The sequence below is a fragment of the Mauremys reevesii genome, linkage group 13 (genome assembly GCF_016161935.1).
Source record: "Mauremys reevesii isolate NIE-2019 linkage group 13, ASM1616193v1, whole genome shotgun sequence".
NCBI classification, from domain to species: domain Eukaryota; kingdom Metazoa; phylum Chordata; order Testudines; family Geoemydidae; genus Mauremys; species Mauremys reevesii.
The window spans coordinates 29,324,702-29,440,702 of record NC_052635.1 but is presented as its reverse complement, the minus strand read 5'-3'; the positions used below and the strand labels follow the sequence as shown (position 1 = coordinate 29,440,702).

Genomic DNA, 116,001 nt, shown 5'->3' with positions numbered 1-116,001 from the left:
AACCTAAACCAGAGCTACTCAGTCACATGAGTTTCAGCAGCCTGGAGTGTTCCTTTAGAGGCAGCACTGCCAGAAACCACCAGGCTGGTGGCTGCACGCCAAGTAGGAAGAAACTTCTGTGGAGCTGCACCTGCTGCCAGCAGGGCTGAATTTGGCTCAGTATCTCGTGTCGCTTCTCTGGTGAGCCTCAGCTTTCTGCACTCCATTTTCTTGCTACACCGTCAGTTGGGAGTGCTCCTGCAGGCCTCCGCGGCACTCGTTCCCTACCTGATGTGCAGTTTGGGAGACAGAGAGCGACAACCCACAGTCCTTCAGACCCGCTGCCTGAACTGTTCACAAGGCAACATGAAGGCAGGGAGAGCGAGCGAGCTCCAGGTCCGCCTGAAGGTGTAAAAGAGGCTGCACGCAAAAACCACAGCTAGCTGCTGGCTTGAAAGGCACTGAAGAGTGGCCACTAGCCCACAAGGTGCTCTTCTGCAGTGGAGCATGAACTCGGCAGCTAGGGCAAACCTCGAGAAAGCGGAGACGTTACACACTTAACACTGACTTTTTTTTTATTGTAACTTAAAGCTAGAGGGGCCTTGTAAACTTTGAGTTTCACTACTGGGCCCAGAGGCAGAGGCTATACAGGTACTTTGATACAACAACAATAGGGCTGAGGTGCGTCCTGCCTGGTTCTTAGGAAAGCACCTCCCTATGGGGGCATGTAAAAGGAGGGAGAAGAGGCAGGTCACTCAAGGGAGTGGGAAACATTTACATCGAGTTAATGCTGTAAAAAGCTTCCCTACCAGCTTCTGAGCAGGGCCGGGATCTAGATTTCTCAGGATATAGGCTCAAAGGGAGTTTGTTTGATTATAGACACAGTTTTGTCTCCAGCTTTAATAGCTGACAGGCTATGCACATTAATACACTTCATTATGGGCTTGGTAGTAGAAGGTGGTTGGGTGGTGAGTTTTTTTTAATTTCTCCACTCACACACCAGCAGAGAAACTGGAAAAGCTGCCTGAAAGTAGGCCAAAGCAGTGACGTTTCCATAGAAACCAGTTCACAGCGTTCCGTGATAATCACAAGCACTAGAGGTGCTTTTCAGCAGGCGAAGGTGGGCTAGACCCGGTTGTCCCCGTTCACCCTGGTCCTTCGCAGTACCCTGCAGGGGAAGAGAGGAAAGGGGAGGGGCTTGAGATGAATTCTGCTGCAGAGACCTTAACAAGCAATTGTGCACTACTTATAATCCCAGTCATTGCAAGGTCCCCCGGCTCCAGCGCTGGGCCGCTAAGCCCTATCCATGTCCGTCTCAGAACTGCTAGATAGCGCTGGCTGAAACTTGTGGTTTGGGGTTTGAGACACATTTCAGGTTTGAAATGTGGGCTGTGCGACTGAATGAAACCCATTCTGCTGATGTTTCTTAGCAAACAGAAAATGTTGTTTCGGAAACACCAAAACCTTCTGGTTCCCAAATGAAACATGAAACTGATGTTCTTGTCAGTTTCATGGCTGCTAGTCACTCAATGTCCCTTTCATGGAGCTGCTGCTGGGGCTGCCAGGGTCCGTTGCTCTGGTGCAGCCCCATAATGTGGACTGGCCAAGAACCTTGGCTTCCAAACTCCTGGCCCAGGAGGCTCCATGGGCTGTGTGACTCCTGAGCGGGGCAGGCCGAGCCAGGAGTCTGGAAGCTCTGATGTCCTCAGCCCCAGGGCAGTCTGCATGGCTGGGCTTCCCCAAACCCTGTATGTATGCCAGTCCCAGGAATTCCAGGCTCCCAGCTTTACGGAAAGGAGTCCTCAGAGACTCAGGTTAAGCCAGGGCTCTCAGAGCTTTCAGGTTCTCAGCTCCCAGTCAGGAGCCTGGCAGCTGGAGCATAGCCTGCCCTGAGAGCCCCAGTTCCTCCTCGCTTAGTGTTAAATAGGGTGAGGACTTCCTTCCTGCCCCACAGCGTGAATGGTAACCTGTGAGATACACACCTGTCTTGCAGGCCAGGACTCTGCAGATAAACCTCGCTCATCTGCCCTTCAATATGAAATACAGGCTCTTTGCAGGTACCTGACGCACCAGGAGAAGTTGCATTGCACACTGGGCAGGTGGGGAGTGTGCTGCAACAGCCCTGACACAGGGCCTACATTATGACAACATGTTCGAGTGCCTCTCCATGAATGGTAGGATGTCCCCTGCCTTAGCTCTGCCACTAAACCAAACCCCTCACTGCATCACACTGGACTCCTGGTAACTGTCTCCATGGTTTGTCGAGATCAGAGAGCTTACACTCAGACAGCATCACAGGGAGACGATAAGGAAAACTGATGACTAGGCAATAGAAGCTGCACTGATTAAAATCAAGGGTAGCTTGGATCCAAGGCCATGCTTGGTTTGCGTTATAGGAGCTCAAGGTAGAGAGAACAAGTCCCTTTCCAAAACTCCACCGCGTTACCTTCGCTCTCGGCTGTCAAAATGGTCTGCTAGCTGCTCCCGGAAATCCTCAAATGGCTGTTGGTAGCGGGCGTCAAAAGACCCTTCCCGGGCTCGGTTTGTCAGGAGCTGACTTGAAGGGTCTCCTGTCCGTTCTCGGAGGGCTGAGGCACCGAAGAGGCTAATTTCTCCATTTTCCTGCTTGAATCAGAAACAAGGGGAAGTGATTTTTAAAGCACTGCACTGGGACTGCATGCACATTCTCTACCAGGGTAACAGTGCTGCAAGGAACCAGAACTGTCTGTGTAGTTGTGCAAACACAAAGATGGTGTGAACAAGTCAGATGTCAATGAGCATGCAATTGTGTGCTGATGCTCTTTAGACATCTGCCCCAATTTTAACAGACAAACATTGGCTTTAGGGCAAGATTTTGTTTTTTAAAAGACCTTCTGCTAGAAAGGGAATTACCAACCCTTCAGGCAAAACTTGTTCATGACAGAACTACATGAACCAGCCCGACTGAGATCAGATATCAGCCTCTCTCCCTCTCCTCTCCCCCAGAGGGAGTAAGTTTAGAAACCAACATCTCCTGGGCCTGGAAGCTAGAACTATACCTGCTCAGACGGGAGGTTTAGAGTGAGGATCCAATGAAAACCAAGTGCAGCACAGGCAGGTGTGTTCGAGCTCAGGAGCGGTGCCAGAGTTTCTGGCGCCCTAGGCAGAATTCGGGGGTCGGCATTTTGTGCGCTCCCCACGGGAGCTTCCAGTTCCACTCCCATCGTGCCGCCAAAGGACGACCCTCTGCCGAAATGCCCCAGGCGACAGCGGCAGTCACTGAGCTGCTCAATTGCCTGCCGCTGTTTTCTGCGGCACGTTGGCAGAAGGTCCTTCTTCGGCGGCGTGACAGGAGCGGAACCGGAAGCTCCTGTGCGCCCCGTGGGGGAGCGCACAAAATGCCAGCCCCCAAATCCTGGAGCCCATGGTGACCGCCTAGGGTCGCCTAATGGAAGCGCCGGCCCTGTTCAAGCTTCATCCCCAGAGCTCTGCTCATCCCTGCCTCACCCCACTGGGATAAACCCAGCTCAGGCAATGCCCCAGAGGGGCCCACAATGTGCCATGCTTGTCTCCTGAGCAGGGGCTGCCAGTTATTCCCAGCTGTGTGGTGGGTTTCTCACAGGGACCAGCTTGGAAGAACCAAGCTGCTTTGTTGTGAGAGACTAGGGGGATGTTCTGGGCTAACGAATGACACCTCTGGAGTCTTTAGAATGGAGGAGGCCATTCAAAATCCCACTTGTGCCGCTGTGCAGCAGGCGTGGCAGAGAAAACAGTGGGCTCTTTAACAATCGCCAAGAGGTTGGGACCTCATCTTTAAGAGCCACCCAGGAGATAGCATCTCCAGCACGGAGGGCGGGTCAGTGCTGCCTCACAGCGGGCAGTGCCACCCCGCTTCCTGGAGTGCCAAGCTGTTCAACAGAGATCTCTCCTCCAAGCACAGACTAGACTTACCCTGGCTTAGATGGGCGATCTGATGAGATGGGAAGCTCAGGTTGTGAAGTAAAATTAGTAAGGTGGTGAGGAAACAATGAATTACAGTCTCACTTAGAGTGTGTGTACACTGCAGTCAGAGGTGTGAGTGCAGCATGGGCAGACAAACCTGCTGAGCTAGCTTTGATCTAGCTAGCCCAAGTGACAAGAGCAGTGACGAGGTGGCTAGCTGCTTGAGTACATAACAAGGGTGCAGGGTGGCCTTGTACATCTGTGCTGCTGCGGTTTTGCTGCTGCTATCGGAGCTAGCTAGATCAAAGCCAGCTCAGGTACATCTCCTCGTGCTGCAGTCACATCTCTCACTGCACTGCAGATTTACCCTTAGTCATCAGGGCAGCTCAAAGCCCTCTGGACCAGCCAGCCCTTGGTTTCTAAGCCCATCAGTGTATCTGCTCTCCTGTGTTGCAGAGAAGGACGACATTCAAGTGGACCAGCCTTACCTTGCCAGGGAAGATCTCTATTTTAACAAGCAGGGAGGCCAACTCCAGGTTCTCGCTGTAGTTGTTCTTCAACGGCACAGCTCTGTACCCTGATACAAAGAGAGCACAACCGTTACTGAGAGAAACCCGGGGGAGGGCTGGCTAGCGGGGGCCATGCACAGCACAAGCGGAGCTTCATGCACATGGCCACCCCCTACCGTGCGCACTCCTGCTTGCTCTAATCAGCACAAAGCAGATGGGGCATTTCTAATGCACCCCTGTGCAGAGGAGCCGGCCCTACGTCTGTGCCCACTTAATCCTTAGGTTGAGACTGTCAATGAAGCTTGAGTGGTGTAGAGGCTTCATGCTGGCCCCTCGGCATAGGAGGTGAAATTCATCAATTTTAGGGCCAGAAGGGACTGTCTGACCTTCTAGTGGGACCTGCACAGCACAGACCAGAGGCCCTCACCCACTATTTCCTGCATCAAGCCCATAATTGTTGTCTGAGTTACAGCATCCCTTGTAGAAAGGCACCCCCGTCTAGATTTAAAGATTGCAAGGGATGCAGAGTCTGCCGTGTCCCCAGTTACATGGTTCCAACGGGTAAATACCTCTGTTAAATGGCCACCTTATTTCTAGTCTGAACGTGCCTAACTTCAGCTTCCAGCCAGTGGATCTCATTAGGCATTTTCCTGCCGGATTAAAAAGCTGCCTACCACTCGAAAAGCTCTTCCCCATTTCAAGCCCTGTGAGCATGACCCAAGGCAATGATGGGTGCTTGTTGCACCCAGGCCACAGAAGTAAATTGAAGGGATGCAGGGCCTCACCCTTCCCCCAGTGCCCTCCTGAACCCAGAAACCAAATAACTGTTACATCCCTAAAGGGAGCAGGGCACCAGCAGAGCCCTCCACACAATATGCAGTTAGGAGGCTAGGAGAGCAAAGCTCCCTCTGTTGGTTGCATCCCACTTGCACAGAATCCTAGTGGTTTCCTATGTAGGAGGGTTTGGATGCAACCCAGGAAGCGGATGAGTTGATGGACCTGGAGCAAAGACTGCTGGCCTACGCCATCCCCAGATGGTGACTAGGGGACTTAGGGACAGAGGGGCAGATCAGACGGGATGTGAGCCCTGTGTTCTGCCATGCTGCCGACCCACCCCGAGACAGGTCCTCCCGCCACAAAGTCTGCGTGACAGCGGGAAGGACACACAAGCGCGTGCAGCTTTACCTGTCTTCAGCCCTTTCACTGGGAACGTGGCCTGCGCCAAGAAATTCTCATCACTGAACATGTCCTCCTCATATACCACGAAGCGCAGGAAGGCGAAGTCGGGGTTGCTGACCTGGAAATTGAAGGTCTTCTGGGACCAGAGGGGGTTCAGGCCATTGTCCGCTATTTAAAAGAACAATCAAACCATCAAACACCAGCCCCAACATTCCCTTTGCTGCAGTATGGAGCTTCCCCACAGCTTCTCCCCATTTGATTTCTCAGAAAAATTTACTTGAAGTCTGGCTCATTTAGTGTCTGGAGTGAACGCTGGAAACTGTTCCCTTCCAGAAATCTTGTTTCCTTTGGCACCTACAGATCTAACAACAATTGTCCAGGAGCTCTGGGCTTTGAGCTCTCTATTTGTACAGCACCTAGTGCAACAGAGTCCTTGCTCAGAACTGAGTCTTCTAGGTACCACGACAATACAGCTTTCCTTTCTAGCTGGCCTTGCAGTTAGCTCCTACCTGTATATTCAGGACATGAAATCAAAACATAAGAAATAACAACCAGAGTCACCTTTGCTTGTAGAGCAGCCTCAAAAGAAAGTAGCCAGCAGCAGAAGAGAGGTTCTCAAAGCTATTTATGAGTATTCATTAATCAATCTGCTCAGTCATGCAGCTCAGCGTTATAAACCTCAGAGAGGGAAACTGAGGCACAGACAGCTCAAGTGACTTGCCCCATTTCATGCCTCAAGTCCATGGCACAACAGGGAGTGAATCCAGGACAGTGGACACCCACTCCCCTGCCATAACGGTTAAACCAACATTCCTTCACACATCCTTCGATGGTATGGCAGGAAGTTCAAAACCCTGTCACTGTGCTTTGGAGTGAGACTGAGTCCAACAAACTTGCCATTCAACCCTCAGTTCTACATTAGCTACAAATGGCAAATCATTCAGAGTGTCTCCGAGCAGCCCAGCATGCTTTGAGGCGAGGAAGAATTCTCGTAACTCTTCCCTCAGGAGAACAAGCGCCTGCAATGTGGCATGGTTACACTCTTTGAAGGGACAATGTCAACTGGAATTCTTTAATGTTGGCCCCTTTAAAAAAAAAAAAATCTTCATTTTCTGACAGTGCCCTCCCCCCCCTTTAAATAGCAAGTACTAGAATTAAAAGATATCCCTTCAAAGGGAACACAGATAAGGATTTCTGCTCCTCTGATGGAGGTTTCTTCAGATCTTTTTAGCCAGAGGGGAAAGCGAGTAGCGGTGAATTTCACCCCAGCTGTCTATAGAGGGGAAAACCATGAAGATGACTGTCCCCGAGGTGCTGTCAAATACCCAGAGGAAACACACTGAAACAACAGAGAAATTGTGTGTGGGGGGGGGGGGGGGAGGGTGTTGCTAGCTTCTTTCATTTACAGTCTTGGTCTCTAGAGGAACTGTGGTGTCTGCAGGTGGAAATGTGCTTTTCACATTGACATGTCCCCCATTAGCACTGAGCTCACACCATGCAGTACCGGAACAAAGCCCCTGCTTGGCTCAGTGAAGCTTTGAGCTATTTGCAGGGTGTGCAGCGCTGCTCACCACATCAAACGGCGCCCACAGTACATTCAGGACTAATGTTTAGCATGAGCACGAGGCTTCCCAAGCCTCTCGCTGGCCCCATGCTTGCAGGCTCAAGGGTGAGAGCCGCAATAAAGTGCGTGTGGGCGGGGGGGAGGCAGAGGCAGCTAACATGAGACAAGATCCTGGTGAAGAGTGGCGGGTCTATGTACAGACTGTGGAGAAGCCTAGCCTAACTCCTGTTAAAACTACAAAGTGCTGGGTCTTCCTGAGGAATTTCCCCCATGTTCGCTAACACACTATTTTCCCCTAGTGAAGATGCATGGCCAAGTGTCAGATCACACACCAGGATCAATGGGAAGGGAAACCGTTTACAAACAGGGCAAAGCACATTCTACCAGGGGCTCCCTTTTCGCTGGCACAAACTGCACCCGAGATTTTTTTCGCCCATGGCTCCATTGGGAGAGCCAACCCCGGTACTCACCCACGATCTCCGTCTTCTGTTTGGCATTGTCGTACTCCGCTCCAGACACCTCGACCTCCACAAACGGGCAAACGATCCCCCTCCCGTTTTTGGGAAGATGTCGTGCCCCAAGGATCTAGAAAAAGGAAGAAAGCATTTGTGGTAATGATGAGAATGGAAAATTGCCTTCTGACCTGTGAATTTTCTAACACTCACCCTGTCTGACAATCTGTACTGCAGGGTGCTCCCCCTCCCACTGCAAGCTGGAAGCAGAACGAAGATTGACAGCCAGCCCAGAGGCAGGACCACCCTCTGCAGAACCCCAGAATGACAGCTTCCAAAGCTGAACATTATTAACTGCATATACCACTATGTCACCTACCATGGGAACCTGTAACAGAGCCCTAGGGAAGAGACCAATATTCCCTTATGCAAACACGCATGTTCCATGCTAATGTGGGAAAACAGAGAACAGAAGCATCAACTTGAATTCTCGAAGTGAATCCTTCTCCAGGTGGGCCAGATTGTCAAACAGGGAAGGTGTTAGAAGGAAAATTCACAAGTAAGAAGGAATGTTTCCTCTCTTCTCCCTCACCCCCCTGTTCAACACGCTGCATTGTGGGATGTGCTAAGTAGTTCTCAGCCCTAGGCTGGGAGGATTAAAACAATGTGCTGAGCCTGGATTACTACTGGGGATGCACATTCAGAAGTACCCTGCTCCCGAAGCCGCATCTGAAGAAGAAAGGACATCACCCTTGTAGCGTTTTGTGAACGCTGATGGCCATGTAGCTGCCTGCCAGATTTCTTTATGTGAAAAACCAGACCTTTCTGCCCAAGAGGTCGCTGAACCCCTCGGGGAGTGGACTCTAATGCTGTCTGGTGGACTCACTCCAGAGGCTCTATCAGCTTCGACAATATATGCCTTAATCCTTGTTTGTCGTGGAGGAGTTAGAGCCTCCTTCCCTTTGACAATGATACAAGATGAAAAGTGCGGTGGACCGCCGATATGGCTCCATGTGCTTGGAGAAGATTTTGAGTGCTCTCCTGACCTCCAATATAGGCCATTCAGTCTCCTAGGGATGCTTGGTATTGGGGCAGAAAGACAGCAATCTGCGGGACACTTGGGGGTTCTCCAGTGGAGCGGCCTTGGCTCCAGGCTGGCTGTCCAGTGCTGCCCTGCCTCCAACCCGCAGGGAGAGGGGCACAGTAGGACTGTCTGACGTGGAGGGGGTAGGAATAAATGGATTGACGTGGAGCGGGGCGAGAACAACTCTGTTCCCTTGCACATCTCGCTCAGGATCACAGCGAACTTTACTGAATACAACATCCCTGAACAGCAGGATCAGCCCTATTGCCAGTCCAGAAGACATATCCCCGTTACACACACTGGGGAGAATATGGCACATGGGCTAAAGTCACGCAGAGAGCCAAGGACACAACCCAAGTGTCCCGCCTCCCAGCCCCATTCACTGAACCCACACGTCCTTCCTTTTTCATTCGACTGCTTGGTTTTATCCCGTATTAGCCAATTCAGAACCACCAGCTTGGAGTGGATGACCAAGGCCCCCTTACTGGGGAGGCCATCCTGCCTTACCGGTACAGCAGATTGAAGGCAACCTTTCCCCAGTGCCCGTACAGCAGTAACTGTCCCCCCAGGAAGGGGAACTCCTTTTAGACCCCACATGGCATCAGGGAGTCTTTGCTAGGGAATGATGTAATATTATTATAGCTAAATCCTTAAGGACAAAGGACACGGTGTCAGATGCCTTCACCCTGTAATAGACCATCATCAGCTCAGGCAGCACGCAGGGAGGGATACCATCGTGGAAGCCATGCCTGAGGTGAGCCCACCTTCCCTGTGAATAGATCTCTCACTGGCTCTGAGGGACAGTAGACCTGGTAAACTCCTGTGGTCATCAAACCCTCCGGGACCCAGCTTCTCTTCAGCCCCAAGGGGAATCCTCTCACTACCATGAAACGCCTGAGAAAGTGGAATTGGTACCACCTCTTACCCTCAACATGTCTGATCCCTGCTGGGTCTCAGACTTGCCCCAGGGAGTAGCTGGGCCAGTGAGTTAACAGTCGCCGCTCTGTGCTTCAGTTTCCCCATCTACAATGAGGATAACGGTACCGATCTCCTTCATAAAATGCGTTGAGAGCTACAGAAGGATAGCACTACAGTATGTGGGAATGGGGGGTATTGCTGCAGACAGGTCACTGCACTTCCAGCAGGGCTGCCTATGCTAGTAAAATCCTGGCCCCAATGGAGTCAATAGCAAAATCTCACTGACTGATTTCAGTGGGGCTAGGATTACACCCCAGATGTTAAAACCACTAGGGCGTGTTACTGCAACACTTCGCTGGAAGGCAGCTGGGATTTAGCCCTAAATTCTTTGAGTCCCTGCTCTCTGAGAAGCTGCCTCTCCCACCCCGTGCAGTACCCTGGCAGTAGAGATCAGCTGAGCCCTGCGTGCCTCCCTTGATCTTTGTTAACCTTCAGGTCACACTGCGAAGCTAGTCTACTTCCCCAGGCTCCCGGGGGGCTTCAACTGAGGGGAAGGGAAAAGCTTGCTTCGGGTCTTTATATCAGGGGGAATCGGTTCATTTTCGCAGGCCTGGAGCAAGGGTTCATTGTGTGTTAAATCAACCTTAATGAACCACCTGAGAGAGCACCACTTTGGCTGCAAGTCGTGTGTGCGTGCATGCGTTTTCCCTCCCTCACATACACTTATAATTGAAGCCGGAATCACACTGGTGATTGGACAGCAGCTGTCCTAGGAGTATGTGGTCCTGCAGGGGCAGAGCACCACCTGCTGGTGGCAGAAGATGGTCATTGTTCTCCTCTCCTCCTCCCTGGCAGTTCCAGGGGGTGTTTCATCCTCTCCTATCTTATGCTTCCAAGCAGATTCCTGGCACTAGACTCAAGGCAGCATACCGCATCTGGGCTTGGTTCTGGCTCAAGAGTCGTTGCCCAAATGCGGGTATTAACGGGGCCAGGACAAAGCCTCCCCAATAAAGAGCACGTGATATTCTGAGTGAGAAGATGCCAGAGGGTGACAGGCCTAGGGGAGGAACATAATTCTCTACCAGTGTCCCCAGGTAGGATTAAAAGGGCTGATTCCACATGCCTCTCCCACACAGTTAGCCAGGCCCCTCACCTCCCAGCAAGGGCTCAGACAAACCAGGAACAGAGCTGTTGGCAGATGTCCTCTGCTCCCCCCACACAACAGGGGTGGGGCACTCAGGGGGATCGCAGCAGGGACAGCCATTCCCTTCGGAAGGGGAAAGGTAACCAGGTAATGGCAGGGCCGCAGGCCAGTACAAACCTCGATGGAGATCGAGAGCGGCTCCAGCCCGCGCACCGTGCTCTTGTCAAAGGGGTCGAAGAGGTCGTCCCGCATGTTGGCCGGCTGCAACACGTACCCACACTGGCCGCCGGACATGAACAGGGCCTGGTTCATCTGCATGGGCTTGTCTGAGAAAGACAGGCAGGGAGTGATCGCTTCAACACGGGCTGGCAGTCACGATCAGAGAAGTTACTGGAGTGCACAGTTCATTGTCCCGGCACCGGGACAGGCTCTGTCCCTACCGGGCAGTGGATGGCATGTCACCCAGCCTAGGGGCTCCTCCACCTCTTCCCTTCCCAGGCGTGGTACATCACACACAGTCTGCCCCGATGTCCAGTTTCCCCCGTTTAACTCCATCCCGTTCCTGCCGGGTATCCCCTCCTGTAGCACCCTAGCGCAGTGGTTCCTAACCTGGAGGCCGCAGACCCCTGGGGGTCCACAGATGATGTCTAAGGTTTCCAAAGGGCAGCACCTCCATTTGAAAATTTTTAGGGGCCTGCAAAATGAAAAAAGGTTGAGAACCACTGCCCTAGAGGATCCCCCGCCACCCCCTAAATACCTATAGGCTTCCACCTCCCATGCACCCATTGCGACGCAGGCCCTCGCTCATTCCATCTCTCCCCATCGGTCTGTCCTTGCAGCCCTCGGCATTTCTGTTGCTGTTCCCTATGCAGGGCGTCAATGTCCCCCCAGTAACGTGGGGCATGGGACCGAGGGCCAGGATCGCATGCTGTGCTAGAGAGGGAGGTTCTCTGCCCCCGGGAGGAATGAAGCCCCTCTGCCTGCAATGGAATGGGCCAGATGGGCTGCAAGCGGAGTCTCACCTACCCCACTCTTCTGCTCAGGCGTCAGCGATCGCAGGGGGTGTCGCGTGCTAGTGACGCTGTGTGTCCTGAAGCGCTTATGGGAGTGGCAAGTGGCTGGGTGGGACTGACCTTCGACACAGGGATCAGGCTGTGACTCCTCAGGGAGGGGGGTTTGGCAGGGCACCTTTAACTGGGAGCTCTGTGTGGCACCCAAGCTATGCCCCCCTCCCGGCAGGCAGCTCTCACCTGGGGTCTGGAAGTTGAGTGCCACGAGCTGGCTGCCACAGATCCACATGGGCAGGGGGTCGTAGTTGGAGGAGTCGAGGCGCTGGCCCTTGGGGTAGATGCGGGAGAGCTGCAGCCGGTTGTACTGCAGGAACTTCTTGCCTTTGATCTTGTTGACATACTTCTCCGCCTTGGTCTCGGGGAAGGACGACATGTCCCTGTAGCAGGCCCTTTCTGTGCCAATCTCTGCCAGGAGACACGGAGCAGTCATCCATCACGCAGGAGCTCCATCGCCCCTGGACAAGGCTGGGTGAGCTGCTCCCACCTCCAAGAGATCACCAGGGTTTGCATTCCCCTTTCCACCTGCAAGCTGACTCCCTGGCACAGGCCTCTTCAGCGTGTGACTAGCAAATACCCTGCAGTTGATTGGGGGCGGGGACTGTCCGAATCCAAGCCCGCCCCCTGCCTAAGCTGGACCACTGCCCCCTCCTCCAGCCCCTGCTCTAGACACTCTCCTGGCCCTCCCTTAGGCAATCTGTGGCCACAGAGCTCTTCCCTCCACTAACCCTGATCTAGATCTGAGATGCTTCTGGGCATCCTCCAGAGCCCTCCACCTGCTATCCCCCAGGGCAGGGGGTCTCAAACTGGGGGTCGGACCCCTCAGGGGGTCATGAGGTTATTACATGGAGGGTCGTGAGCTGTCAACCTCCACCCCAAACCCCGCTTGCCTCCAGCATTTATAATGGTGTTAGATATATTAAAAAGGGTGTTAATTTATTGGGGGGGGTCATACTCAGAGGCTTGCTATGTGAAAGAGGTCGTCAGTAAAAAAGTTTGAGACCCACTGCCCCAGGGCGTGTGGGCGCAGGGTGTGGGGGCAGACGGCTGAGATTGCCAGAGCCACCGTTAATTCTGAGGGGAGCTCTGTGTCCCAATATCCCCCGGGCGGCTTTGACAGCCTGGCGTGAATCCCCAGATCCGAACACACTGTTCTAGGCCAGATCCTGTTGGCCGGTGGCTGAAATCTCTCGAGAACGGCTGGCTGTGGGAGATTTCCACCACCTGGGGCTTGGAATCTTAGGAGCTTGACCTCAACTTATTTCCAATCTGGCCTTAAACCCCAAACCGCTGGTTAAATCGAATGGGGTCTGCACCCAGCATCTCAGCCCACCTCTGACAGACAGTCAGGCCAGGTTGTGCCGGGGGCATTTTGGGGGGTTATAATGCACCTGCAGCCTGTCTGCTGCGTACCGGCACCAGGGGACCTGCACTTACTCTCTTCATCGAAGGGGACGGGCCGGCAGTAGATGACAAGTTCTGATAGCTCCAGGGCGATCTTCTTCCTCCTCTCCATCATCTTCCCTTCGGAGAGCTGCCAGGAGGCAGACACAAGTCACCAAGGCTCCTACGCTAGCAGCAGCACTTGCCCAGCAGTGACCTTGGCTGCAGAGTGATCACTAGTCACTGTGACCGGAGGCTGCTGGGCTCTGCACTAGGAAACATCATGGTCCCTGAAAGACTTTGGGGGCAGAGGGGGACTTCAAAAGCCCCTGACGTGACTTAGGAGCACAAGTCCTAGTGACCTTCAGTGGGGTTTGTGTCCTTAAATCTATGAAAATTCATGACTACCAGCTGCCTCCATCCTACCTCCACCCCACACTGTAGGGCGCTCCCTGGCCTGCCTCCACCCACCAGAGAACTAGCCATCTACAGAGTGGAGGGGGAAGGTTACGGGTGCCCCTCCCCTCAAGCCCCTCTCTCTCCAAGTGAGGAGCGCTTTGGTTTATTCAGCTGCTTGTTCCAGCCTCTACCAGGGCCTGTCCCTCTTCCCAAGGGCTGGGAGCAGAACTCCCTTTACAAGGCTCGGTGGGGACAGGCGTCTGGGCTTGAGCAGCCAGCTCTGGGAGGGCCTGGCGTCCATCCCCAAGGATGCTAGGGGCCTGTAGGGCGAGCTGGCTAACCAGACTCACCCTGGCGTCGGCAGTCTGGGCTGCCTCCCGGATCTTCTTCACCCAGTCCAGCAGGTCCTCATGCGTGTCAGCCGCCACGTCCATGGATGGGCGCGACATGGAGGCCTTGCTGATGGAGAAGACGAAGGTGCGATTGTTCTTCCCCTCGGGGCGGATGGCTGTGACAGGAGAGGGAGGGAAGGGAAAGGTCACAACCGCTCATGCAGCCAAATCCTCCGTGCCCTGGACTGCCATTAGTGAGGGGAGGGGAAGGAACAGAACAAGTGCCGGGTGGATTTCCTACGGCCAGGCCCTGAGCTGCATCCAATTCGCTGGCCTCCAGGTTTATGATGACCAGAGACGAGGCAGGGTGGGAATGGAAATGGGCCAGTGATCTAGAGGCGGCTTGGGCTTGATTCCTGGCCTCACTGCCCAGAGCTGGGGGAGCAGGCTCATGGCGCCCCTGAGTCCATTGCTGAGCACTGTTCCTGGGCTCAAAGTGGGAGATTTCCCCAGCCCCCAGAGAAGCCGTGTACCCCAGATGCCCAGGGGATGCAGGACGGGAAAGGAGGGGAGGCATTGGGCTCCAGGCACTGAAGCTGCTGTGGGCGGAGAGGGAAACCAGGCCCCTTCGTGCCAGGGAGCTCCCTGCAAGACCTGCGCATGGGTGCGAATGAGAACCCCCACCCCAGTGCTTACCTATCTGGCAGGACGGCACATCCAGGGTGCCTCCAAGCAGGACTCCCAGGGGGCTGTTCTCGTCTAGCTGCTGCTGGGAACGGATCACAGGTCGGCATGTCAGAACTGACTCGTGCAGCGGCGAGCCCACCCTGCTCCCCAGAGCCACGCTAGCACCCCAACCCTGAGCATGGGGCACGTGTCCCAGCAGCTGGAGGAAGCATTCCCCCATGGCTCAGACACAGCCACTTTCTCGCAGGCACTCCCCCCACCCCACCCCCACATCCCTTCCCAGGCACTCGGAAACACGCTCACCTCCCTGTCAGGCTCCTGGCCACCGAGGCTGGCTAGTTCCTCCACGTAGTTGGAAGGAAACCACAGCTGTTTTTTGCCCCCATAATCTCCTCTCCACCTGGGAGAGACAAAGGTGCAGCCACTGTCAGAACAGTCCCCAGTGGCCCCAGGGAGCCGCCCCGGAGCTCCTGGGACCTCAGAAGGACACAACCCTAAGGAGGCTCCACATCGGGAAGGGCCCAGCTCCTGGAGCCACGGTGTGGCCACAGCAGAGTCGGCAGAACCTGTCCCCTCTCACACACTCCTGTGTGAACCCTGCTGGCATCAGGCATAGAGGGACGCCCCCGGCCCTCCAAAAGGGTCCCGGCCCCACCGGCTGCGTAACGGCTCCAGTGGACTGTATTTTGAATGGCTCGTTACAAGCTGACGGGCAGCGGTGGAGTTTACCCCACTGACAGGCGGCCATTTCACAGCGAGGCACTTGTCCAGGCTCATGGGTCCGTCCCTCCCAACCCCCTTCCACCACCACATTTATTGTGGCCCCGCAGCTCAATTTCACTCACTACTTCTCCAGCCCCACATGCCCCTCCAAAGTAGGGAGGGTTTGAGTGCTGGTGCCAGATGGACAGTCCTCAAGACCAGCATCCTTTGCTCATCTACAGAACAAGAACAGGGGGGCAGCAAGGCCCCCTCCTCCCCAATGGTCTCTGTGACGCTGGCAGACCCCTGGCTTCTCCTCTGGGGCTGCTGGCTTTTGGGACCCCCGTCTGCTAGGACGGGTCCAAGGTCACCAAGCTCATCCTCTGGCATCCAGAGGGCAGACACCGGAAATGGGCTGGGCGGGGGTCGCTCACCAGCCTCCTTCCTGCTTCTCCACGTTCTGGATGATGGCGTTCTTCATGAAGGTTAGCTCGTCTTCCCGCTGCGCCTTGTAATCGAACAGGGCCTTGACGGCACACTGCAAAAACAACAGAGGGCCGCCAGGCATGAGGCTGAGCAGCTGACACCTGGGCTAGCATGAGGCCTCCTTCCGTCAAGAGCTCCTCTTCCACTCGCCATGGCAGGTATGATCATAGGCTAACACAGAACCTATGCGCTCCACAGGCAGGGCTCGCTCGCCTAAGGACACCCCCTATTCGGGTTGTCCACCAAGAGCCAGGATCTAGCAACCATCGTAGGACAACGTGCAACCCACTGCTGAGTGTGTGTCACTGGTACCTAGCTGTGCCTGTCTATAGAGGCTACACATCTGTTAGGGAACCTGGGCTCCTTAGCTCAAGCTCTAGCAGCTTTTAGCTCTGGAGGACCCTGGTTCTACCCCTGGTGTGCTGGCCAAGATGGCAGCCATCACAAATGCAAGAGCCACTGATTTTCCCTAGCGTGTCTCTTCCTGGTTTGGTGTTGCATTTTGTTTCTCTCTCATCCCTGTGCCTGGCTGCTATAAAGATGAGTAAAGGAAATGTTGCTGTGCCGCCCAGCTTGATGGCGCTATTGGACCAAGCAATGACAGATATGGGTCACTGCCACCGTGGTTTTGTACATGGCTTGTGTGCAATTGGGCACCCAGTCTCCCTGCACAATCAGATCAGGAGACATCACGTCCAAATGGACCTTTACACGGTCAAACGGCCAGACAGGCCGTGGCCCACGACGTGCATAAAAATGCACGTCTGCACTCAGGCTTTGCAACTGTGCTTTGCAGACGAGACACAAATGATACAAACGCGCATGCAGATTTTAGGGAGGGGAAAAAACCAAAACAGGAACCCAAAGTGTGGTTTGTTTCCTTTATCTTACTGCTAGGAACCCCATGAAAAGAAATACAGGAGATTCCACTTACTAGCATCCCCCCTGGGTTTCCCGCAAAAGATTGCCATTATCCGGCAGTTGCTAATGAGCGGAAGGCAGGTGCATGAGGCAGCAGCCAGGGAAGGAAATGCTGGGAGGTGCCTTTCCTGGCTGCAGCCCTGCCTGCTGGCAGGACAGCAGCAGGAAGGGGGTTGGGAGGCACTGGGGGGTCGTTGGGCTGCACCGTACCTCTTCCTGAGCTCTCCAAAGGCTGGGGCTCTGCTAGTCCCAGCGTTTCCTTCCCTGTGTGCAGTCCCCTAGCAAGGTGCAGCCTGGAGAGCGCAGAGAGACCATACAGTCCCGGCTGCTGGGCTGCAGCCCCCTTCCAGCTACTGCCCTGCCCACAGCCCCTCACCTCCTGTGCAGTCCCTGTGTGCAGGCAGGTTTCAAGGGCTGCAGACAGGGAACGCGCATCCCAGCAATTCCGTCCCTGTCTGCAGCGGGGGCTTTTCTTAAAAACAAACAAACGAAGTTGCTAGTACGTGGCAGGCCTGTTGCCAATATTCAAACCCCATTAACAGTGAGGTTCCCAGAAAAATGTTGCCATTAACTGGAAGTTGCTAATATGAACATCCTGATTGTTATGAAGTGAAATCTACAGTACACAAAAACTCCAGAGGACTGCAAGTGGGAGATCACGCCCCTCCAGAAGCTGCCAGCAGGGGGAGTCAGAACTGATCATTTGAACCCAGGCACCCTGCTCTGATCACCAGGAGAAAAGCAGATTCTTCCTTCTGCTGGGAGCTCGACTGGTGGGGACTGAAGTGCCCTCATGGAGATCTCAGAGACAGCCCTCTGACACACAGGGGCTGCCAAAAGCACTGCAGTCCCTGGAGCCAGCACTGCCGCCGGGGGCTATTTGATCTCACTGCACTTTTGCATGAAGGCTGCAGAATAGATAAACAGAGCCCCGGGGACGCACGCTGAGGGAACCACGCTCAGGCGACTTTCTCGGCGATACAGTAACAGACCCGACCTTAGAACAGCATCAAACCCACGCACGCACACGCACTCTAGCGACGGGCTGGGACGAAGCCAGGAAACCCTCCCGCCATCCCTCTGAACTCTCTATGAGAGCAACAGAGGGGCCAGGAACCAGGCACAGCAGCATGGACTCCTGTCTAGGTAGCAGGCGTTTGGGGGGAGGCGGGGGGCAGTGGGACAGGTTCCTCCAAAGTGTCCTCACTCAGCCCAGCCCTCCAGCCACCAGAAACTCCTCTTTTCCCCTCAGCAAAGGTCCGGCCTGTGGCGGTGGAGACAGCTCCAAGGGCAAGCAGAATGGCAGTGGTGGGAGATGGGGGGCAGAACTGGGGGTGAGGGGGAGCCCAAGAGCAGAGCTGGATGCTGGGAGTAGCCCGAAAGCCCCAGGGGCAGAGCTGGGTGAGTGGGCCATTAAAATCGACCTGTAAAGACAAACAGCAGGAGAATACCTTGAAGGTTGGCATGGGATTGGCCTCCACGTAGAATCCCGGATGGCGTCCTTCATAAAGGGCTCCATAGTCTGGCTCCTACAAAACAGAAGCACGTATGCTGTCGCTTGGAACCGAGCATTTGCTGCAGGGAGAACTAGCCGCTTTTCTTGCTGCCACCGGGGGAAAGGGCCACATAAGCTACAGGTGCAGAAGGGCTCTGGCGCGTAGGAAACAGACCCTGTCTAAACTAGTGGGCTGGTCACCTCCACTGCTGGCCAGCGGGTCTGCGGTGCTGAGCACCTAGACACCTCGCTGAAGCCAACGAGAGCTCGGGCTGCACATCAGGCTGTGCATACCCAAGGTGTGTGTGTGAGGGAATCCCAGGTTCTCTTGCTAACTTGGCTGTGCAGGTACCACACACTCGCTCAACCTCTGAATGGCCGGGGCAAGCAAATGGCTTCAGACAAGGCCAGCAGAGCCGAGCCCTCGCTCCAGATGGGCTGACTCCCTTCCTCCCCCAACCCGTTAACAGGCCTGCCTCGCGCTCACCGCTGTGCCAATCTTCTCCAGCGTCTCCTCATTGATGGGGTACCTCAGCTTCATCTTGCGGTAGAGCGGGTGCTTCTCGTAGTAGCTGATCAGATCCACCAGGCTATCGAACTCGGAGTTGCCCAGGAGCACGGTCTGGCCCTCCTGCAGCACTCGGCAGTGCTTGATCTTCCCTTCCGCCCTGCCAGGCCGAGACGACCAGAAACGCTGCTTGGCAAACAGCCAGAGAAAGCCCCTCCCCAGGCAGCCACTTGGGAGAATGAGACCCCAGCCCTGACACCTTCCCTCCATGCCTGGGGCCACCCTGACTACCTAAGCAGCACTGCTGAGCAGAGAACACTAGCACCAGGCCATCAGTATTGAGGGAAGAGATGCCACCACCCCAGATCACACAGGAATCGCTGTGGAGCCAGATGCCCAACACCCTGAGCTAGGGGAGATCTGAGCGAAGCATTAGGATGGCGCATGCAGCACCAGCACAGGTCAGAAGAGGGCGACACACACTCAGGGATGTGTCTAAAGTTTGCAAGGAAGCCGAATCACAATACTTCTTTTAAAAAAAGATTAAATACTACTGCCTTTTAAAAGAAAACAAAAAAAAAAGCCCTCCTGTAGTTAAAGCACAATCCCACAGATCCTGAAGGCTGCACCCGTTAATGAGACAACACAGGGACAAGAGCTGGGGAACCCTCCCGAAGTGGCAGGCAACTGGGGTGAACACGCCAGAGCAGGGCAGCTTCGTGAGCCACCCGAGTCTAAACGCTGCGCCAGCAGGCATGCTCTAGGCCTCCCCTGCTTGGTGCTGCAGAATCCAGTGGCCCAACTGTCTGTCTGAACCAGCACAGCCATTAGGGACACAGGGGCCCCAACAGTCCTTGTCAAATACAGCGCTTCACCACAGCAATGCAGGGACACTCAGGTGCAGACCCTCAAAAGGCAGCTAGGCACCTGTCTCCCACTGAAATCAATGGGAAGTAGCCTTATTTCCAGTCTGAATTTGTCTAGCTTCAACTTCCAGATACTGGATTGTGTTAGACCTTCCTCTGCTAGACTGGAGAGCCCATCGGTAAATGCTTGCTCCCCAAGTAGGTACTTCAAGACTGTGATCAAGTCACCCCTTAACCTTCCTTGTTAAAATGAACAGATTTAGCTCCTGGAGTCGCTCACTATAAGGCATGACCGGACAAACTGCTCCCTTAATGCAAACTCGCTGGCAATTTAAAGGGGTTTATCGTGCGCTAAGCATGAGCAGGCAAGGATTTCCCCCACGCCCGGGTACACGCCGAGGGAAGGGCGCAAGGCAGGGGCTATGCAGAGGAACAGCAAAGGCACTTGAGAGCACAAATGGTGGAGATTCCCAAGCCATATTCAAAGCAACACAACCTCCTAGTCGCAGTATCAGTCCTGAGTGCTGAAGGCCAGGGCATAAACAAACCCTTCCCCATGAGACGGACGGACAGATGCATGAGCGCACAGATGCGCATGCATGCTTTCCAGCCCGGGAGCTTACCGGAACGAGATCGCATAGGAGTTGGGCTCGCTCCTCTTGCGCGCTAGGAAGGCTCCGTCCCGCGACACCCTCATCAGCATGTGCTCAGCCTGGGCCCGGGTGAGGTTGGCGTGGTACCACCTTTGGGTAAAGACACCATGACGTGAGCGAGTGCTCCTGTCCCAGACACATCCAGCCAAACCCCAGAACCAATCCAGGGCAAGGTCCCTCTCACGACGCAATGTAACCAAATCCACTGGTGGCGGTTTCTCTGCTCACGTGGGAGCACGTGACACGGAGAGGAGGCAGAGAAAGGGACAGTATCTGGAGTGATTAAGGGTCATCCCCTCAGCAGAGACAGACCGGGGATGAGAGGAGTGCAGATGTAGGTCAGATCGGGCCGGTAATCGTGGCAAGGGGGAGGCATCCTACAAAGCATTGTCCCTGCCCTCTCCTCCCAAATGCCACATGGCTCAGGGTCGGAAGGGCAGGACGGCAGGCTGCGGATACCACGCAGAGCATTGCCTCATGCTCCAGCACCGGGGGGGGGCACAGCAGGGCCAAAGTGAGGTGGAGAGGGGAGCGCGCTAGGGGATCACCGGGCAGCCACGTGGTTAGGAACTCCCTCCCCTCCCACCGCCCCGCCCACGCTTACTCTTTGCTCTCATGGGCGTTGGTCTGCGGCACAGGCTCAGTCAGCTTCATCTCAAACTCGTTGCACCTCAGAGGCACCTGCTGGTAATGGGTGATGAGGTCGTAGAGGCTGTCGAACACCAGGTTGTCGGTCAGGAAGAACTTGGGGCTGCCGGCGTCCTGCCGGGAATGGATGCGGCAATGCTGCACCTTCCCATTGCGCCTGGGTCAGAACAAGGAGAGAGAAAGACACTTGCCCTTGACTGCCTGCCCCAGGATCCAACCTGAGTGAGGACTCTGGGCAGGTGGGGAGAGAGCCATTCCCTAATGCAAATGGATTGGGCAAGATGCCATCATGTGACTGGCTCAAGCTAATCACTAGCTGGTCATTTCTGTAAGGCTATGGCCCAGCTAAACTGGACACCAGGAGTAAAGAAATCTAGGCTGCGTGGCCCCCGTCGGCCCAGGGATTACATTAAACAGGACAAAGGCGTAATCAATGTACACTCACACCAGAGAGGTCAGCAGCACATGGGAGAGGAAATCCAACATGCTTAAAGACATAAGCCAATGGCTAACTACCTGAGTTAGGAAGGATCATCTTCTGGGGCACGTTATTCATAATTGTAACTTATGTATCGCACAGGCCAGAGATCTGCCTCGCCATAATTCCCAGTGCAGATCTTTTAGAAAAACATCCAGTTTGATTTAAAAATTGACAGTGATGGAGAATCTACCACCACGCTTGGTAAATTGTTCAAGTGGTTAGTTACTCTCACTGTTAAAAACGTACGCCTTATTTCCAGTCTGAATTTGTCTTGCTTCAATTTCCAGATATTGGATCGTGTTAGACCTTCCTCTGCTAGACTGGAGAGCCCATTATTAAATGCTTGCTCCCCAAGTAGGAACTTCAAGACTGATCAAGTCACCCTCTTAACCTTCCTTGTTAAGCTAAACAGATTGAGCTCCTGGAGTCGCTCAGTATAAGGCATGTTTTCGAATCTCGGGGCTCTTCTCTGAACCCTCTCCAATTTATCAACATCCTTCTTGAATTGTGGACACCAGAATGGACACAGTATTCCAGAAGGAGTCGCACCAGTGCCAAAAACAGAGATAAAATAACCTCGAGTTCTACTCAGGATTCCCGTTTTTGTATCCAAGATAGAGAAACTGAGGCCCTGAAAAGTCAAGTAACTTGCTTCAGGTTACACTGCACATCAGTGGCAGAGGAGGAATTGAACCCAGGAATCTTGGCACAGAATTTAGAGGTCCTGATAAGGAGGAGTTCATGGATTAAGGCTACTTCAGAGCTCGTGAAAGGGGTTGCAAATCCTTACCAGAAAGAGAGGGTGTAGTCTCCTACGAAGGTTTCACTCTCTCGTACTAGGAAAGACCCGTCAGGGGCGCCCGTCTCTATGCAGTACTCCATCAGCAGCCTCTCTGCTATGTGGCGCCCATCACGCCCAGCCCCCAGCTTGCCATGAAACCACTTCTCGGTAGAATGAAGTTCAGTGCTGTTGCTCACCTGGCAGGGGGCAGAGATACATCTCCCACTTCACTGAGCACCAGCACTTCAGCTGAGCTCACTGTGGAAGGGGCCTGCTGTTCTCAGAGGCAGAGGGCCTCCAGCTATGGACTATGAGTGTTTGAATTCCCTTCCCCTTCCCACTAAAATAAAATCCCTTGGGACTCCAGTAATTTACCTCCATTACTGTTCAGCATAGAATGTTCCAGGGCCCAGACCATCCCCAGGGTAGTATAAATGTCATTAACCCCATTGTACAGATAGGGAAACTGAGGCACAGAGGTATAAAGTAATAGCCTGATTTTCAGAGGCGCTGAGCACCTGCAGCTCCTGCTGAAATCAACGCTCAGATCAGCTTCTCAGACAATCAGGCCACGTAGCATAGACCAAGTCCTGAGAAAAAAAATCAAGGACTTTTTTTTTTTTTTTTTTTAATTCATGGCAGCACCATGGGTAAAGTAGTCAATTTCACAGAACTTGCACAGCCCCTGAGTTGCCCCTGCACTGCTGAGATTTTTTAAACAGCGGGGAGGCGGAAGCAGGCATCTGCACACACCGATCTCTTGCTTGGTGCTGCTCACAGCACATGGCAGTGCCACGTCAGAGCAGCAGTTTCGGCGTGGGAGGGCTCCGTGGCTGGGTTTTAGCTGAGGCACAGTAGCCTGCACTGCTGCAGCGTGGAACACAGGCTACGAGCTGCACCAAGCAGGAGATCGGCATGTGTGGATGCCTGCCGAGGCCACGGCTGCTCGTGCACCAAGTGGCGATAGCACTGGCAACTGTGCCTCTCGTAAAACCAACCGCTGAGTCCTCCCTCGCACAGCTACTCTGACATGACGCTGCCATGTGCTACGAGCCGTGCCGAGCACGAGGCCGGTGTGTGTGGCTGCCCGCTTCCACTTCCCTGCGGTCAGAAAAGGCACGGTATTGGGCTAATTTCACGACTTCCGGGCAGTCCATGAAATGGAGGTTTTCAAGGGGCCCTGAGCATAGGCACCCCCTCTTTGAAAGCATCGCCCTCACCTCCTTTGGTTCCTCTTCATCCTCGTTTCCCTGGTGGCCGGTCGTCTCCTCAGAGTAATAGATCTTGCTGCTGGTCAGGACAAAGTAGTGCGGATTCCATTCCTGTAGGGAAAGACAGAAAGATCGGTACAGGGAATTCATCCAGCCGGCACCCAGCAGACCTTACCCACCTTTGGATGGATTTTCAGCCCTGTGATTGGTGGGGCTGGGGGGTAGCGAGGGAAGCTGATTGTCTTAAATGAGCCTTAAAATTCACCAATGATCAATGGCACTGATAAAAGGATAAAAGCCAGGCAAGTTTCCAAGACACCACCAACTCAACTACACCCTGCTAATTCAACTCAAGAGATACTCTTGAGCAGAGACTTTCAATAGCATCAAAGCGTGGGGTAGCCTGGTGATGCATACTGATGCTCATGCGGGATCAGACTGAGAACTCTCAGCACACTTTAACGGGATACTGTCAACTGGAAATCTAGTTAAAAAACAAAAGTTCAGAGTAGATTCAGGTTCCACACTAGACACGGAGTCACCCAGGCAATTTCAGTTGTTTCACCCTGGTACCTTCCTCCTTTTCAAAACATGCGTGAGAAAGATCCATGCAGAAAACAAGGGAAACTGACTGGAGAAAACACCGTCAAAAGCACACAGTAAACCTGAAACAACTGAAGTGCTCAGACCCATAAAAATTAGACTGTTTAGTCAGGTGCCTGAATATGGATTTAGATGCACCCAGGTCTGAAAACTCTGGACTTAATTTATAACTTACTGCAATAATGGAACCTGGTCTATTAAACAAGGCACATTCGGTGTCACATAATCAGAGGAGTGAGAAAACCCCTAAGTAATTTACACCATCCCCCTTCCCAGGCACGATGGCTCCCTACCATGCACATGCTAATGATTTCCCCAGCAGCATTATTGTTAGTTTACAAGATCAGATTGGCTTAATGATCCCTAGGGAATGATCTCTAGGTAACCTGAAGGAAGCGGATGAGGTGGCAGCCGCAGAAAGAAACATACGTGATTGATGGGATCTTCCAGGTAGAGGATCCCGTTCTTTATGGAGTTGCTGATATCATTCTCCGAATACATTACAGACGTCGGCAACTCTTCATAAGCACTTCCCTCCGCCAGCTTCTTGTGCTGCAGAATGAGACACTCGGATCAAATACCCTAAATATCCTAGATCATAATTATGGATAAAAGATCCCCCTCCACACTGCAGAGAAGGGTCAAGAAATTCAGTGATGCCAAAAACCCCACTGTGCACTTTGTACTGTGGTGGTACCTAGGAGGTTCAGTCATAGACCAGTACTCCATTGTGCTGGGGGCTCCACAAACAGATCGCAGAACCAGGTCTTGTCCCTAAGTACTTCTAATCTAAGTCCCTACCAGATGCACGGTGGCTCTGGGAAGAGTCCTTTAGAATTTATAATAGAGATTATGTGACAGTACCACCTTGGCCAACGTGCCAGGGATTGAACCAGGGACCCTCCAGACCTTAAAACATGAGCTGGCCACAGCTGGTTCTAAAGCTCCGTAGATTCCTCTGTGGCTTAGCGCTGCAGGAGATCCGTAACACACACTCTCCAGTGGGTTAGAATTAAACCAATGTGGTTCTAAAGAAATGACTCCAAAAAACTATTGAAGGAGATTCTGTCTGGGGGTTGCTTGAATTTCAGAGCACAGGATATTTAAAAACAACAGTCTCTATACATTCCCCAGGTGGCCTCCAGGGGGCAATAAGACAGAGGAGTTAGAGGCTCTCCCCAGTTCTGTTTAGTTTTCAGCTCCATGCCCCCTCCCCACCTTAGAGCATCCTGCATTTCCGGCAGAGTAGAAAGCTTTCTTTGCCAGTGCAAGGTGCCATGGTAACCAGATGGTGCTGGAGTAGATAGTGAAGCAGATCAAGGAGACCCACAGTACAAATACCAGATGATTGGCGACAAGGGGGGAAAAAAACTAAAGATGGATCCTGAATCCAAAGCACCTTGAACTTTGGGGAAATTAGTATCTGGATCCAGATCGGATCTTCTCTAGCGCCGCTAGGAAAAACCAACCTAATTCAACCATTTTGGGAAATGGGCCCAAATAAAAATCAACATACACTGTCCCTTTAAGGTTCAAATCACTGATGAGCCCTTCCAATGCCTAGGTGAGCATTCCATTGATCCCAGCTCCACTCCCTACTTTCCTTTGCATTAGAGACACCAGCCACAAGGGAAATTTTACCTTAATGAGAATCTTCTTCTTCAGCTGGTTCGGGGAGGGGAGCCCGTCAGCGGATATATCCACCGGCTTGGTCAAAAGCATGTCCCCAAAAACCTTCTTAAAATTCTGAGCCATGTTCCTCTGCTGGGCAATACTGCAATGATCTTCAATGGACAGGATGACAGGATAGCTGGTAGGTGAAGAAGCAGGAGGGAATAAAGGGGTTAAATAACAGAGTGGTGACTGGGGGAGGGTCAACATTTCTGTAACTGCTCGCATTAACTACTAGCACCAACTTGCAGGAATTTACCAGTTGCCGACTAGACAACTCTACCGTTACTTTCCACAGAGTCTGGTTTCAGCTTCCGTTGCATCCCCTGGACATTCTAGATTTCACTCTCATCCCCACCAAGATGAACACAAGTTTCTGCCCCAGGGCTCAGTAGAGTCCATCTGTACATTCCAATTCAGGACTGGGCTGAGAGGGGGAACAGAGACACCTATCAAAAAACTGCAGGGTGCTTCCCAGTTTAATTTAACCTAACAAAAATTTGCCTCCCTACCAACACAGAGAAGGACAATGACTTCCATGTAGGAACCAAACGGACTATGAATATGGCGTATGTATTTATAATACACAACACAAAACAGGCACTTTGGTGCCTCCTCCTGCTGATCAGAACCCTCTTGTGGAGAAACAATCCCATCTGTGCCATTGGCAGGACAGGAGCCCACTGTTGTCCCCTTGTTGCTGTACCAGTTTAGCAAGAAGAACTTCAGTATCTGATCATCGGTGTACCAGCCATGTGTGCATGAGGGTCACATAAAAACCATCATGGACCAAAGTTGTACATGAGTACGAAGAGGAAAATAAGCCCTTGGCTGCAATATCAAAGGACACTAACTGAGGCTATAAGCATCACTTGCCCTGGAAAATACCCAGGCTACCAGAGAAATTACATATAGTCCCGGCACAGTTAGACACATTCGCCAGCAGGGATCCTAGTTTTCAGTGATAAGAAAAAAAAAATCTCCAATAAAAAACCATAAAACCCTGCATTTTTCCACGATTAAAATATAACACTAAACTTTAGTTTCCTTAGCCACAATATACATAGGTATCAGTTGAACACAACATTTTATTGATATGTTTACAACTTTTAAGCAAGTCCAAAGCCTACCAGTGCCATCAATCATTATAATAAAATACAATTAATAGAATGATCCAGACACAGTGCATAGTTTCTTGACTGTTATCGGTGGCACTGCTCTTTCAGCATCTTGTTTTGGCTTCTTTTCATTCAGTTCAATCCTTGAGGGGGCGATTTGGGGATTGGTCCTGCTTTGAGCAGGGGGTTGGACTAGATGATCTCTTGAGGTCCCTTCCAACCCTAATAATCTATGATTCTATGTTTAGTGCTTTCCAGGTGTTCTACAACTGTCTGCCTTCTAATGTGATCGACAGCCTTGCTGCACACAGTGCAGACCAGCACATTACCATCAACAGGAAAGTTGTCCTTGCCAAACTCAGTGACATGGTCTTTAGGGGGAATTTTTAAAGTTTTCGGCTTCTTTTCTTAACTTTAGTTACTCATCTCTGGAGGCAAAGTGAAATTTGAGATGCATTAAAACACGAACCCTTATGCGCCATTGAGTAGCCTCTCTATGCCGGAAGCAGTTTATTGGAGTAGGTTTAGTTACGTAAATTTAAAGCACATTGAAAAATCAGCCACAACAGGGGAGGTCGTGCGCACTGAATAAGTGACACTGGTACTCTCAATAACATTTAGTGAATAGTTAATGTAGGTTTTTACTTTTTCATAAAATGTAAAAACTGAAGAGTCTCTGTAAAACCGCAATGTCTGTGCTTTTCCATGGCCAATGGATTTCTAGGAGCCCTGTTTATCAGCAAGGACACAGGTCAGATTTAGCAAGTAGAGTCACCAAGTTCAAACCTAGAGAGGAGTTCGGCCCTAGATTTTCAGAAGTGTTACTAATTGACACTCTCCAGCCCCTCCACCACCAGATTTGGAGTTTGCCAAGCACTTACAAATCCTCTGGACTTCAGCCAGAGCTGGGGGCTCACAGCTCCTCTGAGTATCTGGACCAAAAGTGTCTCCAGTTGGGCACCCAAAATTAACGGACATTTGGAAATTCAGGCATAAATACCATGCTCAGCATCACAAAGTGAGCCCATGGGAGAGCCAGGGATAGAACTCCCAAGACCTTGACCAAATGAGGACATTCTTTACTGGTGAAATCACGCCCATGCAGAGGGGGCAACAGTGCTTAATTCATGCCGTGGCTTGGCAGTTCGTAGCCCCGGCACCTTTGGGCCTGGCAGTTCATAGCCCCGGCACCTCTGGGCTTGGCACATCAGTTATGAAAATTTAAAAAATTGCTTGAGCCCCTGTACCTAACAAATTAACATGGGAGGGGGGGAGAGGGAAGGGAGAGAGAAAAGGCCTGCATGGGCCACTTCACGCCCACTTAAACCCTGCATGGAGGCTTCAGGTGTGTCCTTTGTACAAACATGAGTTTCACTCTAGCTGAATGAGAATCAGACCCATGAGGATTCTGCCTTTTGTACACCTGTTCTACTTACTCAGAGGTCATGAAGGCATGTTCCTTGATGGTCGTCAAGACGTCAGAGAATTTGATTTTGGTGGTTAAGGTGTGTCCATGGTAAATCACGGGCATCCCATCGGGGCCGTCCCAGCAATCCACTAAAACAGAACCCAGTGGGAAACTTAATCCAACCCAGTGATGCAAACAGGATGTCAGCGCAAAATGGGTCAAACCGAGCTAGCTCTGCAGGGGAATCCGTATCGGATGGGAAAAGGAGAGAGGTGAAAATCAAGGCTCTTTCTGAGAAAACAATGACTTTAACAAGTACAAGATGGTCCAACAAACAAAATCTCCTTAACCCTTTGAGTGCGAGGGCACATGCAACCATAGCATTATGCTGGGCATTGCAAGAGTGTCAAAATGCAGCATGACAGGACAATAACAGTGCTAACAGCACTTCAGTGGCACCTTCTATCTACTTCCATGGACTGAATCTCATAACAACCAAGAAAGTGAATCTCTTCATCTTACAGATGGGGAAACTGAGGCATGGAACCATGATGTGACTTTCCCCCGTTCACACAGCCAGTCAGTGTCAGAGGGAGATTAGACTTCAGGTCACCTGACAGAGCTGGTTGAAATTTTTCGACTGAAGATCTTTGAGTTAAAAAATGATTTGGTTGAAATCAAAATATATTCCAGAAAAACAGTGTAATTTTCACTAAATGTTCGATTTGCCACAAACAGGATCCTCACTGAAAACGGTTTCATTCAGAAAAAAAAATTCAATTAAAAAAAAAAATGCAGAATTTTCTGTGAAAAATTCCAAAAGAAACAGCTTCATTAACATTTGTTGTGGAAATACAATTGGATTTTTTAAAATGAACTCTGCCTCCAGGTTCCCACTCCCCTGCTCTAACCACTGCAGCAGGCTGCCTCCTGGAATGCAGCATAAGCCTGTGAAGAGAAGACAGGCCAGACTGGTAAAAGTAGGGAAGTGCCTAACTCCCACTGTTTGCCAAAGGGAGTTAGGAACCTATATGCCTTTAAAAATCTGCCCCAGAGTGCCAGGCTGTGGTGTTGTGGCATTAGGACGAGGTTCAGGTGGGTGGTAGCTCTATCCCCACTATTGCTATCTGGTCCCAGGAAAGAGGGGTGGGCTCTGACCCGCAGGCCAGGCAGGATGGAAAGATGGGGCCATGCCCGCCAAAAATGGCCCATGCGACAGCCCCCAGGGCGCACTCTTTCTAAAGGCGCTGGCTTGCTCACCGCACAGCAGACGCCACTCCACAAAAGGAACCAAGGGCCTCAGATGAGGGCAGCACAAAATTCACGGCCATTGCTGAAGAAAAAGGAGCCAGCCCCTGCTAGGTACTCACACTCAATGCAGCGGCACCCCATGCGCAGGCAACGCGCGTAGGCTTCCAAGGAGGACTCGCTGGAGAACTGATCCCCCGTCAGGTACCTTCCACGCAAAAGAAACACGCCATCAAAAAAAAGGTAATTCGCTACGGAAGGGAACACGGAGAGCTCTGCACGGGACATCACGGGAGCGAGGACTGGTGCAAGCCACAACCTTGCTTCGTGCTGCTAAAATATGACAGAGACACTGTCCTCTTCTACCCATCCTGTCTCTCGTACTACCCTCAGGAATGGTTCAGATCAACCCACCCTCAGCCCTGCTGGGTTGCAAACTCAGTCTGCAGAGCTGTGCCCTTTCCCTGTCTATTGTGAATAGACAGGGAAGCAAACCCAAGCTGCCATCCGCTCCGTGAGACGCACAAAGCGCCATCAGAATTTGCCAGCTGGAGGATGTTCCATTTCCATGGTTCTAAGAGGGTTTTCCACACAGCGGCAATTCAAGCAGTCGATCTCACCCTTCCAGGCTTTTTCTTATGACCCTCCGGAGAGGCGGGGGAGGTCGATAATGCTGATGGTAAATAAAGCAATAGGACGACAGCCCAGGCTCTCAGACTGCAGCCAGCACAGAGGTGCTCCTGACCATGCACAGAATGAAACACCGCCAGAAGCCAGCAGTGGTGAGGCCTGGAGTACTGGGGAGGTGTCTCTGATAAACAGGGCCGAAAACCTGGGGAAACCTGGACCTGGGGAATCATCGTGCCACGAGAGTTGGCACAAAAGGGAGAATTTCAGTACTGCATAATGGCGTGGGAGGCCGGTGAGGACGGACGCATGAAGGCTGGGGAGAGACACCTCTCCTCTGTCCTTACGTGTTATGCGAGGAGGAGATCCAGTAATGGGAGAGGGGATTGTTCATGTTCTCCGCGCACACCGCGTCCAGCTGCGTGTTCCAGATGCTGTTCTCTTTGGAGAAGAGGAAGGTGAATATCTGCCCAAGAAGAAATGAAAAGGCGACAAGGACAATAAGGGTTTTACTTCGTGGGTTGTAAACCAGATCATCCTCACTACACGCAGTCACAAGGGCTGGGATAGTTCCTAAGGCAGTGCAGGCTGTACCTGGCCCCAGTGAAGCCAATGGCAGTCTGACCAGTGACTCCAGTGACAGCAAACTGATAAAGGGCCTGCTCCAACCCCAGTGAAGTCAACGGGCAGACGGGGATGGGAGCTGGTTATTTCAGGGACATGAAACCTTATTTAATCTCTTTCAACTAATAGACTATATTACGTGGCATGATTATTATTAATAATCACCACATAATTCATTTAAACAAATAATTCTCTACCCCAAGGGGTCTTCCTAACTTTGCAGGATCAGCAGAACCAGACAGAGCCCCATGGAGCATTCTGGTGGGGAGCTCAAATGCCCAATGTTTGGTCCCAATCACAGGGAATTGGGACATTTAAATTCTCTCGTGCAACGTGGTGACAATCGAGTGCTAGCTATTCATCGGGATGATCACATGCAGCAATGCTATGCAGGAGAGACTTGGACCCTTCAAGCAGCATTACGCATGGCAGAGGTAAGGGCACACTCCCTATAAAGAACACTAGATCAACTGACTATTCTGAGTCCTCCCTCAACCCCATTTTTATACCAATAGCTTCCTCAGAGCCTCACCTCATCCAGAGAGAAATAAGGCTCTTCAATCTCTCTCAGTGGGTCTCTCAGAAAGTTAAACATGAACTCCTGAACCTGGAGGATGTCTGTAGCCCAGAGTTCCTGCAAACACAGGGAGGGGGAGGAAGAGTTTTGCTTTGTGTGAAATGAACATTTTCAGAAGCTTCCATTTAAAAACCACATTGAGTTCATTTAATTTGCTGATTTAAATTAAAAAAGGGTCTCAAGGGAAAAGGATCCCGGACTGGGAATTTAATTGTTAATACGAATCGAGTAAACTAATACACCTCTACCTCGATATAACGCTGTCCTCGGGAGCCGAAAAATCTTACCGCGTTATAGGTGAAACTGCGTTATAGCAAACTTGATTTCATCCGCGCCCCCCCACCCCCTTGGAGCGCTGCTTTACCGTGTTCTATCCGAATTCGTGTTATATCGGGTGGCATTGTAATGGGGTAGAGGTGTAGTAAACCAACAGTGAACTCAGCCAAAGAAACCCTCCCCATTGTTATTTAGATCTTATGATTTTTAGCATTTCAGATCTATTTCTCTCTGCTCATGCTGTCCTCTGCTACCGAAAAATGCTCCTCACCCAGATACACCTCCCTCCACAACCTGGGTCTAAGGCAACAGAAGCCAACCTGGCTCCTTTTTGTCAATTTCTCTCCTGGCACATCAGCATCTTTCATTAGGTCAGCCAGGGAGATCAGGGCTCTGCTGATTAGTTAACTGCTGGCTGCAGAGTGGCAGCCAGAGAGGCACACACGGGGTCGCTGCAAGGCAGGAGCTCCATGCTATGAAATATTAAGTATTCTCACTGTAGTTACAACCCGCATCAACCATGAGGGCACATGGTTACTGCAGTCAGCTAGGTTCTCCAGTGTGGGCTCTAACTGCCAGGGCCTCTGAGCATGAAGTTTAATTTGCACAATTGCATTAATGAGGGCAATAGTACAGTGGTGGGTGCCATTTATGAACCTAGATAGCGAGAGATTGCATAGTCTGCAAAATACACAGCATACATGTTAACTTACTGCTTTAGAAGATGCACTTTAAAAAGAAAAGTCAGCGATAAAATCAATCAATTGCCTGTCAGACTCTGCTGGCAGTCACAACCACTCTCCTGAGCAGACAGGCAGAGACAAGCAGTGCTTCTGCTACCTTAACCCTTCTGACTGATCTAACAGTCATGATCTAAGGGCCTAGACCAAACCCTCTTCTCCCCATCCCATCTCCTTCATGGAACCTCCATGCTCCCCAAGTATTTGACTAGGATCTCCCCACACTACTTTCCCCTGCTCCCAGACCAGGCTGGCCGGATGAGATGCCTTCTTAAGATGGTCAGTGCTCTTCCTTAACCAGCCCGCTGTTCCTGACAGGAAGTGTTGTGCTCCCAGGGCTGCCTCACGGGCAGAGCATGCCAAGCACTCAGCACTACCAGGCACCCTTTGGACACTGGCTCCCTACAGATGGCCCGTATCAGAGGATAGCGGAGTCCCCTTTCTCCACTCTCGCTTGCCCTTTGGGGAGCTCACCATCTGATACTCCAGTAAGAACTTCTGGAACTCCAGCAGGGACACCTTGGAGTGCTCAAGTCTCTCTGCACACCTGGGGGAAGGAGACACAGAGAATCCACAATCAGTGATCTCATCGCTTCGCTGAATGGTCTCTGGGATCCATCGGAGATGGGAAGCCATTACAGATCAGGATGGCACATGCAAGTAACACACAACATCCCTCAGAGAGCAACACAGCAACCCCCATCGCCACCCCAGCACCAAGAGAAGAGAGAGACACTTTTGGTGGTGCACACACAGAAGAATCATGTCAGGGAGCAAAGAGACAAGTGCTCCTCTCGCCAGCCTCAGCCACCTGTTCCCGGACACTGCATTTGCCTGGGGCACCATGTTACAAGCAATACAGCACCAAGAGAGAGGCAGGCCAGAGAAGAGCAGCAAAATTAATCAGGGAGCTAGCCGGCTTGACGTGTAAGAAAAGATTAAAAGAGCACAGCTAAGGGATAGCTAAGGACAAGGCGTGGTAACAGCCTACAAACAGGTGAAGGATATAAAGATCAAGGAGGGAGAGGAACTGTATGCGAGGCGGGGGGCAGAACGAGGGGTGATGTGATGAAGTCAAGAAAAAATGTTGGCTGACTATCAAGAACGTCCTCTGAGTGAAACATACTAGAGGCATCAGGACAGTGCGTAGGACTAGCAGAACTAGGCTAGACAAGACACTAGATAGAAATCCTGCATTGGCTTCTAGGGCAGTAACTAGCTGAGCTGGTGGGTTTTTCCATCTCCAGCTTCCACAATTGCATTGAACTTCTGGTTAGCCACAGCACAGATGCACACAGGCAAGTGAGGGCATGGTTTGCCAACGTACCTTGAGCACCATCTGGCTGGGATGACCTCTAGGAGTCAGAGGGGTGTTATTTACCAATGGCTAAGCCCCTTTGTTTTCAGTTTAAACCGATTTTTTCCAAAAAATTCCTGAGTTTTACAAAAAGTATTATTCATTTTTTTCTGATTTTCACCCTACTTTTGTATCATTCAAATATAAATAAAATAACATGTTTTCTGAGGAAAGTACAATACATCACATGAGCTCTTTGTATTACAATAATACATTAGTCTCTGTGTATATGCAAAGCTGCCTGTTGAAGTAAGGTTATGTATTAGTCTAGAAGATACATACAATAAACAAACAGGCAAGCACGCAAGTCTGAAGTGTGTGCACATCTGAACATAGTGCTGAATCTCATGCCCACCACATACACATTTCAAGCTGTTAGCAGATAACGGTTTAAGGATTTGACACACTAAAATGGGAAGAAAACAAAAATCTGTCTCAGACTACGTTTCAGAACACAAGGAAGTATTCAAGAGTTTAAAACAAAATAAAAACAAACAAAAAACACAGGAGAAAAGGATGAAGTTGAGTGTATGTGCTGCAAATGGTGTGGCCCAATTATTAAATGTAAATATTTATAGGCTAATAGTTCTAAGTCTACAACAGTAAACTGTTCAAAGGAAAAGTTTTATTTGGGGATTACAGATGTATTGTTTTCTTAGACTCCAAGGTGGCATTGTGTTTTGAGTTCTGTTTTAGTTCTGCAGCAAACCTCATTGAATTCCACTCATCAAAGCATTCAGCTACTAAGTACTTCCCCCCCTGTCCTTCCATCCACCAAAATAAACCCCAATATTTACCCCCAAAAAATAATCGTTTTTTGCACTGATTTTCACCTGTTTTTGTTGTTGTGGTTATAAACACTGACAAATTCCCGGAAAAAAATAAATAAAATAAAAACGGAAAACGAAGGGCCTTACCGATGGCCCTGTAGCGGGGTGGTTAGCCGCTCCTGCCCTTCGGGGCTTAAAGCAGCCCTGGAGAGGGCTGCAGCTCTAAAAGCTGGGCTGATTGGGGAAACAGCTGCAGCTGGGCCACGCCCAATCAGGCCACAGCTGACCTATATAAAAAGGCTGTGAGCCAGGCACCCAACCAGTCTCCCTCTGCCTGTAGAGGGAGAAGGGCCTGGCTGCAGGGAGCTAGACACAGGGTACCTGAGTGGAGCAGGGCTGGGGAAAGGCAGAGGAGCTGGGGAGCTCCAGCCTGGAAAGCCCCAGGCTGCGGCCTAGCACAAGGCCAACACGTACTGGGGGTTGCAGAGGGCAGCCCAGGGGTAGGCCAAGGCAGCAGGTCCAAACCGAACCTTGCCAGTGATGAGTAGGCTGATACTGCAGTCTGCCCCAGGGCGTGGGGCTAGACAATGACTGGCAGTAGCCATATACTGAGGCGAGGTGGGTGGGGGTTTCCCTGGGAAGGGGAGACCCTGAGAGAAAGGGGTTACTGCCAGGGGGCAGCACCCCAGGTAAAAGGGGCACCGGGTCCAGGGAGGGACATGGGGGGCCAACAGCAAGCGGTAAGGCAGATCACTGGCCTGCAGAGGACACTCCGGGCTGGAAATGGAGCTAATTCCCGGAAGTCACCAGCAGGAGGCACCGCAGGGGTGAGTCCGCACCCTTACAGGCCCACACAGCCCTTGGCTTCTCTGATGAGACTGTCAACATTGCAGGTGCGGTTAGCATCAACTGTGGGGACAGCTTTTGAGATGTGGGCAGTTGTCCCCTAGGAACTGGATCAAGACCAAAAACTTAGTTCACACAGACCAAACAAACAGCCATCAGATGGTGACAACTTCTGGTCGCTACTGAGCAGGGCTGGATTGTATCTGGTGAGCTCCAATACTAACCTCTTGAGCCCGGCGATTCTACAACAGCGATGCTGGTTTAGGACGTGCGTAAACACGAGCAGAATCTTCTCTGACGAGCAAGGTGCACACAGGACGGCTCATGCTCCCGCACAGCTACCAACACCCACGTGCACCGAAAGTGTAAGGAAATAGCCTTCCACCCCCCACACCCAAAGCGAGAGAGGCATTTACCTTTCCTGGAATGGGAGCTCGATCTGCAACAGAAGAAAAACACACGTCAGCCTTTCCATTTCCATGGACATAGCTTCTTTACAAGACTAGACCTCAAACGCAGCAGAGCTAATACTGTGGGTCCCGGCATGGCCCTGGAACCTGGGATCCTTTGCTGACCTTCTCCAGTTGAATTCGGGTGTACGGTGCTTCAGGCGAAAGCCTGTGCTAAGCAGAGCTACTCAAGGTGAAAAGGTCCTTCTCTCCTTCTGCACATACCAGCCCCCTCCAGTACTAGGCAGCACACTCCTGTCAATTAGGCAGACGTCCCAACTTTCCTGGGACAATCTCACCGTTAGCCCAAGAGGCACTGGCCCTGGTCACCGCTATCCTGCACCTTGTGCCATCATTTACACCAGTACAAAGTGAGTCAGTGGAGAATTTGGGTTTCGCAGCATTTTACATTCTCCTTGATCCAGGCCTGAAATACAAGGCAAGCCGGTGGGTAACCAGCCCCGCTGCATGTTGATGACTGGAGTAAGGGGCAGGGGCTCAGCCTGTCTCTGACAGGCTCCACAAGGGCAAGGAGGCCATTCAGGTTCACCTGGGACTAATTAACTCACTGCATAACTGGGAGGCCATTAATTAGGCAGGAAAGAACTTGGGCCTGATAGAAGGCAGCTTCTCCCAGTTTGTCAGGGTGAGCTAGAGACCAGGGACTCCTGGGCAGAGGAACAATTCTCCACAGCACAGAAGGAAAGCTCCCAAGGGGAGGAGGCTCACCAGGAAAGGGATCCTGATGCTAGGTGGGAGAGGCTCCAAAAGGGAAGTGCTACGAATGCTGCGTCTCGGCAGAACCTGGCCCCAGGGAAGCACTTCACCGTATGCAGCAGAAAGCCTAGATCTGAGGGATTACAGGCTGTTCCAAGGAAGGGTTGTCACAGTTTGATCTCTGTGGTGACCCCGACCCAAGAGGAGAAGCCCTTCCCCAGCTGATGACAAGAGGTCCTGGCTCCAGAAGAAGCTCCGAGACCAAGGGGACCTTGCTGGTAAGGGAGCTGGACATAAGTGGGGTTCATGGACCATGATTAACTCAGCCCCTCTCCCCTTTAGCTAGAAGTGCTGGGGCGGGGGCCTATTTGTATAACGTGCCACCTTCGAGTTAAATAAACTAGACCCCTGACGGGGCACTGTTCAACATACATGAGCCTCATTGGACTCATTGAAGCCCATTAGGGGAAACTGAGGCAGACACACAAATGCAATGCTGCACCAGGCCGCCAGGGACACTCCAGGAGTGAGGGTCCCCCATACACTGCCCCTCCATCTTAGATGTATGGCAGAACAATGGTCTTCCTTGCTCCATCCTACCTCTGGAACCAAGTGCAATGATTAAGTGCAGCCGCTGGACCTGGTCTCTCACCAGGATCTTCCCAGCTTTGTTAAACATCCTTCGGACACAGCTAAGGCCCACAGACTAGCCCACAATGCTCAGATCTCATCAGCGGGAGAGAGATCAGGAACCTATAAGCTAATCACACTAAAGTGATAAGTTATTAACCTCTAAGCTTTGGAAGGGCCAAGGATGTGTCTGATCATCCCATTCGTATTTGAATGGGAGTAAAAACATGGTTGGAGGAGGACAGAACCTCCAAAAAAGACAAAGGCCAGAGCTCTGGACACATCATTTCCGTTTCTGCCCCCCGCAGCCCCACTACAGAGAACTTGAGCCATCTCACCGTTTTCTGGTCGTCGTACATCAGGTTCCGGTAAATCTGGACGAACTGGCTATACGTTATATCCCCGTTCCTCTGCTCCACATCCTGCAGCCAAGAGGAGCAGAAATATGACAGCGGCTGTGATCACCCGAGACACCACACCGTTCATGGCATGGACAGCCCTCCTCCCACTGGGGCTTGCTGCAGAGGCACATGGTCCCTGCAGGGAGGGCAAAGCGAATGCTTCGCCCAACTGTGCCCACTGCCCTTTCGTTCATGCGCTGCAACCAGGAGGCCCACCACGGCACCACACAGGGTCTAGAAACATGTTTCAGAAACCGATCTCCCAGATCTGGGTTTCTGCCAGGAAGCATCACCAAGGCTGGGTCTCACCGATACGTCTGCCTGCAGAAGGCACAGGCTGTGAACTCTCTAATTGATGCAGAATACGCCTGCCGCTGTAGCAGCATGCCAGATGCTCTGCCTCCAAGCTCACACCCTCCCCCACAGCTTACAAGCTGGAGCAGGAGGAGACTCAGATATATTCTGCTCCCTGTGGGTGCCGGGAGATCTGCAAAGCAAAGAGTTCAGTGCAGTAAAAGCAACCTATTCCGCACTGCTGCTCCCAGCCAGGAGGCTACAGGGAAGGAAGCAGCAGTCTTCATAGGAAATTCAAACCCCGGCGAGTGAGAATCAAATGGAGTCTTCACACATCAGACATGCACTAAAGAGCAGGGTCATCTTGTGACTAGGGTAGGGGGCTGAGATCGCAGAACTCCTGGGTTCTATTCCCCATCTCCGCCACCGACTTCTTGCGGCTGCAGGTAAGTCACTTTCACCTCTCCATGCGCCAGCTCCTCTATCGACAAAATAGGGTTGATGCTGGCTTATTTCACAGTGGTCTTGTGAGATGTAACAATGTCATGTGTGCTTCGAGATCCTCAGGTGGCATCATTTAGAACTGCCTGCCAATCGCATGGGTGGCAGAGCCTGCAGGGGCTCAGTGGCCATGGGACAGGAGTGGATAAAGCTCCATCATCCCAGATGATCATTGACCTGCCCCCACTAATGCAGCATGTTTGCAAGGTGCCCACGACCCGGCCATCCCTGGTTCCACGGTGACCTGATGCAGCCAGCGGCCAGATCAGCTCAATGTTTGCACAAGGCTGCAGGGTCAGGCAGCAGCCTGCTGAGCTGAACTTCTCTTCTCGTGCAGCGCTCGGTTCAGCCAGGACAGGATGTGTGACAGGCGGCATGGGTATGTGCACCCCCACCTCTGAGCATGGGAGCATCTCGGGGAGCAGGGGACCACAAAAATGTGGGAAAGATCAGAGACCAATAAACACCAGCTGGTGAGGAGGGGCATAAAAAGGGTAGGTCAGAAAATCAAGCTGGCCACATAGGGGCCAGGGAGTGGCATGAACGGGGATTTGGCACCAATTCATTCACTGCAGGAGGGCTGGGAAGCCTGGCACTCAAACGTGCGTTATAGTCACAGGTGAGACTGGTTTAAAAATCAGACAAAAGGCTGCCGCGGGTCCAGAGATAGGTGCCTAGCAAGGCAAGAGACCCTTTATCGCTTTGCTACACACCAGTCTCTGAATCCTTGGGTTTAAAGTGGGGACGGGGAGAGGGATTGCGACCGGTCATGGTAAAGCCCGAGCACTCACCGTTAATTTCTCTCGCAGGAACCGCATGTTTGGGACTCGGTAGTTGACCTGGGACAGCATGTTTTTCAAATCCTTAGTTGAAATCCTAGCTCAACAGAGGAAGGAGGGAAACACACACAGTTAGAGACTCTGCTTTCATGGAATGAAGAGCCCAACCCCCAAACCTCAATGCTCTGCCCATAAAGCAGAACGTTTCCACAGGGGAGCAAGGAGAAGTAACCATCCAAAATACCCCAAGCTGGCACCAATCATCTAGCCCTGCCTGGCAGGAAGCCGGGGACGGTCCTCAGGGTAGGTTAAAGAGAAGATCCATAACCATATAAGCTTTCATGCCCACACAGTGCAGTGAGCCCCTAAAGCTGGAAACGGGATACAGAGTACTCAAGGGGCCATTGCAGGAGGCTGTATTGTTCCCTAGATTTGAATTACCTGGAGCTACTCTGAGAATTGAAGGCCAGAAGGGAGCATCACAATCATCTAGTCTGACCTCCTGCACATCGCAGGCCAGAGAACCTTGCCCACCCACTGCTGTAACAGACCCCTAACCTCTGGCTGAGTTACTGACGTCCTCACATCATGATTTAAAGACTTCAAGTTACAGAGAATCCATCATTTACTCAAATTCAAACCAGCAAGTGACTCTTGCCCCACACTGCAGAAGAAGGCAAATAACCCCCAGGTCTCTGTCAATCTGACCTGCAGGAAAATTCCTTCCCAACCCCAAATATGCCAGTTAATCTTAGAGCAGTGGGTGAGACCCACCAGCCAGATACCTGGTAAAGAATTCTCTATAGTAATTCAGAGCCCTCCTTGGATAGTGTCTCATGTCTGGACATTGGAGATATTTGCTAATAGCAATCAAGGATGGGCCATTCTAGACAACCTCATCATACCATCCCCTCCTAAAACTTATCAGTCTTGAAACAAGTTTACATAGAAAATGATGGGGTCTAAATTAGCTGTTACCACCCAAGAAAGAGATCTGGGAATCATTGTGGATAGTTCTCTGAAAACATCCAGTCAATGTGCAGCAGCAGTCAAAAAAGCGAACAGAATGTTGGGAATCATTAAGAAAGGGATAGATAATAAGACAGAAAATATCATATTGCCTCTATATAAATCCATGATACGCCCACATCTTGAATAATGCGTGCAGATGTGGTCGCCCCATCTCAAAAAAAGATACATTGGAATTGGAAAAGGTTCAGAAAAGGACAACAAAAATGATTATGGGTATGGAACGGCTTCAATATGAAGAGAGATTAATAAGACTTGGACTTTTCAGCTTGGAAAAGAGATGATTAAGGGGAGATAAGAGAGGTCTATAAAATCATGACTGGTGTGGCAAAAGTAAATAAGGAATAGTTATTTACTCCTTCTCATAACACAAGAACTAGGGGTCACCAAATGAAATTAATAGGTAGCAGGTTTAAAACAAACAAAAGGAAATATTTCTTCACGCAATGCACAATCAACCTGTGGAACTCCTTGGCAGAGTATGTTGTGAAGGCCAAGACTATAACAGGGTTCAAAAAAGAACTAGATAAGTTCATGGAGGATAGGTTCATCAATGGCTATTAGCCAAGATGTGCAGGGATGGTGTCCCTCGCCTCTATTTGCCAGAAGGTGGGAATGGGCGACAGAGGATGGATCACTTATAGAATCATAGAATATCAGCGTTGGAAGGGACCTCAGGAGGTCATCTAGTCCAACCCCCTGCTCAAAGCAGGACCACTCCCCAGACAAGTTCTTATTTCCATACCTAATTATATAATTTTTTTTCCCAGAGAGTAATTATACTAATATAAACAAGTTAGAGGTTGTAGTTATATATTTTAACTAACATGATAAATAAGTATCATCTGTACATGCAAGTTTATCAACCATCCCCATTTAAGTCTACATTTTGATTTTATAACTGGATAATTCATTTCCCTGTTCTTCCTATTAGGGAAAAATCATTTTACCATTGAGATTACTTTATTAGCCAAGAAATCCAACAACACAACATAATTATTCAATGCAGATTAATGGTACATTTCATGTTAGGAGCTGCTCCTTCCCTTTACATACACAATACTAAATGGTATGAGATTTATCTTTCCTGATGCTAACTTCTTTGTTCAGAAAAATCTGTATTCTATGCAATTTGAGAACACTAGATTTTTTGAATGAGCAACCACAGACTGTGAATGTATCACATACAAATGCCTTAGCACCCTGAATTGTATAGCGAAAACCAAAATTTATCAGTCGCTGCACATTAACTGCACGTTGAGGAAATAGTTCAAGAAACTCTCCTTATGAAAGCAGCACTAAAAGTGACTCATTGCCCTTTGAAGTCAGAGCCGATATGTTATAGTCGTCATTTTAAGACTACTGTATTTAAAGTCTTAAATGTGCAAGGTATTACATACAGTGTTCTTTAGGTCTTTATGAATGATCTACATACATTTTATTATATTAATAAATAGGATAAAATATTCAAATCACTTGATGATTACCTGTTCTGTTCATTCCCTCTGAAGCACCTGGCATTGGCCACTGTTGGAAGATATGATATTGGGATAGACGGACCTTTGGTCTGACCCAATATGGCTGTTCTTACATTAGGTTTTTTTGCCCCCACTGCTCCCCTTGGTAGGCTGTTCCAGAACGTCACTCCTCTGACGGTTAGAAACCTTCATCTAATTTCAAGCCTAAACTTATTGATGACCAATTTATACTCATTTGTTTTTGTGCCAACATTGGCCCTTATTTTAAACAACTCCTCTCCCTCCCTGGTGTTTATCTCTCTGATGTGTTTATAGAGAGCAATCATATCTTCCCCCAGCCTTCATTTTGTTAGGCTAAACAAGTCAAGCTATTTAAGTCTCCTCTCATAGGGTAGGTTCTCCAGATCATCCTAGTAGCCCTTCTCTGTACCTGTCCAGTATGAATTCATCTTTCTTAAACATGGGAGACCAGAACTGCACACAGCATTCCAAATGAGGTCGCACCAGTGCCTTGTACAATCGTATTAATGCTTCCCTGTCTCCAGTGGAATACCTCACCTGATGCACCCCAGGATTGCATTAGCCTTTTTCGCAAACCTGTCACACAGGTGGCTCACCGTCATCCTGTGATTGACCAACACACTCAGATCTTTCTCCTCCTCTGCCATTTCCAATTGATAAGTCCCAAGGTTATAGCAAAAATTCTTGTTGTTATCCCCTAAGTGCATGACTTTAGACCAGCATTTCCCAAACTGTGTTCTGCGGAACACTGGTGTTCTGCACGATGTGAATAGGTGTTCTGTGAAAGACTCTTGCACTTGATTTTTGTACTACTTTATACGTGCTTTCCAGTTAGAAATTGTTAGTTCAAGTTCTTTTAAATTTGTATTTTTGCTTTGTTTTAGAAAATAAAATATATTTGAGCATAAATAACGCAATTTTTTTACTTGAAAACCAAATGACTACAAAATATTACACGTGTTCCGTAATAGGCTAAAACGTGTTCCATGGCCAAAAAAGTTTGGGAAACGCTGCCTTAGACTATTAAATTTCATCCCATGGGGCTATCAGGGTAATAGTACTGATGGGCAGGTTATGGTGGCTTCAGTAGGTTTGGCTCACTGTGTCTTCCGATTCTGATGAGGCAGTGGCCTAGTGCCTAACAGAGACTAAGGACTAGACTGGCTGAGAGTTGGAGGAAATAGCCCAGTGAAATAAGTTGGAAAGCCTTGGGCCTACGAGCCAAGAGTATGTACCAACAGGCAGGCGTGGCATCAGCAAGCCAGCCGTGCACCATGCTCCCGCTTAGGTCAATGGAAGTCCCACACAAAGAAGGGCTTGGGGGTTGGGCCTACAACTCCCCATGCAGTTACTCCAGGAACAACCTACGTGCCTCTGCCAAAAAGAAAAAAACAAGCTGGCATTCAGTTCTTGTCCTTCAGGCAATGCAAAGTCACAGTGTGATGATTCAAACCGCCCACCGAAACCTGGGTGATCCCCAAGTGGGAAGAGACTAGACTGGGTGGCAAACCTAGAGAGAGACAGCACAAGTGGGCGTCGTGAACAGCACAACCGGGAACTGCCAGAACACAGTTTGGTATCGTTTTCCAGCTGAGTCTGATGACACTACTAGCAAGGAGACCCTGTTGGTCTGGGGGAGACTGGGCATGGACGCCCACAGAACAGTGATGTGCAGAGACATCTCATGTCTGACAGGAACCCAGAAGGGAAGGCCGTGTGTCTTGTTCGCAGGCGCCCTTCAGCACCAGCCCCGAAGTGATGCTAACCTGGGAGCCATCTACACAGCAGGGAGGACACGCTTCTGTTCACAGGACAGAGAGCGAGAGTCAGATCATTCTGCAGAAAAAGGCAGCAGGCCCAACACACAGCCCCAGCCCTCCCCACCCTCCCCCTTCGAGCAGCCAAATAAACTGCAGAGCCAGCGACGCGGAGTCACCCAGAAAGCTGGATCAATAACATCACCTCCCCTACCAGGAGGAGGTTTTAGTCCTAATGGCGAGTGCTTAATTTGTAATGAAAGAGGTGCCAGGGCTCAAGGAATTAGGTGCAGGGGCTTAAGCAATTTATTTACTTTCATAACTGATGTGGCAAGCCCAGAGGTGCCAGGCTATGAACTGCCAAGCCCAGAGGTGCCGGGCTATGAACTGCCAAGCCTAGAGGTGCCAGGGCTCAGCCCTGGCACAAATTAAGCACTGGTAATCACACAAACCCAGCTTCCTCTGGAAAGAGAGTGCGACAAAGATGGGGAACGAACATATTTAATGGAGCTCTGCAAGGTCTTGGGGAAGCCAGAGAGAAGGCCTGCATGCCCCGAACAGAGGGCCTCGGGAGGCCCGGGATTCAGCGTGCATCCGAGGTGGTAGCAAGGGGGTCAGACGAGGAAGGGATTCCAAGGGAGCGCAGTGCCAAATGCTGGAGGATGGATCACACACAGTGGCTGGATCAATGCCACCTGTGACTCCTATTTTGGGATCAGCCACAGGAAATGAATCACAATAGAGGAGCCACAGGATGGGGGAGGGTGGGGTGAGGCAAGGGAGATTGTTCCTGTGTCATCATCCCGCCATTTGTTCGTCAGCTGCTTTTACCTTCCCTGCCATCCCCAATTCGGGAAGCAGCGGGTCCTCTCAGTTCCCATCTGGGGATCCCATCGTGTTTCGCAGCTGTCCAGCTTTGAGGCTCTGCACTGTGACCAAGGTCTAGTCAGGATACCCTTTGGAGACTGTTGGTGCAGATCCTTAAAGTGGCCGTAGGGGTCACTGTTGAGCACGGCAAGGCGCTCATCCATCTCTTCCTTCTCTCCTGCCTGCCCTGTGCAGAGCAGGCCATGTAGGGTTGCCAACTTTGTACTCACACAAAACAAAACGCCCTTGCCGCACCCCTGCCCCTCCTCAGGGGCCCCGCCCCAACTCACTCCATCCCCCCTCCCTCTGTCGCTTGCTCTCCCCACTGTCACTCACTCGCTCATTTTCACCAGGCTGGATCAGGGGGTTGGAGTGCGAGAGGGGCTGAGGGCTCCGGGAGGAGGTGCGGGCTCTGGGGTGGGGCCAGAAAAGAGGAGTTCAGGGTGCAGGAGGGGGATCCAGGCCGAGGCAGTGAGTTAGGATGTGGGAGAGAGTGAAGGCTCTGGGGTGGAGCGGAGATGAGAGGCTTGGGGTGCATGAGGTGGCTCTGTGCTGGGGGGTGGAGCTGAGGGGTTCGGAGTATGGGAGGGGGCTCGGGGGACTGACGGGACCGATGGGTTCATAGAGCGGGATGGGGATCAGGACAGAGGGTGCAGGGCTCCGGGCGGCGCTTATCTGAGGCAGCTCCTGGAAGCAGCGGCATGTCCCCCGCTCCAGCTCCTAGGCAGAAGCGTGGCCAAGCAGCTCTGCACACTGCCCTGTCCGCAGGCGCTGCCCCCCACAGCTCCCATTGACTGTGGTTCCCAGCCAATGGGAGCTGTGGAGCTGGCACTAGGGACGGGGGCACTGCGCGGAGCCTCCTGGCTGCCCCTACACCTAGGAGCTGGGGGGGCGGGGACGGGACATGCCACTGCTTCCTGGAGCCGCAGGGAGCCTGCCTTAGCCCCACTGCACCACCAATTGGACTTTTAACAGCCTGGTCAGCGTTGCTGACTGGAGCCGCCAGGGTCCCTTTTCGAGAGGGCATTCCAGTCGAAAACCGGACACCTGGCAACCCTAAGGGCATGGCTTGTGCTAGGGGCGTCCTTGCCACCAGCTCAGCTACAGTGCTACAACCAGGGCGTGACTTTCCCTGTAGAGCTTTCTCCACAAGCATCACAACCCTCTCACCAGGACATCCCTGCCCACCCATCACATCACATGCTTGTTGCATCCTAGGTCCAAGAAACAGGGACAATCAACTGGCCTCACTCAGAACAGCAAAAGGAAGAGGAGAGGAAGGGGACCATCACCAACAGCCAGCAGAACACCTAAGGATGAAGGTCACAGGAAGCAGCTGTCACATGCTAGAGCCATGACCCGAAGCCATCAGATTCCAGGACAGATCACAAGGAAGGTGGGCCCCGACCTGTCGCTCCCCATTCACGATATGCACTTTGTGCATTCAATAGTGATCTCAGTCCTGCCAGAGGTGAGGCTTGGGGTTTACGAAGAGGTGTGTGCATGGGTTGGGGAGGGTGTAAGAGAAAACCTGTCCCTAGGTAGCAGTGGCATTAGCCTTCACCTCTAGGAACAAGAGTTCCAGCTCCCAAGGGGACATGAACCTGGTTCTCACTCACAGGGGGCATCCTGTCTCTATCTTCCAACAAGACACCAGTTAATTTCTAAAGCAAGGTGTAGGGCTGGAAGCGCCTGGGATTGAGTGGGTCAGGACTGAGGGGCAGATCTCGGTGTGTGGGGACCCAGGACTGGACCAGTAAGAGACACAGCAGTTGAGGATGAAGGGGCAGGGGCGGAGCCAGGAGATTAGGCATCCAGGACCGGAGCATGAAGAGGTGCTGTGGTCACAAGTGAGATGCATCAACGAAGCACTGTGGGGACAGGGACAGCAGGAGGTGTTACAGGACTGCAGGGTACATTGGCAGAGCTGTTCTGGGGAAGCTTTCAGAGCTCCAGCTCCTACCATGCGGGGCTCTAGCCAGGGCTCTTACACCCTCACTTTCATATACAATAAATACACCCACATGGGAAAGACTAAAGTTTATCCAATTACTGTACCACAGGCACTGAGCCAGGCAGCAATCTTATTTGGGAGAGAGATAAGATCTGAAACCCACCAGTCAGAGGCGGAGACAAGCTCTTCATATATCTTTAAATATTTGCTCTAACTGGCACAGTCTGTCTTTTTCCAGCCTCCCCACTCTTATTTTCCATGATGCATGCATGAGAAACAGATGATGTGTGTATGTGTTTGCTTTCCATTCCCTCCCCACTATATATATATATACATACATTTCACACCCACCCACCGCGCACCCTGCCAATGGAGAACTTAGCAGAAATTTCTCCCCACCGCGAGGGCCCTCTGCTTAGCCAGAGACTCCCGAAGAGCTCAGAGAGAGAGGACAAGAGACACAGCACACTCAGCATGGATCCCAGCCTGTTATAATCCATGGCAGCTGAGAGCCAGCCCACATGCCTATACAACAAACTCCAATTCTCTGAGCAGGCCATTCTGGGAGCCCAGGGAAGAACCCAGCTGTCTTGACCCACAGGAGAGGGATGATAAACAGGCACGTAAGGACTGTGTCACAAGATACTTATCAACCTCACTCCCCCGCCCCTGAGCACTAGTCATCAGTCACTAGATCACACTGGACTTGGTGCTACAGCACTGCCCACGCTCTCAGATCCTTGCGCAAGCCAGCCTGGGTGAGGTTCTTGGGAGCAACGGCAAACAGCTCTGGGAAACAAGCGAGAAGTCTGAGCCCACCTGCCGACAGCCAAACTGGCCCCTTTTAAAACTGGGGCTTGGAAGCCACGGCTGGCTCCTGCCCACCCACCTCCTGCAGCCACTGGGACTTGGAAGTGACCAGTTCAGTGAGACACACTCACAGCTCGAATTGTAGGCCCAGATTGCCCCTATGTTGGGAAAAGCCTGTGCGGGGGTAGGGAACTCCAAGAGGTTTCATTTGCAGTATTCCCCCAGTATGCAGAGAGGGCAGGAAAGCCAAATCTCCAAGCCAGCCTGCCTTGGGGATCAACAAGAGGTTGGTGCTATCCCTGTTTCCTCACTGGCTCCAGGGCTGCTTGCCCCCTCCCCCACAGCTCCATGCCAGGATGCAGTCCCAGCACCTGGCCCACCACTTTCCCTCGCTGGGGATAGGAGGGGGAAAAGCAGTAATAGGGAGGAGTTGATGTGCCTTGAAGTTCATCCTGACTAATGACCTTCTCACACCCCCCGCCTCACCGAAGGGCTTCAACAGGCCCCAAGGAAAGGGGGAAAGTGAGCCAGCACTCCCTGCTCCCCAGAGCTGGGGATCCATAGGGCCTTTGACCCCCCTTCTGCTCACAAAGGACCACACCGATTACAGCTGGAGAGGCCTAGCAGACCTTGGCACTGTTATTTGAGATACAGTAGGAGTCTACAGGCCTGCCCACCTAGCGTGCACAGTTCCTTCTGCAGACCTGCGGAGCGGCTGATGGATAGTCAAGGCAGCGAGAGGCAGAAAGAGTGTGGGATGGAGGCAGCGAAAGCGTGAGCATATGTATGGGCTCCAGAGATGGAAATGTGATACCCAGTCTGCCCTGCTCACTGCACAACAGCCACCCAGCTAATTAGCCAACGTGCCCACACAGTCTCCAGGTACAGCAACCAGTGCAGACTGACATTCAGAAGGGAACTCCCCCTCCCCCATCTAATAATTCTCTCAGATTTGTGATCAGCCAAATGCTGACTCACAAAGCCCAAGCAAGTCAGTTTCAGATGATGATTTGCTGGCAGAGAACCTGTCTGCTCCTGGCAACATGCTGGTGCTGATCTACTCCCCAGGGAGAGGGATGCAGAGAGTCCCTTGATAGTACAACAGGAAAGGATTGATTTAATCCAGTTAAACCCCTTTTCAGCTACACTCCAGAGATGCAGCTCACAGAGGACCAGTCTTAAGGGCCTGATGCTCAGGCTCCAGTGATTAGGTCAGGAAATGGAACCCAGAAATTATCTATTTATTATTTCCAGGCCTCACTGGGTGAGCCAAGAGCCCTATGTCTGCCAGGTTACTGCTTTCCAACGTGGGAGGGAAACCAGAAAAGGATGAACCTTACCCCCAGAAGAGGAAGGACATGACTGACGGAAGGGAAGGAAAGGGAAGCCTGCAAGGGTATCATCTTCACACCAAGAGAGGAGGTTTCCATGCAAGGTTTTTGTTTAGCTGGTTCACTGAAGCGTTCTGCTGCATCTTCAAGACTACTTGTTCCAATGGAACATTAGCAGGAGTGGAGGACGACAGAGGAGGGTGGGTTTGCAGCACAGACCCGGAGTGGGTGTTGGCAGCTTTGAAGCTGTCAGCCCAGCTGTTATGGTCTAAGAGGAAAAAAGGAACCCACCACACCACAATGAGACGTACCCAGTGTTCCCCTCACTGCTTGAGGCAGGAGGAACCAGCTTAGATATGGATTTTATGTACTGTGTTATTAATTATGTGAAGGTGCCTAGGGCCTTGGACGGATTTTTTTTATTTTAAATCTCAACACAGAGAAAATAAACTGGGTTTTAGGCTTTTTAAAAGGTATTTATACATAGGTGCAATCAGAGCAAAACTTGAAACACCAATCCCAAACTTCTCTGTAACCTGACACTGTCATTTCACCCCAAAGGGAGCAATTTTTCATAACCACAGGCAAAACGGTGTTTTCTAGATCATATTTAGGAAAAAAACTAACATCCTCCCCCCCTACCAAAAACAGTGACCAAATAACACCTGAACAGCCACTGTGTGTGTGTGTATATTTCTGGGATGCACACAAACACACCCCTCGGCCAGACTCGGGGGGTTTGTCCTACAGCACCTGCAACAGAGGGTTGGGGGGGAGGATTATTTACACACCATTGGTTTTAAAAGAGTTGGTATAAAACTAGGTCCTGCACGTGCAGTTGGTTACACACCTGCCTTAACGGTACACATGCAAGTAGTCCTGCTGAAGCCAACGTGTATGTGACTAAATGCATGCCTGCTCGAAGGACGAGGTCTCTAGTAAGTGGTGGTGATGGGGATGTTATTTTTCAGTTTCCAAGAACCTGCTACAATGGATGGTTGGTTTGTTGCTGATTTTTAAAGACCATTATTTAAAAAAAAAAAACAGCGCATTGCACCCTTTTTAAAAACCATTTTCAGGTTCAAAACCATGGATGAAATCCCAGCTCCATTGAAACGAATGTTACAACTCCCCACTGAGGCCAGGATTTCACCCCATACTTTTTAACTCCCCACAACCTCTGCAACTATTTTACCGACAGTACGTAAGATTGTTATAAAACAGAAGGAACTAAAACCTCATTTACTTTCACTCTTCATGCTCCTGGCTTAACATTTTGCACCTCTCACAACTTGGATAACAGAAGGAGACTAGTCACTTACGCATTTTGCTTTTAGTCAATTTCATTTGAAGGCTTCTAGTGACTTGCCTGATGCTACCACTGGCAAACACGGAAGGAGAAAGTTTCTTTTCTTCACTTCATTTCAAATGCCATGGAGAGATTATATATTTAAAGACTATGTCTTCTGGGTTTTAGATATGGAAAGAATTCATGTTCTGTTCGGGTGGCTTCTGGGTGGAGGGAGGGGTCAGGGTGTGCGTGTATGTATGCACAAGTAAGTACAGAAAATCTAAAATTTTATGCCACATTTTATCTGATGGTCTCTTTAAAGCAGCTGGGTGTGTGACTGGAGCCGTTGAACTAAGGGCCGTGTTTTCATCTCTCTTTAATCTAGCTTCCAAATCTGTACCTCTACTTCTGCACCTGTTTTGCATCTATCCACTGAACTGCTGAGCACCCAAACATCCAATTTTCACACACAGAGGCCAGCTAAACATGCAAAAGATATAGCTGGCATTTAGATTTGGAGGCCTGAGCCTGGTAATTTGGCTCTAACCCTCTCATACAAAGAGAAATCCCATTAGCCCTCACTTTAACAAGGACTCTGTTTAAATGAACTTATCAGTTGTATCTTTGCTCCCCTCAGCCCCCAAGAACACACAAGGAGCAGCGGAAACAGGAAAACAAGAGTTTTAAAATATTTAAAAAAACAAGTAACAATTACAGAGGTCCATTAAGTGCATTAGCGCTGCTGGAATATATTAAAAAGACAACACTTCCGTTCCTCTCTGCTGCACAAGCATTAATCACCTCTCCAGTCCTCTAAGTGGCACATTCAGAATGGACGAGGCAACACTCTCACTACGCCATGATATACGGACACAAGTCCATCCGGATCCAAGCAACATGAAGCACTCCCCTCCCTCTCTCATACATGCTCTGCCTTGTATTTTGGCCAGCTTTGATTACGCCCAGGCTGCTTGAGTTCATAGGCCTGTTTCTACCCAGAGCCAGCACTGGGTCAGAATGAGCTGCAGCTGAAAAACAGGTTCACAGACTGCAGAAGAGAGAGTGGGCAATCATGACAGAGGTGGCAGGCTCTCCCCTGGCAGGGCACAGATCAGCAGGAGATGTGAAATGTCAGAGGACGACGGATGCCCCCAAGGGATCTGTTCACACCACTGGTCTCCCACTAAATGCAGAGTTCTGGTATTCAAGGCCTTCCGTGAAAGTGCCCATGATACCCCACCATGATACAAACACATCTGTCACATCCCCAAGACAGCTACATGCCACGGAGCAAAAGCAAAGCTCACGAGCACGGGAGAGACGTCCCGGGCTGCTGCGCCATGAGCGTGGCAGTGGCTTCCTGCAGGGATTAGAGTAACAAGCCTCAGGGTGGAACGTGGAACTTGCTGGCCTTACCGCAATACAACACAATCAGCAGAACGGCAAAAGGACAAACAGGAGATCCTTTGGAATATTTAATCCCATCAGGTGCTCAGTCACCATGGCAATAAGCATGGCATTAATGTCTAGATAAATAAAGGGGGGCAGATATAACCCTTTGGCAGATGGAGTCCAGCAGGTTTCTTATTGTAATCTGAGGACACACACTGCTGCATGAGCAATGCCTCCACAGCCTTCCCCCGCACCCCCTTCTCTCACTGTTCAGCGGTAATGGACGAATGTTTCACATCTCAAGGGGAAAGGCACTTAAAAAAAAAAATCAATAGCGAAAGGTTAATGTGCTCTGTTAACATCACTAAGGAGAACCACGTCATGGAAAATGAAAGGAGGCAGGGAACAGTGCCCTAAGAGGAGAGGGCTGCTGACTCTGGTGCGGAGGGCAGACTGAACAAGAACACTGTACCCATTTAAATTCATGTCAGCAGTGGCAGAGTTCAGAGGGCAGAGCTCCTCTCACCAGGTGAAATTCACCTTTGTGCACAAATCTACACACCACTGAAATCCCAGCGGGGCTTACATGGTGCCCAGACCTCAGACCAGCCCTCCTCACGGTAGGGGAAAGGGAGTCCCACCAAGAAATGGGACCAGCACAAACACACTGTCAATGGCGCAGTCCAGGCCCCAAAGAGCTCACAGTCTAAAAGACAAGACAAGTGAGTGAGAAACAAGGGGGTATTGGGGGCTGAGGGGCGGGGAGAGTAACCCAAATAAAAGGTTTTAGCACCGATTGGGCTGTTGCTGCTGTACATTGCTTTGCACGGTGTGGTTCTCTGAGCAGAGACAATTGGGGCTCCATGGCTCAGTTTCCCTTGCTGGTTCCCAGGAGACCCCAATACCGTGGTGTTTTGTATTCCTAACTGCAGGGAATGGGTCATAAGAACATAAGAATGGCCCTAGTGGGTCACACCAAGGGATCATCTAGCCCAGTATCCTGTCTCCCGACAGTGGCCAGTGCCAGGTGCCCAGAGGGAATGAACAGAACAGATAATCATCAAGTGATTCATCCCCTGTCGCCCATTCCCAGCTTTTGGCAAACAGAGGCTAGGGACACCATCCCTGCCCATCCTGGCTAATAGCCATTGATGGACCTATCCTCCATGAATTTATCTAGTTCTTTTTTGAACCCTGCTATGGTCTTGGCCTTTACAACATCCTCTGGCAAAGAGTTCCACAGGATCAATAGAAAACAAAAAAACTCTTTACATGGAGTATTTCAAATAACCATGAAAAGATTTAGACTCCTCTTAGGGTATATAAAGCCTCTCAAAAAAAACAAAAACCACACAGCCCACGCTTTGGACTTCAGCTAAAACTGACAAAGCCCTTTAAAAGTCAGAGGGAAACACCAATACACTAAGCCCGTATGCTATCACTGTTACCAATTAGGAACCTGATTCTACAAGCCTAGCTCAGATGAGCAAGCTTCACTCAGATCAGCAAGCCCCATGAACTTCAACAGAATTGCTCACCAGAGTAAGAGTTGCATGACTGTGTCTTAAGGCTTGTCTACACCAACATTTTGTTCACAATGAACTTGGGTGTGAATCTACCCCACACTAGCCTGCCTTGAAATGAATGGCCCCTGTGGACCCTGCTGATGCATTCATAATTCCTTAGTGAGCCTTGAACTAGTCCCATGCCAAAGCCGGGTAGATCAAAGCTCACTAAGGAATCGTTAATGTGCTATCAGCAAGATCCACATGGACAGTTAATGCACCGGAGGCTAGTGCAAGGTAAATTTACACCCCAGCTTGACACCAACTAAATGTGTGTGTAGCCAAGCCCTCAGTTTTGATCTTTAGAAGGCGGGACAGCACCAGTAGGAGGTGCTCAAACACCCTTATTACACGTTTGGTTTCTAAATGCATTTCTCAGTTTATGCCCAGGGAGGAGCGCCTGAGACGTCTTCAATTCTGAGACTTTAGCACTGAGTAAAACAGGCCCAACTTTTCTAAATTCATAAATCTGCATAAACAAGAGCTCCTCTCTCTTTACCTGTCTTCTCGGTTGCGATCCAGCGAGTAGAACTGCTTCCGGAGCCACCTGAAAGGAAAAACACAAACACAAACACACACTCGTTTTACTACATAAATCTTGATTGCTCGGTATCAAACATTGTCTCCAGGCCTAATTCTGCCAGGTACTGAATTGTCCTCAACTCCCTTTGATGTCATCTCCCCGCTCCCATCAGAATGCCTGGCTGCTCCCCTGTGAAGCAGGTTAGTTTCTTACTGCAGACCTGTGTTCTGACATTTTTTATGCACCCAGAACCCCTACTGCATGCAGGATCAGGCTCATCCTGATCATGAGCAGGAGGATCACGTACCACAGCAGGTCAATGCAATGAAACCGTTTGCTTAGGGAGCTCTGGGCTCAAACCCTTTGTAGTTCGTAAGTGGAATGAGGTGGGCCTCTCTCAGTCCAAGCTCGAAGTGGCTCCATACTCAGATCCCAGAGGGTCCCACACAATTGGCAGGACTGCTGAGGTGACTCAGCACAAAAGCATGCCTGGAAGAGGCGATGCTGCTGGTGAGGATTCGGGCGCCTTGGCAGAGCAGGGTGGGGTTGCAGGGATGCTGCAGGACAGGACAGACAGCCGTCCTGGCGCAGACCATGGTGTCTGGAGCTGCAGAGAATGGGAGTAGGGCGAGGACTGAAGGGCATTGGCGGAGAAGAACTCTGAGGACAAACTGGACCAAAGCAAAGACGCTGCTGCCAAGTCAGGTGCTTGAGCAGAGCGGTGAGGGGGAAGCCAGCAGAGCGGCTGCCTGTCCTGTGCCCGCCATGGTGTCATTAGCTCCTCACCTCCCTGATGCTTGCCTTACCTTTCGATTTGCAGAGGGGTGGGGGCCCTGAGAGTATCCCCCACCAGCCAGTTTAACCCTTTGATCCACATGTTGACTTCATCCTCGGATGTGGCTGTGAAAATAAAGAACAGGGCTCATGAAGGAACGAGGCAGCCGCACTGACCCTGGCTTCCATGGAGGAAGCCCCGGCACAGCTGCAGCATGGCAGGAGGAAGTAGATCCAGCCAGGCCAGGGGCCTAAACATCACCATAAGGTGGATCTGTGTCAACCCCTCTTTATATCCATTGCCTAATATAAAAAAATACAGCACCCCTGTCTGTTCTCCCCTTCAGTACCCATCCCTTCCCTGCATTGTCAGTAACTCCCACCTTGCTGATCTCTGATCCTCTCCTGCTCCCCATAACGTCTGTCTGCCGGTCTCCAGCCATCAGCTCTCACTACTAAGCTCTCACCCACATCTCTCTCAATACACATGACTGGTCGGTTCCTATTCACCTCCATGCTCAGCATTCTAAGCCACCTCGCTGACAAGGCCCTGGGGTTTCTCGGTGCCCGTTTGTTTTCAAGGAGCAAATTTCAGCTGCTCTTGAGACACAAGCGACAGCTATTTTTAGAATGTGCGCGGATTTCTTTTTAACCTCCCCATTGTTTGCTGTATCCTCTTTGAAGCTAGAAAATAACATCTCTCTCCCTGTGCAATCGCCGTGTAGAAGACACAGTTGTCTTGCATATGCAGAAGCCAGCACGGCTGCCCACCAAGGCTTGTCTACAGGAGAAAGCTGCACCGATTTAACTTAAATTAGTTTGTAAACCGAAATAGGGAAATGGGTGCCGAAGGCTGTTTAGAGTGGCTTGTCTCAGTTTTAGCGTAAACCTGTTCCTAACTGACCCCCGCTAATCTGAAACAAGCCACCCTTAAACCGAAATGAGAACGGCTACACTGCCTTTGGCACTGATCTTAAGTTAAATGCCCCGAGGAGCATGCAATCGAAATGACCCTGCAAATGCAAAGCGAACACAGGGGACTGCCCACCTTGCAGGCTGAGAGTTTTCAGCCTGAACTCCATTCCATAGAGGACGACGAAGCAGTGAGACGGGTCTGACCGGAACGAGGGATCCTCCTGGTATCGGTCAAAATCTCGGGAATTATTTCCTGGACGAATCTCTTGGATTTCACGAATGTCGACTGGGGGGAAAGAGGAAGGAAAAGGAAATGAGAGGACTGAAAATGTAGCAGAACAGCCATGGGGTATCTGAGTTCTCAAACACACCAATGAAGGCGGGAACAGGGGAGAGGAGAGCATGGCCCAATGGTTAGGCATTAGCCTAGGACTGGAGAGGCTGAAGTTGAATTCTCTGCTCTGCCACAGATTCCTGCATGACCTCAGCCAAATCACTTCACTTCAGCTTTCCCTTCTGCAAAACTGGCTGTGATTTAGCCTAGCCAGTGTCTGGAGGATTCATTAGTAAATGGCCACTCAGTGTTTTGAAGCTGTAAAGTACTACAAATGCCCTACAGATACATGCGATCCCTAGGCTTGTGCAAGTAGGCTGCCCTCTCTAGTAACCTTGCGGCCTGCACTTTTCATTGGCACCACGGCTGTTGGAAAGGCCCCTGGATCCCTTAGTCACTAGAGAAGGCCCAGGGAAGGGCACCGATAACGTGACTGTCATTATCCAAGGGTCTGGCTACACAGGTGACATCAGCAGCCATTACACACTGTTGGTGCTAGACAAGGCCTAGGGGAGTTGGGCACCTAGCTCTTTGAAAATCCAGATGTAACAAATTGCATTTGCCAGGATAAGCTGAAGGGCCGAGATGGGGAGGCTGCTTTATAAAACCATTCAGCATTGCTTCACCTGCAATAAATCCCGCTCCATTCTGCGGAAGGACAAGGAGTCTGGGCAGGGATGGTGGTGTGGGGGCAATTTAATGACCCTCTGCAGCATAGGTGTCTGTGTTCCACATGCACTGGAATCCAGTTTTCTCTGACGTCTCCGCACAGTGACGTGGGGACTGGCGGATCCACCAGCATAGCTCCCTGCAGAGCCAGGGAGCAACAGCACCTGGGCCTAGCCCTGCTTCCGCACAGTCGGTAGCAGAATCGAAGCAATTCCACTGCTGCTCCACAGCCCGGAGAGGTGGCAAAGGAGGACTCCTCCCAACAACCCCGGCATTACCTCCTACGCCAAGCCTGGCACAGGGAGCATTTGGCCCCTAGTTTTTTTAACCCCTTTCCTTGTTCTTATCCTGACCTGCTTCTCTCCTCCTTAAGATGCTTGTGTTTATTGATGGGGATTACAGAGCCTTGCACAGCCAGCCCCAGTGCCTGAGTGCAAGCTTCCTCTCGCCTCAGCTGTGCACCTGAGCCCTGCTCTCAAAGGGGTTGAGCGGGCATTTCAATCTCCGGGACTTGTTCAGTCCTGGGTTTCTCAGCTAAGAGACTCTCAGCTAGGGTCAACTGTGGTGGTGGAAATTTCTGTGGTGGGATCCCTTTTTACTGGACTGAGATCCACCAGTTCTGTTCACACAGGGGCTACTTGAGGTTGCACTTTTTAATGTTTTCCAACTCTCTTTCCCCACAGCCCCCTCCTCACTCAGGTGATCCATCAAATATGGTTTGGCCTAGAATCTCTGAACTCAGCTTACTCCGCTGAAATCAACAAGGATGGTGCCTTTGGTGTGAAGTCAGGTGGGTTAGCTTTGGACATAGTCAGGACAACACTTTCTACACTTTGAGAATGCCACTGAGTTTATAAACCCTGGTTGCTCATACTCTGTTACAGCTCATCATGCAGCTGCGAACTTTAACAAGCCTGCATGTGAACCGACAGTATGGAAGAGGGTCAAAAAGATCTGAACTGGACATAGTTTAATACATCAGTCAAAATCCAGGCAGATCAAAAACACGTACACCACGGTGTCACTGATCATGTATTATACTTTTTGAGAGAGGAAAAGTCTCAGGAAACTCCCATACCACAACACTCTCCCACCCAGTTTAGTTAAGCTGCGGTTTTAAAGTTCAAATCTATAATTTGAGGGACAGGGAGCTTCTTAGACCTTTTTTTAAAAATGTGAAAGCAAAGCAAGGTTGAAGTTTACTTTTAAAGTTACGTTTGGCTGGAAACACAGGGGTAAATTACTGCAAATGGGCCTTCACACAGCTTCCAAATCCCTGCCAAAATGTCTGACACAGTCCACATTGGCACACTGTATATGCTCTGCCATGATGCTGAAAGCTGCACCCTTCTGCTACGCCATTTGATACTTGACATACCATCCTGTGCACCGATTGCCCACTATAGACAATTCCCACTGGACCAGTCTTCTTTTCTCCTCCAGTTCTCAGCCCCTTCCCAAGATTGCCATGCTGACATCTCAGCTCTTATCCTAGATACCAAAACCCTTCCAAATAGAGTCAAGACCTTATCAAGATTTTCTCTTACTAACACACACACACACACACACACACACAGTCTATATCCACCATTTCAACGGAAGTTGAAAAGCCACATCTATTGCCATCACCAGCACCTCTACAAGTATCACTATTCCACACATTGTAAGTGGTTCTCAACCCTTCTATGCAGTGATCTCGTGTAAAACAGAAAAGTGTTTTGGGACCTTCATCCTCAAGTCTGGCCACAAAAAAGGGGGGGTGATCATAATGTGATCCCCTCCCCAATTTGAGAATCCACGTGTTACATGAGGTGAAGGGTAATTAACATTGTAAGTCATACAGCCCAACCTCTATAGCCAACCACTTTGATCTCATCCACTCTAGCAACACTAACCACAAATCTAACTGTAAGTGTGTTACTCACCAAACTAAGTGAGACACATTAGCACCTTAGCTCTTCCAGACAGAAGTAGAATGTATGTTGCACACAATGAATAACACTTTCATTGGCAAAAGATACAGAACTATTTGTGTCCGTTACACAACCAATGCAAAGCCTTGTCCAATTGCCATACTCAATCATAAGCATTTCTTATCTGCCAGATATGGATAATATACAAGAGCAGTGGGACATGGGGGCAGAGTTAAGATTATTCTGAGTTCCTAAACATTTCATGCTCACATTTTCAAACAGTTCCCCTCACAAGTGTAACCGCCTCTTAGAATCATTTTACTATTTAAGGCTGTAGTTTTTTTCCCCCAAGAGAACAAAACAAATAAATAATAATAATAATAGTATAAATAAGGTTTTTCCTCCCTGAAATTATGGAAATGAACATACAACCTGCAGTTCAGTTTAATCAAATCCAGTTTAACAAAGTTCCATAGCCTTGGAGCCGCCATGTATTCAGAATCTGTTCCTCTCCTAATTACGAGCTGTTTTTAAAACCATCATATTCTTTGGTTTAAACTACTGACCAGTGTCCCTTTCACTCTTCCCTGCAACCATTCCCACTCAAAATAGATCACACAAGCCACTTCTGTCCACGCCTCCCTTGCATGGATTCCCCTAGCAAGTCTAGTGATGAATAGGAATCACACTGGCCTCTGCCTCCCTGAATGGTGCCAGGTGCCTCCGCGTTTGTATACATCTGCAGAGCTGCAAGCTCAGCTTGCCAGAGCCACTGTTCATTAATGCAACACCAGCACATTTCTCTGGCCTTCGCCCAGCCAGATATGGCTGAATACCAAACACATCTGGACGGCACTCAACCGGCCACAGGAAAAGCACAATGCAGGAACCAACAAAACAAAACCTTCCGTGTTCTAATTGTGGCTTATTCCCTACAGAACCAGAGTGAGGTTTCACTGAATCCAAGGTCTGTCCTGCTTCCAAAAAGGAACCATCCCCACAACCCAACAGGAAATCTCTCGTATTTTACTGCTCAGCAGCTACCAGAGAGCAAATATTTTAAAAAGGTATGAAAAGCAAAGTCAGCTACCAAAACCAAACCCTAACTGGAATCCTTGTCATGAAGCATTTCAAGAAACACAAGCCCCTGATTAGGATCGGGTGAGGAGGGAGGTGGAAGGAGGATACAGGGTGGCCACCTGTCCCAATTTAAAGGGTTTAACTTTCGCTTGCTACATGAATTCAACAGGCTTTGGATCTGGCTCACACAGAAAATCCCAACTTTGCTCCGGGGCAAACATAACCATATCATTATGGGACATGGAAATGACTGCACAACAGGACAAATCTAAGAAGGAAGCAACCCGAGATGAAGGCGGCAGTGACTGAAAATCATGGCCCTCTCACAGCCCGTTGACGAGGTAACAGATTCCCACATCACCAAAATCACCAGCATGACTGCCAACGGCTATTTCTGGTTCTGCCAGCTGGGGGCTCATCACTATAAGCCTTCGTTAATTTAGTGGAATCCCACTTGCTGGGGCTGGACCCGAGACGTGGGCGGACCTCAGATGCTACACAACAGTCAGGGCTAGCACCAAGAACCTCATGGTGCAGATCTTACATTTGTCATATATGATACATTCATCTCAGGTTATGAACAGCCGATACGTCAGTCTGTTTCCCCCAGGCGAAAGGTCCGGCGGAAAGGCAGCAGCGAAAGGGGGCAAGTTAAACTTCAGTTAGAACCTGAGTGCCCAAACCGTATCAGCGTGAAGACAGCAGGCAGCTATAATGAATGCCAACAGCCTGCAGGATCACACTGATTGGGGCACAAGAACAGGCTTACGGCTGTGGAAATCCTCCCCACCTCAGACTCGGCTGCCCCAGTGCCATGCTGCGGGGACACAGTGCAAGCTAGTAGGCACTCCCAACACGGAATGGAGCTCCAGAACATCCCAGCTACGGTCCTCTCAACACACCCAGCCAAGCGATCTCGCTTTAAGACAGCATCTAGAACAAGGAACGGGATGAAGAGGTTTCAAATTCGATGTGATCTATTTAAGTTGTGCCAAGATAGGACAGGGATGGGTTCACTGTAAATGGAGCTAGACTGGCTGGATCTGAATGCAGGAGGGCATGGGGACACCTCACTGTCTGCCTTCCCCAGAGCAGATTCTGGGAAAGGATTTTGATTACCCTCAAAAAACAAGAACCACTTGCTTCCTGGAAAAGTGTTTCTTTAATCCTCAGGGGAACCGAATAATGACATTTGTGAGTCACATTTTCTAGACACCCAATGTTTCCAAGCAATTCAGAATACAGCTTACTGCAAACGTAGGCTGTAATTCTACCCTGGTGTAGCTCCACTCACTGCACAGACAGGGGAGTAACATGGCCCTTCATTTTAGTGCAGTTTCTTTGGCTGGGTGGAAATCTGACACATCAGCCAACAGCAGCACAGGCAGAAGGCTCTGGGCAGGACAGCAAACAAGCGTGTTCACTCCTGACCATGTATCAAACCACGCCAAGGAACACCTTACTAACCGCAACTCAAGTAACCTGGAACTTGCAGTTGGAGGAACTCTTCATCTGTTACCAGTGGGGGAGATTACAAATATCGTTAAAACATTGGAAAGAAAGGCCACGACTTGGATCCATTTGTCACTGAACGCCCATACGTGCACACACGTTTCAGTGTAACCCACCCAAAGGGTGCAGCTGATCTCCCAACTGCTGATTCAACTATTTAGGGTTGCCACCTGTCCTGGCTGTCTTGGAAGAACCCATATTTCTGACAGGGCTACAAACCGCCATGAAGTTGATTGGCGTACACCACTGTGTGTCTCCTGTTTGGCACAGGGCACAGCTAGCCTGTAGCAAGAATCGCTAATGACTCTCCAGCCCACAACCTTCAACTCCCTGCCAGTTCCCAGAGAGGGGATCAGTTCTCCCATTCAGGACTGTACAAGGCTCTTTGTAACACTTCTCTTCCCACCTCCTTTTAAGCCAAAGTAGACCCACCACCTCTGTCTAGTCACAGGAATCCCGACGGCACTGTCAGCTGAGTCAACACAGAGCACCAAACTTTATATATATAAATCAAATGGACTAACAGATCCAAAAATAATTCTTCCAAACACACTGTTTCCATGTGTCTACCTACCAATCTCATCACCACTCAGAGTCTGCGATACAAGGGGAATTCCATTCAGGGCCTCTTCCTTAACACAGGGGGGCCTTCCTTGTATTGAAGAGCAGCAGTGAAGATATGGTTTGCCTCAAAGCTCTCTATGTTGTTCATTCTTCCCTCTACCCCCACCCCCCAGTAATTAATGCACAAGGAGCCAACCTCTGCTCTCAGCTGCACTAATTTCAGTCAGAAGTAACTCCATGGAGAGTTCAGCTCAATGTATTTTACGGGGATCTTTACAGGATTTTATCCATTTTCAAGACGATACTTCATAGGGTAACCAGATAGGAAGTGTAAAAATTGGGATTGGGGGGGGGGTATAGGTTCCTATATAAGAAAAAGCCCCCAAAATCGGGACTGTCCCTATAAAATCGGGACGTCTGGTCACCCTAATACTGCAGCATTCCACAGTAATGGTCCAACATGGCTTATGAGAGCGACAGTGCAGGGCTAGCTCAGTGGTTTGAGCATTGGCCTGCTAAACCCAGGGTTGTGAGCTCAATCCTTGAGGGGGCCACTTAGGGATCTGGGGCAAAAATCAGTACTTGGTCCTGCTAGTGAAGGCAGGGGGCTGGACTCGATGACCTTTCAAGGTCCCTTCCAGTTCTAGGAGATAAGTATATCTCCAATTATTATTATTACAGGCTATTCCTGTGAAGGACTTTAAATACAGGCCGTGGCTAGAAGAGACTCGGCAGCTCGGTCTTCACTGGCTGAACAGGCCTGTTTTTACCACGGGATCACCAAGGCGCATTAGCGTCCTGCTGTAAAAACAGAGTGGAGACAAATGACAGTTACAGTGTGTGATAAACTAGAGCGGGTCAACCCAGGCAGCCAGTATAATGCCGACCTATAGGCCTTGCAGCAAAACACAACAACTCTTGTGTCTCCATTTGGATTTTGCAGTGAGATAACTATCCTGCGTTAATTACTTCACTTTAAACAAAACAAAACAAAACCCCACGCCTCTGTCAGTGCGGAGAAAGCCAGGGTCTCAGTGCACACCTGACACTTGCATTCATGCAAATATATCACTTTTGGAGAAAAGCCAATCAAACCAGAAGCTTCTCAGAAACCCAAGCACCCACTCTTCTGGGAGGAACTGATTTCACAGCACAAACTTGTCTCTCTCTGCTCCAAGAGGGAGCAGTGTGACAACTGCTGGCCCAGAGTGCATAGTAGCTCCTGTTCTGCCTGTTCTGCCCTCTCTCAACTGCACAGACGCACTTGCATGTGCATCTGGAGAGAACTGGAGTTCAGCACATACAACTTCTCTTTTCCCGTCTCAGCAGCTTCTTTTGTACCATGCAGCAGCAGCAGAGTAGCCACTTTTCAGGGCTCTACTCATCCACCACCCCTAGCAGCTGAAGAATCTCCCCAGCCCCTTCACACGCTACGAGGAAGATACTCCTTGGAGAGCAAGTGCACATGTGAAGGCCCTGATCTGACAGACAAGATGCTTTCCCTGAATGATTCTGTCTCCTTTCCGTTTGATAATCATCCATCCACCCAAACCTGTATCGTCCCAAAGAAGGGGGGGGTTGCAGACACAACTTAAGAGTTACTTCTCTGTTCATATCCAAGCTTCATCAGCCCCATTCATACCAACAGATACAGGGCAAGAATGATCAGTGCTTCCCACAGTCCCTTAGAGTCATGCCTCAGTTCCCACCCCAGGAGAATCCTCCAGCCCAAGGATTTTGCTCTCCCCTCTGTCCCTCCCACCCCTAGCAGCGACTGTAACATCCCATCTGACAATAAAACAAATCCCATCTACTCCCACTTCAGTTCACAAGAGCTACAAATAAACACAGATGACTTAGCACACACCAGCCACCCCCCTGAAGGGAAACAGGAAGCCCAGAGCCCCTCCAGAGACTGCAAGCTTGGTCCTGTTTTCCACAAGGAATGCATTGGCCAGAGGTTATTGATCCCTCATGCTTGGGTTGGTTTACACTTTCACTAAGCCTTGTTAGCACCTGCATTCTCGGGATGTGCAGAACAAGTCCTGCGGCTTTATTAATTGGAAGAGGGTGGTTGGGTTGGAGGATTGTGCTGGGGGGATTGGGAGGGGGAGCAGCGTACACCTGGACTGGTGGAGAGGGTTGAAACAGAAAACAGAAGCTAGTCAGGTTGGCACCATCCAGACGCTTTCCAGTGATTCTGGAACAGGGAACAACTCTCGGGAACACGTTCAAGGACGGAAAGACTAACAGTAGATCCACCCCCGGCTTTGCTTACCCTCTCAAGTGCCACCCCATGCACAGCTCACCTGCTTACACCACCTCCCAGCTTCTTCCACTCTGGCTAGCAGGTCGGGGTACTGACTTTAACAACATCCTGCCCCAGGGAGTGGTAGTCACCCCTTTGCTCATCAGAACAGCACGCAGCAGAGCGAACTGTGGGCAAACCCGCCTAACCTCAGACTGTGGGAAGGTAGTTGGTTTTCTCAGGCCTGCTCCAAGATCTGCCCGCTGGCTGACACAACTATGACTATGACACTGCACAGGGGAGAGGAGGAAGAGAGCACTGGGTCCTGTCCAGGAAGGCTGACTGCTCTTGGGATGCCCATTGTCCACAGTCCCTTTCAGCCAGGAAATGGATGATTCTGGTCTTTAAAATATTGACAGGTGTTAGTCAAATGTCAAACAGCATCCATGGGGAGAGGGATCAGCCAAGAAGAAAGAGGGGGGGCAGAGAGCTGGGAGGCAAGATGGAGACAGAGAAAAGGGGGCTTAGATCTCAGAGGAGGAGGAACGGGGCTGAAGGCAGATGTGGGGCAGCTCCAGGAGTGGAGTGCTGGGGAACTCCAGAGGACAAAAGAGGCTCGTGTCCCCTGAGGAAAGTGGATAGAGCTGCCCCTGACATTGCTGTAGGGGCAGGACAGACCATCTGCGCCTGAAGATGTGGAAAATGTATTTTAGACACCCCCTTTGTTTTCCAACAGGCCAAGAATAGACAAATATATGTAAATTAGCAATTATGTTTATGTAAATTTGACTGGTCCCTCACACACACCTTGGATGCATTACACTGTAGACATACTGGGGCAGAGACCTTGGCTCCTTTGCTTTGCACGGCATGGAGTGCACCAAGGCCCTGCATTGCACTACCAGAGAGATGATCCTCATAGACTCATAGACTTTAAGGTCCGAAGGGACCATTATGATCATCTAGTCTGACCTCCTGCACAATGCAGGCCACAGAATCTCACCCACTCCTGTAACAAACCCCTAACTCCATATTCTCCAGTTACCCACCAGGCTCGGGAACCCAAATTTACCTCAGGTCAAAGTGATGGCAGACTGCAATTGTCATGCGTTTCTAAACCTTTGGTTCTGGTTTCCTATTTAAAACTGGTCTCAAAAGAGCCTTCAGCCAATATCCCAAGGGCACTGATGGGTAAAGAGTGAGGCGGCAACAAAGGAAGTCAAATCATCTGCTGATGGTTGAGTATGTCCTCAGCCGTGGCAAGAACTACAGAACCACAAGGTCCTCCCCCTGAGTCTCCAGAATCCTTGGGAGCAGCAGAGAGAGCCACACGCAGATGGTGACCACGGATTGACACACACTGGTGGTTTTCTGAATTCCATTCAGCTGCAGCCGGCCGGTTTCCACTTCAGCAGAAGCCAGCGTGAGTCTCCAAGTAGCTTGGACTAACCATGCCATTACAGCGGGGTCAGTGTCTTTGTCGCGGAGGTCAGTAAAGCCCATCCAGGAGTCCTTAACATTGACTGAGGTCTTAAGAAGCTCTCTCTCAGGGAATGGAGATGTGAAGCGGTGCCCATTGTCTCTTCACATGGAGAGAGTCCGCTTCTCAAACTAGGTGATGGCATGCCAGTGTTTTACCATAGCATTCACATCTGGCTACTGTGCTTTGCTTTCTGTGTTTTGCCCCATGTTGGCTCCCCCCATGTCATGTCTACCCCAACCTGACCCCCTAGGAAGAAGTTTGAAGCCTTCTATGGACCAGTCAGACTGTAGGGTGCATCCCCCTTGGGCCACCACACAGTTTGAAAACCTCTGTGCTAAATGGAAGGCAGAAATCTGGGTGGGGAGGGACGGGGGACAGGACCATGACCTTGTGTGCCCCACCCCATGCATCGCCTCTGACAGGCTGGTAAGTCTAACTTCAGTACCAGGGAAACTGGTTGAAACTGTAGGAAAGAACAGCATTATCAGACACAGATGAACACGATATGTTGGGGGAAGAGTCAACATGGCTTTTGTAAAGAGAGATCATGCCACACCAAGCTATTAGAATTCTTTGAAGGTGTCAACAAACATGTGGACAAGAATGATCCAGTGGATATAGTGTACTTGGACTTTCAGAAAGCCTTTGACAAGGTCCTACACCAAAGTAAGCAGTCATGGGATACGAGGGAAGGTCCTCTCGTGAATCATTAACTGATTAAAATATAGAAATCAAAGTGTACAAATGAATGGTCAGTTTCACAGTGGAGAGAGGTAAATAGCGGGGTCCCAGGAATCTGTACTGCGACCAATGCTGTTCAACATATTCATAAATGATCTGGAAAAAGGGGTAAACAGTGAGGTGGCAACGTTTGCAGATGATACTAAAGTTAATAAGTTAAGTCCAAAGCTGACTGAAGAGTTACAAAAGGATCTTACAAAACTGGGCGACTGGACAACAAAATGGCCGATGAAATTCAATGTTGATAAATGCAAAGCAATGAACATTGGAAAATATAATCTCAACTATATATACAAAATGATGGGGTCTAAATTAGCTGTTACCACTCAAGAAAGAGATCTTGGAGTCACCGTGGATAGTTCTCTGAAAACATCTGCTCAATGTACAATGGGAGTCAAAAGAGCTAACAGAATGTTAGGAATATTAGATAATAAGACAGAAAATATAACAATGCCACTAAAGAAATCCATGGTTCTCCCAACCTTGAATACTTCATACAGCACTGGTCACCCCATCTCATAAAAGATATACTCGAATTTTAAAAAGTACAAAGTAAGGCAAGTAAAATGATTAGGGGTATGGAACAGCTTCCATATGAGGAGAGATTAAAAAGACTGGGACTGTTCATCTTAGAAAAGAGATGACTAAGGGGGAATATGATAGAGGTCTATAAAATCATTAATGGTGCAGAGAACATGAGAACAAGGGGTCACCCAATAAAATTAATAGGCAGCAGGCTTAAAAAAACAATAGGAAGTAAGTACTTCTTCACACAACGCATAGTCAACCTGTGAAATTTGTTGCCAGGGGATGTTGTGAAGGCCAAAAGCAGGGTGGATAAAAATCAATTATTTTTAAAATCAGATTTTTTTGATAAAAAGCTTTTTGAGGAAAACACTTCTCTAAAGATAGTTTTAATTAAGATACATTATAGCTCAAAGATCTCTCATGGAACGGGGATTATAAATTCTAATTCTACAGTATGAGACAATCTATTCATGTAATGTTTAAGAAAAGTTTTGTAAATGAGTTCCAACAGTTCATGGATTAGGGATCCAATCTTATCTGGTTCCAGATGCTTTTGTATAGATTATTTAGGTTAATCTTTCTATCTACCCAATGGGACTCAGTGCTCAGTCTAGAAGATACCATCAGAGATGGTTAGTTTTGCAGTTCTCAAACTGTGGATTTGTCTCTCCAGACATAACATGCTTGTTAACAGCAAAAATATTTTTAAATAAATAAAATATACAGAGGTGAGAAATAACAGACCTCAACCCTACTGTCCCTCTGCAAATTTGTGTACACAGAGTCAATCCTTTAACTCTCTCTAAAAGTGCAACGTTTCAAAAAGTTCAATGAATAGAAGATTGTTGGGGGCGGAATAGATCTGGACAAGGAGAAGTCTGGAGATAAATATGAGAAGGGAGGGACAGGCAGTAGAAACAAAAGTGAAACCGTTTGAGCAGCATATTCCAGAAGTCTTGAGGTCTTTCTGAGTGTAGCCTTCATTGATTTGAGATCGACCATACCATTCTCTCACTAGAAGGGAAAACCTATAATGGCAGCAGGCCGTAAATGAGACCCAGTTTGGGAATATTTTAATGAAGTTCCTCTACCTGTGGGTAAGACAGGCATGCATGCAAAATGCAAACAGTGCAACAAAGAAAAAATGTAAGGCCTTGTTGCTAGAATGAAACAACATCATGAGAAGTGTTCCTTCTCAGGAGGAAGCTGAATTGAAGATGATGATAGGAACATATCTGAACATGCAGGATCTTCAGGTTGGTAAACTTTTTTATTTCATACTTTTTTCTTAAGGACTGCCTGTCTTCCTTCTGGACTATTCTTGAATTCTCATGTTTGAGCAAAAAATATAGTTGTGCTAAAAAATAAATAGCTGAAATAGGCAGATCTTCCTTTTACAATTTCACCTTTAAAGTAGTACTGAGTGTCAGTGAATGCAATGAGTAATACTAAATGAGCAGTATGGTAATAATAATTAAATAACAGCATTGACTTATTTTGTTTAGGAGAATCCATCCTCAACATACAGGATTCTGAAGACTATCCACCTTCAAGATCACCATCATCTTCTATAGTTTCAGAGTAATCTGCCAATGACAGTGTTTCAATCACATCATGTGTCACATAGCCACAGTAGATGGATGCACACTTGATCATTACGTGTTAGGTTCACTCTCTCTGAGGCACCTGGCATCGGCCACTGTTGGTAGACAGGATAGTGGGCTGGATGGACCTTTGGTCTGACCCAGTATGGCCATTCTTATGTTCTTATATCACTTGTAGATTTTTTTTTTCCTTTTTGCTACATCATCCAGAAAAAAAATAAGTAAATTTGCGATAAGAACCAGCAGATTACAAAAAGAGGTAATTGATGAAAAAATTGCCCGATTTGTTTATGCAACAAACTCTCCTTTCCATATGACTGAGAACCCACGCTTCATTAACATGGTTCAGTCATTAAGACCATGATACAGTTCAATCAACAGAGCCAGATGTTGCAGGCAAATTGCTGGATAAAGTATATGAAAGAAAAACTGAGCAGTGAGCAAAAGGTCTAGAGGGTAAAATTGTTAACCTGAGTCTTGATGGGTGGAGCAATGTCTGCAATGATCCTGTTGTATGTGCTTGTGTGATGAAACAATTGATACATCAGGAAATGCACACACAGCAGAATACTTACAAGAAGTAGCAGTAAAGGCTATAACAAACTGAAAAAAATTTCAAATGTCTAGTACGCAGCTTGGTCACAGACAATGCTGCAAATATAGCCAAGATGAGAAGAAATTATTTAGGAGAGAGTCCCAAGTGATCATATGGTTGCAGTGCTCATTTGATGCACCTCCTAGCCAAAGATTTTGGTGTTCCAGAAATAAAGGCTAATGTTGCTGAATTGCAAAATACTTCCATAACAACCACTTCGCAGCAGCTGCTCTGAAAAAAGTGGAAGGACCCAAGCTAACTCTTCCACAAGATGTGCAATGGAACTCAGCAGGGGACTGTTTTGAGCACTATATCAAGAACTGGCCTAATCTGATGACAGTCTGTGAACAAAATTGTGAAAAAATAGATGGCTCTGTCACAGCCAAAGTTCTCAACACTGGGCTTAAGAGAAATGTTGAACACATGCTGAAAACCCTGAAGCCTATTTCTGTAGCCTTGAACAAAATGCAGGGAAATAGCTGTTTTATTGCTGATGCTGTTGAAATTTGGAAGGAACTGAGTGAGATCTTAAAAAGAGAAATATGCAATGACTGAGTTGAATTACAAGAATTAAAAAAAAAACAAATGGGACAAGCACTATCTCCAGCTCATTTTCTTATAAATATTCTCAATACTCAGTACCAAGGTCAAACCTTAACTGCTGAAGAAGAGGAGTTAGCTATGACATGGACATCCAGCAATCATAGAATCAAAGAATCATAGACTTTAAGGTCAGAAGGGACCATTATGATCATCTAGTCTGACCTCCTGCACAACGCAGGCCACAGATCTCACCCACCCACTCCTATATCAAACCTGCGTCTCAGCCATTGAAGTCCTCAAAGCATGGTTTAAAGACTTCAAGATGCAGAGAATCTTCCAGCAAATGACCCATGCCCCACGCTGCAGAAGAAGGCAAAAAAATCCCAGGGCCTCTGCCAATCTGCCCTGGAGGAAAATTCCTTCCCGACCCCAACTAAGGCGATCAGCTAAACCCTTCATAATGCCAATTATAATAAATTTCAGAGCTAAGGGTGAACCATTCAAGAAATATATGTTTGCTGATGAGGTTTTAAAGAAAGTCACACCACTGAACTGGTGGAAGTCACTTAAGCACTTGGATTCAGAGACTGTTGAAGTGATAATCTCACTTTTAACAACAGTAGCTTCTTCTGCCAGCGTAGAAAGAATAGTTTCTTCCTTTCATTCCAAACTGGGAAATAGTTTGGGACCTAAAAAAGCAGGAAAGCTTGTTTTTCTTTTCCAGATTACGAACAAACAGGAAAATGAAGGTGAAGACGACTGAGTTAGCTGCAGAAGCCAATATTTTAAGTTTCTCATGTTGACCTGGCTGACGTAGTCAATTTAATTTTTTTTTTTTAATATTTAATTTAACTATTTTAGTTAAAGCAATTTTAACAAAAACAAATTTGATTTTAAAAAACTTGGATGTTTAACTAAATTCAAAAATTCATATGCTTGTTTTGTTAAAATATTATGTTTGCTGTTGAAGAAAAAAAATCCAGAATACTTAATGTTGTTGTTTTAGTTAAATAAAACAATTTAAATGTCTGTCTGATGATGTTCTCTTTCTAATACAGCATGGCAAGAAAATCCTCCAAATATTAATGATTAACCTGTTTAATTGGATATATTTATGAAGTCATTGGAAGGTGAACTATCTTCTTCAATTACCTTTGGTAAATGAAATAACTAAATCATTTCATTTTCTGATATCGCTGTAAAACTAAGCTGAAAAGTTTTCAAAATAAATCACTTAAAAATATATAGTGTGTACCATCTAAAAATGAAACCTACATCTATCTCTGAGTTGTGAAGAATATGTATTAAGGTTAGAACAACCAACAAGAATGCACTTTTATGTAGAAATCCATGATTAAATCAAGTCTTCCTGACAAGTGATTTAAATCATGGCCAAAAGTATAATTAGGTTAAAAAAAGAATTAGGTAAGTTCACAGAGGATAGGTCCATTGATGGCTATTAACCAGGATGATCAGGGACACAACCCATGCTCTGGGTGTCCCTAAATCTCTGATTTCCAGATGCTAGGACTGGAAAACAGGGGATGGATCACTTCATAATTGCCCTGTTCTGTTCCTTCCCTCTGGGGCACCTGGCATTGGCCCTGTCAGAAGAAAGGATACTGGGCTAGATGGACCATTGGTCTGACCAGTATGGCCATTCTTATGTTCAGTTATACCACTGCTTTCCAATCTGGACCTCAGGAATGCCAGCTCAAAGCCATTAGCATTCAGGGGGCTGCACAGATGTAACCCTGCACAGAAATTACAGGAGAGCAGAGAGAAAGACTGGTCTAGTGGTTAAAGCACTAGCCTAGGAAGACCTGGGTTCCAGTCCATGGCCTGCCACAGACTTCCTGTATGACCTTGGCCCAGTCACTTAGCTTCTCTGTGCTTCAGTCCCCCATCTGCAAGATGGGGATAATCGCACTGCTCTACCTCCCAGGGGTGTTGTGAGAATAAGTGTGGTAAAGATTGTGAGGAGCTCAGATACTAGGATAATTGGGGCCATATGAGCACGCTGGAGAGAGAGAGAGTTTTCTTGCACTCGGGAGATGGAAAGGGCCCAGCCTGACGTTAAAACAAACATCTTGTCATCTGAGCCAATCCAATATGGACTCAATGAGACGCAACATGCAGAGAGCCCCACAGTACCATTTTTTGCTGCCACCTTACAGGCCAGAATCCCACATTAGGGAAGGTCAGATTTGGGGTCTGTGTACTGCTGAACAAGATTTCTTTGAAGTGGTCAGGTTATACCAAACCACAACTATGCTTAATGTCAGTCTCTGCTAGTCTCATGGACCCCACCTACCTATAGCCTTAGTCTTCTCTGTCTTTTTTACTATATGTGCTTAGGCTGCCCTATTCATGAGGAAGGATCCCTAGAGCACAAGTACTGATTTCCTGTCTCCAAGTCAGACTAACCCAGGGGTTCTCAAAGTGGGGGTCGGGACATGAGGTTATTACATGAGGGGTCACGAGCTGTCAGCCTCCACCCCAAACACCGCTTTGCATCCAGCATTTATAATGGTGTTAAATATATTTAAAAGTGTTTTTAATTGGCGGGGGGTGGCACTCAGAGGCTTGCTATGTGAAAGGGGTCACCAGTACAAAAGTTTGAGAACTACTGGACTAACAGGATGATGTTAACCTTTAAACCACGGTGTAATTACACTAATTGGCTTTTCAGAATCAGGCAAGCACTTAAATAAAGAAGTCAACATTTGACCTCACAGAGAAATCAGCTTTACCTAAGGCCATTATATGGTCAACTTTTTAGACACCATTCCTTAGCCCCAATTGACATGGGTTTAAGGTTGGGTTTTGGGGGGGATGGATTTTAGTTACACCTCTACCCCAATAGAACGCGACCCGACATAACACGAATTCGGATATGACACGGTAAAGCATCACCCGAGCCCCGTGGCTTTACCGCGTTATATCCGAATTCGTGTGGAGCCCCGAGCCCTTTAAATCCCCACCCGAGTCCCACTGCCAGAGCTCAGGTGGTGATTTAAAGGGACCAGGGCTCCTCACAGCAGCTCAAGCACCAGGCCCTTTAAATCCCCGCCGGGGCTCTGGCAGCCGGGCTCGGGTGGTGATTTAAAGGGCCAGAGGCTCTGGCCACTGTGGGGAGCCCCGGGCCCTTTAAATCCCCGCTCGAGCCCTGCTGCCAGAGCTTCAGCAGTGATTTAAAGGGACTGGGGCTCCCCATAGCAGCTGGAGCACCAGGCCCTTTAAATCACCACCGGGGAAGCCGGTCCAGTCTGGTACGCTGTACCAGACCAAACCTAATATAACATGGTCTCACCTATAAGGTGGTGAGATTTTTTGACTCCAGAGGACCGCGTTATATCGGGGTAGAGGTGTATTGATATTTGTGGTCATTTACAATAAGACATTACATTGCTTTAAGAAATTTTAAAAAGTGATTCAGAGATCCCTATGGTCAAATCAAACCAAGAATCAAAACCGAATGGCTGGACCAACAAATTGAGATGGGAGGCCTGGCTCTGCCACATTTCAAAATATACTCTAGGGTGGCAGAAATTAGACCAGTATTGGAATGGATCTCTAAAGGAGAGAATCCATCATGGATACAGATTGAACAGAAACTGGCAAACCAAATCTCGTTATATAACTGTGCACTGAACTTGTATCCCAAAATTCTGTCACCCATGAATAAGCCCCATCGTTTTCAGTTTAAACCGATTTTGATCGAAAAAATCCCGGGTTTTACAAAGAGTATTGTGTGTTTCTTTTTCCAATTTTCACCCTACTTTGGTATCATTCTATATATAAAAAATAACTTGTTTTATTAGGAAAATACAATACATTATGTGAACTATATGTGTTATGATAATACATTAGTCTCTGTGTATATGCAAAGCTGCCTGTTGAAGTAAGGTTATGTATTAGTCTAGAAGATACACACAATAAACAAACAGGCAGGCACGCAAGCTCTGAAGTGTGTGCACATCTGAACATAGTGCTGAATCTCATGCCCACCATGTACACATTTCAAGCTGTTAGCAGATAATGGTTTAAAGATTTGACACACTAAAATGGGAAGCAAACGAAAATCTGTCTCAGACTACATTTCAGAACACAAGTATTCAAAAGTTTAAAAATAAAACAAAAACAGGAGAAAAGGATGAAGTTGAGTGTACGCACTGCAAACCGTGTGGCCCAATTACTAAATGTAAATATTTATAGGCTAATAGTTCTAAGTCTACAAGAGTAAACTGTTTAGTCAAAGGAAAAGTTTTATTTGGGGATTAGAAATATTGTTTTCTTCAACTCCGAGGTGGCATTGTGTTTTGTTCTGCAGCAAACTACATTGAATTCCACTCATCAAAGCATTAATCTACTGAACACTTTTTCCCCCTGTCCTTCCGTCCACCAAAATAAACCCCGATATTTATCCAGAAAAGGTCATCTTTTTTTGCCCCGATTTTCACCTTTTTGGTTGTTATAGTAATAAACACTGATAAATTCCCAGGAACGTTTAAATACATAAAAAACAAAACCGAAGGGCCCTACCCGTGAAATATCACCCACCACTTAAAGTGGGTTTAGTTAGAAGGAATTAGCCTATCCCAGTCTTCCCCTTGTACCCCTTCTAAAATCAATCTCTGGTTGCAAGAAAACTGTATCAGTCCTTAAAGTTATTTCAAATTTAAAACTCATTCAACTGGCACATAATCACCCGATACAAAGCTTTCCACGTACACAACATGGACACCCCACATTCAACCAAGCACTGACTGCATGTTAATTTTAAAATTTCCCCATAGCTTGATGGGTTGATTTGAAAGACAATTGCCTGGGAAGTGAGAAAGAAAATAAAGAAAGTACGGTTTTAAATATATTTTGGTAGAAATAAGAGGAACAAATTAATAACCCAGTGGTAAGTTTCTCCTCAATCAGTGTAACAGGGCGTGTGTTGAAAAGGGAATGTTGCAGTTTTCCTTGCAATACCTCATTAGAAATCGGACAGGTCAGACATATGGGCCTTGTCTATACAGGAAAGATGCACCGATTTAACTAAAAAAACTCAGATTTTAGAGCAATATAGTAAAGCTAGGTTCAAACCCCTGTAGGAGACACTTAAAACTGATCACATCTGTCCTTGTATCAAGTTAGCTTACTCCAGGTCCTGACATTGGACACATCGCCCACCTCCTTGAAAACACCCCACACGTGACTTCAGTGAAACCACGTACCTGAAGTCAAGCAAGTGCTTACATGTTCTGCTGCACTGGGCCAGAGTGCTCAGCACCTTGCAGTATTGAGCCCTATCTTGACATCATCGCATATTTACAGAGCCCCTTCCATCTGCAAGGATTCCCAGGGGCTTTGCAGCCTGTGTATCGCTTCACGGCCTCATGGCTAGAGGGATGAAAACATTATCTATGCACAGGTGACTCACCCCTGAAATGCAGCCACCTCTTGGGTAGAAGGCAGAAGACGCTAAACAGTGCACAGCAACACTGAACAGCAGCTCAGGTCGGGAAGTAAAGAATACCACATCCAATTGTAACTGCAAAGGGAATTTAGGTCGGCAGTGACTACTCGATTCTGAATTTGGCTAGGATGCTGAGATTAACGTCACTGCTCTTAAGAAAAATGTTGTAAGATCTTTAATAGCAGTGGTTCTTGAACTTTTGTACTGGTGACACCTTTCACATAGCAAGCCTCTGAGTGCAACCCCCCCCCCTCTAAATTAAACACACGTTTATATATTTAACACCATTATAAATGCTGGAGGCAAAGTGGGTTTTGGGGTGGAAGCTGACAGCTTGCGACCCCCTATGTAATAACCTTGCGACCCCCTGAGGGGTGCTGATCCCCAGTTTGAGAACCCCTGTTTAATAGCCATGAGGCACCACAACCTACCTTTTACATCTCATTCAAAATAAAGAGAGAAATAACCTCAGCACGTGTTATAAACCAGAGTGGGGAGGTTTTGAATTACACAGATTTTTAAAGATAGGGATTACATCTCTCCCACTAACATTTACAGGGTTTTAAAAGCTACAATAGCTCAACCTCCAAACTCTGCACACCTTCCTCCACTGTAAATCAGACAGCGCCAGAATAACACAGATCTAATTAAAAAATAATCAATCTTTAGCTTGCAGATGGAGATTAGAAAGCACTGGGGTTACCGTTTCCTCACTACCACCGTACCTATTCCCATAACTGTCTTCAGCATTTTTCGGTGCACCAGGGCTATTGGTTTCAGAGTAGCAGCCGTGTTAGTCTGTATTCACAAAAAGAACAGGAGAACTTGTGGCACCTTAGAGACTAACAAATTTATTTGCGCATAAGCTTTCGTGGGCTACAGCCCACTTCATCTGATGCATGCAGTGGAAAATACAGGGCTATTGGGTTTCTCAAGGACATGCATATCCACATTGTTAGCCATAGGTGCTGGAAGCAGATGTGCTGGAGAGGCTGCTGCTTCAAGTGGTTTCCATCCTATACAGAGTTCACAGTTTGATTCAATGGCTCTCAGCACCCCCACTCTACAAATTGTTCCAGCCCCACTGTTGTTAGCTGTCTGGTTTATTAAAGAGCGGCAAGAGTAACCCAGTCGAGGCCCCACATTTGACCTGCCTTGTTCTTCCTGGGTGAGAGATGCTGCTAAGAGGAAGCAACAATGAGTCCTGCGGCACCTTATAGACTAACACGTATTGGAGCATAAGCTTTCGTGCGTGAATATCCACTTCATCAGACGCAACTTATGCTCCGATACGTCTGTTAGTCTATAAGGTGCCACAGGACTCTGTCACTTTTTACAGATCCAGACTAACACGGCTACCCCTCTGATGCTAAGAGGAAGTTATCTCTGGATTCTAGTGTCTGCAAAGCCCCAAACCCAGCAATCCTTCCCCCCTTCAAGGAGAAATAAAAATTAACATGGAAAAGCTGCTATTTTAGTGCAATGCAATGGACAAGCTCCCCCTTCTGTTCTGCAGTTGAATAACCATCCCAGCACTATCCCCAATAATGCTGGTGCTCTCATGAACGGAAGGTCAGATTCTGCCACTCTAACTTCATGCACAAGCAATAGCACGGACTCAGGTAAAGACATTTGCTTTGGGACTCAGGAAAGCCAGGTTTAGTTGACACCTCTGTCACCGGATTTCAGTATGACCCCGGGCAAGTCACAATCTCTCTGGGCCTCCATTCTCCATCTGTAAAAATAGGGAGAACAGTATTTCCCAAGCTAAGTGGTTTTCAACCTGTGGTCCGTGGGGGTCCACAGACTATGTCTAAGATTTCCAAAGGGGTCCGCACCTCCATTCGAAATTTTTTAGGGGCCTGCAAATGAAAACAGATTGAAAACCACTGCCCTAAACTCACACAGGTATTGTGAAGATAAATACATTAATACTGGCACTATGAGGGATGCCATGTACATAAATAGATTACACTTGTACTTCTTGCATAGCAACATGCTGCACAACATGAATAAGGCTGGCAGATTTGTACTCAATAGGAGTCCTATTAATGGAGTCATCAGAAAACAAATCAACGTTTGCGCTAAGCTAGCGTATTTGGTTGACATGTGCAGTTAGATGACTGCTGTATTCCTCTTAGCCCCACCCCAGAAGTGGATGCATGCAGTGTGTGTGCAGGTAGACGCCTTTGGGATGGAAGGTGCTATGCAAATATCATAAGATACTCAAGATGGGACCAACCTGGAACACCAGAGTTCCCCACTCACCCTGAACTCTGGGAATGTTCCAGTCTGGATCTAGATCTGAACACAAAGGCTTGAGTCCCTCACTAATAAATATCTGCCAGTCGATACAGAACAAAAGATGTCTACAGGGGCAGGATCTTTACTTTCAAGCTCCTACGATGTTTTGTGCAACCAGGCGATGTCAGTGTCCTTTTAGCAGATATGCTGTGCCTGGGAACTAGCCCTTTGTTCCCAACCCCTGCCAAGTGTGGTTCAGGTCAGCTGTGAGATGAGCAATATAGGCAGCACCTGGGGTATGCTCCCCCGTGCTGTAGGCGCTTAAGATGCTCCGTGTGGCTTCGCTGTGGGTGCTGCTATTTCCTGCCTTAATCTCTAGATGTTGCTGCCTCAGCTTCATTTCTGGCTCACGTGCTCTGTGTCTTGTACACTCCAGCATTTGGTAAACCCCCTCAGCTGCACAAATCATTATCAAACAAAGTGAAACACGTGATGCAAGGACAGACAAACAGATTAGGACCCCTGCTAACTGAAGCCAGCTGTCACACACAATAGACATTTAGAGAAGGCCTCAAGTGGGAGGAGAGGGTGCTCAGAAAAGGGTCTTCCTCTCCTTTCGCCCTGACTCCGCGTGCCCTGCCCCCACATGCAGCATTCACCCAGTGCACGTCCAGCACTAGAGACAGCGTTCCCAGTTAGCTATACAGCTCAGGAGGGACTTTTTTGAGGGGGTTGACTATCGATTCCAAACCACATGACTCAGCTCCTCAGAGCGGAGGGTCCTTTTTCATTCCAGTTTATAACATGGTACAAGGGGAGAGAACTGTTTACAGGAGGCTCGGGAGCGAGGAGATCGGCTTATAGTCCAATTTCGCGCATCCCCACCCCCAATGCAATGAACGGGGTTGGATCAGCATGCATGTGCCATGGGCCCAGGAGAGGGTGGAAGACAGAGAACTTGCTCAGCGATCACTCCATTCCTACAGAGAAATTTACAAAATTCCTTTCCAAATAACCTGCTTTTCTGCTGGGCTAATAGGCAAAGCCTCATCAGGCTGCCTCTGAGCGACTAGGTGATCCAAGAAGCTGAATGATGACAAGCTTTCATTAAGCCCAAGTGATGCCCAAAGCAAAGGAAGTAAAGGGACAGGGACAGTACACACAGGCATCTGCTCTGAAGAGAGCTGGGGGTTTCTGTCATGCTTGGCTCAGGCTCAAAAGGCCAAGCCTGTGACCAGGTCTGCACTAGGAAATTAGGACAGCATAAGCACATCGCTCAGGGGCGTGAATAATTCACACCCCTGAGCAGCGTAGTTAAGCTGATCTACGTCCCCACGTAGACAGCGCTAGGTCATCAGAAGAATTCTTCCATCCACCTAGCTGCTGCCTCCTGGGGAGGCGGATTAACTCCAACGATGGGAAGCCCCTTTATTCCCGGATGGGAGTATCCACTATCTGGCTGTTGTAGCTCTTCCAGCAGGACTCAGAGAGCAGGGCCAAGTTGGGAGACAGCATGAGCTAGTGGAAACGGCACCCGACTGGGAGTCAGGGGACCTGGGCTCTAAGTCCTGGCTCTGCCACTGATGTGCTGGGTGAGTATCCCCTCCCAGTGCCTCTGCTGCCCCTCTCCCTCTCCATCTGTCCTGCCTATTTTACAACGTAAGCTCTTTGAGATGGGGACTCTCTCTCACTATGTGTATGTGCAGCGCCGAGCACGACAGACCTGCATTTCAGTGCTAGTGGAATAGAAACACACCACAAAAAAGCAGCAAACCAGGAAGTGCCCTAAAACCCTTGTTTAAAAAACAAAGCAAGCAGGCAGGCCCTGGGTCCTAGACTCTAAGAGGCTGGAGCTTGTTTTGTACAGCTGCACTAGACACCAGGACTGGGAGTCAGGACCTCCGAGTTATAAGCCCAGCTCCTCCACCAAAACCTGGTGCCCTTAAGCACCTGACTTCACATCCCTGACTCAGTTTCCCCATCTGGGGCAATACTCGTTTACCTGCCTCAAGGGGACACTAGAAGGGTTAAAGCACTTTGAAGATGTAAAATGCTGTATCAGGACTACAGGAAATATCACATTGAAATGGAATATATATACGTGCGCATGAGATGAGGGAGAGTTGAGACTTTCTACGAAACCCACCACCAGGCCTGAGGCTAATTGGCAGACTTAGCAGTAGAGCTATAGGTACTTTATGGCAAATTTATTCAAGGGATTTTCCTGTTCACCTGATGGCGTCTCCTCTAATTTGTTACTTGAAGTTACTCTCTGACTAGTTCTCAGTCTTCTTTGGAGGCATGTCATCATGAGTTCTCCAGACAGGAAACTCAAGCTCTTCTTAATAAGGTACATGTTATGGTGCTGTTCCCTGATTGGATGAGCTGGTACAAGGGGAGGGTTCTGGGGCAAGTAGGAATTTGAAATTTGTTCTCCTACGAACACTCTTCAGTGCTCGCTTAAGATTTGCTGCCTCTACAAATGCTCTCGCCAGGAAATTCATGGCGAGTGAACATGAGAGGGGGGATGAACACAGACGAAGTGGCAGTGCTTAAAAAAGTGAGTGAATCCCGCAAAAAAATAAAATAACCCAGCACACCTGCACATTTGTTTGTTTGTTTGTTTTTAACAACATTTGAGAGATGTGCCTGGTCTGTTAAATACATGTAATCAGAGCTTTCACTCAATTTAATAAAATCACTAGAAACGATATCGGTGCAATAGGGTGACACCCTGATACACAGAGAGACGTGATGACAATATTCTCTTTGCACAAAAGCTCCCTTTTGTAATGGCTACCAGGGGTGTGCGCAGGGATTTAAATCTGACTGCTTTTGGAGGGGCATGTTCTGTGCCCCTGCTGCAGCCCCAGGGAGGCGGAGGAGCTCACTCTCCCCACTGCGGCCCTGGGTGCCGGAGGAGTTCTGTGCCCCCGCCAATTAGTGGGGGGGTGCCCCTGCTTGCGCTCCCCCCATCCCCGTGCATGCCCCTAATGGTTACTGTTTTGTTTCTGATATTTACATAGGAAGCTTTAACAGGTTTACAAATCCTTGCCAAGTAAATAAATAGCACAGAAGTTAGTGAATTCTCACTGAACATTGATACGGCTTTCACCCCGCTCAGCAGAGACCCGGGAACTGCTTAGCCCCGTCATTTCTAGACTCTGGCTACACATCAGAGTTCTCCCCTACTGCAGCTCTCCTAGGGTCAGTAATGGTGGAAGCTTCAGTGTAGAGAGCGCGCTGGCATTTTTATCACCGTGGCAGCTAGACTGGCAGGGTTGGGCAACTAAGTGGAAAGAACACCATGCACGAGCCCCGCATATACTACAGCACCCATCGCTCCCGCTGCTGCAGGAGCTGCCCCAATTGTGAATGATGGGGCTCAATTTTGCCAGCGCCGACGTGCACCTGGAGAGAATCTCTCAGGACCAGGTTGAAGGCAATGCAGGGAGGCCGGCAATGGTACCTGCCATCCTGTGGCTACACAGAGGACTTCAATCCTCTGGGACTGTCCACCTGGCACCATAAATGAGCAGCAATGGCTTGATCTTCACATCAGCAGCGAACACTTTCCCTGACTTAAATGGAAGTGGGATCCAGCAGACGTCCTGGGGCTGCTGGAAGAGTCGGCGATGGGCCCAAGGTCTCTTCCACGCTGTACTTGAAACCTTCACTCTCGACCTCCTCCCTCCTCCTTTCCCAGAAAGATCATCACCACTGGGGGGTGGGGGAGGGGAAGGAAACAAAACCAAGGGAAAGCAGCAGCCAAGGATTCGCGAGTAGCACAATCTCGCTACCCCTCCAGCAGCCCCGTGTCATTCTCCAGGGCGGATGGTGCGGCGGTAACAAGATCGGAAAGGTCCTGCAGAGGGCAAAGACCGATCAATAGAGTGACTCTGACACAGCTCTTCATCTCAGCATCCACGGGGGTTGGGACTGAGGGGCGGCGGGGCGGGGAGGGAAAAGAAACCGAAGCACCAGGTCTGATTCCAGGAACTGACCATTGCCAAGGAGCAGCACCGCTCTCTCCAGAGCCCAGGAAACCAGACTGCAGATACTAACACCTCCACACCGCTAGAAGCGCGCGGTACACTAGCAACACAGCACTTAGCATTAGGGAGATGGGGCCGTACCATCCAACAACTGGCAGAAGAGACATCGGGAGCATGCCAGCTATGCCTCTGCAGAAATACTCTGGGGCTAGTCAAAGGTGTGGGAGAGGGTCAACGATGGGACCATGATGATCCTAATTAGGAAGCCATGACAGCAGCTCCAGGCATCAGTGCCTTTAAAAGCAGCTTGGATAGGATTTTGGTTCTTCGTTTTGTTTTGTTCTTGGGGTTTGTTTTTTTTTGGGGGGGGGGGGGGTTAATTTAGTGCTGTGAGAGCTGGTGACTTGATAGCCCGGGAGAATGACTCCGTCTGCCCCCAGAGCAGGTACTGCAGGGGGAGAGGTAGGGCAAGACATTGAACAAGAAAAGTGAGGAGAAGTCAGGAAAGGAAAAACAGCCCAATGAGTAAGTAAAGAACAGGAATAAATTCTGACACTTAATGGGCATCTTGCCAAGCCATGTCCAGCAAGTGAGCAAACCCCAACACTACGGTAGGGCCTGAAACTACTTTTAAATTCTTGTTTTGAGACCAACTGGATTTTGAGCTCACCAGGCCCCTGTGTGTGACTTGCCCAGGTCAGGCAACAAGTCAGGGGCAGAGCTGGGAGCAGACCCAGGGTCCTGACGCCCAGCCCCTGCCCTGGAGATCAGGGCTTTTCAAATGTCAGGCTGCACCAACAGGAACTCCTGGATTTTGTGCCCCAGCTCTCTCTGCTGATACCTCCTCACCCCACCCTCTGCCCCAATCCCCCACCTCACCCCACCCTCCACCCCAATCCCCACCTCACCCCACCCTCGGCCCCAATCCCCCACCCCACCCCCCCCTCCGCCCCAATCCCCCACCTCCCCCCCACCCTCGGCCCCAATCCCCCACCTCACCCCCACCCTCGGCCCGCACGAGGCTCAGCTGTAGTCAAAAGGAAGGGAAAGGGCGCTCCAAGAGGCTGGGCAGCCCCTCAGTGTGGCGCTGTACCCAGAGCCAAGTGCTGGGCAGAGAGGTGTCTGTGGGTGCTACGCTCTCTTTAACACCCCGACCAAGATGCCACACTCCAAAGCCACCGGCAGCCTCATACTTTCTTATCAAAACCCCAATGCCCCAATCCTTGCTAGGCACAGAGGGTCGTGGAATCAGGGTGGGGCACGACAGGAACCCAGGTGTTTTCTAAGTCGCAGGTGGACAAGGTTTGAGAACCACTGATCCAGCCGACACCAGCATGAGACTCAATACAGTGAATGATGCTGAGACTTTAGAGCAAGCCTGTGAAACAGATATCGGTTGAAACAACAATTTAGAGGCGAGTTCTGCCCTCAGACGCACAAGCGCGGCAGCCACTAAGATCCAAGGGCAGAATGTGAACCTTTGATCCACTATGTCCTCGAAGCAACTGAAGCTTATCCTAGATACCGTGGCATCTGTCCTGAGGTAGCGCCCAAGCCCCTCACAGACAAAGCCTCCCCTTATCCTTGTGAGGTAGTATCGTCCTGCCCATTTTACAGGGAGGGAAACAGGCACAGAGAAAGTTCCGTGACTCACTCAAGGTCATAGACCAAGGCAGAGGCCAGATCAGAGACAGAGCAACAGTACGAGACAGGAGAGGAGCAAATATAAGCAGATACAACACAAACAAGTGACCTAGTAAATGCCGAGATTTTAAGATTCACTGATAAACTGAGCTCTTACTAGATATTGCCTGAGGAAAACAAAGGACAAGGGCACCGAAGTGGGGGAAGAGAAAGGACATCACAACCACATGGCTTTTGATCATCACCCGGCACCTCACCCAGCATGTAAACAGGAAAAAGCCACTCAAACAACACCCTCTAACCGGCCTCTAACCAGTATCTCCCCGTTGAGATCAGACTGACCCAGCAATCTGCCTTGATGTCTTGCCAATCCCAGACCAAGCGAAATCCTTTCCGGGAGGAGAAGTGCAGGGAAATTAAACAGCCTTTAACAGGAACCAAACCTGCCAGCATCAGCTTGGAAATCATGACATGTTGATGAGCAGAGACCAGGGAAGGGGACTGGCCCTGGGTAATGAAGACTGCTTGGTCTCTGCACAGCTTGGGCATGAAGAGGGGAGGTAAGTGACACAGCTGGGTGTTTAACATTGTATCCCTCCCAGGAGGAGACTATTGATTTCCTTTAATGGAACTGAAGTGACCGTGATCTGAAGGGTCCACTTTAAGATGCAATTAACTGTGCCCTTTAATTTAGGCCAAGGAGATTATGGTACAGCCGGGCTGGTCAGCTTCTGGTTTTAAGCCAAATCAGACTTTTGCTGTAGTGGGTTCCTTTCTGCCCTTCCACAAACAGACGCTCTGCTGCCAAGGGGTTTCTCCCCGACATCCCTGCAAACAGGCCCCAAGTTACCACTTCCCAGTCTCTGACAGCCACAGCTCAAACCCTGCTCAGACCACAACTGAAGATGCATCTCTCAACCGAGCCCCTAGTGGACACAGATGCAGGGTACAGAAGTCACCATAGATTCTGGCACAACTGGCATTTTTAGCACAGGCCCCGGACTGGAATATAAGGGATGATGCAGGTCAGGACTGCGGAGGCCACTGACAGAGCTGGGAACAGGGCGGTACTGGATTATAAATGGGGCTGCAGCAGGTCAGGACCCAGGTGCAATGGCAGGTTGTGCTCCCCCCACAACAGACTCTCCTTGCCTGAGAACACTTTATCTGCCCCTTCCTTGTGCTCCCACCCCAGGCGCTGTGTGCTGGATTGCCCAAGAGAAGCGCCGCTGTTGCAGCGGGTGGTGGACGGAGACGCAGTCGCAAACACAACTGGTTCCTCACCCTGCTGATGGTTTTGACGCTCAGGACCAAGGCCTTGAGCTGGAACAGCAGTGGGCTGGGAGCCAGAGGAGGGATGGGGACATGGGGAGGCACAGCCCACCGAGGAGGCAGTGTTTGTACGTTCTGTGGATAACTAGACCTCTGTCGGCCTGTGTGTGAGGGACGGTCCGGACAGCTGTGGGGCGAGACTGAGGCGCACTGGCAGAGCCTTGGTTAATGAGAGTCCCTCCAAGTGGGCACGCGGCACCAAAATCACTTTAAAAAACTGCACCTATTTTTAAACAGAAGAGTGTCTGGTGTGCAAGGGTGGGGAAGGTATCAGCAAACCACATTTAAGCCATTTCCTGCCCCCACTCCTCCGGGAAAATGTTGTTCACCGAGGCCCCAGTTCTGCCAGCCAGCTCTATCTGCACACTGCGTTGTGGCTGCACAAACCCAGCTGCAGGCTTGAACAATAAGCTCTGTGGAGCAGAGGCGCAGGTCTTTTGACCTGTAACGTGCCAAGCACATTTTGTGGGGCTGCATTTAATAAAGTGATAATTGCACCCACAAAAACCTCATCACTGAGCTAGAGAAAAATTGAGGCCTGTTTCGATGTGGGGAAGTTCTACACAAATCTCCGTCCACTTGAAAGACTCATCCAGGTCTACTCTGAAGGTCTCCCAACCACAAATTTTCCAGATATGGAGGTTGAGAGGGAATTTATACCCATTGTAGACTTTTCTTGTTCACAAATAAGACTGTTTATTAAGACAACGGGCCATATTCTTTGCACAGCTATGTTGATTTCGGCAGAGCTGTGCCAGTTTACATCAGCCAAGAATCTGACCCTCTGACTTTTTTAGGAGTGGATCTCTCTTTGCAAAGCCACCTCGCACCGTGGACTGATCAGTTCATTCCTCTGGAATTCTGGCAATGGAACGCCCCTATTCTGACGCACCGTATGTGTAATAGCAGGACAAAATGTTGCAAAGTTGGCACTCCAGATCTCTAGAGCCACTTCGAAGGACAGAAGGAGAGAGAAAAAACACATCCAGATGTAGTTCAGCCACCAGCACCCCAACTGCACAAATCATGAATTCCAGGACGACCGAGTTCCCACTTAGAGCGAGCCAGAAAATGTTTTTTCCCCCTGCAGAAAGTTGCTAATGTTTGGTGACCCTCTAAAGACATTTGCAACAAAAAGTTGAAGCTTTCTGCAGAAAGCAAATGCTTGTCACAGAAAAATTAGTTTAATCAAAAATCTGATTTTCCAGCAAAAAAAGTTCAGATCAAAAATTATTGACCAGCCTTACCTGAATGGCCAATCCCACTGCACCTCTCTCAGAGGCCTCTATCCTGCACTTTGCATAGCTGGTCAGCACAGCAGTGCTCCTGCTCCACTTGCCAATTCAGCTGTGGGAAACGTGTTCATGGAACAGAATCAGGGAAGCAGCAGAGGAAACTATGAGCTCTTCGCCTCCACTTGCATGCAATGCAGGATACAGATACTAGATAAAGGATGGATTAGATTTAAAAATGTTAAGATGTTTAAAAAAAAAGTGAATGGTACAGAGTTTAAGGATAGAAGTTTCTTGTTATCAGGGAAGAATGTACAGATTATCGAGGGGTGAGATGTTCTGTTTAAAATAGGGTGGTGTAAGGAATACATAATCTGCAATATCCCCGATTGGTGGTAAAAGGTTAACGGGTCAAAGTACAGACACTGAGATATGAGGGTACGTTGTTCATACAATGGCTATGTTCAGGTGTGGAGTATAATGAGTGGATATGATGAGGAGGATGGATTGACCCTTATTTGGTGAGATTTAACATTCAATGAGTTTATGGTTCCGGTTCATATGGTCCAACGGACAAAGTCTCTCGGTCCCTTTCTCATAGTTGATGCACAATGTCGCTCTGGCTCACACCTCCTGGTAGTGCCGGTGGCCAGTGACGTGTTCGATGTAGACGTCCCTGGTATTACACTGGTACTACTCGTGATCCTAGCCAAAAGGTCGAGAAAGCGATAGCACATCTCTCTGCGTTTGGGATGCCTGTTAATAAGACTGCCACATGCACATCTGCTTGGAGGTCTTAGATGACGACAGGGTTTTGACAGCATTTTCCATTTGCCGGTACCAAATGCCACTGTGTGTGAGTCTGTGCATGTGTGACTCCTCCCCGCCCCCGAATACATTCTCTTTTTCCCTGCCCTCCTCCAGAATGTCACAAACGCTAGAGGCACACTCTGGCATCATCAGGTTTTTACTTAATAAACAAAAGCTTCCCCTTAAATGTTCCAAGCTTGTTTTAGGGAGAGATGTTCAAAAGCATTGAAAGGATTTAGGAGCATGAGCCCCACTGACTTCCAGTAGGACTTGTTCTCCTAAATCTCATGGGTGCTTTGAAAAAATTCTCCCCCGACAAAGTAATCTCAGGATTCTGCTTCCCTTGGTCGACTTGTTTACATGCAGGTTCTCTCTGCTGCAGCAGAATGAGAGCCAGACACCTTCTCCAACACATGTGACAGGCTCCCATGGGTCTCCCCCCAGTCTGACCTTTGCAACAGGTCCTGCCTTATTTTCTAAAGAGCTAAGATATGAAAACTTAGTGTGACAAGTGCACTAAGCCTATGTCCTACAGGCAACCCCGCTGTCCCACGTGAGCATTTTATTGCATCCCCAGGGTCTCCAGTGCAGCTTTAATGAAATCCAGACTTCTGCAAGGACATGGTTTGTGATGCTCCCTTTCACTGATGGGCTTCACTGCATCCTGAGTTTGTTACCACACAGTTTGGGGAATGGCAACAGCCACGTATCAGATTGGTCACCTGGAAGGAAGGTTTCCTGGTTCCCTTCAGCATTGTTTTATGGACCGGATGATATGGGCACCAGGATTTCTAATGCCCCAGTTTTAGCCTAAGTGATGTCTTGCTTTGCCACAGAGAGATCCAGTTACATGCTCACATCGATCATCTGTGACCCAAGTTGCTAAAAAAGTTTTCAGCGTGCTTTGAAAAAAATCCCACGTGGCCGCTAGCAATCGCCATGCAGCTTGTGATCACAGTGCCGCTAGCTAATGGGTGCTGGGAGCCCACAAAGTGGCTTGGAGGGGGAAAATACAGCACTTGTTCAATGGCACACAGCAACCCTACGCAAACAGAGAGAAAGAAGAATGCCAATGGAAATTCCATGATCGCATTCAAAGGAAAACATCGATGTCCAGTACATTAACTGCCAACCTGGAGTTTGGCCAGAACGTACCTGTTCTGCCCTGGGATCTTTAACAACCACAAGTGGTCAGGACCTCAGGTTTTACATCTCAGCTGAAAGATGGCACCTGTGACAGCAATGCCACACCAGCCTGGCGCTGGGGCTGCGGATCAGAGAGAAGAGGACTACTTACTCCTAGTTGCGAATTAGCAGTCTCCCCTCCAGGCACTGACCTATCCAGATCCTGCTTAGCATGGACAGACACGACTGTAGCACAAACTAGCACAGCTGTGAACAAAACCCATATGTGGCCAAAGCAGAGATTTATTTATTTTTATTCCATTTTATGTTGTTTGATAGAGTTTCTCTCTGGTGTAGAGAAAAGAATCAGCGTCTCTCTTATTGGCAACGCCAGGAGACCCCAAAGGATACAGTAGCCGCATAAAGGATTTCCCTGGCCTCTACCCCACCAAGTCTCCCTGCCCAATGGTTCATTTCATTCTGTAAAGCTGTCATATTGCCCGTTTCACATAGGGCAAGGAATGCGCTGCAGCAATCTGCATGAACTGGAATACTTTTGTGGAGTCCCGAGAACCACCTCTCTCCCCCTCAACTGCAAAGCTCTTGTCACTACAATTCTGGAGATTCCATTAGTTCCACGCAGCTTTGAGAACAGCCCACTGGTCACGTTTTTTCTATCATATTCAATACTCTGGGTTCCAGTCTGATGTCTGCCACAGACTCGAGGACAAGTCACTCTTCTCTACGTCCATCTCCCACCTGAAAAATACCCAGGAGGCTTTTTTGTCCACCTTTGGGGAGGGCTAAGTGATATAAGGAAGAATACCACTAAGTACATGGCTTTAGTAATACTCTGTCCTTCGCCTTGAGGTTCTCAAAGCACTTCAGAGTTATTCGCTAAGCATGCCAGTCTGTTGGCATAGATAACGAGTTACTCTTCCCATTCTACAGATGAAGACGCTAAGGCACAAAGCAGTCAGTGACTCAGATGACTGGTGCAGGGATCCAAGACTGTTTAAGGTTAAAAGCACGTAAAAACTAAACCTAGTGCAAAAATCCCGACGGAGACATAAGCTACTAAAACAATCAATGCAAAAGAGAAAGAGAGGCAGGCCTGCATTTCAAACCCAGTTCATTCAGGCTACATTTACTACAACGTTCACATATCTGACAGGCAAGACAGTACGTTTCCATACAGCAGAGTCGGACAAACATAAACCCTATTTGCATCTGCCCCTGAAAATTGGGAGTAAAGCGACAGCCACCGACAGCTAATAAGGCTTTGATTCCTGCAGCACTGGGCCTGCTGCACCACTTCTCAGCCAGCAGGGTTTAGAAATTAAACCTGGCGCTTTACAACTCAATCACCCAGGAGCCAGGGAAGAGGGGGAGAAAGTGACGAGACCAATAGAACAGGCATGCAGTGGGCACAGCAATGGTGCTGGTGGCACATGTAACACAGGTCTCTCTCTCCCCTGCTGTTCAGCTCTGAAAGGCAACCCGCAGAAGGAAAGCCTGCATCCCTTCTTGGCCTCTCTAGGATATCTAGAGAAGGCCTGAAAGATGGATGGCAGGGAGGATGTTTTTGAAGGGCTTTTAGAAAATAAGTCTTCTCTAGCCTGTTCTTCCTGAAAGACTGGATGGAGGACAAGAAAAAGTAGCCAGATGAGGACACCACAGACAAGCAAGTGCAATCTGACTGAGAGGGGAAGTAACTTAATCAGACCGTTTCCTTTTTTTTTTTTTTTTTTTGGAGGAGACAAGGGTGCTTCTTTGCTCATCCACATTTAAACACAAACACCTCACTAAGCAGTTAGGATAAAAGGTCTGTTTGGTAAAGATGGAAATACCCCTCTTGCCCCTTCAAATAACAACTGAGAAAGCTCCCAGCTCCCATCGGAGAACTCCAGCAAAACCAGGGGTGACCTAATCAACTATGCCTGACACTTAAGGTAAAAAGACAGGCAGAACCTCCCGCCACCAAAAAAAACAAAACACTTTTTTTTGTTGTGAGGCTTCTTTACCCACCACAAAGCAGCACCTTTGTCACCTTGACAAATAGCTGGTAGCAGCTTCATGAGCCGCGTGGGATAAGATGTGTGTTGCACGAACAGTATCTGTACAGAGAAGGGAGGTGGTTTATATTTCTCACTCTGAAGGAGCCATTGTGATGCAATGGTTGAGCTGTGTTCTGTTTTACAGTGGGGAAGGTGAATGCTGAGACTCACTGTTTAAGGGTGCTCTGAAATCCACATTCTTACTTAGATTGTCTCAAAAATTGCTATCCCTCATGGGGATCCAAGTAGGGTTAGTGGTCTAAATCTGGATTTGTTTGAGCAAGGGGCTCCTGAGATACAGACTCTCTAAAAGTCACATTATTTCAAAAACGTATACAGTAGTTCTTGTAATTTTTTGCACACAGCTGAGGCTCAGACTATGACATTGATCCTCCCCAAACTATGACATGACCCCCTTGGGACTAGTCTCATTACACTTAAAGCAGGAGATCACCCTGTTTGTTTTATAGAAAAATAAATGTATCTGCTCCAAATTCAGTTCAGTCTCAGAACAAACCTTGAATTTTCCAAGGAGTTTCAAGACAAACTCGTTGATTAAAAAATGGCCAAAAAAGTTTCACATTCCGACTTATGATTTTTGAGCCCCTACAGATTAAGAAGTTACAAATGTGCACTTGGCAGAAGTACTGTGGGGTCTGTATTGATTAACACAAAGAATGAAGAATTAAGAGTTCCTCATCATAACAGATAGCCCATTGTGGTGCATCAGGCTGACAACCATTTTTTTATGACCAGATCTATTAGGACGTATCAGGGGCTGATCTATCAAAGATCATGATCTCCGAGAAGCTGTGGAGGCGTTTGTCTTGAATTGAATGAACAATTTCATAATCACAAGGATCATGTGTGAAGTTGCTCATCGAGAAAGCAGCGTTTGGTAATGCTTAGAGCCAGCTGAGATATTGTGGCTGAAAAAAATATTTATTGATAAATGGTCTGTTTGCAAAATCTCTCATTTTTGGAAAGAGGCGGCTGCCATTTTGCAAATTAAACCCTTTTTTGTTTGAGATGTTTGATCAAGCTCCCATCGGTGGATTCTGATCTTCATCAAGAGCAGCAGAGCTCTGGAGCTAACTGATTGTTAACAGCAGGATCATCAACGCAGCAATGGCTCCTCCCACACAGGAAAGGTTCTTCGTCATAGAGCCCAGCTGGCTGAAAATCCTATTCTGCCTGAAAGACAAAATCCTATTCTGCCTAAACAAAGCCCACACCTGGGCAATTAACACACCAAAACTGCGGGTCAGTTAAAGTTGCTCTTTATGTAACATACCCAACGCAAAACCTACAAAGCAAGGAAATGAAAAGTTTTGGGTACCAGCAATACATCCCCTCTACTCCCTAGCCAGACATCCACCTCTCCATTAACACAGTAGCCTTAACTCCGCCCCCACAGGACTCCAGTCTCCCTGCAGGAACTTCCCCAAACCTCCTGTATGTAGTTTCACAGGACTGTGCTGAAGGCGGCACGTGAGGAAGTCCAGTCTTTTCCATGGGGGAGGCATGCAGATGGAATTTGGAGAAGAGCGTGCTGGCAGGCAGCCGCTGTGGTGCATTCTCAGCCTTGGGTCAGCCACAGACGTGCGACGTTCTCCACTCCAGCCTTTACAAATGGGTTAACTGTCTCCAGGTAATGGACAATCAAATCCAGGCTACATTTAGGCACCTGAGTAAGAGTGCTGAGCACCTTTGAAAGTCAGGCCACTTTTACGTATCTGACTAAATAGGGATTTAGGAGCCTAACACCAGACACCATGTTTAAGAGCGTTAGCCTGTTAGCTCAGGTTCACACAGCACCATTCACCTCAGAATACCTTAAAGCACACTCAGGCCCTGGTCTTGTGACTTACTGAGCACACACTGCACCCATAAGTACGCTCAATGCCTCACAGGACTGGGCCCTAAAAGAGCACTTCAACCAGGAGGGAAATGCGGCCACCTCTAAGGTGGAACAAAACTAAGAGCAGGTCACAACACTGCAGAGCTCAGGGCGGAACAGGAATAGTGACAAACGCAACTACAAGAGGAGCTTGGGGAGGCAAGAATGTAACCCAGCTGGTACTAGGGGAGGACCCCAGAGCTAAGAGTGCTACATTTGTGAATTACCACCAATGGTCAGGACCTTTCTTCAGCCAAAGGTGCAAGGCCCTCTCCAACCTGGAGGTCATAGCCTCAAAGTCAGTTGCTGAGCCAGCCGGAAAGACGAGCAAGCTACTAAAACTGCCACCCATGGAAAGCCTTACATAGCAGCATGGTGCGAGAGGATGAGACCTGAGCAGTAGCACAGTACAGCTGCGCTATCTGCACCACTCACATCCACACTGTTACAAGCCCCCACTTTCCTACAAGTTATTTGTCTGTTATTAGGGTGACCAGATGTCCCGATTTTATAGGGACAGTCCCGATTATTGGGTCTTTTTCTTATAGAGGCTCCTATTACACCCCACCCCCATCCCGATTTTTCACATTTGCTGTCTGGTCACCCTATGTGTTATCCACCCCAGCTTGGTTCTTGGGAGAGTTGTGCGGGGGAAGGGTTTCCCAGCTTTACCCATCAAACTCAAATGTCTGCAGGGAAAAGAACTCAGGCCTTCCACATTTCAGGCACCTAAGTCCATAATTAGGTGCCTAAATGTAAGTACCCTGAATCTCAGAGGCCACTGAATGCAATGGGAGCTGCAGGTGCTCAGCCACTCTGAAAAAATCAAGCCACTCTTATTTAGGTGCCTAACTTTAGAATCACTCATTAAAAATTCTTTATTTTGCAAGAAGCTGAAAGAAGTTTGTTATCAAACAGCAAATGGTCTAGCTTGGATCCTGATCCTTCAAAGATTTATTGTGCCCCTGCTTAAATTCACACATGAATAGTCTCTTCAAAGTCAATGGCATTACTTCTATGTAGGTGTTTAATCAGGTGCCTACATCTTTGCAAGACTGAGGCCGTAAAAAATCTGAAAAATCCAGGAAACTTTAACGTACATAGTTTGTTCTTGAAACTCTAGTATATTGTCATTAGAAGGGGAAGAATTCTCCTAGACAGTCAGTCCCATACCGTTTTACCTACTTGCTTAAAGCGAACAAACCTGTCTACTGGACCAAGGCAATAAAACAAAACATTCATTGGATACAGTTAAGAAAAAATGTAATAGTGTTAAAAGTCAACAGGAGCGGTACACTTAACTCCCTCGGGCCCCTTTGCAAATTCCAGCCTAAAATTAGGTAAGGATCCCCAGCACCGGGCTATATCGACAAGTCCCTAAATTGTTGTGACTGTGCACTACAGAAACGCTGGCATATTCCACCCCAGAGAAAGCTGCATTTCTGCGGCGAGTCCCGCAATCCCTGGATGTGCAGATTCTGTAAGTCCTTCTGTGATGCACCCAGATGGAAGATGCTATTGAAACAAGATGTCATCCTGCTCTCTTTTACAGTTGCTTCAGCTACCTGAACGATCTCTGCAGCTTCTTGGCATGCACACAACTCAGGAACTCAGTCCTTTTCAGTCAGGAAACTGTCATTTCTATTTCCGCCTAACGCTTCCCTTTCTAGTCTTCTCTCTGAAGTGGGAAATCACATCCCACCATCAACTCTAACTGTTGCAGTTAAATCAACCCTACCCTCAAGATGTATTATTTGTATTGCAGTAGGAGCCCCTGTCATGGACCTGGACCCCACTGTGCTAGGTCCTGTACAAACCCAGAGCAAAAAAACCCCAGTCCCTGCCCCAAAGAGCTCACAGTCTAAGTGTGAGATGAGAGACAACATACGGATACAGACAGGTCGGGGGTACGAGGAATGACAGGCAGGGGTCTCAGCACACCAGCAGCCCAAAGAGCTTTGTACGCATCACGGCCAAGGGGAGTTTTGAGGGTGGATTATGAGGGAGCTCTGCAATGTTTACAGGGAGCACCTCCCAAGTGTGTGGGGCCGCACAGGAGAAAGCGTGGAGGTCCCTGTTTGCAAGTGTAACTAGAGGCTGGCATCGTGGGCCAAGCACCACCAATCGCCAACAGCTCGAAAGTGAACGAGAGATGAAAGGTACGGTGGGGATAGGCTGTGAAGGGCCTCGAAAGTGAAGAGAAGCAGCTGACATTGGATGCGACAGAGAAGGGGAGTCAGGCGATGTACCGATTATCCAACTCCCTTTATCGTGCTAATAAATAGTAACACGCTACCCTCCCTGTTACAGAGCAAACATGTTGCTTAGATTTCACCTAGGCACTTAATACTTTTGGCGAGGCACAACCGCCGTGCTCCAGCCATCCCAAGACTCTTCTTTCATAAGGCATTAGCCTAACAAATGGAAATAGGCTCTGCAGGAAAAGCAGCTTCACTGACGTCTCTCTTGGCAATATTAAATGTTTCAAACCTCTGCGTTTTGGGCATCAAGACAGAATCACAATGTACTGTGAGGAGGAACTGTGATGTAGTGGCTAACGCATGGGACTAGAACAACCCTTGGGTTCTAGTCCTGGGTCTGTCACTGCCTCATGGTACGTTTAGTCATGATGCTCAATGCACCATAATACATATATGGTGATGAGGCAGTATTAGAATCTGTGTAAAACAGACCAGACCTTGCGTAAGTCACTTCTCCTTTGTGTGTTTCAGTCCCTGTTCCCCCTTGCAAAATAGGGATAATATTTACTCGCCTTACAGTGGGGTTGTTGGACTTAATTAAAAAGGGCCCTGAGCAACATGGAAAGAAGAGAGGAGTTAAAAGCAGTTTCCGGATTGACCCCCAACACCTGAGCCCCCTGCTATTCTTTGTGGGTTTACGTGCACTATTTCCTATGCTTTTCTCATTCGTGTCGTTGTGTTAAAGAGCCACATCAAACAACAAGGAAAACTGACTAAGGTCCTGAACCAGCAAACAGGTCTGCTTATGGGTCTGCCTACACAGTGCAGCTTGCAGGATCAGGGCCTGACTATGCTGGAAACCCTGAGGCCCACTACACACACAGTGTTGTCGAATGCACAGAGGAAACAAATGGGGGGAAAAAAACAAGTGGTGTTCTTCTCCTGCCTCAGGTGCTACATGTAAAAACAGAAGAGGGGTTTCAATTATTGGGTTGCTGTCTGTAAGGCTTAGCTATCCTCTGCTATAGAGGTGCTGTTAGTAAATATATCATGGGGGAGGGGGTTTGTCACAGACTCCAACCTTATCCTACCTTTTTGCAGTCACTTACCAAGATGAAAGTCAAATAAATATCCAGCTTTCTAGAGTGCTATTTAGTGTCTGATTGCTACAGCACCCATCACCAGAGTAGCTAAACACTAACACACGCCACTCCACTTATGAGCCATGCAAACTGATCAAATAGCAGATGGTCAGCTTGCAGACAGAAATGTCTCAGGGAAGCAGAAACCAGATACCTTATCAATTATCATGCTGTTTCAGGAAGGAGCCACTCTCCTTCAGAATTCAATATTGATGCCCAGTTCCTACTGCAAACATTGCAGGGACAAGAGATACAAAGGATGCACCCTTGACTTAGACCTAGCCTACAAGCACTATTCTTACTGGCACCAACTTCATACCAGACTACAGCCCCTACTAGCTAATGCACATCAGAGTACTAGCCATAATTATATTAGTATGTTACAATTTAGCTAGCAGAGTTTACAAGAGGATTATAACTCATCAATCCACCACCCAGCTGGGACAACATCTGGGTATGTGCCTGCAAGAGAGAGAAATTGGTCACTCAATAGCTTATTTGACAGACAACCTTTCTTGTTTTGCAGATTCTTATCGAGCTCAAGGACAATGAAAAGCAGCAGAAGAGTCACTACCCACCATGTTAATTTCTTCACCTGTATTTGGCACAGAAATCTCTCTCTCCAGCCCTCCATTGTTTCAGGTCTGACCTCACTGCAGTGATCAAAATCAGGGCTGGACCTACCAACTCTGTCCACAACTTTAAATACAAGAGTAAACAAAGCAGCGAACTAGTTAATGGCTTTAAGATAAAAATTAGGTCTACAGACAGTTAAGAGTGTCCATCTAAGTGGCTAGATTGCTGTCCTCCTAAGCAGGCACTGATAACAAAAGGAGTTTGTATCTACATGTAGTGTGATTCCCACACAACTAACAAATCAAAGATGGTAGAGTGTCTGTGTAGGGGAAATGAAACTTGCTAAAAACGGGGCAGAAGGTTAAATAACCCAATTTAGCTCCAAAGCCTTCAGCCTTTTTGGATCATTTGCTTTTGCAAGTAAAACACAAAAATCTAAACTTCACTTTAATTCAGACACACAAACACACACATATATTCGGGTCCTCAGACCATGAGAGCCTAGCTCCACTACATTACAGCAGCAAGGATGGATTAAACATATTTTTAGTTTTTAAATCCTGAGGAAACAGGAAATCTGTTTTTCTCTGGCAGTTCTGCTGAAGTTTTAGGAGGTGGGGTGGGGGAGGGAGGGAACATAAAATGGGCCAAAAGAGATGAATTATCAAACGATTAAGACCGATGTACTTCTTCCTCTGCGAGAAATGAGTGTTTATAATAAAACGGAATAATAGTGATTCCGGATGGGCAAGAGGCCAGAATATGAAGCTAGGTAGAAATGTACAGGGCAGTTTTAGGGCCAGGTTTGGGTAACACGACCACTTCCACACCAGTAGTGTAACGAGGAGAAAAAATGCCAGGCACTTTTCAAAATAAACTGGTTAGGGAAACTTTCACTGCTGCATCTATTGTACAGAGATCCTCGCTTAGCCCAAACACAGCCTGTCACAGGGCCACCCTCACCTCCATGCACCACAAGCCTGCCCCTCCATACCCATAGTCGGGTGTTTGGGGAATCAGAGGCAACAAGGGTTGGTTGTTTAAAAAAAAAGAGAAAGAAGAAGAATCCACTTACTCGCTCCTTCTATTTTCTCCGACCCTCTGCTCCAAGTGATCTGCCTGGTTTCTAGCTTCACCTGGAAAGTTTTCCTCTCCGGCCTCTGTGATTTTTTAGAGTAAAACAAAGTCATCACGGTGCCAACTTCCAGACTCCTGCAGAGGTGAACCACCTCCGCTTCGTTCTGGACACCGGGTCCATTGGAAAAGCCAGACGCCATCGCGCCCCTCCGCCTCCTCCTCCTTCCCCAAAGGCGGCGAGATTTCCAAACACCAGGGATCTGCAGCTCACTTGTGGCACTCGGAAGAGTTAAAACACAAACAATCCAAGAAGTAGCTTCAGTTCATGGCTTGCTGGGCAACAATCTCCCCCTCCTACAGGGGGGAAAAGGAGTGTTTACACTGGGGGAGAGCTAGAAGGGCGAAAGCAAACCCAGATCGCTCGTTCCCCCAGCTCTCCACTTTTCACTCCCCCCAGGCAGCAGAAAATCGCCTCTCTCCCGGTTTGAATCATGCACCATTTTTTTTCTCCTTCCCGAGCGGAGTCCAAAGCGAAAGCAGCCAGACACAAAGCATTCCCGAAGAGCCTGGCTCCTCCGGCAGGATTTGGTTGCAAAGAGCGCGTGCAGGGGGAGGGGGGGTTACTTGGTGGCCCGATTTGCCTTTTGTTCGGGGCCCCCGGTTACAGCCCGTCCCCCCCTACGCCGCCCCACACACGCACTGGCTCTTTCCCCCCCGCAGCTGGCGAATCTCTCTCTGCATCGATCGGAGACGGATCAGATCTCCCGAGAACTCAGCAAGAAATGGCTGAAAAATCCGGCAGCCTGCCTCAGTTTCACCCTCCAGGGCTCTTTTGTGTCAGTTTCACCCACCAGCCGCAGCGGGGATTATTCCAGCTCCGACACGTGCATTAGGAAAAGGACCCCCGCCCCTCCTCCAGCCAGAGCCGGGAATATGGGGCTCCCGGGGGGCAGAGAGCAACTCAATGGCTGGGGGCTCGCGCTCCCATTCCTTCCTGGCCTCGGGTTTTCCGCCCCTTGCTGGTTGCCTCCTGTTTAGTGTGGCCCCCCCGGGGGAAGTGCCATGGGGCGAGCGAGCTGGCAAAAGATTAAATTGGCTCTTCCCCCTTAGCCCGTCCCCTCCCCGCCTGCATGTGAAACAAAGCAGGGCAGAGGAGCCAGAGAGCAGCCTCTTAAAGAGACACCCGACTCGTTTCCTCTGGAGTCCTCCCCCCCCCCCCCACCCCTCGGCACGCTGTTACCTTGCTGCCGGGGTGGGGGGGTCTCCGCTTCGATCAGGTCCACAGAGGGCCTCTTCTAGCAGGGAAGACCTGGGTGGTATCAGCCATCTTCACACAGAGCCACATGTGCCGTGGGGAGGAGGGCAACAAGGTGGCATGCAAGCGAGAGGCTGGATGGGAAGCCACCTGTAGGAGTGGGGGAAAGGAGGACAGTGACAGATGGGGCAGCTTTCCCTCTCCCCCAGTCCAAATCGGCTCTGGGAACACACCCACCCCCTCGGCCATCACACAGCCAGCCAGCCAAAGCTGCGCTGCTTAATGCTGGGGCGGGGGGTCTGGCCCAGGGATGCTTCCTTCTCTGCTCATGCCAGCCCCATGGCTAGGCTCCCAGGCTGGCCCTGCTCCTCCAGCTGCAGAACAAGGCAGTTTCCTCCTAATAAATCATCTCTCGCCTACACAGTTCACCCGCCAGGATGGAAGGAAGACAGGAGAGTTTAAAAGGTGGATAATTTAGCTCAGGACATACTGCTTGGTCCCCAGACAGGGATACCTAATGCTGGCTGCCCCCATGCTATTTGGGGATGGGCAGAGCAGAGCACCCCCCTCCCAAGACACCTGTAGAAGCAGCAGCTTCCCAGAACTGGTGCATGAGACTTTCCCTGCCAGGGCTTCTCCCCTATATTGTGACATTCACACTACTCCCCACCTGTGTGTTCTTCCACCCTCTGGGATGATGATGATGATGATGTCATCACAAAGTAATCCCCCACTTTGAACAAGAGCCTACTTTTGCGTTAGGCTAGAATCGGTGCTGAGGAAGGACGCCCAACTCAAAAGAGACTCTGGGCACTGAAGTTCCACCGTTGTGGGAGGTAGCATGGGCCAAAGGTGGGTAGGCAAATGGAGAAGGGAAATGCCTGAACTTACCCAGCAGGTCAGTGGCCCAGCCAGGAACAGAACCAAGAATTCCTGAGTTCCAGTGTAGTGCCCTCGCCCTAACCACACATGGGCCCCAGGAGAGCTGTGTTATCATCATCATTTGAATTACGGTAGCACCTAGCGGCCCTAAGCCAGTCCAGGGCCCCATTGTGCTAGGGGCTGCACAGACACATGGTACGGGGCAGACCCTGCCCTGAAAAGGTGCCGAAACAAGACAAAGGGTGGGAGGAAGGCGACGTCATCCCCGTTTGACCAATAGGGAACAGAGATACAGAGAAATTAAGGCCCAGATGCTCAAAGGTATTTAGGTGCCTGACTCCCATTGGTGTTTAGCACACCACTGATATCAATGGGAGTTAGGTGCCTAAACACCAAGGAGCATTGGGCCTGAGTGGCTTAGCCCCAGGCATACAGAGAGTCTGTGGCAGAGCAGGAATTGAACCCAGCTCTTCTGAATCACAGGCAAGTCCCTTAACCAAGAGCCCCTCCTTTCTAGCTGTTATGTCCCCTCCACACTGAAAAGTCCCTTACTGTGTCCACTAAACGCAAACCGGATGGAACGTCCTTTGCCGGACTGCTCCATGCGGAAGGTTTCGTGTGGAGGAGGAGAGCAGCTTTCCTCTTCATGCCAGGTTTGTGTTAGCATCCAATAGTGCCAGGCCAATTGTGCAGTGCTACATCCTCATTCAGGCCAGTGGCAGGAAACCAAACAAAGAGAGGCTTAGTGTGGGGATAAGCGGTTGCTTTGGAAAGTATTTAAGGCCTGTTTGTCACTTTCATTCTTTGGAAGCCCCTCGATTTCCCTTCTCCCTCCCAACCCCAAATCAGCAGGATACAACACCATGACATTAGGGCAGGCTGAGTTTTCATCAGCCATGGTGTGTTTTTTGGGGTGTATATCAAACTTTTTACTCTGATTAAATTGTCCAACAGTCCCTTATTATGGTACAAACAACATGCAACAGCATCTGAGAGGCTGTGGACAATGTTCTTGATTCCTAACAGCATTTGCCTAACCAAAAACAGGGGAAACTAATAATAAATCACACTTTTTAAACACTAATTTGTCTTGCTGGTAAGAATTACTGTGGTCCTGTTTTAAAGGCTGGTCTGTCTTTTGCTCCTTGCACAAGAAAATTAGTTGTAGAAACTGCGAGGGCACTGGGGGAGTCCAAATCACCCTATCTACTTAATATACACAAAAGGCCAGGCCTAGCTACATACATGCTGCTGCTCCGACTGCATTCTCAAACACAGAACACGGTGAGCACCACGAGAGGGCTCACAACTATTTAAAAGGATACTACCCAATACACATACACTACAGACACCGGAAAGGAAAGATCATAGAGGTTATGGGCCTGCCCTCGCCCCTACTAAAATAACTAGGAAATGTTGCCATTGGTTGCACTGCAAGTAATATCAAGGCTCTGTATAGGCTGACCAGATGTCCTGATTTTATAGGGACAGTCCCGATATTTGGGGCTTTGTCTTACTTAGGCGCCTATTACCCCCCACCCCGTCCCGATTTTTCACACTTGCTGCCTGATCACCCTAGCTCTGTATGATGTGCCCAACATGAGAGAGGAATTTGATTCCCATGCCAGGATTAAACCGCCTAGGCTTCCTGGCTCCCAGACCCATGCTCAGGTCACTAACCCAGGCCTTACGCAGTGCAGAACAGTTTCAACATTCTGCAGCTTGGCTGTCTCCCATGGCTTCTCTATCATAACTAAGGGACAAACCCTGTCCTTCCCCCTTTTGGAGGGTATGGATGGCCCTGAGTAAGACAGAACTGGTGTGGTTCTGCTGGGCAAGAGCAAGCATGAGTTTGTGCAGAAAGTCCCAACTGCCTGTGGTTGTGAAGCACACCTCCACAGAAACGGACTACGAACCACAACTGCTCAGATATGCCAGCACATGCTTGAGCTACCACAGCCCGGTGACTGCAGAGCAGCTGTGCTGCTACTCCATAGCCTAAGGGCAGAGCCTTTTCCCTACCAGCCCACACAGGGAATTCCTTCTCCCAGCCAGTGTACTCCCAGCAGGTGCACAAAAGTCAGCCTGTTGCAGGAGCATTATCCAGAGCATTTTCATGCACAAAATTATCCAGTTCCCATGTGCAATCATGATATTTTCATGTGCAGTTAGTCATATATTATGCACATGCAACTGTCAGGTATTCTGCATGTGGTGTTATTTTTAAAAACGTTACCAAGTGCACACTGGCAAAGCTGAGAGTTGCTATTTAGAGTCAGAAGTGACATGAAGTTACCTGCAGTGGTGGGTGAGGGGATCAACCCAGGAAATGAGTAAGTAGTCCGGTAAGACAGAGATCTTCAAAATGATCTTAAAACACATCATTTGGAATCCAGTCCATTCCCTCCAGGCCTGGAGGATGAAATCATGTAAATGTGAAATACCCGAGTAACTGGCCCCAGAAGGGCCACAGGCAGGGGTTGGCCCCAGGACTTTCTTCACTCAAAGCATGAGCTGCTAGTGCTCGAGTTAAAGGATAAAATCCCCTTAGCTGGCAACAGTAACAGACCCATTAACCTCTTATGTGGACAGGTACGTCCACAACATCAAAACAGAGATGGTAGATTAAAAACCTCAGACATTCTTTCTGGAAGGTAGCAGCATAACACTACTTCAGTTCTTAAATTCCAGAACCTTAACACACAAGAAGCGAAAACCAAGAGAAAGCAGGCTGCTCCCTAATTTAAACCAAAGAATCTACTCCTGGTTTACTGGGCCCAGGTTCTTGTCTGGGACTCAGGGTCTATCACAGGGGTAGGCAACCTATGGCACATGTGCCGAAGGCAGCACATGAGCTGATTTTCAGTGGCACTCACATTGCTCGGGTCCTGGCCACCAATCCAGGGGTCTCTGCATTTTAATTTAATTTTAAATGAAGCTTCTTAAACATTTTTAAACCTTATTTACTTTACATACAACAATAGTTTAGTTATATATGATAGACTTATATCACCTGGGGAGCAGTAATGTCAGTCCCACCTCCCACCAGTGTGGTGCAGTGAAACAGAAAAGCGAAAGAGAAAGATATTCTTCGAAAACAAACTACAGGTTTATTAGAAATAAACCAAGTGTGGGATAACAGGGAAAAAAACAAACAATAATAAACACACAGATGTGGTTGCTTCCCTGATTAAGCCTGAAGCTCAGGTCCCCAAACAACCCCTCCCTCGGTAACAGCCTAACATAAAACATAAACCCCCCAAATACTGTACTGCAGTCTGACGACTTCTGGACAGGTTGATAATGGTGAGTGCCTTGCTTGCAGCTTGAGATCGTTGGACCCAGGACCTTCAACTGTTGTCCCAGGCCAGGCTCAGTCCAAGGAAGGAGTTCCTGGACTGGCGGTGCTGGAACCCAGACCCACAGATGGAGGATGGATCAGGAACCAGGATACCACAGGTAAGATGATGTTATTGCCATCTGGATAAGATGAATCTTGGTCTGTTGCCCACGCAAACAATACGGCACTTGGCTGCCTTCTGAAGGGACAGCAAGAATGTCCGTTTTGCGCAGTCCCTTATTTGTAACCTCGATGGTGCGAAGATTCTGTGGTGGAGCCAGTTAGAACTGGTCACCCCACAGTCCATTACTTTTCATGTGAAACTGTCCATGAAGATGGGGTACCAATATGGAGTCAGTGCTGTCCTTCAAGGCAAATGCCACTTTGAATGTTTAGACTCCATCTTTGATTTAAATCCCCATAACCTTACATCAACTACAAACATAGCAAAACATTCAATAAATCATATGAAACCTTACAGAACCTTAGAGTAAGCATAACCAAACATGAATTCAGGGGAAATTCCCCAACCCTAAGGCAGAGAGGCACAAGTCACCTCACTTTGCTCTAGGCTGGCTCTTTGCAGACTGCACAGCCCATGCACAATAAAACCTAGACTGCTTACTTCTCTACACAGCCCCCTCTCCTACAAGGAGGACCAGGAAACCCCTTACTCTGAAAGTGATCGCTTATGATTTTAAACACAGTTTTCAATACACCACAAGGACCAGCCATCGGGGCAGGGAGACGCACAGACTCTCACTCTCCTAGTGTTAATTGCCCACCCTCATGTCTTTGTTATTTGCTCCAGGGAGGCATATCTAGTCTGTTCTCTGTGTCTGAGTGTGTTTGGAGATTGCTCACTGGCATTGCACTGGGTACACCCCAGCTGGGATATCAGGTAACTACTACAGCTGTCCAGAGGCAGCTGGCTCTAACTCCTAGGCCACCTTGTGCAAATATTGGCGACTGGCGGAGTTGGGACTCCTGGATTCTGTTCACAGCTCTGCCAAGTCACTTAACCTCCGTGTGCTGGACATTCCCCTTCTGCCTCACCGGGGTGCTGGGAGAGATGATGATTGTCTGTAAAGCACTTTGAGATCTCCCAGCTGAAAGATGTTATTGCAATACAAACTATTAATGGGCTCATCTGCTCACAAACCTGCAACTCCTCAAGTAGGCACTGCTCGGAGGAGTTGACTCATTCTGCAGTGACATTACTTGCATGAATGTTACCAGACTGGGCTCTGTATTTCTGTAGTGTTCAGGGGGCAACACCCTGCCTGATAAAAGCAGCTGATAACAGTGACCTGCAAATGGAAGCCATTTCTTTTGCTCCCTTCTTATGTATAAAAGAAGCCCAAAGTGTTCTCCAGGGGTTCTTTGCTTGCTTATTTTTTTACATTGGGTCATTCCATTCATGTGTTGTCTATCCTGGACTCTATGGGTATACTCTATGGAGTGTTCGAAAACTGGGAGCATTGTGACATCACAGATATAAAGAAAGTGAAACCTGGTTAATTAAGAGGGAAGGCAATTTTTATCTAGACTGTTTTTGTGAAGCCATTTGACTCAAATGCCTCACATACAGATGGAAGAAAAGAAGCCTCTGTTAAAGATTCAGCACCTCCGTCTCTCTGGTTAACAGTGGACAAAGCGCAAAATAGATACATCTGATGCCCCCAAAAGCCTTGCAGATAGAGCTGGAAAGACCAGACTCAACATTCCTGATATTTCAAAGGTTAAAAAAAAAATAAAGGTTGAATTTTTTTTTGGAATAAAGAGGAGGTTACTTATCAGGAACTCAAGGTTCTTTGGAATACAAATAGGGACCATGCTTCTCAAACACTAGTGCGCATATGTGCCATGCGCTCAGAGCTGGAAGTTTTCAGTAGCGGTGTCTATTGACCTGCACATGGGTCATGCATTGCCTCGTGCTCCAGGTGAGGTTATAAGAGGCCAGGCAGGTCAACGCTCCTTCAGTCGCCCTCTGACTGCTGAGCAGCATGGTCTGCAACAGAGGGGGTGGTGGGCGGATACAGGAATACAAGTAGGGACCACACATCTTGAAGAACCTCCAGTTCCAAGCAAGTAATTTCCTCCTCCTCTTCTTCGAGTGATGGTCCCTATATGTATTCCAAACACTGGTGAGTATCAAGCAATGATTAGCTTGGAGGTGGGTGCGAGGATGCAAGAGGTATCGCCATCTTCAGGACGCCATGACCCATGGCCACATCTTCTGCCGCTGCCTGAGCGATGGCATATGTCATGCCAGGAGATGTCTGCCAGAGAGGCAGAGGCGGTCACGTGCGACCGCGTTGAGTGGGCCATAATCCAGCTGGGTGACGGGGTGTTGTACTGCACACAGCACTCTCTGATGCATGTAGAGACCCACTTTAATATGTGCTGTGAAGAGAGGGCTTGGTCCCGAGCCCTCTCTGCAGTGGGCAGGAAGAAGTGTGGAGAGGTGTCAAAGGTGCAGGTTCTGTTGAGGTAGAATGTAAGTGCACGGTGGACGTAAAGTGAATGCAGGGTCCTGTCCATTGGTGTGGCGTGGCATGCAGCTTAGGATGGAAGTCCAGGAGGTGGATGGACTGGTTGAGGTGAAACTCCGAGACCACTTTTGGGAGAAACTTAGAGTGAAGGCCTAGGGAGACCTTGTCTTTATGAAAGACCATATACATGGGGTTGATCATCATGGCCATCAATTCAGAAGCAGAAGTGATGGCCAAGAGGAAGATGACCTTCATGGATAGGTGGGAGAGGGATCCCATGGCCAGGGGTTCAGGGTTGGTGGGGGCAGAGTACACGTTTGAGGCCCCAGGGGGGTGTAGTAGGTTTAAGGACTGATGAGAAGCTGTTCATCAGCCGCTTCAGAAATCAGGTGGTGGTCGGGTGGGTGAACAGTGCGTGGCCAACCACCGGTGGGAGGGAGGCACTAAGCACCACGAAGTGGATCCGGACTGAGCTGAGGGTGAAGCTGGAGGGAAGTTCTAGGAGATCATCCCCACCTTCCTGGACTGAGCCGCCCTGGAGGGGGAAGTGATAATGTTGCACTCAGAAGGTGAAGTGTTCCCATTTCCCTGTGTAGCATGCTTATGCGGAAGTCTGCTGCATGTATGTTCTGCACCGGTGTCGAAAAAGTGTTGTCTACGTGCGAGCCCCATCGAAACACCAGGTCATGAGTCAAAGCAAGCCTGGGCTGGGATATCGGACTCTGCCCTGGTCCTGGGTAAGGAGGTCTGGCAGTGATTGGGGGTGGGCAGAGTGTCTGTAAACCAAAACTGACGGGGCCAGAATGGGACTATAAGTAGGCGCATGGCCTGGTCTTGGTGGATCTTGCATATAACTTGGAGAAGGAGTGGAATGGGGGGAAAAGGTGTAATGGAGACTGGCCTGCCTTAGAAGGAGGAGAATATCACTCTGGGAATCATGCACCCTTTACCTGAGTAGAGGGAAAACTTGCCGTTTTCGCGAGTGGTGAAAAGGTCCCAGCAATGAGGGCCCTGGCACAGCAAATGGAAGGGAGATTGGGGTCATGTAGCTCCCACTCGTGATTGAGGAACCAGGTCCGGCTCAGCACATCAGCCACAGTTCTGCGTATCTGGGAGGTACGCCATGTGGAATGTGACATTGTGGCAGACACACCAATTCCAGAGGTGGATGAACTCCACATAGCGTGACTGGGACTTGGTGCCCCCTTGCCTGTTTATGCAGGCCACCACAGTCATATTGTCACAGAGGATCTGAACCTAGCAAGTATGGAGAAGGAAAGGGGCAGGCCAGAGCAGGCCAAGCAGACCACCAGCAGCTCCAGGACATTGATGGCCTCGCGCAGAGTCCAAGCCCCTTGCGTGGCATGCCTGTCCAAGTGTGCAACCCAACTGACTAGAGAGGCATCCATGGTGAGGGTGGGGGCCAGGATGGAGGTAGCAAAGGAGGTCAGACCACCAGGCTAGGGAGGCCTGGACTGGTCGTGGGACAATCAGTGTGGCATCCAGGTGGTCGACGGGGGGAGAAGGGGTCTGCAGACTGATAGGAGCCACAGCTGTAGTCAGCACACGTGTAAGCAGGCATGAGGCATCACATGGGTGTAGGCCTCCATGTGACTGAGGAGATAGAGACAGCAGCGCACTGTGGCACGTAGGTTGCGGCATAGGGTCGCCACGAGGCCCATCAAAATGGTCTGAGGGAGAAAGGCCCAAGCTGCCACAGAATCCAGGCGTGCACCAATGAAGTGGATTGTCCGCATTGGGACAAGCACAGATTTCTCCTCATTGATACAGATGCCAAGAGCAGTGAGGAGAGAGTGGAGAGCACAGATGGCCGACGTAGCCTCAGCATGGGATGGTGCAACCAGAAGCCAGTCATCCAGGTAGGGGAACACAGAGTGTCCCAGTCACCTCAGTTGAGCTGCCATGACCATGAAAACTTCCATGAAGATTTTTGGAGCCACTGCAGTGCCGAAGGGGAGAACTTTGAACTGGCAGTGGTTGTCGCCCACGTGAAAGCAAAGAAACTTGCGGTGAGCCGGACGGATGTCGATGTGAAAGTACACATCCTTTCTGTCGACAGCTGCGAACCATGCTCCCTGGGCAGGGGGAGGGATGGCCGACGCGAGTGTCACCATATGGAACTTGGCTTGCATGAGAAAGGTGTTGAATAGGTGGAGATACAGTATAGAGCTGAGTCCTCCTCCCTCTTTTGGGATAAGAAAGCATGGGAGTAGAAGCCCTTGCCGACAATGAGATCGGGCACTGGTTCAATCGTGCCCTTCGTGAGGAGGGTGTCCACCTTGAGTTGTAGGAGGCTGTGATGAGAGGGACTCCCAGTAGGGGTGGGGTGGGTGCAGTGGGAAGTGAAGGCAAGGAATTTGATGGACTAACCGTGCCGTATGACCTCTAGGACTCAACACTCCCTGTTGATCTTGCCCCAGTTGTGGGCAAACAGGGCAAGCTGGCCCCCAAAGGTGATGGGAGGGGGAGCTCGCAGTTCTCAACATGGGTTGATGCTGTGATAAGGTGGAGGCGATGGTGGTGACCAATGGTTGTGGATGCTGTGACCAAGAGTGCTATCGCCCGGGTTCCTGATACCAGGGATTGGTGGCCTGGTTTGGTGTGTAGGAGAGTGGTTGGAAGGGTGGTCACTGCTGTTTCTGCTGGGGTGAAAATTCAGAGGGACCAAAGTGTCACTCGCGAGTCTTCCAGGGGGTGGAGGGACTTTCCGTGAACAGCTGGTCCTTGTAGAAGGGGAGGTCCTGGCTGCTAGTCTGGACTTCTCTCAGGAAGCCAGAGAATTGCAGCCAGGACTCCTGTCACATTATGACGTCCATGGCAAGGGAGCGGGGGGATGTATCTGCTGCATCTACCACAGCTTGGAGGCCCACCTTGGCCGTCAGGCGACTTTCCTCCACAAGGGCCTGGAAACGCCACTGCTTGTCCTGCAGCAAGTCCTCCAGCTAGCTTGGCATAGTTATTGAAGTCATACTTTGCTAGCAGAGCCTGCCAGCTGGAGATGCAGAACTGCAGGGCCGTGAAGGTGCAGCAGGGTCTGCACACTGTGCTTGGCAGCAGTCTGTGATGGGGACTTGCTGCGATGCCCATGAGAGCACTTGGGTTTGTCCTGCACCAGTGGTACCATTGGATCTGGGTGGGAGGTGGTTGGTGGGGCACTTGCTGCCAGTGAAGGGTGATGCACCATCGGTTCTGCTGATCCCGGATCGGACTCTGCTCGTAGCCAGAAAGCCTTGTCGATAAGGAACTTCCCGAGGCATAATAGACGACCCTCGCAGGGCCGCGGGGAAAGGACTGGCAGATCTCGCAGTGCGTAGCAAGATGCACCTCTCTGAGGTAGTGAAGGCAGCGGGGTGCTTGTTGCTCACTGAGAACGAGCAAGGGCATGACATGCAGTTTTTGAATCCTGGAACGCAGGGCATAGTCCCCGATGGGGGCAGGGAGGGCCCCAAGCAGGGCAAGACTAACTACATTATCAACTATCTATATATAAAGAACATAGAGAACTATCTAACTATGGACAACGGACAAACGCGCTCTCGCAGCCAGACTACGAGCATGGAGGAACGAGGACTCCGACTCCAACCATGCGGTGGTAGAGGGAACTGAAGGAGTGTCGCCCTACACAGCCTCTTATAACCTTGCCTGGAGCAGGAGGCAACATACGACCCGGGGTGGGTCAACGGACACTGCTACTGACAACTTCCGGTGCATGATGCGCATGCGCACCCATGTTTGGAATACACATACGCAAAGTACCAAATTTCCTGGTGCCCTACGCAGCTGTGTGCTACTCCAGCCACTGCTCCAGCTCTTCCCCATGACCCCACCCCTGCTCCACCCTCTCCCCACCTCTTCCTGCCCCTGCCCAGCCCAGAGAAGCAGCTCACTTTTCAAGTTCTCTTATTTTCCCTGCTTTGCATTCTGCCAGAAAACCCCTAAGCAAACAAAAAACCTTCAGAAGAACCACATTTACGTCCTCTCAGTGCTTCACATGCAACCTTTCCACAGTCTGTCTCTATTTCATTTACCTCCACCACAATCTTGACCACGTTTATGTCACAAGGCAGGGCAGTGCTATGAGCCCCATTTCACAGGCGGGGAACTGAGGCACAGAGAGGATAAGTGACTTGCCCAAGGTCACACAGGAAGCCTGTGGCAGAGCCAGGACATGAACTCAGGTCTCCCATGTCCCAGGCTAGTGCCTTACCCACTGGACAAGGGGTGCAGGAGCGGGCTCTGGGCTAGGGGGTGGAGCTGAGCGTTTTGAGGTGTGGGATGGGGGTTCTGGGCTGAGGCAGGGGATTGGGGTGAGAGAGAGTTTCTGGGGTGGGGCCAGAAATGAGGGGGTCAGGTTGCGGGAGGGGGCTCTAGGCTGGGGGAGCGGGTTGAGGTGTGGGGGGGTGAGGACTCTGGCTGGGGGTGCAGAGTCTAGGGTCAGGCTGGGAATGAAGGGTTGGGGTGCAGGAGGGTGCTCTGGGCTGGGATCGAGGAGTTTGGAACATGGTGGGAGGGAGATCAGGGCTGGGGCAGGATGTTGGGGTGTGTGTGGGGGTGAGGGCTCCAGCTGGGGGTGCGGGCACTGGGGTGGGGGATGAAGGGTTTGGGGTGCAGGAGGGTGCTCTGGGCTGAGATTGAGGGGTCAGAGGACAGGAAGGGGATCAGGACTGAGACAGAAGGTTGAAGCATGGGAGGGGATTCGGGGTGCAAACTCGGGGCGGCACTAACCTCAGGAAGCTCCCGGACGCAGCGGCACGTCCCCTCTCCGGCGCCTATGCAGAGGCACAGCCAGGCAGCTCTTCTCGCTGCCCCGCAGCTCCTGGCCAATGGGAGCTGCAGAGCCAGCGCTTGGGGCGGGGGCAGCGTGCGGAGCCCCCAGCTGCCCCTACACAGAGGAGCCAGAAGGGGGACATGCCGCTGCTTCCAGGAGCCGCACAGAGCCACGGCAGACAGGGAGCCTGTCTAGCCCCCACTGCGCCGCCGACCGGACTTTTAACGCCCGGTCAGTGGTTCTGACCGGAGCCGTCAGGGTCCCTTTTCGACTGGGCGATCCCCAAGGGGAATAGCGAGTGTTCATTAGTGCAGCGCTCGTTTGGTAGGAGACAGATACGAGTCTGGAGGCCTCTGATGAAAGCTGAATTCTACTGGGGCCACTGTTATGTGTAGAGAGACCGTCAAACCCGCCCTGGCTGGGAGGGCCAGGAATGTCCCCTGCACTGTACATGGGGAGGTGTGGGATGCTGGCAGAACCCCTGTCCTGGGCTCAACTGCAGAGTGAGCACTGCCCTCTAGCTGCGAGGTGCCCTTACTGCAGGTTCTCCAAGGCCATGCTGCTAACAGCTGGATACAGACAGAGAGATGGAAACGGGCACTCTTGAATAATTCAGCCAGCTGGATGTGTATTACAGGTAGAGCAGGCAGAGATGCCTAATACTTTCCATGGTCAGAGGCGTGCGTGTGTGTATACACACAACATACATAAATACAAACCCAACACCCTACCAACATCTTCTTCCTGCAGGCCCACACCTTAGGCACGGATTCACTGCAGGCCTAAGATTAAGCCTCAGCCTGGCTACTGTTAGACATGGCTGCGAGATGCACCTGTGTTTGGGTCTTCCCAGCTGATCAAGCCCTGACCTCCTTGCTGCCTGGGCCAGGGAGCCTGGCACTCTGAAGTTCTGAATGGTTCAGCGAAAGTCTTATTAGGCACCAGAAACAGATGCTCATGGGAATAACTAACTAGCAGAAGGGATTGTGCCTGGGGAACAGAACAGCTTCTGCAGCTTGCATGGAAAACAGTCGCCTAATGCAAAGGGGTGGGGGCTGCTCTTCCTTGAGGTGCTACTGTAATAAATAATGAGCTCACTCTACAAATACTGGGACAGTTCTGGAGAGTTCCACTTCAGTCACTTGTTTCAAGTTTCAGCTGTGAGGAATGTTTCTGCTGAAAGAGAAAGATGCGGAGAAGCTGCTGGACGCTCCTCCCACACACTCTTGAGGCAGGACAAAACCTAGAATCTAAGAGTTCTTGCCAGATGTAAAGATCATCACAACACACACAGCTCCTTTGAAATGAGAGCCGAGGAAAACGTTTGGGAGATTCTTCCCAGGCCAGCTTTCAGAATAAAGTGGAAACTGCCATAGGTGGGCACTGCACCTCTCTTTTTAGCTTTGGACCTGTGGTGCACCAGGGCTTCCTCGCTGTTCTATACTGACTTTGCATTTTTCTGCAACTGTAATTGTATCTTGTGCAATGAATACGGCATAATGAACCCACACACCCAATCACTGTGTTCATTCTTCAGTGCCTTAGACTGGGCTTTGCTGAAATTGACCTGGTCACTAATAAAATATATGCAGGTTGAATGGACTTTAAGAAAACAACCTATCCCCATTCCCTGGGGTGCGCCGATCAGCAGATCTAATTGTGTAGTAAAAGGAGGAGAGGTTCAATGAAAAATGAGCCTGAGCATGGCACAGCTGCAGCATAATGGCCATCCCCGGGGGGAAGATGACTGCTCTTTCAGCTCAGGATGTCTAGCTTGAAAACTGTCCTTACTGCACTTGCTGAAGCTTTTAGATCAGTTTCTCCAGGGAGTCTGTAACTGCACTGTGGCTGCTGTTGGGAATGGCTCCCCGCTCACTACAGTTCCCGAACAGACCAAGCTAATGAATCATCTTGAATATTTTTTTGCCTGGCTCAGCCACAGCACCAGGCTGCAGTCTAGTAAGCAGAGACTGTCCAGCAAACAGGAATGGGAGAGATTTACAGTAACCCTGTGAAGAGGCAGCTTAGGGCCTCATCATGGGCAGAGCTTTTGACAGATTTGGAAGCACAAGTATTTGTGATTTTCATGTCATCTTAGTGAGTGGCATGCAGAGAAGATATTCAGACATGTGGAGTTGGGGGGGGGGAGGGAGAAGGGGTCCTCCCGGCCCATTTTTACTGTCCCTGGTTCCATTAGACTCCCTCACTCCATCTCCACCATAAGCAGGTTGGCTGGTCACTACTTTCACATCCCGTGGTGGACCATGGCCATAGTACGATCAGATGAGTAAAACATCAACCTGCCACATAAACAGAACTTTCCCCACCAATTTTACAGCAGGGTTCCCCTCCTCATTCACCCTGGAACCTCCCAATTTCTGTATACAAATCCTCCTCCTCCAGGCCCTTTTTCTCTAGTACGGGTTGACACTCAGAGAGCCTCTTTCATACAGGAAACCCCACACTTCTGGCTGCAGTGTGGCTACTTCTGGGGCAAAGGGCCTGAATCTAGGAGAAGCAATTGGCGTACAGCATAAGCAGGGGTGCATTTTGGGCCAGGGAGTGGGGCTGGGGTGAGTTAACCTCTACCTCTTCTGAAAAGCACCCCAGAGAACTGGCACGTCCACAAACAACTGACACGGAGCTCAATTCATCTCTTTCGGGAAGGCAACGGGCTAAGTTAACACAGTCGCATTCAAACCCACGCTGCGCGGTAGGCTATGCTTTGGCCATGGAACGGTGCCAACAAACCCTGCAGAGAATCGCTCCGAAGGCTCCGAACCCTTCCTTCTGTATGCACACAAGCCTTTGGTCATGGTCTGGGTTTGCATGATACACAACATATCCCTCTCCCGGACAGAGTCAAAGCTGCTCTGGATGCTAGGAATGCTCACCAGTGCCCTGGACTGGATGGGGTCAGACTTAACTCTGGCGCAGCTTGAATGTACCAACGTGCTGCGATGCCCTCTGCTGGATGGAATCAGAGTTGCACAAGTATCTGTGATTTTCATGCCGTCTTTATGAGCGGCAGGCAGAGAAGATATTCAGACTCCTGATATTACTGACTGGCAGCTTCCAGAGCTTCTCCTTTAACCAATGATTCTGGAGCAGAAAGAGCAGTGCACTAGTCCTCACTTCCCCTAAGGCTACGGGTACTTGTTGTTGCAATGTAAACATCTTTCACGCACCAGGTTCAAAACCCCCCGTGGGGCCTTACTCTTGTTTTCAGACTAATGCCTGTGTTTGAACTCAAGCACCGATCCCATTTCCAGACAGACAGCAGAACCCTCTGCTCCCTTCCAGTTCCCAAAGAGCCTCTAAGGCTTTATACAAAAAGGGGCGTTTGCCTCAGTTCCAGGCAGCAGTGTTGCTGCACTAGTGCAGAACCCGAGCGAAGATAAGGTAAATCATGCTTGGCATCAGAGCAGCTCACCTCTGCGTGGACTTGGGTAAAGTGCACCAACTCACACGATGGTTACCTTGGCTACAGCTTTGCAACACAGCCAGCTGGGATTTTTGCAACTAACCTTTTTTTTTGCGGGGAGGAGGAGGAGGAGGGCATCTCCAGTGCTGGCTGGAACTGGGGCAAATCCCCCAGCATAGGGCAGGCCTAAAAAACAAGAGCTCCCCACTCCACAATCTCAGACACTGTTCTCTGCCCTTTCTCCAACAAGGAAAAGTGATAGTACATATAATGCTGAAGCAACCCAGTACATAGATTATAATCCAGTTTGCGTCAAGCATCAGAACTCCTGCACACCATCTCCTTCTCCCGTAGTATTTGCTTCCTAAAGAGTAGTTTTGTACTAGAAAAACATTTCAAACATGCACATACTATATTCTATTGTATATAGGTTTATATGATATCCTTATCATACCAGGAGATCGACAAATCAATGTCCGGTAGCCTTTTCCCAACATTCATTGTGGTGATCAACAACACATAAGAGCACAACCTGAAGGTTGTCATCTTGAACTTTGGTGTAAATTCATTTGTGCTGACATCATCACTTTTGCAGTACCTGGCAAAGTTCTCACCACCTTCGGCAACTCTCTCTCCACCGACCTGCAGAATACTTTCAGTATTGGAAGCTCCATCTCAAAGCCTCCAAATCCTTGGTAATAGCTTTTCACCTAAACAACAAAGCCACCAAGGAACCACTCAGTGTCACCTCTTGTGGTCGACAGGTCCGTAATGAGCCCTACCCAAAGTACTTGGGTGTAACCCTGGACAGATGCTTGACTTTTAAAGCTCATTTGGCAAAGGCACATGAGAAGGTAAAAACAAAGACTAGCTGCATCCCAAAACTTTCTGGCACTCAGAGTGACAATGTGCCCACACCTTGAACAGGGACTCTAGTACTGGTATACTCAATGGCTGAATATTGCGCACTAGTCTCTGCGGGTAGCTCACTTACCAAATTGCTGCTATGAGACTCATAACTGGAAAATGAAAATCAAGACCCATTCAATGGTTGCCCACTCTGGCACATACACTCTGCCTAAAATTCAGAGAGAGAGAAAGACCCTCCACCCTTGTGAGTACAATCAAACCATGGTAGGCTTGAACTTACCAGTTCATAAGGACCTCCAGGATCTTCTGAAGACACACCTGAAATCTTGCAAGCCTTTTTGAGGTTGGGCTAAAGTACCCACATTCAGTCCTAAGGCACCCTCGGAAGAATTCTGGGATAATGCTTGTGTCCCAAACACACCTCATGGCCGCCACCCCCCAAAACAACTTTGAGGCTTCAATCTACCCTGGAAACAGTGGTCTATTTTGAATCATTCTAGAACATCACATGGAAGATGCTGTCATCTCTTACACATCTGGGAGATGAGAGATGATGCACAGTGTGACCATGGACACCAGTTGCAAACTATAAATGAGGGCCTACTTCCATCATTGGCTAGTAGCACCTCAGGTTTGCACCAAGCCACTAAATAATATATGAAGGTATGCCTATCTCACAGAATTGGAAGGTCCTCGAGTCCAGTCCCCTGCCTTCACAGCAGGACCAAGTACTGTCCCTGACAGATTTTCTGCCCCATATCCCTATATGGAACCCTCAAGGATTGAACTCACAATCCTAGGTTTAGCAGGCCAATGCTCGAACCACCGAGCTATCCCTCATAGATGCAGTAATCTGAACCTGGTTATGTGGTTGTTTATCACCTCTCTTGCCATATGAAAGATTGCCCCAGCACTGCAGAATCAGTGCCCCTTCCAATAACGAATTAAGCATTGACACTTATATCTGTTACGTGGTTTTTGCTTTCGCTCATCCCAGGGGAAAAGTTGTGTGCAGTGGAGTGTTTTGTTTTGGCAGGGATTCTTTTACACACACATACACACTGCCATGTGTTAGAGAAGGCAAGATCAGAAAAGTGCACCTTGCACTTTGGAGCAGAAGGTGAGGTTTGAGATGGACTTTGTACCTGTGGGAAGTCTCTGCAGTCTGGGATCAGCCCCTCAGAAACTTCTATCTCCTGCACAGGTGGCTTCATGTCAAAAGTTCTGTTGTGCCCAAGGAGAAGCCTTCTGATTGTCAAAGCATCAGTAACTCATGAGGAATTTGCAGTATTGCCAGTCCTAAACGTTCAAAAATCATGAGTCAGACCCCAAAGATATCGTATGACTGGCCACAAATTATATCTTTTGTTTTTTTGTGGGTCCATCTTGATTTTTGAACTCCTCTTGCCCAGCCAGGTGGTGGGTGAGAGACAGACAAACAGACAAGACACCTGGCCCCTGCTGCTGGAGTTCTCACTGATGCTTGAATGCCAAGCTTCCAGCTTCTCCTCATACTCCACCATCCTAATCAACTGTCTCCTCCCAGCTGCATCATTGCTCCTTCCCTAGCCCAGAAATTAATTATGCATCCCCTCCGTGACACGTCCCCACATCAATTCTCCCCCTGCCCCAAATCTGCTGCTTCTGCAGTGACAGTTGCTCTCCTCTCCCACCCCCAGACATGAGCTGACTTACCTATTGTTCACAGGAGAGGAAGGGGGAACGGATCTGGCCTGAGTGACTGGGCTTTCTGCTCTCCTCTCCTCTCCCCTCCCCTCCTTTAGAATAGTGTCAGTGGCTCCCTCTCTCCCCACTTTCCCCACGACCTCCTCTTGGCTTTGCGTGTGGGGAGCTCTGACTTCTTCCTGCAGCAGCTCTGAATGGCGGCTCTTCTCCAAGAGGTGGGCAAACGTGGATGACAGCCAACCAGAGGGAGTTTTTTCCCTAGGCAGGGCTGCAATTCAAGAGAGGGCTGCAGCTTCTGGCATCATAGCCAGGCTGGGAGCGGTGAGAGCTGGGAACGCTGTATCAGCTTGACAGCACGTGGCAGATGGAGGATGCTGGTGGGGTGCACAGAAAATGGAGCAAGTTGGTTCACACAGGGCCCCAGGGGGAGATTTTCAAAAGCTCCCGTGGGATTATGGAGCACACACATTGATTTTTAGTGGGAACTGGGCTCTTGAAATCTGGGCCAGCGTCTCTATAGTTTCCCTATCTCTGAAAGAGAGATAACTGTGTTAACCACATCACAGGGATACAAGGTGGATTAAATCAGCATTTGTAACAGTGCTTGGAAGATACCGTCAGGGATATTTCTCTAAATAAGAGGGTCATGGCCTTGTCACTCGCTTGGCTCTATTATTTTGGATGCATAGTGTCTTCTCCTCCCCCACCCTAAAAAAATAAATAAAAGAAATTGGCCCTTTTCCATTTGGCAACACTGGGCTTTCTTCATCTGTTTCTAAACTAGCAAAAGCCTGGCACTTGCTTTCATGTCCCGATACAGTTTTGTCACAAGTTCGGCAGGAACAGGAATGAGTCTTGCAAACAGCCGTACATGCAGCAAGCGAAGGTCCAAGATATCATCACCTAGAGCAGGGGTTCTCAAACTAGGGGTCAGGACCCCTTTGGGGAGTCACAAGGTTATTACATGGGGGGGGGGCAGGAGCTGTCAGCCTCCCACCAAACCCTGCTTTGCCTGCAGCATTTATAATGGTGTTAAATATATAAACAAGTATTTTTAATTTATAAGGGGGGGGGTCGAACTCAGAGGCTTGCTATGTGAAAGGGGTCACCCGTACAATAGCTTGAGAACCACTGACCTAGAGTACATTTCAGTACCAGAAGTTCACGTTGCCAAGATCTGGGTCCAAACAATGGCCTAGTATCACTTTAAATTATTTCTGAACAGACTCGAATCTCTTGTGTTCTCTCACTTGGCAGCACTGATCACATCAAGTGTCACGTTTCGTGCTGGAGGGGCCTTGGAGCTTTGTATTTCCTGCTTGCTTTAAAGCAGACAAAAGAGAGGGAATCCCTGGTGGGAAGCGCCAGTTCCCTGAAATATGGGGGAGGTGCTCAGTTTCCTGCTCTGTAGCCTTCAGCATCAGAAGATAATCCAGCCCTGAGTTCTCAACTACTGGGCAAGGGGGAGTCGGCATATATAGAAAGGATATTTTTATCCAGCCGCCTTGTCCCAACATGAGCAAGCCGGGAAGGCTCAGGAAAGTTATTTACAGAAATGCGGACGTTCCAGTTCCCTTGGCATGCATTTTCTGCAGCGTGTGTTTGGTTTAAAAGGAAGCCTCCCGAGTAACCCGAAAGTCAAATTGCTGCAGCTACCTACAGACAGCAAATCACAGCAAACATGTCTTAAAATATAACAAAGAATAATTCAGACAGGAAGCCATGCTTTGTGCTCAGGCTGCTGAAAGCATGGACTTACTGAGGGGTTATTCTTAGTAGAACGCACTGGACGTTGAAATTGTTTTAAACCTGTAAGGCAGGGAATAGCCAAACAAACAATAGGTTTGATGGAAAATGTCTGCAGCCTTGAGGATCATCTGGGCAGGGGCGGCATGGTCATCAAACCCAGTGGGTAGCCCCAAAATCGT

The 116,001-nt window shown here is 49.3% G+C and overlaps 1 protein-coding gene across 8 annotated transcripts; it reads right to left on the bottom strand.

The window, feature by feature from the left end:
• Positions 1-536: 536 nt before the first annotated feature.
• On the bottom strand, positions 537-97,225 carry PLCG1 (phospholipase C gamma 1). 8 transcript variants are annotated; one of them, XM_039498720.1, is made up of 34 exons: positions 97,167-97,225; positions 96,573-96,737; positions 95,331-95,686; positions 54,847-54,999; positions 53,831-53,924; positions 53,001-53,048; positions 39,019-39,103; positions 37,370-37,453; positions 35,652-35,674; positions 32,737-32,809; positions 31,202-31,303; positions 30,393-30,511; positions 29,541-29,626; positions 28,199-28,319; positions 25,615-25,783; positions 24,403-24,525; positions 23,380-23,481; positions 22,169-22,356; positions 20,854-21,054; positions 20,220-20,339; positions 18,710-18,890; positions 18,179-18,256; positions 15,755-15,858; positions 14,922-15,018; positions 14,628-14,700; positions 13,950-14,107; positions 13,255-13,351; positions 12,001-12,225; positions 10,928-11,076; positions 7,623-7,737; positions 5,595-5,756; positions 4,389-4,477; positions 2,426-2,604; positions 537-1,147 (listed from the first exon to the last, which is right to left on the bottom strand). In XM_039498720.1, the coding sequence occupies exons 3-34, from the start codon at positions 95,530-95,532 to the stop codon at positions 1,105-1,107; spliced, it is 3,843 nt and encodes a 1,280-aa protein (XP_039354654.1). In that variant the 5' UTR covers positions 95,533-95,686; positions 96,573-96,737; positions 97,167-97,225; the 3' UTR covers positions 537-1,104. The 8 variants fall into 8 exon arrangements, with proteins under 8 accessions (XP_039354654.1, XP_039354652.1, XP_039354651.1 ...); XM_039498718.1 differs by having other exon boundaries at positions 97,102-97,210; XM_039498717.1 differs by having other exon boundaries at positions 97,078-97,183.
• Between the last annotated feature and the right edge of the window lie 18,776 nt (positions 97,226-116,001).

Excerpts from the sequence above, each read along its gene's own strand:
- PLCG1 (XM_039498720.1), bottom strand. The coding sequence starts at position 95,532 with ATGGCGTCTGGCTTTTCCAATGGACCCGGTGTCCAGAACGAAGCGGAG. Across the intron at positions 53,925-54,846 it reads GAAAACTCTCAGCCTGCAAG|CCACATCCGAGGATGAAGTC; the intron begins GTGGGCAGTCCC and ends TTATTTTCACAG. Across the intron at positions 15,019-15,754 it reads GAGAAGCAGGAAGGAGGCTG|GTGGAGAGGAGATTATGGGG; the intron begins GTGAGCGACCCC and ends TGTCTCTCCCAG.